At 44.8% G+C, this 144,179-nt stretch overlaps 3 protein-coding genes across 4 annotated transcripts in view; 2 read left to right on the top strand and 1 right to left on the bottom strand.

Moving 5' to 3' along the window:
- The window catches only part of CAMK1D (calcium/calmodulin dependent protein kinase ID), a 229,498-nt gene extending 221,853 nt beyond the window's left edge, over positions 1–7,645 (top strand). Inside the window, exons 8-10 of the mRNA XM_081212178.1 lie at positions 2,016–2,103; positions 4,319–4,457; positions 7,128–7,645. Coding sequence (XP_081068304.1) covers positions 2,016–2,103; positions 4,319–4,457; positions 7,128–7,246 — 346 coding nt within the window. The 3' untranslated portion in view covers positions 7,247–7,645. The remainder of the gene's footprint in view (positions 1–2,015; positions 2,104–4,318; positions 4,458–7,127) is intronic.
- A 42,578-nt stretch (positions 7,646–50,223) lies between these two features.
- Positions 50,224–114,699, bottom strand: CCDC3 (coiled-coil domain containing 3). The gene is made up of 4 exons (XM_081210774.1): positions 114,683–114,699; positions 112,105–112,547; positions 105,137–105,311; positions 50,224–54,553 (listed from the first exon to the last, which is right to left on the bottom strand). The coding sequence occupies exons 2-4, from the start codon at positions 112,476–112,478 to the stop codon at positions 54,278–54,280; spliced, it is 825 nt and encodes a 274-aa protein (XP_081066900.1). The 5' UTR covers positions 112,479–112,547; positions 114,683–114,699; the 3' UTR covers positions 50,224–54,277.
- A 21,874-nt stretch (positions 114,700–136,573) lies between these two features.
- Positions 136,574–144,179, top strand: part of OPTN (optineurin) — a 16,959-nt gene continuing 9,353 nt past the window's right edge. For both annotated transcript variants that reach the window (XM_081211085.1, XM_081211084.1), the window contains exons 1-9: positions 136,574–136,712; positions 137,422–137,598; positions 138,728–138,930; positions 140,166–140,330; positions 140,600–140,676; positions 140,826–140,960; positions 142,482–142,566; positions 143,282–143,397; positions 143,546–143,698. In XM_081211085.1, the coding sequence (XP_081067211.1) occupies positions 137,433–137,598; positions 138,728–138,930; positions 140,166–140,330; positions 140,600–140,676; positions 140,826–140,960; positions 142,482–142,566; positions 143,282–143,397; positions 143,546–143,698 (1,100 nt within the window). In that variant the 5' untranslated portion in view covers positions 136,574–136,712; positions 137,422–137,432. The remainder of the gene's footprint in view (positions 136,713–137,421; positions 137,599–138,727; positions 138,931–140,165; positions 140,331–140,599; positions 140,677–140,825; positions 140,961–142,481; positions 142,567–143,281; positions 143,398–143,545; positions 143,699–144,179) is intronic.

Here is a 144,179-nt window from a genome sequence, read left to right as displayed (position 1 = left end):
TTCCCATCCTGCCATGGCACTGACGTCACACTATGGGTGTAGTGGAACATTTCAGGAGTCCTGCTGATGTTTCTGTACGGACAGAAGGAGGGATGCTCACTTGTCAGCAGCAAGATTGCTTCTGATACTTGAATCTGTGGCTGCCTCCTCAGTCTCCTAGACAGGCATCAACATGCTGCCCAACTACACATTGTGGATGGGAATTCCTCCTGGTCAGTTAAATCTATTGTGCTTATTCATCCTAGTTAAACTGTCAGGAAAGATGCCAATTAGTGTCACTAGTTTTGTAGTTATCTCTGCATTGATAATAGTACCAAATACTTTCTTGATCCCCAGTTAATCCTGTATTTGTCACCTGGGCAGCCAAGATAGGTTAAAGTTAATGACCCAGCGATGAAAAAGGAATCGGGTCTCTGACCCTGAACCAATCACAGTTAGCTCTGTGTGTGTGTGTGTGTGTGTGTGTGTGTGTGTGTGTGTGCGTGTCATCAAGCCATAGCTGAACAGGGTTTACCATAACTTTATTTTGGATATATATGCCATGATTTATACCTCACATTTCAGGCAAATAGTGCAAGAGATTTACAAAAGACTCAAAACATCAATGGCACAATGCTATTTTTCTGCTCCACAGTGAGCCCCATTGAATTCAATGCAGCCTGCTCACAGGCGATGCTAAACACCCTTAACAGGAAGTGTGAACACAGTCCTATACATGCCTGCCCCAATGCAAGTCCCATTGCACTCCATGGGGCTTATTCTTGCTCAGGTAAATGGTATAGGATTGCTTCCTGAATCGCACTGAATGCAAGTTTCTGGCCTCTTGCCTGCTGCCTGGCCCCACCTGCTTCCTTCACACCCAGCTCTTTTCCACTGGTTTCAGCCAGTGTTTACTTGTTCTTAGGGTTCCATTATGGCTGCATGAAACTTCTTAAATTTCATTGATTTGCACATTGCTGCACAAGACTTTTAATATTTCCCTTTGTAGTAATTAAGTGATTGATATGGGAACAAGAATGTTGTTAAGAGGGCATCACTTCATTCAGAGTCTTGCACAGTCTGTGCTTTTTTGCTAAGATTTTGGGTATGAAAAACCTCACGATCAGATTTGATTTAAAACTATGTGGTGTTAGTTCATTGCTTAGGGGCTATCCACAACACAATAGACCTTGAGTGCTTTTAGAAACAGCTGCATATCCTGAGGCAGGAAAAAAATAGCAAGCAAGCCAGTTAAAGCTTATGTCTAGAGAAAAACATTGAATTTGAAGAAAGGTCTTGCAGCATTTTCCTTTGGCTTTAAGGGAGGGGTGACTGGGAGGGATGCAGATGTGGGGCTTTGGACTGATCCACTGATTTGCACCATCCTGCAGCTGCTAAAGGTACCACAATTAATGGGAGAGGGGCTTCTGATGAGCAGCAAGCATCAATGGTGGACATGGCTATTCCCTATTCCCTGTTGCCATCTAAAACAAAGCCCAAATGTCTGTATCTGTGTTTGCACACTTGTATACTTCTTCCTGCTCCTGCCTCTCCCATTTCTCCATTCTCCACCCTTCGTTTCCACTCTTGCCTTCTCTCACTGTCAAAATATAGATTATAAACTCCTCAGGGTAGGGACCTGTCATGTAATAATGCTGCTATATTTATGATGATTTATTGTTGTTATTTTGCCACTGGCCAGTGCAGATGTCAAACAGGCCTGGGAGCAGAGCACACATGCCTGGTGACTGGAGCTGGTCTGGCCTGCTTCGGATTTATACCACACGTATGTTCAGCAGAGGGAGGGCTTCGTTGAGCTCCACCAGTGGGAAATGATGGACTTTTTTCTGTGTTTCACTGAAAAGTATCAATGCTGCAGCCCATTTTTCAATGAAGTCTATGGCCAAAATGTCAACTCATTTTAAGAGCACTAGATTGCACCCTATTCTTTGTAGAGTGAAATCAGAGAGGAGGAGAGCATTGCAAAACAATATTCTGAACCAAACATTTCAAATGTCTCATTTATCTTTTTTCAGGATTGCTGGTGACACAGCCCTCAATAAAAATATTCACGAGTCCGTCAGTGCACAGATTCGCAAGAACTTTGCAAAAAGCAAATGGAGAGTAAGCTATCATGTTCTCAGTTGCGTGTACTGTTGGGAAGAAATGATTTTAGCTTTATAAGGGAGTCTGCTACAGAGCAAAACATGGAAATTTCCCCAATTTTCAAAAGAATGCTTCTGATTTTCAATGGGAAAGTTTAGCTTGGCGTAGAGGTGCAATTCTTTTGTGAAGAAGTTCAGCTGAACTGGGCCCTGGGAGAGGTCCTCTGAGATAATGGACCCATGTTTTCCTTTCTCCTTCTCCTTCTGCTTTATAAAGGAGAAAGTTGGGAAGAGGGGGGATAGTATGCTCCAGCCATATCCTCCATAGCACCCCAAACAATTCCAGTCTTGCAAGTCCAAAACATACATGCCCTCCACCTATATTTATTTAACTACTAAAATGCCTTTTTAGCAGTAGCCCTGGCCCAGCAAGTCAAGTTTAAAAACTGATGGCATCAATGTCGTTTATGCAGATTTAAATTATCAGGCACCATTGATTTCAGTGGAACTTAAGCATAGCTAACTTGCTTGGAAGTGGTGATAACAATTAACTGGTTTCCAATTTCTAAACTACTAATTGGTATCTAATATTTAGATTTCACTTTACTTCTCTGTCTTCTTGCAGTATTGCTATACAGTGGTGCCTCGCAAGACGAAATTAATTCGTTCCGCAAGTCTCTTCGTCTTGCGAGTTTTTCGTCTTGCGATGCACGGTTTCCCATAGGAATGCATTGAAAATCAATTAATGCGTTCCTAGGGAAACCGCCTTCAGACCAGGTCCGGGGACAGTCTGTCCCCGGACCTCTTCTGAAGGCTGGGGGGGGGGACAAGGGCTTTTCTTCCCACCCCCAGCATTTTAAAAAACCCCGGGACAGCGGAGGACTTCTCCGCTGTCCGGGCGATCTTAAAATGCTGGCGGGCGGCATTTTAAAATCGCCCCGGGACAGCGGAGGACTTCTTCGCTGTCCGGGGCGATTTAAAAGCCCCTGGGAAGGCAGGCAGGGGGGACAAAGACTTTTGCCCCCCGCCAGCCTTCAGAAGAGGTCATGGACCTCTTCTGAAGGCGGGCGGGGGGCGAAAGTCTTTGCTCCCCCCGCCTGCCTTCAAAAGCCCTCCGGGACAGCAGAGAAATGCGCTGTGTTTCTCCGCTCTCCCGGGAAGGCAGGCAGGGGGGAACAAAGACTTTCGGCCCCCGCCCGCCTTCAGAAGGTGTTCCCTCCCCGCCGCCCGGCTTCGGAGCAGCGTTCCGAAGCCGGGCGGCGGGGGCAGGTGTTCCCTCCCCGCCGCCCGACTTCGGAACGATGCTCCAAAGCCGGGCGGCGGGGGCAGGTGTTCCCTCCCCACCGCCCGGCTTCGGAGCATCGTTCCGAAGCCGGGCGGCGGGGGCAGGTGTTCCCGCCCCGCCGCCCGGCTTCGGAGCATCGTTCCGAAGCCCGGCGGTGGCGGGAGGAGGCGTTCCTGCCCCACCGCCCGGCTTTGGAGGAGGTCCGAGGACAGTGGGGAAGACGCGCTGCGCTTCCCAGCTGTCCTGGATATTTCCCTATGGGCTGTCGTCTTGCGAAGCAAGCCCATAGGGAAATTCGTCTTGCGAAGCGCCTCCAAAACGGAAAACCCTTTCGTCTAGCGGGTTTTCCGTCTTGCGAGGCGTTCGTCTTGCGAGGTACCACTGTATATAACTAGCAGTGCAATGGTCATAACTGTCTAGTCTTGTCCCTTTCTGAGGGTGGGAGTGGTGCTTTGGATTGGTCTAGTGATGGAAGGGAAAGGGCATGAGAGATAGGGAAGGCCATGTTCAAAATGGTATGTGGTGATGTTCTTTGTTCTTGGGTCACACGTCCCAGACACCGTCCAATCACAGGTGGCATGGCACCATCTGCCCTACGTAGCTACTGCTCATCACAGCTTTGGTTGTATGTCCTTAAACCCTCAACACTTCAGCACTGGGAGTGAAACAATATATTTGCTGAATGTGAATGTTTTCTCTTAGTATTGTGTGGAAATAATATTTTTGGAAGTAACTGTTAAAAACATACGCACAAAAGCCACACACACACAAGCACATCACCAAATGATACAGTAAGACGACAGGACATCCTATCTGATTAAAGAGATGTCTTCCTTTGAAGTCTGTGGTGCTTTGTGCAAGGGCCACTTTTTTCCCTTCACCAGGTTCCAGAAGCCAGGAAAATACCCAAGAGCAGCTTGTTCATTTATTTCTGTGTTGTTTTTTCCAGCAAGCATTTAATGCCACAGCAGTTGTAAGACACATGAGAAGGTTACATCTTGGCAGCAGTTTGGACAGTTCAAATGTAAGCATGTCAAGCTCCCTCAGCCTGGCGAAGCCACTACCTGATGGAACAGCCAGGAAAGATTGTGAGTACATGACCCCAGACTAGCCAAGCTTGCCAGATCTGAGACTAGGTATCAGCAGGCACTTAGAGGTCATCTGTGCCACCTCTCGCTCCCTGCTCTGCCTAGTGCACACCTCGCTCAAGCTGATGCTGCAATGACACCTGGGCGGAGATGGTGGTGTCTTGGGCTGGCTCCTTCTCTGCCTGCTTGCTTGGGCAACAGCCTTTCGTCATGGCCCTGTCAGTTGCAGGTTGGGAGAAGGTGGCTAAACAAGACAGCTAGACAGCAGGCAGCTCAGGAGGATGGCACTGGGCAGCAGCAAGAGGGTGGCAGGGAGGGAGGGCCTGCCTCCTTGCTCTGTTGAATTATAAAGTCAGACCTGAATCATTGCATTGGAGCATAGGAAGCAGCCTTGTGCTTTCAGACTGTTACGAGCTCAGCATTGTCTTGACTGGCAGGAGAAGACATTTCCACCACCTGCTATGCGAACTAGAGATGAATGAGGATTGAGCCTGGGGCCTTCTGTGTGCACTGAGTCGTGGCCCTCCCAGCATAACACATTGAAGATGTTGTTTTTGGCCTGTATTTCCTGAAACACAGGGATCTTTCCTAGTGCTTGAATCATCTTTCTCCCAAAAGCACAGCATGTCTCCCAGTTGGTTCACCTGGACAGCACAACTGTCATTTATATTTGAATAAATGGGATGCCTCTTATCTGCAACTGCTGTTTTCTCTCTGGAGATCAAACATTTGCACATTGGTATATTGTCAACAACTCAGTTCTGCACGGGCATTTTTGCCATGAATATCCAAAGAGTTTATAATCCAGTTTATAATACAGGATCTGAGTATCATGTCCAGAAAAGAGCTTTCCTTTCCCCCTCCTTTTGAACAATTTGATGAGGGGAAGTGAAGAAACCAAGAATGATACTGTTTGGCAAATGAAACAACTGGGGCGAGTGAGACAAAACGTGAACACATTTCACACGTTTGCAGAGCCCAGGCAGACCAAGGATCAGACCAAATTGTTGGGTATTTAGTTTTGATTTTTGAAACATAATACATAGAATTTTTTTTTTGTTTTGTTACTGCCAGTAAATTAAATAATTGTTGAAAGGAATGCTCCCAAGCAATGTTAGAAGAAGGAGCCCAAAGAAGTTGCTTTTCAAAGTGGTTAGGTTTCCTCCTTCTTCAAATTGCTGTTACTCAGAAGTCTTCAAACAGGGCTCCAGGAAAGTTTATCAGGATTCCTCAATGAAAAGATTAGTGAGAGAACAAACTTCCCTACAGCTAAATGACATTGTAAGGTAAATTATCAAAGTACATTGAAGGGGCTGCGTGGACTGCAGGGATCAGGTATCTGCATGCATGTGTCAGAGCCTCAGACTAATCACTGGTAGAAACTGTTACAGTGGTGCCTCGCAAGACGAAAATAATTCGTTCCGCGAGTCTTTTCGTCTTGCGATGTTTTTCGTCTTGCGAAGCACGGTCCGTCGCAACTGCGCCTCTTCAAGCGGCTTTAAGAAAAAAGCGCAAGACGTTTTCGTCTTGCGCAGCAAGCCCATAGGGAAATTTGTCGAGCGAAGCAACGCAAAACCGAAAAACCCTTTCGTCTAGCGAGTTTTTCGTCTTGCGAGGCATTCGTCTTGCAGGGCACCACTGTATTGCAAACCTTAATTTAAGCTACAGACTTAGCTATTTAAACAAATTAAAGACTTCAGTGGCCTGTATGCAATAGATCTGCATCCCACAATGCAAAAGGCAGTGACTTTCCATTACGAGGCATGAAAAACATTTGCTTCATGAACCCAGGGCTGGTTTCTTCTTCTAAAATGACAACAAAAATTCATTGTGGGTATCTTTATTATAAAAGATCAACCCAAAGCCTCTTCCTGAAAGAACTGTGCTTCTGTCATCTGTTTGTTCTATGAGGAACGCACGAATTCCCCCAATCTCAAGGGGGAAGCTGCTTGTGGCCCAGGTGGATAGACCATGCCCCACTGAACCCACAGCTGCTGCAAAGATGAGAAAGGCATGTGGACTGTCATTCTGATTGCTTTTTGCATTCACTGTAGAGACAGTGCCCCTGAGGAATGACGGGCTAGAAACTTCTCTATGAACTTTTTTCTGTCTCTGGAAAGAGCAGTTCCCTGCAGGATAACAGGAATGTTGGCATCATCATAACTCATAATCACAATTTCATTCCACCAGTTTGCCTGGTAGATTAGGCTGAGAAAGTCACTGGTCCACTGAGCTTCATGGCTGAGAACAGAACTAAACTATATTATGTATTTGGGAGCTATCCCTGGAAATGGCAGCCCTGTGTCAAAATCTCCCACTCCCCATCTGTAACATCTAGTACAACTTTCCCAGTCCCTTGAAATTATTGCACTGTGCATTTTCCCATCCCCAGTCCACATCACTGGATCATGGGAGACAGGGAAATTCTCAGGGTAATTAATGGCTTCAGAAAGTGAGGTAAGTTATGCTAGACATTGCAGAGCAGGGATGGCAAAACTGTAACACAGGCATTTTTGGCAGTAGCCCTGTGTTCATCATAAAATTTAGTTTCTCCCTGAGTGGGAGTGTAAATCTGGGTTTCCTTGTCTCTGCCCAACACTCAGACAACTACACCACACTAGCTCTTTGTTTTTCCGTTGGTGGCTTCTGACTTTTGTTGCTCTCTTTCAGGTATGTCCCCTTCCACCCCCTGTAGTTTTGCATCATCGGCTTCATCCGCGGTTTCTGCCGTAGGAGAGCGGAGACCGAGGCAGACCACAGTGACAACAGTGCATACAGGGACCAAGTGATCCAGACTGCTGCTGCCCCTGCCCTCTGGGAGAGGTCAGGGGTGGGGGGAGTGCCCAGGCAGGCGTGGAGATGCAGACAAGCCTTCTCCCGGGTGATTTCATCCTGCATTGCAAGCTCAGTGAAGGACTGGAAAGGAGGATTTTTTAAAATGGCCATATTTTATACTGCAATTCTGAAATGTTGCGTTTATCACCAACTGCAATGACTCTGGGAGGGTGGGAAGGGTCAGATCTAACAGTATCTGGTGCTGAGTTAATGAATCCAGGAATGTTCTAATGGACACTCATGCTAGTTCCTCAATGATTTACTCTATTTTCAGTGTAGGTAACAGTATATGCTTTTTCATTAACTAAAGGTCTCAACTGGATTATTTAAATAGAGGTGATTTCTGAGCATTATCATTTTCTTCTTTTCTTCTTCTCCATATTTCTATCTGTGTTGGTTTTGTTCAGGGGTAGAAAGCATACATAATTTTGCATTAACCTTTCAGATCAAAAGGGTTTCAAATGCATATTATTCTTTATCATAGTTCCTAACATTGGACTGCAAACTAGTCTGGATCTTTCAGTGATGTGAAAACTAACTGTTTTCTTCCACTTCATTTTGAGAAAAAGTTGGTTCCCTTCCCATCACATGGGTGCTTACTCAGCAATGGTCTAATTCTGAGTTGGTGCTTATGAACCTGCAGCCAAGGCTGACATTTGAATATGAGAAAAAACAAAATAGTTCGTTGGATTGGAGCAAAATGCCACTAGCCTGCCACTTCCTACTGGATTCTGACAGTCACATAAAAGTTCCACCCAAGCAGTCCTACTTTACAGTATTGCTCTCTCTCTCTTGGTATATCTGCCTATGCCACCCCTGATTGGGTTGTTTTGTTTTTGAGAGGGACAGGATCAGCAAGGAAGTACAAACAGCCATGTGCATAATACCCACATGACAGTATACACAAATGTACATATTTGTTTTCCTATACCCATGTATGCATATATATGTCAAGTAGCTCTTAGTGTGGTGAACAAAGCCCATTTGGGATGCCTGGGTGAATTGGAGCCGTCTCACCTACCTTTTGTTTCTAGCTGTGCTGAGAGTTTTGAACTCTCGTGTGACTGACAGGATGATGCTGCTATCACAGGTTGTCTCTCCTGGTGTAGTGAACGGTCTTGTGAATGCCCAGGCACTTCTGTGTAACATGTCTGGTAGAGATTTTGGCTCAGTGTCTCCTGTAAAATCTTACCTAGGAAATGGTGAGTTACAATTCCTTTTTTTTTTTTAATCATATTTATTAAAATTTCCAATAATGACAGAATAGAAAAAATAGAAAAGATAAAGAAAAGAAAGAAACAGAAAGACCAATTTTAAACCCTTATTTTCATAACCTTCTTTCTGGGACTCCCTCCTTCCCCTCCCGACTGCATTCCCCTTTCCCTAAGTTGGTTCCACAAGTTCTCATTCCCAATTTAAACCTAATATGTTGTGCCTATTAGCCAATTTAAATTACAATCTTAACATCACTCCTCATCTTTAACAAAATAGAAAAAAAAAAGTTTTTTCCCCCCAAGATCTACCCCATTTCCTTCCACGAATTCCCCCTTTTTCCCCAAAACATATTAAATCAAAATACCAAAGTTATATAGAAAGATAAAAGATAAAAGAAGATTCAAAAAGTTGGTTACGTAGCCTTTGGATTCTAGAATTCCCCCTCCCTTCCCCGGTTTAGATTCCCCATGTCCATCAGTCTGTATGTTGTCGGCCTGGAGGTCTCAAGTCCACAGCCAAATTTTCCTCAATCCATCTTGCCGGTTTTCTTTAAATTTGCTTGTTTTGATGCTGTTTAACTTCAAAAATCCAGTCTAATAGAGGCCTTTAATTTCCTTTGGTCATAGTTGCTCCTCCCATTGTTCTTTCCGTGGCGTAGTTGGTCCTTTGCTCTTTTATTTCTTACTTTCTCAGGTTTCTATCTTGTTCAGCTGCAAAACCATTCTTATTCCGAAATCTAGTATCTCTACAGAGGTTTGTTATTCAGGAACAAAAACTTACGTCCAGTTCCTACCTTACTTCAATAGAAAAATTCTATTGTGTTGTCACCTCTGTAGACAAAACAATATTTCAGTTTAGCTGCTTTCCCAGGAGATAAGTCCTGTACCCATCCCAGAGTAGTTTTCCACATACGCCACTTGTAACGTCCCAAAGCCCCTCTAGGGGGGTTGCAGTAACTTTGTATCCTCTAATCCAAAAGTCAAGTTGTTGTTTCTTTTTCCCCCCGACATTTTGTATCCATATTTATGTCCAATTGTAGCAAAATTTACCAGCAAAATACTTATAACTAAGTCCTCTTTATGTTCTCAAGATTTGACAGCTACTTTGACAGCTGTCAAATTCTCCATTGGAAAATACCTTATAAATTCATTCCATGCTTCTCTGGTGATCCTCCTGCCACGTTTATGTCAATTGCAGTTCAGTGGCAGAAGAGATGCTTTGAAACCATCATGCTTCAGGTCCTGTGCTTGGCATCTGGTTAAAGGATCTTCCAGAGAGCAGGACCACTGCACCAAGGCCTTTGGGCAGCTGCTGCCAGTCAGTGCAGAGGCCATTACTAGGCCAGAGGGACCAATGGTCCACCTTGGCTTAAGAGAGTTTCCTATGCCAGATACCAGCCTGGTCTTCCTTGTACAGAACAGCAAGACGTAGTTACCGAAGAATTGTCATGCTGCTCACAGCAAGCATTCAGCATGTTAAGCATTCCAATTCTAATATCAGCCAGCCAGCTGCCATGGGTGCTCACAGACAGAGCAGGAAGATGGAAACCTTGCTGGTACTTAGTGATGCTCTGCATCAGAACAGAGGAAGTTCTTAGAAGACCTCCGAATGTATTCAACAGCAAATAAATATGTTGCAAAAGACTTTGACATATTCCCCCCCCCCTGAAACTTTGAAGATGTCATTTTAGATCAGACTCCCTTAACAGGGAAGTCTAATAGAGTCAGCACAGACACCAAATCACTTGAGCCCTATAAAGTTATTACCCATGACAGATTTCAGTACTGGTTGTGTTCATAATTTGGAGTGAGACATGGAGCCATTCCTGAACCAGTTTTCCCTACAGAAAAAATCAGCAACCACCATATTGTATTCTACTGTACACAGAAACATAGTCTGTTGACCTTACAGGAGTTTTCTAAAATTCACAAAAGAACATCTGACTTTTCCATTGTGGCTACTTAATACTCAAGATATATCACTTAGTAAATCCAACCACAGATAACACCAGCTGGCCTATAGCATCTTGGGAATCTGGTTCTTGATCAAGTCCCTTTGGCTCAAAGTGTAGGGTTGGGATTAAGGGAGAGAGAAAATTGCTTCCCCATATGCTGCATTGACCATGCACAGTCCCAGTGTAAGAATTAAACTCAACAAACGCTCTATAGGCATTTCAGCTAAATACCACCTCCACTATCTACTGTCTCAGTCTTTACCACCGAAAACCCAAAGCCATGTATTATGGATTTAGAGCAAAGCAGGAGTGCAAAAGCCTGTGTGGTGTATCTGTTGCTGAGCTTAGAGTATTCTAGGCTGCTGGTAGGGACTGGATGTTTGAACGCTTCTTTGCATAAAAACTTTCCCAGGAGATGGTTCAAGGGTATTCTTCAGGGCAGAGTATGAATGGAAATAAAGAAATATTGACATCCCTTCTTCCCAGAATACCCAGCACGCTCTTGATCAGTGCACATGATATTGATGCTAATGATACGAGGGAAAGAGAAGGATGTTTGCCATGCTAGGAGTGGTGGCCTGATTCAAAAGGTACTTCAGTAAAACTTTCTAGATGGCATAAGCAAGTGAACCAGTATCAGGGTGCAATCCAGCCAGAGTTAAACACAGTTAAACCCCATGTATGTCAATGGGGAAATTGTGCAGGTACTTAAGTCTCTTCTATTGACATCAGTGGGACTGACATGTACTTAACTTTGGCTGCATCATTTTGTAGACCTTTTCTCTCCCCTGCTTCTTTGCATTCAGAAAAGTAAAGGCTGTCCATATTTCCTTATAATCTGAGTAATGCATACAACCCTTTTTGTCCGAGTTATAGAACAAGTTTCTCTTACACTTTGAAATCTTGTGGGAACTAAGTGGCTTGCTTGTTTATTTTATCTAGAGAGAAACCTCATTGATGTTTCTGTTTTCTGTAGGTCAAAGCTAATTCAATTAAGGTTAAATCTTGATGGCACCAATTCTAAGTATCAGGATTCAAGCAGCTGAAATGTATTCCCTTTCTTTGTTTTGTCTTAGGATGCATACCTATGCAACAGAGTGATTTCATCCTTCACCTCCCAGGTTTTTTAAAAATAATCTAGTTTTAAAAGTTTTCTGGAAATGGGCAGTGTGAAAGCGTATGTTTACCAGCTCTATTTATGTCATTTATGTCATGGACACTAGCCAATATGTGCCCACAACAGCCGTACATTTATATGTGGTGAATGTGCATTTATCATTTATCCTTTTTCTGCTGGGAGGAGAAACAAATCTTTCCCCCCTGGCAAAACATGTTGAAAGCCAGTTTGGCCAGAGCCCACAATAACAATGGGGTGGGAGGGATGTACATTTGTCTTGTGGGCCGTGATGAATGTATGTGTCTCCAGCTCTCAGAAAATGCTAGATTTAGTCACAGCCACACACATGATTTGTTTTGGGTTTTATTTTAATTTTTCCCTAATAGAAAACATCTCCAAATGTTGGTAGGAGATCACTGCTGGATAGACAGTGACACCAAAATGAAACTGCATGAAACTGCTTTGCATGTTTTCAACTGAATGCTGTTTTTATGCTTCCCTTCCAAAGGTTTGCCTCTGTGTTAATACACATTCCAAAGTCCTAGGCTTCTATGTCTAAAATGCTATTTTGTAAAAACAATCTGGCTCCATAGCTCATTAACCATAACTTACTCCAGCTAAATGCAAAAGCTAATCTGTGAACGAAGTATGGCAATGGCAAATAAGGTAATTTTCCCCCTCCTGTTTTGAACACTGTGGTTTCTAAAACAAGATCAGCTCTATAGAAAGACCTCTATCTATGCATTGGTCCATTGTGCCTGCAGAGTTGAGATGTCAGAAACAGAGTCCATCAACTATATTATTAACACAAAAAGTAGCAGGAAATCTCATCTGCAAATTACAGCCACAGAATGTCACAAAAGTTCCATCACTCTGACTTTGCAAGTAGAAAGATACTCTGCCACATGATCCTCAAAGTGGTAGTCTCTTATTTGCGCTTGGGTCCTTGATTAAGGATCAGTAAAAGCAAATTAGTTGGCCAAAACACATTTTGTCTGCTCTTACCACTCTTCACTTGCAGTGCTCAAAAAAGAGATTATTTTATCGTTCTCCATCAGTTTGTGCAGCTGGAGCCTGAGGTTCCGCAGGGCAGGCCTCACACAAACTGCATCTCTTCCTTGGTTGGTGCCTTTCTAGAATCCCCTGCAAGAAGCAGAGATGCCAAAGCCAACAGACAGGGGATTCTCCAGCAGATATGGAAGGATTATCCCCAGGGTAGGAGGTTTGAAAGCTACTATTCAAGACTGAGATGTACATAGAGTGAAGCCCTGCACACTTTGAATCCTTTCTCCAGGGAGCACTTGGCCTCCAAGGCTTGCACTTACTTAGCAGAATGTCTTATAACCCTGGGACCAGGCTGCTGCAAGAATTTGCATGCATGGAATAGTTATGCACAGTGAACACAGGACTGGGCTGTTTTGCAAAGCATCAAAGATCAGAATGTGTTTTCAATTAAGTGATTTCTGTTGCGCTCTATGATATCTGGCTCATGTTTGTCCACAAAAGGCTCTCCAACATTTTCTCAGCTACAAGATTAACTCTTTGTCTCATATTTTGCCCACTGGAGTTCCACTTGTGTCATTTCTCTCTCATTACTCTCTTCTTTTTTGAGGCAAGTAAAATGAGCAACAACTTTGTGGTAATCCAGTCTGTGACTGTAGAAAATGTATAATTCATTTTAACTCTTTGGTGTCCATCTTTGGATCTAAAAGGTGGAGTGTAATTGAAAATACATAGAAAGAGCTGTATTACTACTCAGGTCTGGCTTACGCTCTTGAAAAGTGCAGTTTCAACCACCACTAAGGCTCCAATCACACGTCACTCTGGGAAATATTAATAGATATTATGGTTTTCTGTCACACTGGCAACATGTGTCCTAATGTGAGGGGCCTTATCAGCTTGGCACATAAACACAGACTCAACCCAAGACAGGAGGGCGGGGGAAATGTCTGATACCTGGAGCTAAAGAAAGACAACCTTTAGAGTTGGCAGAAATCACAGCGTTCCAGGTCATGTGAAAAGTGGGCCCACCCCATAGTTTTAATAGTAGCCAGTGCACTAAGCTGCTCATTTAAGGATTTAAAGCAAAAGGATGGTTCTGCTTAAAAATGTGCTTCAGATTTCTTTGGAGAATTAAAACTGACGGGAGTCGGGGCTGTGCATCCATTTGACAGATCCACCATAAACAGCCATAATCTACCATACATGTTTTAAAATCTCAGTGGAAAACTAAGGGCAGAATTGCTTGTTCTGATTTGGGGCAAAGCTGTACTACAAACTGTAACAAAATCTCAAAGCTAGGTTAACTAGCATGGCATCCCACAGAGAACTCTGGGAATTGTAGCCTTGTGAGAATCTGTGGATCTTATTTCTTTCATTGGCATGTAGCACCCATAATTAATATTGGAAAGTGAAATAACTGGAAGTGGGATGTCTGGTCATGATGGTTCCACAAATTTTAAACTGGTTTATACAGTATTCGCAATATAGACAGGCCCCAAAGGTTGATTCTCTGGACCACTCCATATGTGGCTGGCTGATTTGATTTTCCATCCTGCACTGGATATGGATATACTATGGATATACAAAACCTTATTTCTTTTTGCAGTTATGCCTTTCCCAATACCAATGTGTTATATTCAAAAATGCTTACTAGCTAAGCAGGTACATGATTTTGTGTTGATACAATTTTTTTATCATTCCCAAATTGCACATCATTGTGAATGTACACAACTGGCTTAAATATACATTGTTCCCAGTCCAAATATATGCAGACTTCTGGGGTTTATGCAGGGTGACAGGCTGCCAGTGTGATAAAAATAATCTGCTAATCTTGTTGATCTGCAGAAGTCAGGAATATTCACAGCATACCTACATCACAGAGAAGCTGGTGGAACTGTTTCTCACAAGCATGAACTGCAAACTCTTCACCACCACCTTTTAAAATATGGGCTAAGTGGCAACCTGCTCAAATTTATTATTTCTTTGTGAGCTTTTTTAGCTGAAGCTTTCAAAGTAGTGCACAGTAAAACTGATTAAAATAACATAAAAGTAAGAATAGATTTCAAATAAAGACAGTCCATGTGCAAAATCAGAAGTCAGCAGCAGCAGCCAATTCCCCAAAAGCTAAGGGCTAACACTGAAAGATGCAAATTTTTGCCTGTGGAACTTGAGATGCAGCCAATATAAGAACATTTCAGCGCTTTGAAGTGGCAATTCAGAAGGCCAATCTGGCCTCTGAATAACTTGGAACTTTAAAGCATGGGCCCCCTGGCTGTTCTTCAGTTTGGGGGGTTGGTGGGGTCTCATAGGGGGGCTTGTGATGTGTGCTTGTGAAAAAGGATTGAAGTAACTGAAGTCAAAACATGCATATTGCATTGCAATATGATCTTGGGGGGGGGGGAGGTGGGCTGAATAACCTCTATACACAGTTGGTCATGTACATTGACCTTAAGAACTCCTTTAGGACTAGGTGGAAGTATTTTGGAAAGCTCCCAGCAGTGTTATCATCACATATCAACATAGCCTCACAAACCATGATATTGTGCAGTTTGACACCAGTGTTGCTGGCAAATAACATGATTGCTGATTTCAACTGGTCATTAGGTTACATCTAGGGATGTGCTTTAATCATTAGACATGTTAGTAAACTCAGTGGAGTAAGAGATAATTCATTCAGTACTTTAAAGAAAGGAACAATATTAGTTTAAAACATTTCTTCTTTCTGTGCCCTCTCCTACTGTTCTTACAACATGTAATCCTAACTCGGTACCTGGGAGTAAGCCTCACTGAGTTCAGCAGGGCTTACTTCTGAGTAGACATGGTTAGGATTGCAGCCTTCATTAAGAGAGCCTTCTCAAGGGACTCGTTTTTGTGGGGCATTAGTATAGTTTGTACAATCCAGCCAAACAGAGCATTTTCAAGCCCCACTAATTTCAGCTGAAAGCATTTAAGAATGTATTTAAATCCTCCATTGAGATTAATGAGATTTTAAAGTGCTTTGCTTTGGATAGATCATGCTGAATATCCAGGTTTGGGGCCGCAGTCTGACACTGCATGAAGTAGCATGTCCAGTACTTTAAGTGAACTTGCAGCAGAATCCCATGCATGTGAACCAAACTTAACAAAATTAAATTCATGGAACTTACTCCCCCATGTGTGTGTACAGGGTTACAGCCTTAAACATGCTGGACTTTGTCGGATGACAGCATTTTTGTCCTGATCTGGCAAGAGATGTTCACATGTGGAAGTTGCCTTGTACACATGGGTGATATGAAGATGTGCATCGCTGTTGCAATGCACCTCCAAGCCCTGCCCAGCTGCTTGGGTGCTTCTCCTAATGTGCATAAGAATGCACATCTCCAGAGCTACTCACTGTAACACATGACTCATTGTTTGCAACTGGAGCTGGATTAGGAATAGTGTTTCTAATTGGGAATCAGCATTTCATGCAAAGTAGTCGTTCGTTTTAGCTTTTTAAAAGCTCAGTTTAATCAGAGGAAAAAACCTGGAAATATTCCTCAAGCAGCACTTATGGCAAAACATCTCTTTATTAATATTAATTTTTTAAAGAAAAAAACAAAGATGCAAGCATGTTTTATAAAATAAAATTTTAATAAAGCATAACAATTTAATCCAGGAATGTCAGTGTGCCTAATATAATAAGTCTTGTGATTGATTCAATTTCATAACACCGTCCTTGTTCCAAGAGAAGGAGAATTGTGTATTTACTCAATGCATGTAAGAAGACATTGCAAAATGTTAAACCTGCGTAAGGAGTTTGCGATGCTGCAAATTGTTAATGGGGCTACTGTTGCAAATTATTTTCTGCCTTGACAATCATGTATACATATCAAGATTTCTATCATAATGATAATTTAAGGGATATTAAGAATGGTTTCCTCCAATAAATCCAATTTAAACCACTTTATAATGAGACATTTATTTCTGGATTTACTATGCATGTGTGTGAGACAGAGAAGATGGGGAGGACTTGTTGGCTGGTTTGGTGAATGTTTATCCTGCTTTTTGCCAGTCAAAGCCTTCAGAGTATATCACAGCAATATAAACTAGGCAAATAAAAATGTAAGAAACATGCCTTGCAAAAGCAGGAGATTACTAACTTTCACTCACCCCTGCAATTTACAGCTCAAGGACTTGGCTGAAGAAATATAGTATGGATGACCATCTGAAGCATCAACCGAGGGCCTGTCCCACTGCTTTCCCCCAGGAAAAAAACACTCTGCAGCACTGGATCAGCAAAAACAGCAATTGGGTTTTCTGCAGATTGCTGTTTCTCCGATTTAGAACTAAACAGCAGATTTTCCCAAAAGCTTCTCCACTGCAATTTCTTCCCTCTAACCCAGCTTAAATAGAAGTTGACACTGGAATATAAAGACACAGGGTTGAAGAGGAATTATCATTCTGTCCTCATTATAAAAATCTGAGCCAGTTACTACTCCCTAGGTTTGGGTGCAACAATATCAATCCCACAATTTTAAGGTGGCTTGGTTATATTGCTGTACCCACACCTTGAACCAAAATATGCCTGAAGTGATTCTTTGACTGAACAGGAATCATTTTATTCTCTTGAGCCATTTGGCTTCATGCCTCACATTTTACTCGCTGTAGCAGCCAAATCTTTCTTAATTTTTGTCTTAATTATGCTTGGGGAGGCTCAAATTATTTGGAAAACATGAAAATGGTGTCTTGTCTCTGACAGCAGGTGACCTGGAATTCCTGTGAGGAGATTTGTGTTTTTAAGGCAATAACAACTGTTCCTCAAGACACTACTATGTTACTACTATTACGGCTGCAAGCCTAAATCATTGGACTGATCAGTTCTGTCAGAAGTAACCACTGAATCCAGTCAGACTAGCTACCAAGTGCCTGTGTGTAGGATTGCAACCTTAATTATTTTGTGAGCCTACTTGCACTTAGAAGCTTGACTGGAAACATTAAATACCTCTCTAATAAAGGAAGAACATACAAGAGTACATAATAAAAATAAATTGAATAAATGGTAACAGAAGTGGCATAATTTAGGGTTGCCAAGTACAATGGAGGACTGTTGTTGCAACCCCCATGTTTAACTGCTTCTCCCAGGTGCCTGGGAGAGAAATGATTTCAGTGTTCTCCAGCAAGACAAGTCTTATGTTCTGTCTTTTGCCAGATCATTTTTATTGATTTTCCAAATTTTAACAAATCAGACACAAATTAAAACAAATTTAATACAATTTTTCCAAAAATTGAATTCTTGCCCCCCCATCCTCAATATGTTCACAATTTCCTCTTGCTACATTACTTTCCCTGTTATTTCTAATTCACATTTCATTCCCTAGAATTAACCTTATATTACTTTTTTTTTTACTTATCCTTCTATCCATTTGCCCATTCCTGCACATACAATATTTTAACATTTCCATTATCTACATGAGGTGCTCATCAAATTGTCAATACACAATTGATCAATAATTATTATTTCTAAAATAAATTTCCTTTCCTTCCTTCTGTGTGTATAAAAACCTAATAGTTCACTTTCTTTAGATGTTTTCGCTTTATTTCTTAAATGCAGTCCACTTTGCCCAAGATTCTTCCTGTCCAAATCCTCTTTAATTGTCAGTCCACGTATCTCCTCTCACCGCTTATAACCTATTGTCCAATTTAAAATAGGAGTTTCAAGGATGACCATCTGGCTCAAGGTGTTTCCCCCATAACAACTAGCCCATCATGTCAGGGAAAGGCAGGCTGTATTTCCTTGAGAACTTTGGCAATTCAATCTTTGGTCGTCCGCCCCTTAAACCAAGTAAACTCTCACTGATGTATCCTGCCATTGAAATTTCCAAGGTTGCCTCTATATGGAGAAATCTTCTTCCTAGCCCGTTTGCCATTCTTGTTCTTCTTGTTCCTGATGTTACAATAAATCCTTTTGAGCTGAATCTTGGTCTTGGGTCATGCCAGAACCCACCTACATTTCCAATGTCGTGTCATGAATAAGTGAACCTGCAAAACCTTTACTGCTATTTAAAAAGAATGGAATTCATATGGAATACTCTCACTGTTTGGGTGCATATATGTGTTTCTGTGTAAGAACAATGCTATATTGTCCATTGTTCTGCCCCTTACATGTATATAATGAAGTTTAAATAATTCTGTCAGCTTTTCCGACTTATTGTCCCTAAACAACTGTGGAACAATTTTGGGCTCTTGTGGCAACACATGAACAAAAGGCTCTGTACAGAATCAAGGGCCAAAGAGAAAGGGCTGCTTGCATTCCCTGACCACAGTGCAATCTGTGATTGAGATCAGTTTTACCAGTTAGACAGCAAACCTGCCAGTCTGATATTTCAGTTTCCCCAGGACAAGCTGCAATCACAGCCTTAAAAAGAACTCAAAGTTCTATCCCACAACTGGCAAGTGTAAGCTTTTGTGGTCAGTGGATTGTCCTTATTCAAACAGAGTGAAAATGGTTCCCCACAAACCACAGTTTCCTGCATATTGGAAAGAGAAGTCTTCTTGAAGAAGAGAAAGACAAAATGAGACAAACTGATGCTCCAGGTAAGCACATTGCGCCTCATTCAACCACAGCAGATGGACATTATTTTCTATCTTTACATTATGAGCAAACCAGATGCCTAGCGGCACAGGGCCTTCTCGGCAGTGGCACCTCCCTGTGGAACACCCTACCATCAGATGTCAAGGAGATAAAGAACTACAGAACATTTTATATTTACTGTAAGCTGCCCAGAGTGGCTGGGGAACCCCAGCTAGATGGGCAGGGAATAATAATAATAATAATAATAATAATAATAATAATAATAATAATAATAATGGTGGTCAGAGTTTTCAGCATTCTGTTCTGTAGCAGTTTCTGTACTTTTGTCCTAATGAATCAGATTCTGCAACCATGGCAGCCAAACTCTGTGTCAAAGTGACTTCTATAAATGGAAAATAAATTGTTGTGCTTTTCCATCACTTTACATTATTTGCTTCAGTTTGCATAGTTTCACTATTTGTGTTTTGATAGGGGCAAGTTTTGGAGAGTATTTGTGGGTTTTTTATGGTGAAAAAAAATGGGACAGAAGAGTTGGAAATGGGAAGGGATATTCAACGACGGGAGTGTTTGATCGTTTTGCTATGCATTACTTATCCTTCCAACTTATTATTTTCAATGAAAGCTGCCCAGATGTTTACAAGTTTTTTGAAGAAACAGAGCAGGCTAGGAAAACCGTTGTTTTCAGGGGTCAGCCTTAGCATATTCATATTTAGCTAGATAAGTGGGACCCCTGGGCGGGAGAAAGATGGGGGTGAATTAATAAAGCAGAGTTTTAGAGAATAAGAGCTTTACTGAGGTAAAATAAACTTCTTCCTAAACAACATGCTTCCGAATAGTTTGACTGAGATTCCACACTGACTCTGCTCACAACTGAGGCAGACGGACTCTGAAATCTTACAGAGAACAGAGAGGAACTGGCTGCCAAGTCCCCGGCCAGAGGGACTCCCCCGTGAGCAGTCCGGCCTGGAGAACTTGACTAGCCCAGATGACTGTGCGGTCCCAGCACTTCCCAGCCTGCTTGGCTGCTTCTGTCACAAGACGGTGAAGGAGAAGCCGCAGGAAGGCAAGGAAGGAAAAATGAGAGCGGCAACCATCAGATAAGAGTTTGAGACTCAGAGGAAAGTTCCAAGTGAGTCTGCATTTTCTCAGAAGAGTCGTTTTCTGAGGGTCTGGGACAGGATGCCCAACTCTTCCCTAACCCATTAGCCAGTGTCTATAGGTGAGGATTTTGGTGAAAAAACTCTGAATAGCTCATTAGTTTGCACAGATGCCAGATGCACGGTGGGATGGCAGACTTAGAGGGCACACCAGTCAAGAGGCTGGACAAGATTTTATTTTCTCTCTTCCACAAGAACAGAACAGCTACAGGAAACACTGGATTCCACCCAGATAAAATCAAGTTCAGGGCTACCCAGTGACTAGGCTGTACAGGCAGCTCCCCATTTACGCATGTTCGAGTCATGCGCAACCAAACACACGCACATCCTCTCAAACCCCGAAGCGGCAAGAAAATGGCAAAAACCGCATGAAGACAGCAATCCCCTGAGCCTTTGCACTGACCTTTAAGGCCTGCGGAGAGTTGGGGTTTGAGCAAGGAAGTTTGGAAGGAGCAATTGTGGCAGAATTGGGTAGATTTTGGGCATAGCTTTGATGGACCAATTTGCCCCAGGGGTCTTCCCCAGAGGGAATCAACACCAAGATCAGACAAAACCACAAGTTGTTTATTCACGAAACTGCGCTGGACGGACACTCCCCGGCTCATGCTGCAAAGAGGGAGGGCCCCGTCCTCTTTATATCATAGATACTTTATACCAGTGGCACGCGTGGCAGAGGGGGCACTCGGAACCCTCTCTGGGCACGCACAGAGCCGGCAGACGGCGAGGGCTCAGCTCAGCCTGGGCAGCTGAGCAGCCGCCTTCCTCCTGCGGCTTTACACCCCCTCCGGCGTCGGGCGGGCAGGGCGTGTCACGTGGGAGCTGGCAGAGGAGGGTGGCATTGCTGGCGAGCTTCAAGAAGCCACTTTGTCCCAGTGCTGGATAGCCAGGCAGGGCCGCCTCCGCCCCGCCCTCGTTGCCCCTCACCCAGGCCCCACTGACTGTGCCATGATCGCCTCCCACTTGCTGGCATCAAGTGCAGCGGTGAAGGCGTGCCCGGGGCCACAACGGGCACCCTGCGCAGGGGCCGGTTAGAGCTGGGCAAGGGAGCTGGGAAAACACTGTTGGAATTCACTTTCTCTGAAAGCAGCTCTAGCTGCAGAAACAAGTATTTTAGCCTAACGGAGAAGATGACAAACCCAGTCTTGTGGTGTTGATGTCCAAACGTATTAACTACACTTACCTTCATGAAGGCAGACAACGGTGCTGAGAATGGGTAATTGTTAGGTTAATGAACAGCAAAAAGATCTCTGTGCATCTTCTCTTTCAACGCAAACACTGAGAGAGCTTGCCTAGACTTCACACAAATTCCCCAGATGCAGTGCAAAATGGTAACCAGGTACTTCTTTCTTTAGGGCTAAATAGCAGTCAGAGTAGTGGCAGCTACTGCAGATTATGCACCAAGTCAGCTTAAATTGCCGTCTTGGCACTTTGCAAGAAATAAGTGGGTTTTGGGTTGCAGTTTGGGTACTTGGTCTCTAAAAGGTTTGCCATCGCTGCTTTATACCCTAAAGCCCGTCCGAATTTCCCTCCTTCCATCTCCTATTGGTTAGGAAATTGCAGTTTACAGATTTCCGCCTATTTCATATTCTCCCCTTGATATGTACCCCCACCATTACATACATCACATCTTGACGTTAATTAGCTGTATCTCCACCAGGGGTGGTTTGGCTACTAGTTATAGCCCTTTTAAGCATGCACAATAGCTCTCTTAACTGCTCTCCTCCATTTTTCCTCGTGATTCTGAGTCACCCACAAGCTGTAGGCTGCTCTCAGTGAATTCTATATTTGTTACCACAAGTTTCCTCTGTCCTTGCAAAGCAAGCAGTCTCTCAAGCCATTACCACAGCAAAGTGAGACCTGGTCATTTCTTCACAACGCAAGCGGATACAACAGCAGAGCGAGGCATGCTAAGCTTTTTCTTACCCATTTATCCCACAAGCTTGGAGGAGGTTTTGGAGTTTTTGAGAATAATTTATTTAGGAGTGAGAAGTAAAAGTTCTGTTGTGTGTTTTCAGGTGGTGTGGGTCCCATCTGTTTTGTGTGTGAGCTCTTCAAAATCAAAAGTATTCTGTGCTCCAGCTTGTATATTCTTGCTGCCTGCACACCCAAACCCAGATGAGGTTGCATCTTGCTGCAAAGACAGATGTCCGTCTTATCATCATCATCATCGTCATTTTTTATTTTTATGCCGACCTTTCCACAGTTAAAAAAACAATGCTCAAGGCGACTTACTGCATAACAAGATTTACGTAATTACAAAAGTCATAAACAATAAATAAACCACATTTTTAAAAAATGCACAACCAAATGGGGAGCAATTTCCACATAAATCTAAAATTAAGAATACAGCATTAATATCACAGTTTAAAATGACATAGGTAAAAAATAACAGCAATTTAAACAAAACAAAACAGAGCCCCCTCTGCCCAGCAGCAGCAGCAGCAGCAGCAGCAGCCCTTTATAGAGCCCACCAGGCCCCGCCCTGGCCAGGTGGTGAGTGGCAGGACTGGGGCCCTCGGGCGCTGAGCAGGGGGTCTTAATGTGGTTATGTTTATTTTCTGCATGTAACTAAGACTGCAACAGGGTTAAAGAAGGAGTATTGTTAGAAAAATATGAAACCAAAGGAAAATCTCCAGTTAATTAAAATGAAAAGAGATTATCATTCACTGAGGACAAAACAGGATTCCAGTCTCAGAGATTTACAGCATAAAAGGTCATCTGATTATTATTATTATTATTATTATTATTATTATTATTATTATTATTACTTTGGAAAATTCCTACCCACAGTAGTTTTATGTGTGTAAGACACTCAGTGTAATTTGATGGGAAATTCCCAATAACCCCATGTTATATGATCTGAATTCTGTCAGTTGAACAAGGTACTAAGTACCTGCTTAACCTGAAATGCTTGTTTTTCTTGATTAAGTTAATTAATTAAGTTGACTAAGTTTTCTTGATTAAGTTAAGTGCATGTTCTAAATAGAAGTCATCTTTCAAATTTCTTACTCATCTTTCAAATTTCTGACCTTATAGCCTCTTTCAGGGATCAGGAACCATCAATATGCTTTCTTTTGGTTTCAAATAAGAACTGCAGCTTTTCTTCAGTATAAACATGCAATTTATGTCATTTTTACTATCATATTTTCATTGCATGTTGTGTGTGTGTGTGTGTGTGTGTGTGTGAGCGAGAGAGAGAGAGAGAGAGAGAGAGAGCTCTGTGGCACAGCTCTATCAATCTCCTTACTACTACATTTTAGCTCTTAAAAGCCTATCTTGGCATTAAACAATAGATAGATTATTTTACAATGATGATGATGATACAGTGCAAGCCAAAAACCCCAAAATAAATTAAGACAGGCCCTACCCCAAGGAACCTACTGTCTACAGTGGGAACAAAAAGGAAAGAAAAAAATTGTATTGGCTTTCCAGATTGCATATATGTTTTCAAAGCCACTTTTGCCAATTTAGAACATCTGGGAGTCTTTATCCTTAGACCTTGTTGCAGTTGGGATGAAGACTGGATGGCATATAGATCAAAGACTGCATCAAACAGGTGGGTTTTGAGAAAGCATTTAGTAGAATCCTAGAACGGTAGTGTTGTAAGGGTCATCTAGTCAAACCCCCTGCAGAGCAGGACCACAGCTAAAGAAATCCTGAAAGGTGACCATCCAGCCTCTCTTGAGGAAATTGCTGGCATGTGGGGCGGGAAGGGGGAAAAAGGGAGAGTCATTTTAAGAGACCATTTAAGGCAGTGGCTGGAAGGGATGCAGGTGGTGCTGTGGTCTAAACCACTGAGCCTCTTGGGCTTGCTGCTGCTGCACTGTGAGTTGGGAAGGCCGCTCCCTCCTCAGGCTGATTCCACCAGGCCCAGGGGGCAGGGCCAGACTGACTCACCACTGCCACAGCTTAAGAGGCCGCACGAGGCACCGGAACACCACTGCTGCTGCTGCACCGTGGGGGTTGAGGAAGGCCGCTCCCTCCTGTAGGCACACTCTTCCAGGCCTAGGGGGCGGGGCCCACACTCGCCACCGCTACTGTTTTAAGGACACTGATGTTGCCGCGGCAAATGCTTAATATGTTTTTATATATTTTAAAATGTTTTATAGGGGTTTTTATTTTTTACTTTGTTGTCCCACCATGAACGGTGGTTTTTATTGATGTATTTCTATTTTGTTCTGTTAGTTTGGTTTGGGGTTGGCTATTGAGTGGGGTGGGGATTTGTTGTGTTGGTACAATTGTTTTTGATTGACTTGTTTCTGTTCTGTAAATGGAGGTTGGTTTGAGGCTTGGGATTGCTACCGTAGTGGGGCGAGGGAGGTATGGCGGTGGGGGCAGATGTCATAGGCGAAGGGGATCGAGATATGGATATGCTCGTACCCCTTCCAATCTGCGCCCCATCCCGAGGGACGAAGGTAGGGTGAGCAAGGATTACTCACCTCCGTCACTGGTGTTGTGCAATGCCAGGTCTATAGGCAAAAAAACCGCCACCCTGCGAGACTTCTTCACCTCGCAGGGGGTTGACCTGGCTTGTGTGACGGAGACCTGGGTGCGCGAAGGGGAAACTGTTACCTTACGAGAGATGGCGCCCCCAGGTTTCTCCGTCCTCCACCAGTCGCGGACTGTGGGCCGGGGGGGAGGGGTGGCATTATTAATCCGAGAAGACTGTTCTTTCAGGGCTCTACCATCGCCATCGATCCCCGGCATTGAATGTGCTGGCCTAGTGTGGGGCTCCGAGGTGAGCTTGGCTGTCTGGCTGGTGTACCGGCCACCTAGCGCACCAGCAGCCACCCTGTCAGGCCTGTTGGAGGCGGTGGCCGGCTGGGCCTTGGAGTTCCCCAACCTATTGGTACTGGGGGACTTCAACATCCATGCTGATGCCACTCCCTCCTCACAGGCTCTGGACCTGGTGTCTTCCATGGCGACACTAGGGCTCTCCCAGTTTGTTTCGGGCCCCACACATCAAGCAGGCCACACGCTGGATTTGATCTTTGGCGCCGGTATAGATGTGATCATGTCTCCCTCGATGAAGGTGCCATGGTCTGATCACTACGCACTGAAAGCCAGGATTGATTTTCCTCCCCCACCCCGCTTAGGTGGCGAGCCAATTTGGGCTCGCCCGCGGAGGCTGATGGACCCTAATAGATTCCGTCAGGCCTTGCGGGACCTTGCTCCCCCTGGCGACTCATTGACTGAGCTTGTTGAGGGCTGGAATACCCAGCTCCTGGCAGCCATTGATGAGATCGCACCTAAGCGCCCTCTGCGACCCCGCAGAAACCGGGCCCCCTGGTTTACCGAGGAGCTTCGGAAAATGAAGCGGGACCTCAGACGGCTAGAGCGAGTATGGCGGGGTGCCCGTGACGGAGCCTCAAGAACATCTTATAGGGTTTTTATGAAAACCTATGAGATGGCAGTGAAGGCCGCTAAGAAGTCTTACTTCTCGGCCTCCATTGCATCCGCTAGCTCTCGCCCGGCGCAATTATTTAGTATAATTCGGTCTTTAACGTCCCTTGAAGGACAGCCAAATTTAAATAACAATCTGACACACAGCTGTGAGGCATTTGCGAGCTTTTTTGCGGAGAAGGTCCTGTTGCTCCGCCATGACCTCCCTGCCAATTTGGATACAATAAAGGAACTGGAGGCCCCTCGACTGTCCTCGGGTCCAGTATTGGACCACTTTGACCGGATATCTCCAGCCGATGTGGACAGATTCCTCCAAGCTGGAAAGCCCACCACCTGTCCTCTTGACCCGTGCCCGTCATGGCTGATTAGAGCGTGTCCAGACGAGGTGCGGGCCCCCCTGGGGGATATCATCAATTTGTCCCTTGGCACCGGGATATTCCCAGGGGAACTGAAGGAGGCGGTGGTGCGTCCGCTCTTAAAGAAAACATCATTAGATCCTTTAGATCTATCCAATTACCGCCCGGTCTCGAATCTTCCATTCCTGGGTAAGGTGATTGAGAGAGCGGTTGCTGAACAGCTTGGTAGGTTCCTGGATGAAACATCTGCTTTGGATCCATTCCAGTCCGGCTTCCGTGCTGGCCATGGGACCGAGACGGCTCTGGTCGCCCTAACAGATGATCTCCGCAGACAGCTGGATCGAGGCGGGTCGGGGCTGCTGATTCTTCTAGATCTGTCAGCAGCCTTTGACATGGTCGATCACGAACTCCTGGACCACCGCCTTGCCGACGTGGGGATCCAGGGCACAGTCCTTCAATGGCTGCGCTCGTTTCTCTCTGATCGGGGACAGAGGGTGGCGCTTGGGGGGGAATTGTCATCGCGTCACTCCTTGGTGTGTGGAGTGCCTCAGGGTGCAATTCTCTCCCCGATGCTTTTTAACATCTTTATGCGCCCCCTCGCCCAGCTTGTCCGGAGTTTTGGGCTGGGTTGCCATCAGTATGCTGATGACACCCAACTCTATCTGTTGATGGATGGCCATCCTAACTCGGCCCCAGACACACTGACCAGATGTCTGGAAGCTGTGGCTGGATGGTTACGTGGGAGCCGGTTGAAGTTAAATCCTTCGAAGACAGAGGTCCTCTGGCTGGGGCGGGACGATATGGGATCGAGGGGGCAACTCCCATCTCTTGCGAGGGTGCAATTAGTGCCAGCACCGTCCGTTAAGAGTTTGGGTGTAATCTTCGATACCTCCCTCTCTATGGAGGCGCAGATTACAGCTATAACAAAGGCGGCATTTTTCCATCTCCGCCAAGCTAAGCAGTTGGCCCCTTATCTCTCTCGCCCTGACCTAGCCACTGTGATCCATGCGACGGTCACCTCCAGACTGGATTATTGTAACTCGCTCTACGTGGGGCTGCCCTTGAGACTGACCCAGAAACTCCAGCGGGTGCAGAATGCCGCGGCGAGACTCCTTACGGGGTCTTCGCTGTGAGATCACATTCATCCAGTACTATACCAGCTGCACTGGCTCCCGGTGGAGTACAGGATCAGGTTTAAGGTGCTGGTTTTAACCTTTAAAGCCCTATACGGCCTAGGACCCTCGTACCTACGGGACCGCCTCTCCTGGTATGCCCCACAGAGAAACCTACGGTCTGCAAATAAGAACACCCTCAAGGTCCCAGGCCTCAGAGAGGTTAGGCTGGCCTCAACTAGAGCCAGGGCCTTCTCGGCTGCAGCTCCAACCTGGTGGAATGCTCTGTCACAAGAGACTAGGGCCCTGCGGGACCTGACATCTTTCCGCAGGGCCTGCAAGACAGAGTTGTTCCGCCAGGCCTTTGGTCAGGGCGCAGCCTGACCCCCTCCTCGGGCAACCTGCACAGAATTTTGTTTAATCGGTTGCCATCAACTTGATTTTAACTAATTTTTATAATGAAATTTTTAGAATGTGTTATTATTTGATTGTTTATTTGATTGTTGTTAGCCGCCCTGAGCCCGGCTTAGCTGGGGAGGGCGGGATACAAATAAAATTTATTATTATTATTTATTATTATTGCTGATCAGAAGGTTGGTGGTTCAAATCCCCGTGACGGGGTGAGCTTCCGTTTCTTGGTCCCTGTTCCTGCCAACATATCAGTTCAAAAGCACGTCAACGTGCAAGTAGATAAAAAGGTACCGCTTTGGCAGGAAGGTAAATGGTATTTCCGTGCGCTGCTCTGGTTTCGCCAGAAGCAGCTTAGTCATGCTGGTCACATGACCCGGAAGCTGTACGCCAGCTCCCTCGGCAAGTAAAGCGAGATAAGCGCCGCAACCCCAGAGTCATCCGCAACTGGACTTAATGGTCAGGGATCCCTTTATGTAACCCAAAAATCTTTACTAAAAACAATTTTTAAAAATTACCCCTTAAAAAAAATTACCAGTGGTAAAAGTGAAGGACCCCTGGACAGTTAAGTCCAGTCAAACTTGACTATGGGGGTTGCGGCGCTCATCTCGCTTTCAGGCCAAGGGAGCTGGCGTTTGTCCACAGACAGCTTTCCGGGTCATGTGGCCAGCATGACTAAACCGCTTCTGGCACAAGAGAACACCATGATGGAAACCAGAGCACATGAAAACGCCGGTTACCTTCCCGCCAGAGCGGTACCTATTTATCTACTTGCACTGCTGTGTTTTTAAACTGCTAGGTTGGCAGGAGCTGGGACAGAGCAATGGGAGCTCACCCCATCACGTGGATTTGAACCACTGACCTTCTGATTGGCAAGCCCAAGGGGCTCAGTGGCTTAGACCACAGCGCCATCTGCTCCCATTTAAACGTCCAGGGGTCCTTTAGCTTCACCTAATCATCAATGACCCTACACGAGCAACAAGTCAAACAGAGATGAATAGTTGTTATTTATATTATGAGACAAAGAATATGAGTTTCATCTAGTTTTGTTCATCTTATCCCCATCATAGCAGTTGTTTCAAAAGGTCAGTCAAGATGCCATTAGGATTTATTCATAATTCCTCAAATTTCAAAAATAATTCACCTGATTCCCAGAATTTGCTTTTGGGTGCCAAATCTGATTGTCCACAAATAAAAGATCTTCAATGAGACATCAGTACTTACCTTCCGGTGCAAGGCAATCTCAGCAGCAGGCTCAGTTTCAGGATTATGCCTCATGCTAGAAGTCCCATTGATGTCCATGGAATCTGTGTGAGTAAATCTGCAGAGGATTATAATTTTCCTGTTCTCTCTCACACTAGAAGTGAAAGTACGGTACATAATACTTCTGGGACCAGAACTGCAGGAAATACCAAAGAGGGCAGGATCCCTTACCACTTTTAGGCTGACATGCCATATTAGCAGAGTAGCATTGCTGTTTTCACTTAGCTGGATTCCACACAACTGCAGGAATTTTGAACAGCTGAGTCATGTGGGAACCCGGTGAGAACAGGAGACTTAACTCGATGGGCGCTTGGCCTGGTCCAGCAGGGAATGTGTGAATGTGCCACCTGTTAAGTATCTGCCATTCTGCTGTTAAAGAGGAGTACTGTCAGAATAAATATGGCAACTCTAGTGAATCACTGGATCCCAGTTTAAACCTTACAGGAACACAGGAAACATTTTTATGCTCTGACATGCCAGCACCGGAGGAGAAAAAAATTTAAACACGTAGCGAAGTTCCAAAAAATAGACCAGAGGCAATTGTACTTCATCCAGCAGAGCTTTTACTGGTGCTGAAGGCAAATGAGCATAATGGTCACAAATCCAATACATTCAGGAACACTAGAACAAAAAGAGATAGAAAACAGAAAGTGAGAAAAACCCAGCCTCCTCCTGGTCTAAGTATGACCTTGACAAAAAGATAACAGAAGCTGTTTAAACCAGCTGTACTCAGCTTTCCAGAAGAAATAATCCAAACATCAGAAACCTTCTTCCTGCTTCTTTCACATAGAAAGAAAACTTTCTAGAACCATCTTGAACTAAGCAGAACAGGAAAGATCTCTACACATCTTTCTGTATTAAGAAATGCAAACTGACAAGATCACCATCTCATAGCTTAGTCCTGCCTCTACCTGTGGGGAAATCTGCAGTCAAAATGACAATTATGTTTGCTAAATAAGCATATGAAGGGGTTAAGACTTCACAGAGTTCCTGCTTCCTAGAGAAGTTGTAGAGGGTATGACATTACACATGTCTACTCTCTGTGGTGGGACAGCGGATCTTAGTCCTTTCTCCTTCCTTCTTGCCTCACTGTCTGCCTTTCTTTCAAGCCAGCAATGTGAGCAGATATACACAGCTGGGCTCTGCTTAGAACCCAGACTCCATTTTTGAAACTACTTTTGTATTTTGTAAGAAACATTTTCACCTAAATACTACTTAGAAGTACTTAGCAGTAAAATGTAAGTGAACCTTTTAATTTTTACTAAAGCATGTGGTTTATTCTTAGCAATGGGTACAAACAAGGGAAAGGTCAGCAGACCACAAACAAATAAACAGGGATAAAAGGTGTTCTTGCCTAATTCTTAGCTTCCAGTCTGCTGCCAAAGTGCCCAAGTGATTCCACTCTGCTAAAAAGGGCTTCACAGCCTGATAACTCTTGTATTTCTCCCACACACTTGGGACAGGAGGTTTAAATGTTAATTGACAGGTTTAATCCTCCATCCATCGCCATCCTCATACTGACTGGTGGAAACTCTCCAAGGTTCACGATGGAAGACCTTCCCTTCTGGAGGTCGAACCTGGACCTTCGGTGCTCTACCACTGAGCCACAACACTCTCCAAGGTCAGTGAGATTTTTACACTCTCACATTCATCTCTTCATTTTAACAAGCACAGGCATTGTACTAGACTCCAGCAGGTCTTTTGGATAAGTCAGATCAGCCTACAGGAGCAATCATCTGAAGGAGATTCCTAGAGCCACTTTGTACACAGGGTTGGTTGCCTTTAGCGTTTCACATAGATCCGGAAGGTTGAAGTCAAGAAGAGATGACTGTGAAATGTTTTGCAATGGGACCACAGTAATTAGATTCATATTTCCTGCAGTTATTGCCTTAACTTGCAGACGCTTGTCATTTAGTTAATTAGTATGATTCACTAGAATATCTAAGGAAGCATGAACCGAAGTGATTCAGCAGGAGGGAATTTTGTGGCATGACATTTACTTCAGGAATGCATTCTATGGAGTAGCACAGACATAACAGAGGGAAGTTTGTTTTTCAAGCTCACAAATCAACTCTAAATGCATCCAGGGTAGAAAGTGGAAAATCAGCGTTAGCCATAAGTAGTACAAAAATGTCTGAGGAGCAATGCAGATTATGTGGAGCTGCTACAATGTGTTGGCCAAGACTTCAAGTTTCTGGAACGGTGCCAATCAGATGTAATCAGAGATCCCATGGGGAAGGTTGAAGATGGACTTCTTCTATCCATACCTTAGCTTACATTCCCTGCCCCCGTGTGCCATTGTGTCCCTACAGTGCAGGCCTTCCTCACAGAGAGAATCCGTGTCCGCTTTCTAAGCAGAAGGATCCAGTGTTGTGGGATGCTAAACACCTTTGCCCTCCCCACCCCAGGATTCCCTGAAATGCTGGCACAAAATAATGTACTGCACATAGCAGGAAATGTTGACAGACAATTATTTTTGAAAACAAAAATGACAGCAAGATGGAAAAGAGATCCACAAAATGCCAGGTAGAAAGCATTGTACTTCTGAAACATGTGAACCAAGCTGCAGATCTTTTTCAAAAGTTTCTCAATTTTGCAGTGCAGTTCTCCAACCCAAATAATAATAATAATAATAATAATAATAATAATAATAATAATAATAATAAATTTTTAACTATACCCCGCCCTTCTCGGTTCAGGAAACCGGGCTCAGGGAGGCTAACAACAAATTTAAAACACTTAATTGATGCTACAAAAAACCCCATAAAATACGGTATAAAGCATAAATAACAATAAAATCAAAAATCAATTTAGTGGGAGAAAGTGTGCATTCAAAATATGTGTGTACGCATATAAAAATGTGTATATGAGGAGACATGCTACAGAATTTGCTTAGGGATTTTATTTTTAAAAAAACCCCTCAAAGAAATGTGGTGAAATGTGGTGAACTGAATTTAAAACAGGTGCAATTAGGAACTGAGAGAAACCAAAATCCACAGATTTGTCTACCACAATTAGCTACTGAGCAAGACTCTTCAGTCCAGCGAAGGCATCTGTGACTGGGAAGTGGAAGCCTCCCACTTCTGCCTCTTCTGCTCCAGCTGGTTGGGAAACTCTTTGGAACAGGAGAGGTACAGGAGGGCTGGAGAAGAAGGGGGCATTTGGGAAAAGCACCTCCCTCACACTTCCATTTACAGAAGGCTCCACTGGAGCAATGAATAGATTTTGGTCAATAAATCAACAATTTATTGAGGAGCACATTCAGGACTCAGCTATACAGCTGCAAATAAAACATTTTGAATGTGTTGTAAAATGCAATATACAATTGTGACATTAGATGGTGACTGTGAGCTATAGCAAATTCAATTCATTTTCCATATTTGTTTATGTTTTATGGTCTAAAGTTGGGATGAAATCAATTACCTGTACAAAATTACTTTACTCCTCAGCCTTTTCTTCTGCCAAAGATATGCCACACGGCAGCAGAGGTTAGAGTCAGAGTTTTCTTTCTAGATGAGCTCCCTTCCCAAGTTGCTGAGCCCCATCTGCCCCTCACTTCCCTCACGTGCAGAAACTGCCTTCTTGATATAATAAAGGTAAATGTACCCCTGCCCGTACGGGCCAGTCTTGCCAGACTCTAGGGTTGTGCGCTCATCTCACTCTATAGGCCGGGAGCCAGCGCTGTCCCCAGACACTTCCGGGTCACGTGGCCAGCGTGACAAAGCTGCTCTGGCGAGCTGGCACCAGAGCAGCACACGGAAACGCCGTTTACCTTCCCGCTGGTAAGCGGTCCCTATTTATCTACTTGCACCCGGGGTGCTTTCGAACTGATAGGTTGGCAGGCGCTGGGACCGAACGGCGGGAGCGCACCCCGCCGCAGGGATTCGAACCGCTGACCATGCGATCGGCAAGTCTTAGGTGCTGAGGTTTTACCCACAGCGCCACCCGCGTCCCTCTTGATATAATAGTCATACCTATATTTTCCAGTGAAGTCCATTTGCGCATCTAGTCCGGTGCCACCAATGCAGAGCAATGAATAGGTATGGAACAGCCCAGGGAGTTATGCAGAATGAGAGCTCATCCTTTTTTTTCCCCCCTCCATCCAGTGCAGTCATCTTCCCACACTCCCAAAAACCTCCAACACTGAAACATATAACAATCACAACAAACGCAACAAAAATGGAGCTCTTTTAAATATGGAGAACGAATTAGTCCTTGAAATCCTACTAAATTCCACCAACTCTCTCAACAGATGGCCTGGGCAAATGAAGCTTTCTATATGTTGTTGAACTGGGATAGAGAAGTCAGGAAACCTGGAGAGAGTGGTAATGAATGAATTGCATGGTAGCCTAGCAATATTGGAAAGTCAATGGTAGGAGAAGTGCTATTAACAAAGATTCAGACATGAAGCATATGGCACAAGTGTGCTCCGTTATGTTGGGGAGACGTGCAACAGATTTTCACCAGAGCCTCATGTCTTTACTCTGTAAAAAGTGGCCTCGGGCACAAAGGGAAATAGCTTTGGTCCTTTGTTATCCAAGAAACCTCTCCTGGGAGCTTCAGGAAGGAAAACAACTTGGTACCTGTAGAATAATAATGAAATGCGTAACATTTCTCTGAGGCTTGAAAACCATACCTTCCAACATATTATTATTTATAGCCTTCTCCTCTGATTGAGCCATGATCCTCCCCCTGTACTGCTACTAGTGAAATTGGGGTTTTAGTTTATACAGAACTGACTTATATTGGAGCGTCATATGAAAAAGGCTTGAAAATGTATGTGACCCCTCACCCCTATCTATTGGGAAGAATAATTCTTCGCATTGTCTTCTCTTGATTTTAAACTAGTGAGGAGTGCCCAGCGCAGCCCAGGATTTTTTAGAAACAAAAAAATATATATTGTGATTTTTAAATGGATAGTGCATATTGGGAGTTTGGATCCATAACACCAAAAACTGGTATGAGCTTTCGTGTGCATGCACACTTCTTCATGCACACACGAAAGCTCATACCAATAACAAACTTAGTCGGTCTCTAAGGAGCTACTGGAAGGATTTTTTCCCCTATTTTGTTTTGACTACGGCAGACCAACACGGCTACCTACCTGTAACCAAAAACTGGGTGAAGTTACCCCAAAGTCATGTTTTGGTCCATCACCTTGATTCAACATGGCAGCCAGCATCCAAATTTCATTGACAACTGCTGCCCCCAGCTCAGGAACTCATTTGGCGGTGATCTCTGGAGAGGTGGCAGAACCTATGGAGAACAGGTGGGCAGACAAACAGATAAATGATTTACACACACACACACACACACACACACACACACACACACACACAATTATTGGCTGGGCAGTTCCTCATCCTAGTCTTACATCTGGCTGTATCAATTTATATATAACTATCTCCCTACTATTGAAGTCTCTTTCCTTATTTTTTTGCTGAAGTCTAAAATGATGTCTGTGAGCTGGGAGTTGTGTTCTATATTTTAAAACCAATAATAAGAATTTAACCAAACTCTAGTCTCATGTACACTTGGAGAGGGATTTGAAAAGCTTGCAGTTCACATAAGGAGAGCATCTCAGTTGTGACTGAATCTTGGTCTAAATATTTCAAAAAGCTAGCACTGTGTTTCATCTCAGATTTTGCCCATGTGTTTTGGGAATAGGAACTTCCTCTGGTGGTATCTTGAAAGTGAGTCCCCTTTGCTTTGAAGATTTAGATGTTCTCCTTACTTTGTAGATAGTTCAGGTGGAACAAAAAATGCATTGAAAGGATGGATCAAATAAAGGGAGGTGGACCACTTGCTGCTTTTCCCAGGCTCAGCTTTTACTTCTTTTAATTATTTTGCAATATTTAATGCTTTGTGCCTGTCATCCATTCAGACAACTGAGGGACTTCATTCTTGTGCACTTCCAGGTGACCTGTTTATTGAGTATTCATCCTATTTTCTTTGCAAGGAGATTAGAAAACACTGGCTTTTTAATGAATATTCATTTTTATTTGTTTGTGGGGAATCCCATATGATGTTGCATCAAAGCAACTGCTATCACACTTTCCAGTGCATTTTCCTGCCACTACATTATCTGATCTTTGGAGAAGTAGGGTTCTTGTGCATGACAGGAAACCAGAAAGCTCATTCACAGCAGGCCTACACCTCAGGGCCAGCACATGTGGCTTACATGCAGAACGTCCCCGGTTCAATCCCTGGCATCTCCAGGTAGGGCCAGGATCACCCTTGCCTGGAAACCTGGAGAGGTGCTGCCAGTCAGAGTAGGCCAGTGTTCTTCCCCCTTGGGTCTCCAGATATTGCTACGGGCTTAGCCAATATTCAGGGATGAGGGGAATTGTAGTCCAGCAACATCTGGGGACCCAATACTGAAGAACACTGGGGTAGACAATATTGAGTCTTCTGACCCAGTATAAGGAAGCTTGCTATGTTCCTAACTTCTCATCTTGAATTTTCCTGAAGAATTCTGCCCCAGTATCACCATTCAACATGAGTTTGACCAAACTGCGGGAGGCAGTGGAAGACAGGAGTGCCTGGCGTGCTCTGGTCCAGGGGGTCACAAAGAGGCAGACACGACTAAACAACTAAACAACAACAAATCATCATTCAAATTCACAAATACTGAGAATGACAGGCCAATCATCTGATTCAGTATCAGGGAGCTTTCTATTTTCCTAAGACCTCCCAGTCAACTATAATTGTGCAACCTGAATTTGTCTTCAGATTGAATCCCACCTGAAAATAGTGGTAGTCTGAAAGCACCTATTGTAGAAGATGCTACTGATGAGGTCCCAGTTCATCGGGAATGTGATACAATTATGACTGTTGTCATCTGTTCTTTCTGGTGCCTCAGATCTGGTCTACTGGGACCAGGTAGATTTACTCCTACCTACATGCCGTTTATTCCCACACACAATTCCTTCCTCTGGGTAGAGGCAGGCATGAAGTTTCCTAGAAATAACTTGGTGGATGGGCTCTGCTTATGTATGGCAGCTGACTGAGCACCATAAGCAGAGGTGGGAAGGAACTTCTCCATGTCAGATTAGCAGTGACCTGAGTGGGGAATCACCTAATTTTGCAGTGTGTCACATCTTGCTTTGTTAACTTGGGGGTGAAGACAGTTTGTAGTCAGCACATGAAGCTGCAAAACCAGAATCTCTTGATTTTACAGACCAAGAAGCCAAACTTGATAGGGACACAGCACACACACACACACACACACACACACACACACACACACACACACCATCTTGGTGCTAGATCACTGTCTGGTCATCTGCAGAGAGGTAAGAGCAAGTGAATAGACACTGATGGTTAAGGGTACCTAAGAGGTTATTCATCATCCTTAATGCTGCTGCTACAGTGGTGCCTCGCAAGACGAAATTAATCCGTTCCGCGAGTCTCTTCGTCTAGCGGTTTTTTCATCTTGCGAAGCAACCCTATTAGCGGATTAGCGCTATTAGCGGTTTAGTGGCTATTAAAGGCTTAGCGGATTAGCGGCTAAAAGGCTATTAGCGGCTTAGCGGCTTAGAAAAAGGGGGGGAGCGGGGGGAAATCGGAACACTCGCAAGACGTTTTCATCTTGCAAAGCAAGCCCATAGGGAAATTCGTCTTGCGAAGCAGCTCAAAAACGGAAAACCCTTTCGTCTAGCGGGTTTTCCGTCTTGCGAGGCATTCGTCTTGCGGGGCACCACTGTATACGGAACAAGAAACAATAAGAAAGCAGAAACTGAAAATGGAAACTCCTAATTAAAAGTACAGTAGCTCAAGACTTCAGTAGTGTTGTCAGTCCACCTGGATACCCTGTTGCTATACTTGGGCTTTACAGTTTTTGAGAATATCACCACAAATTAAATCAGAGTGGGGGAGAAAAATGAGGATAGCACAGAAAACTCTGGAATGCAACAGGTCAGCACACACATCATATTGGTTCTCTACAAGAGAGAGAGAGAGAGAGAGAGAGAGAGAGAGAGAGAGAGAGAGTGTTAGTTAAAGGAAATGAACAGCTCCAGACTGAGTTGCTAGTGTAGAAGCAACCAGAGTGCCTGATAGTTGGATGATCAAAAGTCTCTCTGGTTCTTTTTTCCCAACTACAATAACAAGTTAGGGATTATTTGTACAAGCGCAGGTTTTGCAGTCGCTTAAGAGTGAGTCTGACTTCAGTGCTATTTTCCAATCTGCTTCCCCTTATCAACAAGGTGGTTTCAAGGGTCTTCCACTCCCAGGCGTAGTACAGGGGAGGGGCATTTATTTCTTGCAGAAAGGAAGATTTAGATGGTGGCAATGAAAGGGTGTGCAGTAAAGTTGATGAACACATAACTCCTTAGTAAAGATGCAGCTTGTCTGGAAGCATTGAATTATTGACAGAAGGCAAATATTTGGCTTCCACACATCACTTATGAAATGCATCTGCCTTTCGTATGCCATTTCCTGATGGAAATTTGTATCTACAGAACAGCTGTGTGTCTGATGAGCAGCAAAGGCTGTAAATGTGCAAATGTACAAGCAGGTTTTGTGTTGCCAGGGGGGTCACAGAAAAGAAAGAGAATCTTGATGATGTCTCACTGAAGGAGCTTAGCATGAAAAGCTCCAACAATGCCAAAACTTTCTATCAGAACTCATGAAGCATTAGGAAAAGGGTGGAGGAGCGGAGCAAATGATGTCACAAAAACTTGCTTGGCTTGAGCAGAAGGATTTGATTGACTCTTGTAAAAATTAGTGTTCAGATTATTACATATCCTGAAGAATGTGGGGGGGGGTTAAAAAGGAAACGGGGGGGGGGAGAAATTCTTGTTATTTAACCTCTGGGGGAAACACCTGGAGAAAGAAGCCTTTGTGGGTCACCTGTCTGTGCTAAGCATCATGGGAAGAGCAATGCTCTAAACAAGGCAGCTTTGGAAGCAGGCATGTAATCCTGTGAATTCAGTTTGAATAGCTCACAAGCTTAAACCATTACCAAACACATTTTTATGTTTCGGTATGGAGACACAACCAAATGTAAAAAATGTATTTGCTTCTCTAAGCGTTCCTTGGATCTAGATTCAGGTAGGTAGCAGTGTTGGTCTGACGCAGTCGAAATATATATAAAATTTAAAAAATGTCCAGCAGCACCTTTGTTGTTGTTGCTGTTGTTTAGTCGCTTAGTCGTGTCCGACTCTTCGTGACCCCATGGACCAGAGCACGCCAGGCACTCCTGTCTTCCACTGCTTCCCGCAGTTTGGTCAGACTCATGTTTGTAGCTTCGAGAACACTGTCCCACCATCTTGTCCTCTGTCGCCCCCTTCTCCTTGTGCCCTCCATCTTTCCCAACATCAGGGTCTTTTCCAGGGAGTCTTCTCTTCTCATGAGGTGGCCAAAGTCTTGGAGCCTCAGCTTCACGATCTGTCCTTCCAGTGAGCACTCAGGGCTGATTTCCTTAAGAATGGATAGGTTTGATCTTCTTGCAGTCCATGGGACTCTCAAGAGTCTCCTCCAGCACCAGAATTCAAAAGCACCAATTCTTTGGCGATCAGCCTTCTTGATGGTCCAGCTCTCACTTCCATACATCACTACTGGGAAAACCATGGCTTTAACTATACGGACCTTTGTTGGCAAGGTGATGTCTCTGCTTTTTAAGATGCTGTCTAGGTTTGCCATCGCCTTTCTCCCAAGGAGCAGGCGTCTTTTAATTTTGTGACTGCTGTCACCATCTGCAGTGATCATGGAGCCCAAAAAAGTAAAATCTCTCACTGCCTCCATTTCTTCCCCTTCTATTTGCCAGGTGTTTGGGACCAGTGGCCATGATCTTCGTTTTTTTGATGTTGAGCTTCAGACCATATTTTGCGCTCTCCTCTTTCACCCTCATTAAAAGGTTCTTTAATTCCTCCTCACTTTCTGCCATCAAGGTTGTGTCATCTGCATATCTGAGGTTGTTGATATTTCTTCCGGCAATCTTAATTCCGGTTTGGGATTCATCCAGCCCAGCCTTTTGCATGATGAATTCTGCATATCTGAGTTAAATAAGCAGGGAGACAATATACAGCCTTACCGTACTCCTTTCCCAATTTTGAACCTATCAGTTGTGCCATATCCAGTTCTAACTGTAGCTTCTTGTCCCACATAGAGATTTCTCAGGAGACAGATGAGGTGATCAGGCACTCCCATTTCTTTAAGAACTTGCCATAGTTTGCTGTGGTCGACACAGTCAAAGGCTTTTGCATAGTCAATGAAGCAGAAGTAGATGTCTTTCTGGAACTCTCTAGCTTTCTCCATAATCCAGCACATGTTTGCAATTTGGTCTCTGGTTCCTCTGCCCCTTCGGAATCCAGCTTGCACTTCTGGGAGTTCTCGGTCCACATACTGCTTGAGCCTTCCTTGTAGAATTTTAAGCATAACCTTGCTAGAATGTGAAATGAGTGCAATTGTGCGGTAGTTTGAGCATTCTTTGGCACTGCCCTTCTTTGGGATTGGGATCTAGACTGATCTTCTCCAATCCTCTGGCCACTGCTGAGTTTTCCAAATTTGCTGGCATATTGAGTGTAGCACCTTAACAGCATCATCTTTTAAAATTTTAAATAGTTCAGCTGGAATATCATCACTTCCACTGGCCTTGTTATTAGCAGTGCTTTCTAAGGCCCATTGGCCTCACTCTCCAGGATGTCTGGCTCAAGGTCAGCAACCACACTACCTGGGGTGTACGAGACATCCATTTCTTTCTGGTATAGTTCCTCTGTGTATTCTTGCCACCTCTTCTTGATGTCTTCTGCTTCTGTTAGGTCCTTTCCACTTTTGTCTTTTATTACGGCAATCTTTGTATGAAATGTTCCTTTCATATCTCCAATTTTCTTGAACTGATCTCTGGTTTTTCCCATTCTATTGTTTTCCTCTATTTATTTGCATTGCTCGTTTAAGAAGGCCTTCTTGTCTCTCCTTGCTATTTTTTGGAAATCTGCATTCAATTTCCTGTATCTTTCACTATCTCCCTCGCATTTTGCTTGCCTTCTCTCTCCCGCTATTTGTAAGGCCTCGTTGGACAGCCACTTTGCTTTCTTGAATTTCCTTTTAATTGGGATGGTTTTAGTTGCTGCCTCCTGTATAATGCTATGAGCCTCCATCCATAGTTCTTCAGGCACTCTGTCCACCAAATCTAAATCCTTAAACCTGTTCCTCACTTCCACTGCGTATTCATAAGGGATTTGACTTAGATTGTATCTTACCGGCCCAGTGGTTTTTCCTACTTTCTTCAGTTTAAGCTTGAATTTTGCTATAAGAAGCTGATGATCTGAGCCATAATCAGTTCCAGATCTTGTTTTTGCTGACTGTATAGAGCTTCTCCATCTTTGGCTGCAGAGAATATAATCAATCTGATTTTGATGCTGCCCATCTGGTGATGTCCATGTGTAGAGTCGTCTCTTGTGTTGTTGGAAAAGAGTGTTTGTGATGACCAGCTTGTTCTCTTGGCAGAACTCTATTAGCCTTTGCCCTGCTTCATTCTGAACTCCAAGGCCAAGCTTGCCAGTTGTTCCTTTTATCTCTTGACTCCCTACTTTAGCATTCCAATCCCCTATAATGAGAAGAACATCCTTCTTTGGTGTCATTTCTATAAGGTGTGTTGTAAGTCTTCATAGAACTGGTCAATTTCAGTTTCTTCAGCACCAGTGGTTGGTGCATAAACTTGGATTACTATGATGTTAAAAGGTCTGCCTTGGATTCGTATCGAGATCATTCTATCATTTTTGAGATTGCATCCCAGTACAGCTTTTGCCACTCTTTTGTTGACTATGAGGGCCACTCCATTTCTTTTACGGGATTCTTGCCCACAGTAGTAGATATGATGGTCATCCGAACTGAATTTGCCCATTCCCGTCCATTTTAGTTCACTGATGCCCAGGATGTCAATATTTCGTATCTGAAGCAGTGTGCATGCACATGAAAGCTCATACCAGAACAAACTTAGTTGGTCTCTAAGGTGCTACTGGACAATTTATTTATTTATTTTTATTTTTTATTTATATATATTTCATTCCTTCGATGTATTATATAAGTTTCAGGTCTCTGGATTCAGGTAAATGATTTTGCCTGAAGTATTGCTTGTTGCGAACCAGGGATTCTTTCTTTTAAACTCATTTAGCAAAATGTATAGACCAAATAATAATATGTCTAAGCAGTTTACAGAAAATAGTGTCTCATCATTATCAAGTTCATTTGCATATGTATTTGGACATGTGCACAATTTACCTAAATATTTATATATGTTTAGATTAGGATTGATGCATTATTCTTATCTTTCTTGATGGGTTGTGCTCATTGTTAATGGGAGCTAGTGTCAGATCTTCAAACTACTGAATAATGTTTGTCCTTCCAAACCTGGAATTTATGCCTCTTTTTTGTCCACCTGTTAGTCCCCTCACCTAATGTGCACAAACATCTGCAAATATCAATAATTTTTCCATAACAAAGTTAACTTTGACCAGAAGAGACACCCCATGGACACCACCATACTCAGTGGGGCATTATGAACATTACATCATCTGAACTAGCCAATTCCTTCCTATGCTATGGAGTCCAATTTATGCAAAACTCCATTTTAAAAATCCAAATCTAATACCTATCTCTATTATGAATTTTATTGATGTATCCAGCAGGCACACGGAACTCCTGTCTCATTTTCATTGGATTCATCTGCTAACCCTGAAATGTTCTTTGCCATATGATACTGTGTCTGATTAATTAAAAATCTACTCCCCCACCGCAACCTCCTTTGAGGACTTGTTTGAAATCAATACATGGATCTGCAATCATGGAACAGCACACTCCTCCACCGCAAGTAGGAGCGACATGATGGGCTGTCACGCCTGCTGTGGATTAAGCTCCATTGATTAATGAGATGAGATGTCAAGGATGAGGCTGCTGTTTCAGGTGTGCAATATCCAGTCATTTTCATCCTCTCTCCTGCTGATGTCATTGAAACTTCCCTGAGGAACCAGAATAAACAGCAGGCTCTTGAATACAGCCAGTGGCTCTTTTGGTGTGGATTGATGCAGTTAGAAAAATCCTTGCAGGATAATAGAAAGTAAGGCTTGAAATCACAACCATTCCCTTAGTGTGCCCACTGCATCCAACCCAGTATCAAACTGTTCTCCCTGGCACTGCCTGTTAATTACTTTTGGGACAGCGAATGTTGCTGATGGATTATACATCACCCAGACAACAATCCAATTTTGCTGCACACCAGATTGGAACATTGCTTTGTGTGACTTGAAAGTGAATGCCAGGAGGAAGGGAGAGCAATAAAAGTATGGAAATATTTTCTAGATAGGGAGAATTATGAGCAAAAGGGAGGAAATCCTTATATTGCCCCATTTAGTAGCTTGCTAATTGCTTTATTGGTTTTCAAGATGGAGGGTGAGGGAACAGCTGCAGTCGCCTGCGGTTCCTGCGCAATGTTTGCCATCTTGCCAAAGGTTGCAGGCAGCTTTACCTGCAGCAATTGTATGTTGATTGCCCTCTTAGAAGACAAAGTCCAGCAACTGGAGGAACGTGTAGCTACGCTCCAAAGAATTAGAGAGCTGGAGCTCTTCTTGGAAGCAACAGAGAACACCGTCTCCACCAAGGAGGAGACAGGGGACACCCCTGAGAAGGAGGCTAGTTCACCAACACAGGTGCCAGATATATGGAGAAACGTGACTCAAAGAAGTAGGAGGCCCAGGGTTCGCTCTGATTGTTTAGAAATACACAATCGCTTTGAAGTCCTCTCCCCTGGCATGGAAGATGAAGAACAGACTCCATTTGAGGATCTCTCCCTCATTACAGTCGATCAGGTATATGAAGACGAGCAGCAAAGTCAGTGCTCAGGGAATGTGCAGGCGACCTTGGAACGGACAGCTCACGGAAGAACCCCGACCAAACCTAAGAGGAGGCATGTAGTGGTGATAGGGGATTCCCTACTGAGGGGAACAGAAGCAGTGATCTGTGGGCCTGACAAGATGTCTCGGGAAGTGTGCTGTCTCCCCGGGGCTAAGATCCAAGATGTAACTGAACGACTGCAAGGAATCATAAAACCCACTGGCGAATACCCCTTCCTCTTGGTTCATGTGGGAACCAATGACACTGCAAGCAATAGCCTCCAGAAGATCAAAAGAGACTACGAGGCTCTGGGCAGGAAACTGAAGCAATTAAATGCACAAATTGTCATCTCATCTGTCCTCCCAGTTGAACGACGTGGCCCAGGGAGAGAGGGGAAAATAGTGGAAGTGAACACCTGGCTTCGCAAATGGTGTAAACAGGAACGGTTTGGGTTCTTAGATCACGGACTGCAGTTTCTTGAAGATGGACTTCTGGCAAGCGATGGGCTGCACCTCACAATGGTTGGGAGGAATGTTTTTGCCAAAAATCTCAGAAACCTCATCAGGAGGGCTTTAAACTGGCTAATGTGGGGGGGAGGGAGACAGTGCTCCTGAAGGTAGGAGTCTATCAGTTGATGAAGATGATCATCCAAATGTCATAGACCAAATGGAGCAAACAGCATGCAGACCTAGTGGTGGGAGGAAAAAATCCTTAAATAAGAGACACGGGAGAATGATGAATGGACTTCAATGTCTGTACACTAATGCGCAAAGCATGGGAAATAAACAAGATGAGCTTGAGCTCTTGGTACAGCAAACTTAATATGACATAATAGGCATCACTGAAACCTGGTGGGATAGGTTCCACGATTGGAATGTAATAATGGAGGGATACAATCTATTTCAGAGAAACAGACCAGACAAGAAAGGAGGAGGAGTGGCGTTATATGTCAGGGATGTGTATACCTGTGAAGAGATCCAAGATTTAGAACCTCAAAGCCAAAGTGAGAGCATTTGGGTCAAAATTAAGGGAGAGAAGAATAACAGAGACCTCATTGTGGGAGTTTACTATAGATCCCCAAGCCAAACGGAGGACATAGATGATGCCTTCCTGGAACAGATGGCCAAGCATGCAAAAGGAAGGGAGATAGTAGTAATGGGGGACTTCAATTACCCGGATATTTGTTGGATGTCAAACTCAGCCAAGAGCATAAGGTCAAACAGATTCCTCACTGGCCTTGCAGACAACTTCATTGTCCAGAAAGTGGGAGAAGCAACAAGAGGAACAGCCATTTTAGATCTGGTCCTAACCAATGTTGATGACCTGGTTAGTAGGGTAGAAGTGGAAGGATCATTAGGCGCGAGTGATCATGCTCTTCTGAAGTTTACTATACAGCGGAAAGGAGCAGCCAAGCATACTAGGACTCAATTTCTTGACTTTAAGAAAGCCGACTTCATAAAACTTAGGGAAGTGCTGGGTGAGATCCCATGGACAGTAATACTAAAAGTTCATGATGGCTGGGAGTTTGTTAAGAGGGAGATAGTAAAAGCACAACTTCAGGCAATACCAATGAGACGGAAACATGGAAGGTGCCTAAAGAAGCCAGGGTGGCTATCTAAAGAACTTTTAACTGAGTTAAGATTTAAAAAGGATGTGTACAAAAAATGGAAAAGGGGGGAAACCACCAAAGAGGAATTCAAACAAATAGCCAGTAGACACAAAGTCAGAAAAGCTAAAGCACAGAATGAACTCAGGCTTGCTAGAGAGGTTAAAAGCAACAAAAAAGGCTTTTATGGGTATGTCTGTAGCAAAAGGAAGAACAAAGAAACAGTGGGGTCACTCAGAGGAGAAGATGGTGAAATGCAAACAGGAGAAACAGAAAGGGCTGAACTCCTCAATGCCTTCTTTGCCTCAGTCTTCTCCGACAAAGAAAACAATGCCCGACCTGAAGAATTTGGATCAAATGATTCAGCAGAGGAAACACAGCACAGAATAACTAAGGAGATAGTACAAGAATACTTGGCTAGTTTAGATGTATTCAAGTCTCCAGGGCCAGATGAACTGCATCCAAGAGTATTAAAAGAACTGGCAGATGTGATCTCAGACCCACTGGCAGTCATCTTTGAGAATTCCTGGAGAACAGGCGAAGTCCCGGCAGACTGGAGGAGGGCAAATGTTGTCCCTATTTTCAAAAAGGGGAAAAGAGAGGACCCAAATAATTATCGCCCAGTCAGTCTGACATCAATACCAGGGAAGATTCTGGAGCAGATCATTAAGCAAACAGTCTGTGAGCACCTAGAAAGGAATGCTGTGATCACCAAAAGTCAGCATGGATTTCTGAAAAATAAGTCATGTCAGACTAACCTGATCTCGCTTTTTGACAGAATTACAAGCCTGGTAGATGAAGGGAACGCAGTGGATGTAGCCTACCTTGATTTCAGCAAGGCATTTGACAAGGTGCCCCATGATATTCTTGTAAAGAAGCTAGTAATATGCGTTCTTGACTATGCTACCACTCAGTGGATTTGTAACTGGCTGACTGACCGAACCCAAAGGGTGCTCATCAATGGTTCCTCTTCATCCTGGAGAAGAGTGACTAGTGGGGTGCCACAGGGTTCTGTCTTGGGCCCGGTCTTATTCAACATCTTTATCAATGACTTGGATGATGGACTCAAGGGCATCCTGATCAAATTTGCAGATGACACCAAACTGGGAGGGGTGGCTAACACCCCAGAGGACAGGATCACACTTCAAAACGACCTTGACTGATTAGAGAACTGGGCCAAAACAAACAAGATGAATTTTAACAGGGAGAAATGTAAAGTATTGCACTTGGGCAAAAAAAATGAGAGGCACAAATACAAGATGGGTGACACCTGGCTTGAGAGCAGTACATGTGAAAAGGTTCTAGGAGTCTTGGTTGACCACAAACTTGACATGAGTCAACAGTGTGACGCGGCAGCTAAAAAAGCCAATGCAATTCTGGGCTGCATCAATAGGAGTATAGCATCTAGATCAAGGGAAGTAATAGTGCCACTGTATTCTGCTCTGGTCAGACCTCACCTGGAGTACTGTGTCCAGTTCTGGGCACCACAGTTCAAGAAGGACACTGACAAACTGGAACGTGTCCAGAGGAGGGCAACCAAAATGGTCAAAGGCCTGGAAACGATGCCTTATGAGGAACGGCTAAGGGAGCTGGGCATGTTTAGCCTGGAGAAGAGGAGGTTAAGGGGTGATATGATAGCCATATTCAAATATATAAAAGGATGTCATATAGAGGAGGGAGAAAGGTTGTTTTCTGCTGCTCCAGAGAAGCGGACACGGAGCAATGGATCGAAACTACAAGAAAGAAGATTCCACCTAAACATTAGGAAGAACTTCCTGACAGTAAGAGCTGTTTGACAGTGGAATTTGCTGCCAAGGAGTGTGGTGGAGTCTCCTACTTTGGAGGTCTTTAAGCAGAGGCTTGACAACCATATGTCAGGAGTGCTCTGATGGTGTTTCCTGCTTGGCAGGGGTTTGGACTCGATGGCCCTTGTGGTCCATTCCAACTCTATGATTCTATGATTCAAAGGTTTGAACTTCATGACCTCCATACCTCTAAAGCTCTCTCTCAGTGGTAGGCAATACCCAGTATATTATTGAGTTGGATCCTTCATGAGTAGGTCGGATTGTTCTGGATCCACCAAGAAAATTGTTGTGAGTTTGGTGGCAGGATAGTCTGCATGGTGTCCTGGATCCAGCATGGGTTTAAATCTAAATCCATTGCTAAACTAATCAGGCATGTTTCTTTGTGAGATAATGGCCATGGTTGCTACCTAAGTACCTTAATTAGTATAACAAAAGAAGTTGCTCTATGTCAGCCAGCAAATGGATGGACCTTCCCTTCCACCACCTCACCTGAATAGCCAGGAGTTTTGTGTGAGCTGAGCTGGAAGTAGCCTGCAGGCAGAAGCTGAGAGACAGAGCCATGCTTGATTTCTGCCAGAATCCAAGGCTGTGACTGTGAGAGAAGCAAGACCTTTGTTAATACTGTGAGCCTCTCCACCTTAGGCTCAGGTTGTATAGATGTGTACATAAACCATATATCCTAAAGACACCACAGTCTCTGCTGTCCCTCATTTTAAGGAAACCAAACCCTGGGTAAGCGCCTGAAGCCCCTGGAATCTCGCACTGCTTGGAGATTGGGGTGGGTATGTAACAATATACAAAACCATTATCCTTGCAGAAATGGTGGGAAATGTTAGTGGCTGGAGCAGAAAATCCAAATGGCATACCCTCATGGTGACGAAAACATAATAAATTAAACAATCATTTACTGTGGTTCCATAGTACCCCAAAACCTGCTATCTGGGTTAATTTGATAACTACACCTAATAGTGGAGCAGCCCATCTACAGTAGTGTAGTGGATTCTATTCCCCAAAATAGTTTGATTTCCACCCAGCTCCCCATCAGTGAGTATTAGGGCATATGGAACTCATTGCTTCATCTAAGGCCCTTTGGTCCTGAAATCCAGGGGGTGAGTGTCATGCTCCTCTGTTTGCAATTCATTTGCTTCCTGGACTGTAGGCTCGTCTCTCCTCTACCTAATGAAGCTTTCAATTCCTGTGAAGAACTTGTTCAGCTGATTTGATCCATTTGCACTCCATAAATAGCTTTCTCTGCAAATCTGCTGGACAGCAGAACCCTGTCTAAAATCTTAAATGTCCCTTTAAGTTATGCAGCTGCTACTGGAAGAGGTTTATTGGGGAGACAGGCCTGGTGGTGGTGGTGTGGTGTAAACCATAAAATACAGTGGGACCAGTGGCGGAAAGAGGAAACACGTGGGCTTGATTTTATGGCACAGAGTGGCAAATTTTTACAAAGTGGATTAATAAAGCTTAGATCGAAACTGAACTGAGATGAATTGAGCTTTTCCCAATCTTGGAGCAAAGTAGCACCTGCATGTGATGGGGCAGCTGACCCAAGACCTGTGGCTCAGATACAGCAAGCAGTAGAAGTTGCCTCTCAGCCTCTGTGGTGCTCACTGCTGAAATGGAAGGATCAAGCACTCTGCCTGATCTTTAAGCAGCAGAGCTCCTCATCTCCTGATTGCAGTGCTCCCTCCGCCTGCTCGCTAGAGAATGCTTTCTCAAGGGTAGGAAGAAGGATTTAAAAATAAATAAAAAATCTCCCAGCCCAAATCACAGTGCAGAACACCACAGTGCTGAGACAGGAGATAAAAAAGGTAAAGGTAAAGGACCCCTGGACGGTTAAGTCCAGTCAAAGACGACTATGGAAATGCCATTTACCTTCCCACCTTGGCGTGCTTTCGAATTGCTAGGTTGGCAGGAGCTGGGACAGAGCAACAGGAGCTCACCCCGTCATTGTGGGGATTCGAACCGCTGACCTTCTGATCCGCAAGCCCAAGAGGCTCCGTGGTTTAGACCACAGCGCCACCCCCGTCCCTTTGGTTAAATATGGCTTGGACTAATTAACTGAGGCTTGATCTCTTGACACCTGAATAGCTAACTGGAACATCCATGTAGAATGGCAGTGTATCTTTGAATACCCCATGCTGATGAGAGGGGCACTTTCCAGATGCACCCACCTGTTTGCTGCACTACACAGAGGTGAGGTTGTAGGGCTGTCAGCTTTTCCACTCGCCTCTTCAGCTTTGTCTTTAGCAGCAGTTTGATCAGCAGATATTAGCAAATGCTAATATCATTTTAAAAATGTGTTTTCTGTTTTCCAATACATCAAACTTACACTAATGGCAGAAGAGCAGGCCACGCCAACTCTTTCTGGTGAGTTGCAAATCTCATATGCTGGAGATGAAAGTTGGTGCAGAAATCTGGACGTTCCTCTCCCTCCAGTAAGCTGGATTGTGTATATATCTCTTCCCTCTAAAGAAACCTCATGTTCAATGTAAGCTTTAAAAAAGGTGACAGACAGAGATCTGTGAGCTGGTGCATCTCACCTTCAGCTGCAGTCTCTCAGCTGCTAACTGCAGTGAATGTTTAACAATTAACAAATATTTTAAAGGCAGAAGTAGTTGGCCTGCACAGTAGAATATTTAAAGCCCTTGGTTCATATGTGGATAGTGCCAATTTATAATTTAATCACTAGTTTGATTACTTATTTGTAAAAGGTAAAGGTAGGTCAGGTAAAGGACCCCTGGATGGTGAAGTCCAGTCAAAGGTGACTATGGAGTGTGGCACTCATCTCACTTTCAGGACGAGGGAGCCGGTGTTTGTCAACACACAGCTTTCACAGGTGGCTCTGTGGTCTAAATCACTGAGCCTCTTGGGCTTGCTGATCCGAAGGTCGGCGGTTCGAATCCCTGCGATGGGGTGAGCTCCCACTGCTCTGTCCCAGCTTCTGCCAACCTAGCAGTTCAAAAGCACACCAGTGCAAGTAGATAAATAGGTACCGTATTTTTCACCCCATAGGACGAACCAGCCCATAGGACGCATCAAGTTTTTTGGGGGGAAATAAAGGAAATAATTTTTATTTTCCCCCCCAGGCACTTGTGGGGCCGGCAGCGGGGAGAAGCGCTCTTCTCCCCGCCGCCCGCCTTCAGATCAGGTCCGGGGACAGCGGGAAGACGCGCTGGGCCTCCCAGCTGTCCCCGGAGCTTGCGGAGCTGGCAGCGGGGTCTCCCCGCCGTCAGCCTCCAAACCACTTCGGGAGACAGCGGGATGGCGGCGTTCCGCCTCCCTCTGTCCCCCGACCTTGTGGGGCTGGCGCTGGGGCTCTCCTGAAGCCTGGAGAGCGAGAGGGGTCGGTGCGCACCGACCCCTCTCGCTCTCCAGGCTTCAGCGAAAGCCTGCATTCGCCCCATAGGACGCACACACATTTCCCCTTCATTTTTGGAGGGGAAAAAGTGCATCCTATAGGGCGAAAAATACGGTACTTAGTTATAGCTGGGTGGAGTCAGACGTTCCCTGTTACTATTTATTGTCTCACACCAACAAAAACAAAAGGTTTTGCTTAGTTTTCTGTCTGGTGCATCCTCTAAGCCTGCCATGACAACTCTAAAACTTGTTTAGTCTTACTGAAGAGAATCACATTTGAATTGTTGCTCTTAAATTCTAGCAACTCCTGTTGGTACTTGATGTAAGCATTATTAGCTCTCGTTGACAGAAGACTTGTAAAAAAAGAGGGTTTTTTTGTAAATGTAAGGACTGCACAAATTATTTCACAGTACAATTCCATGTGCCATCAGAGCTGACCTTACTGTGAATGGATGATGACCAGTTGGTTAGATGTGGACACAAAGCTCAAGTTGTGCAAACAGCTGACCAGCCACCCAAAGCTCCCATGTTCCAGACAGGCAGGAACAGAAAATCCTGCTGTGCTTCCATTCCATTGATGATGTGACCAGAGCTATTTGTGACTAACTTCTCTCACTAATTTCAATAGTGCCTTCAATGTGACTAGCTTCTCCTGTGGATTTCAGTGGGATTTGACTGCAACTGACTTAATTTTCTGAATTGGGGCCATTGCATGTATTTTAAAAAATAAATGTTGAGTGGACAACACAGAAAACATTTAAAGAGAGACTGGAAAGGGCACGACAGAAAGTATTAATGTTTATTTCTTTAAATAATGAGCACAGAAAAGAAGTTTATTTTATAGCATTTGATAAACATAAGTACCAAATATGGCAGTGGTTTTCTGTGAATTATATTGTTGTTGAGGTGAAAGCTATTTACAGGTTTCAAGTTGAGGCAACATCAAGTCAATACTCCCAGGAATTAAAGTTTCAACTCAAGTTGTGCTAGATAAGGAAGAAGCAATTTTGATGCTTGTGATGAAAATGAATTGCAGTGTTTATATTCCAGAATAAGTCAATTGTGAAAGCTTCGTACTCTAAAATAATTCAGTGTCTAACACTGAAATTCAGAATATACTGCAACAAACTGCTGCTGATTCATACTAGGGCTGTGTACACACTAACCAGTTTGTAGCACAAAATGATGTTTTTCTCAATCTGGATTCGTTCATGCTCATTCTCAGCATGCTGCTTTCAATCTAGATTAATTCTAGATCCTCAAGGGTGGATGGGGTTACTTGGTAGGCATTTGAACCCACATGCCCAGGTTGGGTTATCCTTGTCTTTTCTTCCTTGCCCAAGCCAACGGAGAATGAAGAACGAAGTGGCAATCACAGTCTTAGTATGCACCCACCCAGAATGCCGTTGGGCAGGTGTGGATACACCTCACCCTGCTGGGAATACCTACATCTGTTTCAAATGGGAACACTGCGGGGTAATGCAGAATCCATCTGCAATGAGCTTTTATTTTTGAAATGGAACTAGTTTTTAAAGAAGTGACAAAAAATATGCAGTAGCTTGTGTGTGGTCTATGTATGAAAAAGCCAAGTATTCAGTCTCCACTGATTCTCGCATAGCAGCCTAAGTGTTGTCCATGAGGCCCAGGAGGGTCTCACTCTGGCCTATGTAAAGCTGCAGATTTTGGGCTAGATTCACACACACATCAGACTGGTCATCTTCTGTGCAAGCAGTCCATTAGGATTGAAGGCATGCAAATTCCACACAAAACCAGTGGTGAAGTTCAGTAATTTCAGACTCTGGCTAGAACTACAAAGATCTTCTATAACGTTTAATGGTAGTTTCCTTTTGCCTCACTGCTCTGCAGCGCCCTCACATGTCACATTGTAATAATGCATTTTAATGTTATAAACCACGAGTGTGGATCCGCCCTTTGTCTTAAAGAGATATCCCCTTTAAATGGTAATATGTATTACTTTGCTTACTTCAAAATGTGGTAAGCCATCTGTGTTGTGTTTGAGAGCCCTCCTGCTCACTGAGTGGGGCCTTGGACTTCTGCCTCGAAGGAACCACTCTATAGTGCTGGGCACACAATGCCTATTTCTCATTATAATTGCCTCTCAATATGCTGGAGCTGAGTGTTGGGGAATTGTCTTTATTCATTGCAATTCTGTGTAGAAGGATAGCTGGAAATTGCTCATGCAATACAAGTCCTGTCAAACGGTTATCAAAGTTATCGCCAGTTGGACCAGCTCTGCAAGCTTTTGACCTAAATATGGCATAAACACTGGATTGTGTAACCAAATATGCATTAAATATCTTTTCCAGTGGGGAAAACATTCAGAGCACCTTCTTCTGCTTTCTTTCCTACTTGCTCATGGCATCTGCTCTTACACAGGTCAATTTAACTGCCAATGAGTTCACTGTGCTTTGAAGTAACATACAGAAAGCTGGCATTCTTGTCAGCCATCAGGAATGCTACCTTAACCCAAACCCATATAGGTAATAACACAATCTCTAATCCATGTCAGTTGCCCGATGAAGAAAAATGGAATTGCCTAGTCAAGAAAGCACATAGAAATGTTCACAAATTTAATTTTTAAAAAAATCAAAGCCCACTTCATATTTTGTGGAATTAAGACTATAGGAAATATGTAATAAAAATTCTTTCTATAGGATTTAAAAATATGTACATATATAAACCACCTTAATTTTAATGCCCTTATGATACGGGTATCAAGTGTACAGAACATAATGGAGCTTTCATGGCCTTGCCACAGCCTGGATAGAAGTCACTTGTCAGCAGCCTGAAAGGTTTGCCAAACTGCAGCCTAGACATACCCCACCAATTCTCCTCCTGTGGAATAAACCTGCAAATTTATACATCAGACATGCTACAGCAGGTAGGAGAAGGCGGGTGAAGGGACCAGTGGACAAATTGGACAAGACAGGAGTTACAGCCTTTGCATCCTTTCCCACTGCCTCAGCCAAAAGCATCTCCAAGTGGCTGTCTGGATATGCATTGATCCATTCATTCAATCAAACCTCCTCCAGTTCATTGCTCTTCTGGCTGGAAGGGACCCAGCCAGCACAGAGCTATCCCAAAATCAGAACTATATAGCATTCTAGCTGACAAAGAATAGACCTGTGTATTCTCTTCTGCACACAGTGATGAGCTTTGAAGTCTCTACATCCCAACGTGGAATGTTCTTGTTTGAGCCAAATGATCTGGTACAGCTTGAAAAGGATCAGATCCAGATGGCCTATAGTGTTTTGAGATTTATTTCACTTGCAATTGAGGTCTCTCCTAACCAGACTGAATTATAATTAATCAATTGGCATGCTTAGAACAGATTTGCAGAATGACTCTCACAGCTCAAGAGTCTGCTGGTGGAAGTTTGAGAGCACCTTAAGTGTAGCTGGCAGAGGCTGCCCAGCAGCCTCATGATGGCAGAACCGCAAGCAGAGCCATGTTTGAAAAAGAGGAGTGACCCTCCTTGCAGTGGAGAAGGAAATCACAGACTCAGTTGCACGTTTATTTAAACATTTAAACAGCTTGTCTATATCGATTAGCATTGAAGGTAAGCTTTGCAGAAATAACTGGGAGGGGAAAACCCACCCCATCCTTAAAGCATTCAGGGGGGGCAACTAGAATAAAATATTTGGAGGGGGGACAGGTAATCCCTGTCCCACATAATCAATCACATGACACAGTACACACACACCATTTGAATGGCAATGCCCATTAGCTGGGGGTGGGGCTCAAATATTGGGGGTGAAGACCTCTCAGCCCCTAGGAGTTGGCTCCTATGAAAACTATTAAGGGGCCCCCCCTTAATTTTAAGGTGTTAAAGGTAAAAGTGGATGGCTTCTAAGGTGAATGGGAAAAAATGGGTAGCCTTTATCATTGGTATCATGGTGTATCAGTCAATTAGAGTTAAGTGTAATAATAACAAACTTTAAGAGACAAAGATTCAGGTAGGTAGCCGTGTTGGTCTGACGCAGTTGAAATAAATATAAAAATATAAAAAAATGTCCAGTAGCACCTTAGAGACCAACTAAGTTTGTTCTGGTATAAGCTTTCATGTGCATGCACACAAAAGGTATCTGAAGAAGTGGGCATGCACACGAACGCTCATACCAGAACAAACTTAGTTGGTCTATAAGGTGCTACTGGACAATTGTTGTTGTTGTTGTTATGAGACAAAGATATTCTGACTGCCAGCATATATTTAAGTAAAGTTGGATTGCATTCTGGAAATGTTGGAAGAGGACTAGAAAGTTTGCATTTTAATTTTACATTAGAATCCCTTATCTTTGTCTGGAAACCAGAGTTTAGCACATGCCACAAGGTCTTACTGAAATCACTGTGTTCATGCTGAGACTTCTGTCTGCATGGCCAAGACAGAGCGCACATGTTTTTCTATATCTTGCTCTTCCTTGGGAAGCTCAGACTGGCTTCCATGCAGCTCTCTGGTGGTCTCCCAAGCCCAAACCTAAAGCAAGCAATGCTAACTGACAATGTTGGGGGTCCAGTGTCCAGACCATTCACTGGGCCCAGACTCAAGCAGCTTTCATATCCGCTCAATTTGTCTCAACTGGAATTTTTTTTATTACCCACAGAGGAACATGGCATATGGACCATCATGTTTATGCAGACTTTAAATGCATAAACATAGAACAGTCAGTGATGGTCTTGAACTCATAATGTCCCTTCTGGCCTGTAAGAGGAGAGGAGAGGAGAGGAGAGGAGAGGAGAGGAGAGGAGAGGAGAGGAGAGGAGAGGTGTATGCTGTGAAGTCACCAGCGTCACTGCCTGGAGCACTAAACCTGGCTTTATACTTTAAGGTAGGTAGCATGAGAGTTTGCTTGCTTTAAGGAGTTAGCATATGGGATCTGGCCTCCTACAGAGGACAGCTTCTCACTGAGCTTTCGGTTGATCAGCTCTATGTGTCTGGTGTTCTTCCTGGATTGCCTGAGCGACCGCTTGACTTTCTTGACTCGGTCTCGCAGCTGCTTGTTGCGCTTCTCCAGGCTGGCCACCTTTTGCTGGAGCTTCTTCACGCGTTCTTCTTCGTCAAACAAGGCTTTTTGGACCGAAGAGCACATGAGCTGAAATGACATGCACAGAATGACTGCTTTTAAGAAACAATTCCAGAAATCAGTTGATGGGGGACCAATGGCCATATCCTGGCAACCCTGTTCTTTTACAAAGGGGTTCTTTTATTGTATTTGCTATACTTCTGTAGCCAGCTCCCAGTAGATTCCCATCTGTTTTAGTGATGAAAAGGTGGCAGTGGCATTTTTGAATGGGAGCCAAGCTCCACTCCAACCCACAGTAGCCACTCGACATTTTAATTTACCCAAAATGTCATGCTCCAGCCCATAGATCTATGAAAGCTATAGATTTTATAACTCTACAGGCAGGTCTCAGACGAAGGTGTGCTCTCCCAACCCACGTTCCCAGCATGTTCACACTCCTGTCTCAGCAACATCTATGCTGACTTGGTCATGAACACAGAATGGAAGATGGCAGGATCCCCAAGGAGGTGCTCTAGAGGTGTGAAGGGAATCTGCTGTGCGGGAGTCCCTTGAAGGCAGCAGCAGTGCCTGGAGACAGGCAGGTAGGTCATGTAGCAGGTCAGGTCAGCCGTGACCAGAGGAGGAGTAACTGCTGGGAGGAGCACAGAGAGAAGAAACGCCATGGTACACCTGCATCAGCACAACCGGACACCTTCATCTGCTCCACCTGCAGATAAAACATGTCTCTCCCACATCGGTCTCTACAGCCACAGCAGGTGCTGAAAAGGTGCACTCTTCCATTGTCGCCCAAGACCGACAGGGTGCCAACAACATAAGGCAGGTCATAGACATTTTTGCTGTGTCTGCCATGACAGCAGCAGCAGCAGCAGCAGCCAGGGGGAAGAAATGTGTAGCCACATGGGCATTGACAGCCTTGTGCAGAGGGGCCCCTAAAGTCTGGCACCAGGCCTGCCTAAAGTGACTGACCAGCTCTGCGCCACACTTGGCTTCCTCGGTGTGGCAGCCTCAGGGGCTCTCAGTTCATTCACTAAGGAGAAAGAGGAAGAAGAGGAAGGAAATGAATGGTGAAGAAGGGAACCCACAAGGCCACAGCCCAATGTTTAGAGGCTTGGAAAGCGCAGGGACCCCTGGAGGGAAATCAGGCCAGGAGCCAACAAAGTATTTCAAACTACACCGTAAGGAGAGGTTCTGAGAGCAACTTGCAAGTGAAATAGGGAGTATTAATAGCCAAAAAATTAAACAAACGCTCCAACAGTGTCTCAAGCACAAAGCAACCACCTCTGCAGCCACCTACTGCTGTGACTCATTCTGTTCTGTATTACTTTTCTCTATAATTGCCATATGATTCATTTCTTTCTCTGTTTTTATTTTGCACTCCTCTGGCATGCTCGCAGGGAGTTTCCTGTTAAATATGTATGTGTACACACACACACATACACACAATTAAATAGTAGTGCAATTCAAGGTGGAAATGCATGTTACAAGGAACATGCGGCTGCTGCTGTAAACAGCATCCCAGAGTTAAATTCTAGCGGTCAGTTGCAAAGGGGACTCTGAGATCTAATTTGAACATTTTATTTGAGAATTATTTTTCATTCTGTGTAATAAGAAAATTTTGGTGGATTTGATCATGGTTTTAGTGCATATGTAGCAACTGCTTTCCCCCCTTCTCCTTCTTTGGATAATGCCATCGTCTTTGGGTAGCACAACAAAAGTTTATCTGAGTTAAATTCTCCCCCTCCTGCCCAGCAACATATAGAAAGAAAACCGCCCTGTGTTTTGACGCCATCAATCAGAGGGGGCAGTTCCACACCCCAGCCCCTCCACCGCAGCAAAAGCTGCCGGGGGGGGGGCAACAGCCATAGGAGCCAACTCCTAGGGGCTGGGGGGACTTTGACCCCCCCAATAAAATATTGGGCCAGCCTCCCAAGTTGATGCGCATTGCCATTCAAATGGTGTGTGTGCACTATATCATGTGATTGATTATGCAGGCTGGGACTCACCTGGCCCCTTAAGTATTTTATTCAAGTTGGCACCCCTGATCACCCTCCTGCCCCCATCTGACAGGCCTGCACTTGCCCGTTTGTGGTGGGTGACAATCACTTCCCACTCCTCTCCCTCTGCGTCCGCTACTGTTGACAGGCAAGCGCTGGCCATGGGGCATGGAGGGTGAGTTTCACACTCCCCGCCATCGACGGGCGAGGGCAGGTGCGCCAGGTGGAGGTGGAAAAGGTCACGTGGCGCCGGCCCCCTCAATTGGGGGGGGGAGTCAGCACCCCTAGTTTGGGGAGTTTCACCTCAAGGCAAGGGGACAGGCAAGTGCCAGGCTGGTGATTCCCTTTAATAGTTTGAGATGTACCATTCTATCAACTCATCATTATTAATTGTTCTCATTATAACCAGATTAATCTGGGAGAGAATTCTTCTGGAAAAGTGTGTGTGTGTGAAAAACAGAAAGTCACACTTAGTATATTAAGCTGTATTGGCCATGTGACATTTTAATCAACTGTTGTGTAGGTGTGGAAAATTACTGCTGGTGGTGCTTTAGTCAGTTTTATACTTCATGCTACAGTTTAATCTCCCCCCCCCCCGCCCCCCACTTACTGCCTGCCTTCCTACCAATTTCTCAGCAATTCAGATGGGCACCCTTTGGCTAAGAGATTGTGCCAACCCAAATCTCTTGCTGTGGTGATGAATAATTGCATGTTGTCATGCCTATTTTTTCATTCATTGTTTTGTAATATTTTCTTACAAGCTGAATGGGTTGGGGAGGGCAAGGTATTTGTTTGCCTTCAAAAAGAACCACCAGCTATCAATCCTCTTGTACGGAAAGACTGGCCAGAACTGCCATCCACAGTTGACGGCTTCAATGTGAGTCCCTATTACTAATCTGTTCTGAGTGCTCTGTATAAATAAAGCATTTCCTCCACTACTTCCAGCCGCTGCCTTTGAAGGCAAGACCCAAGGACATGGTGTTTCACATGTGTGTGTGTGTGCGCGCATGCATGCGTGTCAAATATTTTCTAACAATGCATGCCCATTTCAAGGAAAATCTGACTCAGACAAGATTAATTTGCCCCCTCTAAACCCGCTGCATAAAACATATGTTCTCTCCCTATAAAGCTATTTTTTAAAGAATTGCCATAAACATTTATTTATTTGCAAAAACTTCTATACTACCAACGTACATTAAAATGGCATGATTGTGAATAGCATAAAATCAACAATAAATTGCACCAATAAATAAATAAGTCACAGATCAGCAGATCAGTTTAATACATCAACATATCTGGATTGCCCCTCAGAGAAAGCTTGTGTCAGCAGATTTTAAGCAGGCTCCTAAATTTCAGACTTAGGCTGCTGGGGAAGGAACTCCTGAGGAAGCCCATTCCACTGTCGAACAGAATGTTCCTCCTGATGTTTAGTCTCCGTCTCCCTTCTTGTATCTTGACGCCATGGGTTCGAGATCTACCCTCCCTCAGGAGGTAGAATCATAGAATCATAGAGTTGGAAGAGACCACAAGGGCCATCGGGTCCAACCCCCTGCCAAGCAAGGTTCCTCCCCCAGTTCCTTCCCCCGCAGCCCAAGGCTCCACCGCCTTGCCTCTCATGGGAGGCATGTTCTCAGGGAGCGCTGGTTTGGGGTGGCTCTCTGCCCCAGCCTCTTCCTGCTCACTAAACCCTGTTGCCTCTTCCCCTCCTCCCCCCAGCCTGCTCCCCTTTCTGCTTTTGACTGCTCCTTCTTGTCCCACCCCCCATCTGAGCTGTGAGCCTTCTTCCCCTGGGGGCTCCCTCTGCATCCAGCTGGTCCCTGACCGGCAAGCTCTCTCTGTCTCTTTCTCTCAGATCATATTCCTTTAGGATGATTTATATCTGCATCAAGTTCAAAGGCAACTGGAAGCTTTTGGATCTTTTTGTGGGTTATATGTAAAAAATTAATAATCGGTTCCATATATTTATAAGGATGGCCTAGTGCTTTCTATAAGATTGTAATGAAGGGAACATTTGAGAGTTGTTCTCATTTTCCTGGGTTTCTCCAGCTGGAGGATTCCCAATAATTTTCTGCTTCTGTGTATATTGCTGGAAAATGTGAGTATCATTTGCAAGTTTTGGCTAGCATGCCTATTGGCTTACCAAGATTCACTGACTCAGCAGAAAAGAAAAATTGTGGGGTGGAGAAACTCTCCCTTCATCTCTCTCCTCTGTTCATAAAAACTTGATAGAAACTCTTTTTTAAATTATCTAAAAAGCACTGTGTTCAGCAGGCTTTGTGTTTTTTGGTGTGGTTTTTTTAAAAACCTCTCTAGAAAAAGAACTAATTTACTGTATTTTTTGCACCATAACACTCGCTTTTTTCCTCCTAGAAAGTAAGGGGAAATGTCTGTGCATGTTATGGAGGAAATGCCTACGGGTGGCATGCCTACGGATTTTCCTCCTCTAAAAACTACGTGCGTGTTATGGTCGGGTGCATGTTATAGAGCGAAAAATACGGTATTTAAAAGTATGATATTTGCTTCACTGGAATACTTCAGTGCCTGGTGAGTTTGAGTTCGATGCAGAAGAAGTACTAAAATGGTCCAAGGTCATAATTTCAAATGGGGAGCAGGGTTAGTAAGACTAAATGCAAAGAAGCTGAAAGACCCACTGCATACATTCAAGATTAAATGGGGGGGGGGGAGGTTCTGAATTTCTTCTCGTATTTTTTCTATTTTCATAGAATTATTGTCAAGAGACACTAAATAGTTTAAACACAAAGGAGTCATGTGTCATTTGTTTTCCCAAGGCTACTCCAGGCAGAATCGCACTTAGGCTGCAATCTTAGTCTTTCCATCGGAGGAAGCCCCATCAAACAGAGTGGCGCTTATTTTCAAGTAAGGATTAGGCCTGCCTCATAAGAAAATCTGCAGAGGGGTAGTCATATTCTCTTGAGGAAACACAGCACAATAATCTTGTAGCATGTTAACAAGATTAATTGTAATGTAAACATCGGATGAAGTGGACTCAGTCCACAAAAGTTTTCAATCGGCTGGTTTTTGAGATGTCTCAAGACTCTTCTTCTCTTAACAACTGTCATCTCTCAGCTTTGTTCCAGTGTTGCAAGTCTGAGAGACTTCGGTGATTGGGATACGGTGGGCCAGGCATGAGAAAGGATGTTTCTGTGCATCTGCTTAGGCCTGAAGCTAAATGGTTGATGCCTTTCGTTATATGTATATCTATTTGTTGAGACATGTAATCCTAGAATTGCCTTGGGAAATAAATTGTGTTTGTGTGTGTGTGCACAATGAAAGGTTTGGGATGCAGTTTATGAACAATTAGATTGTGGCATATATATTCCACGCTCTCACACATACCTTCTCTGTTGCACGCTGTGCAGTCTGAGTCGAATGGAACAGACTTTCTGCAAGCAGCAGCTACTGCTGCCAATGTTGGTAAGCCACAGGCTAGACAGTAGCATTACCTTCAGATTGTATGTCACCAAAACCTTTAAGTCTGCTTAAAAGGCACACTGTAGAATGTTCTTGAGGTGTATTTGTGTGTGAGAGAGAAACCTGTTCCAGTTCACTCTTTGAACCAAGACAGAAAAAGATATACTACATTATCTCTTTGACTTCATGCCCAGGTTTGGGGATCAGGGAGTACAGATCTTCATGTGACTCTCTCTGGGGATCTCTCCCAGGCTCTCTCCCTCAGAAAAAGGAGCCATAAACCAGATGTCAGGGGTACAGGGACAGAGGCACAGGGAAGGCAGGAAAGGGAGAGCGATGGAGAGGAATCCCAGGAGAGCGAGGAAGAGGATAGCAATGACGCAGGGGATTCCATGAGTCTCTCCAGCGAATCAGAGGATTCCCAGAGAGGGGCGCCTGTGGTAAGGGCAAGGGGAGCCCTGGGGGGAAAGTGTCAGGAGCGGGGGGCCAGCAGGGGACCCCAAAGCGGCAGCTGGGAATCAGGGCCAGCCTCCCCACCAGAGCGCAGCGAGGGAGGGGGAGGTTCCAGTGTGTCAGAGGGAGCAGCTCCGGCGACAGAGAAAGGGGAGGGATCAGAGCAAGCCGTTCTCCCGGAAGGGGAGGAAAGCAGTGAGGGGAGTAGCATAACTGTCAAAAGGAAGGTCAGAAGTTGGGCGCGCGCGCCAAGTTCAAATGAGGAGGCGCGCGGGAGAACAGGGAGCCCGGAGGAGGAGGGGCCAGGACCCAAAGCCCGCAGGAGGGGGCAGGAGCAGTCTGGAGACTCCGCTTCAGGAGAAAGCAGGAGGGGAGGAACCCCGACGGGCAGAAAGACCCTGCGGAAAAGGAAAGAGAGAAAAAGGTGGAGCAGCGTTAGCTTATTAAGCTGGTGTAGGGGAGGGACCGATTCAGAGGGGACTTCTAATGTCTAGGAGAAAGAGACGCGGGGCTGCACGTCTCGGTTGTGGAACCATTAATGAACTGCAATAAACATCCTTGTACATAAGAAGAGCTTGGCGTTGGTCTTTTGTGAGCTGAGACCTGAGGCAGCCCTGACAGTAAGTCCCCTCCCAAAAGTACGCAATTTTTTTTTTTTTTTTTTGCGAAGCTCACGAAGTTTGGCGGCCATGAGTATGGAGGAGCAGATAGCTGATCTACGCAACACAGTCTCCCAGCTTACCACTGCGGTAGTGGTCTCCCAGAAGAAGGGGGAAGAAGCTGAAAAGCGATGCCAGGATCTGCAAGCCAGGTGGGATCATGCATGCCAAGTGGGGTTCCCGGGGTCCAGATCTGCAGGCGTAGGACTGGGCAGAAGGGGAGGCAACTTGGTAGCCCAGTTCGATGGGAACCTGAAGCAGTACCCCAGTTTTCGAGCAGACGTCGAATACGCGTTGCATTTGCTTCGCGACGACTTTAAAGATGAGGAGGAGAAGGTGGGTTTCATTGTGTCCCACTTGCATGGGGAAGCGAGGGCTTGGCTGCGCAATCTGTGGCGCGAAGATTGTCCTGCTCGAAGGGACTCCGATGAATTTATCAAAGCCATGGACGCTTGCTTCCAGTCTAGCGTGGATGTGGATGTAGCACGCAAAGAGATGCATGGTTTAAGGCAAGGCAAGGCTACAGTACGTCAGTATCATGCTCGGTTTTTTGCCTTGCTGAATGTACTGAGATGGCAGAAAGACTCCCTGGCAATAAGAGACTTGTTTTGGGAGGGGTTGTCTGGCCCTGTAAAAGATGAATTGGCAAGGGGGGACAGACCTCGAACCCTAGCAGAACTTGTGCAGCGGGCGCTCGCCATTGGAGTGCGCCACGAAGAACGCCCTTGGCGCAATGAGGAGGGTCGCCAGCTTCACACACCGCCTAGAGCGCCTCCTTTCCTTCCCAGGGATCTAGGACGTACGCGTCCCTCACCTCAGCTGCAGGCAGGGGAGGAGCCAATGGAACTTGGGAGTGCTAAGGCTCAGTCTGCTGCCGGAGCCCCAGCGTCCGGAGCAGTCAAGACGAAGCCTCCTAGAGGGAACAGGAAGTGTTACATCTGTGACAGTGCGATGCACATGGCCAAAGAGTGTCCCCAGAGGCTCCAAAAGCACACTGCAGCCGTAGCAACAGTAACTGCAGCAGCACAACATGAAGAGCAGTTTCAGGGAAACGGCAATGCCTGGCTGGAAGCACAAATGCTGGGGCACAGCCAGGCGAGTCAGTAGGGCAGTCCCCAGCGCGTTGGCAGCATACAGACCCCCTGCCACCCAAGCCAGTGGTGCAGCTCACTGCAACTCTCCAGCTACCTAATGGACACACCCTGGAAGTCCCCATTACAATTGACAGTGGGAGCAACGCAGACTTCGTGGGGGTGCACTTCGTCAAGCAGCATCGCATAGAGCTCCTACCAGCCACGCTGCCATTGAATGTCGTCACAGTGGATGGCAGGAAGCTGCTGGGTGGGCAGGTGGTACAACAGACGCCACCCATGGTAATGCAGATTGGCAATCACCGAGAAGTCATCAGTTTCAACGTCACCCGCCTGTCAGACACGCCTATAGTGTTAGGCATGAGTTGGCTGGATAGGCACAGCCCAACCATGGTGTGGTACCAGCGGCAGATCACTTTCGGCTCGTCCTATTGCGCGCAGCATTGCATCCAGATCGCTCAGGAGGAGGAAGGCCAGGAGGAGGGGCAGCAGCTAAGCCTCAGCATGGCGCAAGTAGTACCCCTCAAGTACAAGGGGTTTTTGGAGGTCTTCTGCGAAAAGGAAGCCGACCAGTTGCCGCCCCACCGGCCCTACGATTGCGCAATTGACCTCGTGCCGGGGACAACGCTGCCGCCTGTGAAGCTGTATTCCATGTCCGAGGATGAGTTGCAGGAGCTCAGAGAGTTCATAGATCACAGCCTGCAGCGGGGATTCATCCGAGAATCAAAGGCTGTAGGGGGCAGTCCTGTGTTTTTTGTGAAGAAGAAGGACACGCCCCAGAAGAGGCTGATCGTAGACTTCAGATTCATAAACTTGAAGACAAAGCCCGCGGCCTTTCCCATGCCCAAGATTGACGACCTGCTCGCGACGGTGCGGAAAGGGAAGATCTTCACCAAGTTGGATCTCCGCGGAGCTTACAATCTCATACGCGTGCGAGAGGGTGATGAGTGGAAGACGGCCATGTTCACGCCGTTGGGCACCTACGAATACAGAGTTATGCCGTTTGGTCTCCAGAATGGCTCCCACTATTTCCAAGCTTTTATGCACCACGTGCTAGCGGGATTCCTCTACAAGAAGTGCGTATGTTTCCTCGACGACATTCTGATCTTCTCGGAATCGCCGGAAGTTCACGAGAGCGACGTTGAGGTCCTGCAGAGGCTACGGGAGCACAGGCTCTACGCCAAGCTGGAGAAGTGCCAATTCGACGTGACGGAGGTGGATTTTCTAGGCTATAGGCTGTCAGACAGGGGACTTGCCATGGACAGCGCCAAGGTCCGCGCGGTGTTGGACTGGAAAAGCCTGCAAAATCGGAAGGAAGTCCAAAGGTTCGTCGGCTTCGCCAATTTTTACCGCAAGTTCATCAGGGGTTTCGCCAGGGAGACGGCAGCTATCACGGACACTCTCAGCTCCAAGAAGAAGAAGTTCACCTGGACAGACCAGGCGGAGCAGTCCTTCCGGAGACTTAAGAGTCTCTTCGCGTCCGAAGAACAGCTGCTACACGTGAATCCCGGCAGGCCCATGAGAGTTGAGACTGACGCATCTGACAGAGCGGTGGGGGCCGTCCTTTTACAGGAAGACCCGCAGGGGAACTGGAGGCCCTGTGCTTTCTACTCCCGGAAGCTCAGCAAGTCGGAACAGAACTACACCATCTGGGACAGGGAGTTGCTGGCCATCCACGCGGCTTTCAAGGCGTGGAGGCACTTCCTCGTCGGAGCCAAGCACACTGTGCAGGTCCGCACGGACCACAAGAACCTTGAGTACTGGCGCACGGCGAAGCTACAGAGCCAGAGGCACATACGCTGGGCGGAGTTCTTTGCGGACTTCGATTTCAGAATTGAGTACATCCCAGGCGACAACAATGTCATAGCAGATGCGCTCTCCAGGAAACCGCAGTATCTCGAGGAAGCGGCACCTGTGGCAGCCAAGCACATTTTTGCACCGCAGGCGTGGGCGTGCGCTTCAGCCGCCGTGGACCTGGAGGCGGTGCGTCGCGCGCTGCAGACGGATCCGTTCGCACAGTCCAAGATGGAAGAGGTGCGGAGAGGCACAGCGAGGGACGACGAGTTCCAGATACGCGACGGCCTGCTAACCCGTAAAGGTGCTCTCTACGTTCCGGGAGACGATCTCCGCGCGAAGGTTCTGCAGCAGTTGCACGACGCACCCAGCGCTGGCCACTTCGGCAAGGAAAAGACGGCGGAATTAGTGGCCAGAGACTTTTGGTGGCCCCAGATGCGAGGGGAGGTCGCGGAGTACGTCGCCAGGTGTGACACTTGCCAGAGGTCCAAGCCAGTGCACCAGAAACCAGCGGGACTGCTGGAACCGTTGGAGACGCCACTGCAACCGTGGGAGAGGGTGGCGCTGGACTTTGTCACTGATCTGCCCAGTTCGCAAGGCAAGACGGCGGTGCTTGTGGTTGTAGACCTGTTCACCAAGATGGTGCATTTCATTCCTTGCGCGAAGGTGGCGACAGCGGAGCAGACCGCCAAACTGTTCATAGACCACATGTTCAGGGTGCACGGCTTGCCGCGATCCATCCTGTCCGACCGCGGTCGCCAGTTCGTTTCCAGTTTTTGGCAGAAGCTCCTGGGTATCCTGAACGTCAAGATCAACTTAGCGTCGGCGAGACACCCGCAGACCAACGGCCAAGCGGAAAGGGTCAACGCCATCATGCAGCAGTACCTGCGCTGTTACGCCAATCAGAAGCCTGCGACTTGGGTGGACTACTTGCCGATGGCCGAGTTTGCCTACAACAACACGAAGCACGCGTCCACAGGGGTGACGCCGTTCTTCGCCAACAATGGGAGGCATCCCAGAACCTTTCCGGGAGTGGAGACGACGGTGCAGGGAGCGGAGCATTTGGCCGCAGAATTGCAGGAGGTCCACGAGGAGCTCCGACAGCACTTAGAGCTGGCTAAACACGCCTACAAGGTGCAGGCAGACAGGCACAGGAGGGCAGGGGAAGACATACAGGTGGGGGACTGGGTATGGTTGGCAGCTCAGGCGGCGCCTAACAAGTCGTTAGCCAAGAAGAAGTTAGGACACAGACAGCTGGGGCCATACCAAGTTGAGGCCAAGATCAACCCCGTAGCTTATCGGTTGACCCTCCCAGAAGGTTCCCGAATGCACCCGGTCTTTCATAGGTCGGTGCTTACGCCCTACAAAGCCCCACACAGGTTTCAGGAGCCAGGGACGGCACCGGACCCACGCAGGGAGTCCCCAAGGGGGGGGAAGTCACCGAAGGCCGAGACACTTAACGAGGTCACAGAAATTCTGGACTCGAGATGGGGGGCGGAGGGAGTAGAATACCTCCTCGCCAGAGAGGGTACCCCGGCCAGTGCCAATAGTTGGGTGCCGGGCTATGCTCTGGAAGAACCCCTTCTTAAGGACGAGTTCCATGCACTCTTCCCACACAGGCCCATGCCAGCGGAATTTTTCGACGACTGGCTTTTTACGCCTACACTTTCAGGCAGCACCTTCCGGGGGTTCTCCTCAGCAGAGGAGACCACGCCAGACTCGAGTCCTCCAAGGGGATCGTGCTCGGGGGTGAACACGGATCGCTCTTACTGGTGGGACGACCAACCAGAGGATGAGTGGCGCAGGAGATTGCTGAGGGGGCCCTGGCAAACAGCAACGTCCGAAGAGACAGGGGGAGGGGAGGACATGGACGTGTTAGGAGAGGACCTTGGTTTCGAGCACACATGCAATGAGCTGGAAGCAGAGACGATTGAAGTCGACGAACTGTATCCAAGCTCTACCCCAGCGACTGAGGAGCTTCCGGAACCCGCACCCGAGCAGCGGGAGGGGGGAAGGGGGGGCTTCGAGGGGGGGATGGATGTCAGGGGTACAGGGACAGAGGCACAGGGAAGGCAGGAAAGGGAGAGCGATGGAGAGGAATCCCAGGAGAGCGAGGAAGAGGATAGCAATGACGCAGGGGATTCCATGAGTCTCTCCAGCGAATCAGAGGATTCCCAGAGAGGGGCGCCTGTGGTAAGGGCAAGGGGAGCCCTGGGGGGGAAGTGTCAGGAGCGGGGGGCCAGCAGGGGACCCCAAAGCGGCAGCTGGGAATCAGGGCCAGCCTCCCCACCAGAGCGCAGTATTGCACTTGGGCAAAAAAAAATGAGAGGCACAAATACAAGATGGGTGACACCTGGCTTGAGAGCAGTACATGTGAAAAGGATCTAGGAGTCTTGGTTGACCACAAACTTGACATGAGCCAACAGTGTGACGTGGCAGCTAAAAAAGCCAATGCAATTCTGGGCTGCATCAATAGGAGTATAGCATCTAGATCAAGGGAAGTAATAGTGCCACTGTATTCTGCTCTGGTCAGACCACACCTGGAGTACTGTGTCCAGTTCTGGGCACCACAATTCAAGAAGGACACTGACAAACTGGAACGTGTCCAGAGGAGGGCAACCAAAATGGTCAAAGGCCTGGAAACGATGCCTTATGAGGAACGGCTAAGGGAGCTGGGCATGTTTAGCCTGGAGAAGAGGAGGTTAAGGGGTGATATGATAGCCATGTTCAAATATATAAAAGGATGTCACATAGAGGAGGGAGAAAGGTTGTTTGCTGCTGCTCCAGAGAAGCGGACACGGAGCAATGGAGCCAAACTACAAGAAAGAAGATTCCACCTAAACATTAGGAAGAACTTCCTGACAGTCAGAGCTGTTTGACAGTGGAATTTGCTGCCAAGGAGTGTGGTGGAGTCTCCTACTTTGGAGGTCTTTAAGCAGAGGCTTGACAACCATATGTCAGGAGTGCTCTGATGGTGTTTCCTGCTTGGCAGGCGGTTGGACTCGATGGCCCTTGTGGTCTCTTCCAACTCTATGATTCTATGATTCTATGATTCTATGATTCTATGATTTATCTCCCCACTTTACAGGCTTGAATTTCTCATTCCTAGGCTGTGCTCATGCTCCCATTTACTCTGAATCCAGTGTGCTCCAACTGCTGCTTTGGAAAGCAGTGTACACATGACATAAACACAACCCACATTTTTCTGTATCTATCCTTTCATGTTTTAAATGAAATACTATGTTTTGATTCATTTTTCCCAACCTAGCTTTGGTCCAAATTGGAAAAAAGAGTAACCTTGTAGTGCTTTAAGCCAGTGATTTGTACACAGCTCTGTTGTGGAGACACCTTATAATAAATACCACCATCAGAATGGCATTGGAAAAGCCTCTGCCCGGATCCTGGTGGAAGGGGAGACCAGACACAAGTCTGGTGAGTTTTTACAATTGCCCTATGATCAGGCAAGGTGAGGAGGAAGAGGGTTGTGAGCCCTGCTCCCAGTGACCACCACACACATGGCCAGCAAATGAAAGGGTTCTTCTATGCATGCCCAGTTCTTTTTTTATATATAAAATTTTTATTGGTTTTTCACAGTTTTTATAAACACAAACAAAACACAATACAAACAAACAAACACACAAACAAACATGTATAATTTCATATCCTTTTTTCTTAAACCTTACTTCGCCGATTTCCCCATACCTCCCCTTTCTACATCCCAATTTCCAAAATTATTTCAGCAAATCCTAGCACTTGGTTTTATCAAATTTTTCCCTTATTCTTTTCTTTTACTTAATCTTTTATATGCATGCCCAGTTCTTTTGCCTGGTGGGGGGTGCTCTGAATGAGCCCGTCATCCTCCCTCATGGGGATGGGTGTCACATGCTTAGAGCACATTAACAAAGCACATAGATGGCAGAAAGTGTACATGAATGCTGCAGGGGGGGGGTGGTCTGCATGGTTCCATAGTCCCCTCAAGCTTGCTTTCAGTGTGTGCATGGGCATGCAGGGTATTTCTGATATCCCCCCCCCCAATTATATGTTGCTACTGTTGACTTCAGAATGCTGGAGAGTTCTCCAAGAGGTATATTCTCTGGGTGAACTCTTGTTCTTAAAAATGCTTTCAAAAAGAAATAATGATAAAATGGGCACAAGATATAGGATAATATTATTTACGGCATGTAATGCCCTAAGAGAGAATATTATGAAAATGATGTACAGGTGGTACATGACTCCAGTCAAGCTTGCAAAAATATATCATTTGCCCGATAACTAATGTTGGAAATGTAAAGAAATTGAAGGTACATTCTTTCACCTTTGGTGGACGTGCCCAAGGATTAAGGCTTTCTGGGAGATGATCTATAATGAAATGAAAAAGGTATTTAAATATACTTTCCTGAAGAAACCAGAGGCCTTTCTCCTGGGCATAGTTGGCCAATCGGTGCTAAAGAAGGATAGAACTTTCTTTATGTACGCTACAGCAGCAGCAAGAATTCTCATTGCAAAGCATTGGAAGACACAAGACTTACCCACTCTGGAAGAATGGCAGATGCAACTAATAGACTATATGGAAATTGCGGAAATGACTGGCAGAATCCGAGACCAGGGAGAAGAGTCGGTGGAAGAAGATTGGAGGAAATTTAAAACTTATTTACAGAAATATTGTAAAATCTTTGAATGCTGATGACATTGAAATGAATTGAAGGGGTTCTAGCAACAAGGTAAAATGTAAGATGGGATTGACTAATGGGATATAAACTAACAGGATATGAATTTGCTGAACCAATTCTTAAAAGGGATACAAAAAAGGGAGGCGTGAGGAAGTCAGGAAAATAAGTTAACTAAAGATGAGAAATCAAAAAAGAGGGAGTTTTGTTTTCTTTTATATGTGTTTTTTTCTTTTTTGTGTTTAATGTTTGTATTTTTGTATTTTGTAATTTTGTATTTTTCTGTTTTTGTATTTTTCTGAACTTTTCTATTGATAAAACTTAATAAAATATTAATTAAAAAAGAAAGAAAGAAATAAGCACCTTTGTACAGAGGGAAATGGTATACTATTTAAAGCACAATATTAGAAGATTACCCTCCGCTTTTAAAATCCAGTTTATAGTTCAGGAGCCATGTGAAAGGAAGCAAGTACAGTGGTACCTCGGGTTAAGAACTTAATTCGTTTTGGAGGTCTGTTCTTAACCTGAATCTGTTCTTAACCTGAAGCACCACTTTAGCTAATGGGGCCTCCTGCTGCCACGCGATTTCTGTTCTCATCCTGAAGCAAAGTTCTTAACCCAAGGTACTATTTCTGGGTTAGCGGAGTCTGTAACCTGAAGCACCTATAAACTGAAGCATCTGTAACCCGAGGTACCACTGTAATCTGATTTGCACAGAGCCCAACTGGATTCCCTTTGAGCCTATTTTGAATTTGTGCTAGGTTAATCTCAAGTTGGTAGAACATAGTTTCCTGGCCTCACCATTTCACAGAGCAAATTTCATCCCTAAAAGTTTTTTCAAGTATTTATTAGTTTAATTTGCTGCAGATACAAAGCACATACTTTCCCCCAGGTGGCTGCCATGGCCCTTTGAGCATATATGGTTTACGACATGTAAAGCTGCCTTGAGAGCCGGCTGGCACTTGCACATGCTTTATCTTCTGCTTAGGATGATTGCTGTGCACCACTTGTGCATGTTTTTGCAATTATCACATCATGAAGAAACCTGGAGAGAGGGAAAGAGAGGCTTTACCAGGAGTTTCAACAACCCATTAGCATGCTGCAGTCCTGAATTTTGTTTATGCAATCAACAGCTGAAGGGAGGAACACAAGGAAAAGTGATTATCAGGACAGAAAGATCTCTAGGAACTAAAATGAAGGGAAGTGTGCCACTTTTTTATTGGATGCGCACAGACAAGCAGCCCCATGGCAGTTCATATTTCATAGTTTGGCACCAAATTCTCCCATGTCATTCACTGTAAAAGGAGGGAGGGATGCACACCATAGTATCTTCCTGTCGCTGTACGGGAGGAGGAGTTCACTTAGCTCAATAAAGATAAACCTCAGTAGAGAACTGTTTACACTAATGATAGTTGGTGTGGTTTTCCATGTGACTGCCCTGACTTATCAGAAACATGGGAGTTCCTTCATTCAACCTTCCAAGGGCATTCTGTACCAGGGGCTGCACCCCACAAGCCCACCAACTCCCCTTACCAAACTCCCTCCTCCCTTTACACCTCACCAAAAACATCTCCTCCCCTTAGAGCTCACCCCTCCCCTTCCTTCTTGCCAAAACTGCTGCTCCTTCCTGGCTTAGACCTTGCTAAAGCTCTGCAGCTCCTCTGGGATGCTTGCTTCCTTGCTCACCTGCCCAGCCCTCTCCCCCTTTGGGCTTCCCAAGCACCTGCTGCCACTGAGGTCAGCCTGAAAAGGAAGCCTGGAAAGAATACTAACGTTATTTTCTACAGATATCTATCCGACTTTGGAAATTCTTTGCCACAGCCTTTTCCTTGTGTCAAGGAGTTCCAGCCAGATGAGCAGGGTATATTGTTATTGTTATTGTTATTATGCTTAAAGCTTAAGCAAAAGCTTTATCCAAAAGGTGGGTTTTGAAGATGCACGTTCAAGGGATGAGTTCCATGCAAAGAGGTCAAAGATGTCGAGCAAAGGACTTGTGGCATTTAGGGTGGAACCGTGAGAAAGGCAGAAGGCATGGGCAGGTATAGAATGAGAGTCAAAGACAGAAAGACCGGCTGCAGTGTGGAGGGCTTTGCAAGGGACGGACAAAAGTCTTGTGCTGGGAATAGGTAGTAATTGTTTGCTTTTGCTGAGGATCTAACAAACAAGCACAGTTAACAAAAACCCATTTCACTTTACTGAAATTGAGTCGCATACTGTTTATTCTAGTGGTGTTAGATGTATACAATACTTAGAAAATTTATCAGTAAAGAAATAGATGTCTATGATGCTGTGCTTGGAAATCAGAAATACATAAGCCCCAAACCAGAAAAATCCTTGCGGAGAAGCCCCATCTGTTAGATGCTAAAGGGCTCAAAGGTGCAACGCATACAGTAAGAACGCTGGAGGAAGCTTGGAACAGAAAGGTCTGTGCCTGGAAACCTTTCTCTGCAACAGAACATCATTTCAGCATGACAACGGGAAAGAAGACAATGCACTGAAAAGGAGACCTTGTTAGTTAAAAATAGGCTTGCTTGGCAAAGTGGAATTCCCACCTTGTTCACAGCAGACCAAAACTGGTGGACTTGATAACATCCCATCAAAGCAACAGCTTGCAAATGAGAATTCTCTCAGCCTTACCGACAAAGATTCAGGGCACAAAGGCATCACAATTGCTTACACAACATTATATTAGTTTAAAAGTCATTCCTGCTCCTCCAAGTGGTTTTTTAATGGAAGTCTCAGCACCTTAGCAGAGCCACAGTCCCAATAATACCTATTGTATTGTGTTTATTGTTTTTACACATTACCCTTCAGTACGGAAATTATCAGGGCATCTTACAGAATTAAAATTTAAAGAAGTAAAAATAAAACACGCTTCAGTGAAACAATGCAAAGATAAAGCAGGGGATGAAAAGAGCTTTGTTTCCAGATGTGTGACTGTAGGAAAGTTACCTTTCCAGTGCAATCCTATTTATCACAGACTTGTAGAGTTAGAAGGGACCCCAGGGGTCATTTAGCTCCACCCCTTGCAATGCAGGAGGATGTCCAACCTCTACTGAATTCAATGAAACATTTTCCCAGCAGTCAGGGCAGTGCTTGGGAAATTCATTTTAAATTGGAATTAGGGCAAGTTCAAGTTCATCCTGCCAAAAATAAACTAATTCCAGTTCATACCTGCTTTTCTACATAACATTCAGGTTCAATTCAAGTTCACCCAGCTGAACCTTTTAATTCCTCAAAAGTTCATCCTTTGGGGGTGGAGTAAAATAAATTTAAATATTCAGAATGTTACAAGCTGCTGTGCTAAAGTGTAGGGACCAAAAGTAAATCCGGGCCCCCATACTCATAATATGATGCATGACCCACAGAATGTCAATGGGTGACATTCTGTTTCCATGCAATGTCTATTAAAAGGACAAAGCCTCCTTTTCTTCGTTTCTGTACCTGTACTTCTTACTGCAAGCTGCTCCTGTTGGGAGAGAGCAAATCTCTTCAGCAGGGAAGATATAGGAAATGTCTCACATCCGTTCCTTCTGACTGCTTGGGAACAGTGATTAAATGACTAAGTGGCCACAGCAACATCAGTTCCTCTGCATCTGCTCAATAAGCCTTAGAATGCTGTCTCCATGTTTCGTATTCTAACTTCCTTTGTAGATGCTCCATTAATGTACTTTTAAAAAGAAAGAAACTGGTGCTGGATTCAACTAACACATTCACTAGCGGAAACCACCTAATTTGACTCTTTAGTATAGAAGTAACCCCAGAGGGAATTTGAGAATGATGAGACTGTTTCTCAGATAAGCCTCTGGCTTGTTCCAAATCCAGTGGAAGTCATTGGCTTACATGGTGATGTCTCTGCTTATTTTAGTTTATAAGAACAGTTTTGGAATATTCTATTTATTTTACATTTTGAAAAATGTTTCTGAAAAGTGACTTATATTCTTATATGTTGTGTGTGTGTTCTTTTAAAGAAAAAGTGGTCCCTGTTGTCTTATGGATGGACAAATAGGCGACAATGAAATTCCTCTCGTGTTTCCTGGACTCTCCAACTCAGTGGTCTAAAGTCCTTTAGCCCACAAGAGGCACTTGCTTGATTCCCCACCTGCAGTCACATTCCTTGCTCTAGCAGCTACCAGCTGCCTCAGCAGCTGAGCAATTTACTGCTGCTGCATTCAGAGGTTATGGACAGCCTGACCATTATTCTTCTTTAACCACACCATGTGCTTAGAGGCCTGCACTTCTTTTGCAACCATTGAGTGGAAACAACGGTGGGAATCTGAGGAAGCAAAACATGTTTGCTGACCAGTGAATATTGCTCTTAATTGCAAAACTAATAATAATAATAATAATAATAATAATAATAATAATAATAAATTTTACTTAAAAACACAATCCCAGAATGCTTTCAGGAGGGGCAAGATTCTTTCTCACACACCTACACTAGCCCTGTTGGTAGAGCATGAGACTCTTAGTTTCAGGGTCATGAGTTTGAGCCCCACCTTGGGCAAAAGAATTCCTGCATTGCAGGGGGTTGGACTAGATAACCCTTGTGGTCCCCTGCAACTCCACAATTCTATGATTCTATACCCACAAACTCCATTCCCAGGGCTCTAACTCAGAATCCTACTTGTACTTATTGTTTACCATTCTGCTGTATGGTCCAAAGGCACATGAGGCCACCAACTTGCTGAAGCTAAGCACATCTGGGACTGGTCAGTACCTTATTGGGAGAACATCTGGGAACCATGAGTACACCCAGTAGGGGATGGCGTGACATGCCTGCACCACTCACTGACCTTTGTGTGGCTGATTCGTGGCAGCACCCTGGGATGGAGAGGGCTGATTGGTGGAGAAATACAAACACTGCAGCAGGATCATGAATTGGTTCTGCTGGCATGTTTGCACCATGCCAACCTCACTGCTGCCATGCCCCTCTCCACCACAATACATGTCAGGGGGGGTGTATTTCACCATACAGTGGAATCCATTAAGAAAATTTGGCGATGGGTTAGTATTGTCTTTGACAGGTGTTAATGCAAGACAGATTTTCAAGATGTGTCTCCTCTTGCAACTTGCATTGGCCACAGCACAGTTAAAAGTGTCATAATGCTTTAAAATATCATACTCACATTGTAAATAAATAGCATTTCTGGTTGGATTGTGCTCAGTCTTGCATGTAAAAGAGTGCTTCTTGGTTCTGATTAAAAGCAAAATAGGCAGGTTTCTGGAATCCAATGTTTATGCACCATAAGGACTATTGCAATATCCGATAGTAGTCATGGCCAGTGATATAATGGGCTGATGGGTCTCAAACCCCCAGTGAGTTAGGGGCTTCCCCTGCGTGGGAAGACAGCCTCCAGCGGATTGAGCGGATGAGATCAATAGTAGGTCCTGTCAGGTATGATGGCGTTTCTTTTTTTTTTAAAATCATATTTATTAAAGTTTCCAGAAATATAGAAATACAAAGAAAAAAGAAAAAGAAAAAAAGATACTTAGAACCTTACTTTCATTGCCTACTTTCTGGGACTCCCCCCTCCCCCTCCCAACTGTATTCCCCTTTCATTAATTTGGTTCTACAAGCTCTCACTCCCAGTTTGAAACTTAGTTTGTTTAACCCACTATCCAAATTGAATTGTACAAATCTTACCACCATCCCACATCATTAACAAAAAGAATAAAGATTTTCCCCAAGATCCACCCCAGTTCCTTCCACGAATTCCCTTTTTTTAAACACGTCCAATCAAAATAAAATGACATACGTAAGTTATATAAAGAAATAGAAAATAAAAGATATAAAAAGATTCAAAAGATAGTTACACAGCCTTTGGATTCCAAATCTCCCCCCCCCTTCCCCGGTTTGAATTCCCCATGTCCATCAATCTATATGTTATCAGCCTGGAGGTCTCAAGTCATGGCCAAATTTCTCCCCAATTCCATCTTGCCGGTTTTCTTCTAATTTATTAATTTTAATAATATTTAACTTCAAACGTCCAATCTAACAGAGGCCTTTAATTTCCTTGATCTTTACCACTCCTCCCATTGTTCTTTCCATGTCGTAGTCAGTCCTTTGTTCTTCTTATTCCTCACTTTCTCAGGTTTCTTGTCCTGTTCAGCTGCTAAAACGTTCTAATTCAGAAATCTGGTATCTCTACAGAGGTTTGTTGTTCAGGAACAAAAACTTACGTCCAGTCCCTTCCTTTCTTCAATAGAGAATTCTATTGTCTCCTTTAATGTAAACACCTCTGTAGACAAAATACTATTTCAGTTTTGCAGCTTTCCCAGAAGATAACGCGAATCCAGGAGTATTTTTCCACTTACGACCGTTCTTGTAATGTCCCGAAACCCCTCTAGGGGGATTGTAATAACTTTGTATCCTCTAATCCAAAAGTCAAATTGTTGTTCCTTATTTTCCGACAGTTTATATCCATATTGTAGCAAATTGTAACAAAATTAGCCAGCAAAGTCCTCATAACAAAGTCCTCTTTATATTCTCCAGCTTTGACAGCTACTTTGACAGCTGTCAAAGTCTCCGTCTCTCTTCACCAGGCTCTGCGAATTGCCCCGGTTCCCGGGGGGGTTGCATTTTCCTTCTCACCCTCCACTCTTCTCCTCCAGCACAGTTCTTATAATTTCCCATCGTGGAATTAATGATTTTTATCAAGAGTATACTTCTCTTTCGACCTTGGTTACCCAGTCCTTGTTTTAGAATGTTTACAATGGGGGGGGGGATTGACTTCCTTTTTAGATCACCCCCGCTCGTGCCAAATCCGAAAAAAAATTCCTTTTTTTCTCCTTTTGAACCCGGTTTCCCAATTACTCACGGGTTGTTGTTAATAGTCCGAATTTCCAATGGAAGAAGTCAGCGCTCTCCGTCGAATGGCATGCGGCTGCGCTCGGCAGGGAAAGCAGAGGACTCAAAGCACCACGCCGCTCCCCGGCACCCGATCCGAAGCCTTTAAAAAGGCTCCTTCACGAGTCGGGAGGGCGCTAATGGTGCCAGCCGAGTCACCCATGTCCACGGGCTCCGTGCCCGTGGTTTTTAAGGGTCCCCGCGTCGCCGGCGCGGTAGGACCCAGCCCCTGCCGAGCAGACTCCCTCCGGAGCTCGGAGGGAGTCCGCCATTCGGCGATGGCGCCAACCCGGATGTCTGAGGTATGATGGCGTTTCTGAGGTACAGAGACCATAGAGTGTACAGAAGCTAACAGGAATATTCTGGTGTATTCTAGCGTGTTTGGAAAGTTCCCAAGGGAACAGAAACACAGCTGCAATGAGATCACTTTGTTATCGGCTCCCCCAAGGCCAAACTGCCCCAGGACTGTCTATAATTGCAGTCCAACTCATGTTATTCTCTCTCCCCCAGTTCTTTACTCTCTCATTCTGCACTGATTTTTACTTGCTCAGTGTATATAGTATGTTTAAGTTTTATTTTACTGTTGTATTTTGCTGCAACTGGATTATTAAGAAACTGCCAATCCAGAGATCTGGTACTGAACTGTTAAGTTTATTTTTGCCTTAGTAAATCTTTACTAGTGTCCTGAGTCCTCTTTGGAGCGACACATCTTTTTGGAGCTGCTACTCTGCTAACAACTGAGCAGACAGGTCCCAGGGGTCTTTGGGGCATGAACTGTGCCAGGCCCAACGGTCAAAAGGAGGTTTCTGCACGTGCTTTGGAGGGAAGTGAGAGGCAGGTGGGGCTCATCAACCTGCGAAGGGAGCCCATCTAGGAGAAGGAAAACTCTTTGGGAGAAGAAAAAGCTAAGGAGTAAACCTTGAATAAATCTGGAGCAGAATCCATAAGATGGTTGAAAAAGGCTGGTACCATAAGATGGTTGGGTGCAGCCAAGCGTCCTGCTCTGCTTTTCTTGGGGCCATGTCAGCAAGGCCATGTTGTCTGGGCAGCCCAGAAGCTCCAGACACCCTGCCCAGGCTTTTGCCCCAAGGAGGTCACTTCACCCCCAGAGGCGCACTCCATTGTATCTCGAGACAAGCAGATGCCAACAATGTATATAAATATTTAATAAATAAATAAATAAAACCACCACATGCATAAAAATTGGGGTTCTGCTGTGTTTGGATGCCGTGATCAGAGTTCGTACCAGATAAACCTCTATAGGTGATAATGGCCTCCACCCCTAAAGAGGAAACAGATGTGTGTTTCTCTTTCCTTGGCTCTCCTTTCTACGCTCCCTCCAGGCTGTCACAGAGGTCAATTTCCCCCTTTGATATTGAAGTTTAATTGCACCTCGCTCCTCCACTACTCTTGTTCTTAAGTGGAAATAAATTACCCTTTGGTGCTGGAAGTGCAAAACTGAGGGTACGCTGAGGGTTTTTTCTCCTTTATGGCACCCTGTAATGTGTGCTAATATTCCAAACAGGAGAAGGAACCAGCAGGAAGTGTCTGTCGCCCAGGAAATGCTTGTCTTTGTCTCCATTCACCAGCGTAACTGGGTGTCTTCATGCCTACCTTTTAAAAACAGAAGTATCACTGTCCTGCTGGAGTCCTGCTGGATCAGACTAAAAGGACAATCCAGATCCCAGCCAGGACAAGCCAGGAAGCAGCAAGGTGGAGGCGCAGAGCTCTTCCACAATAGTCTTGGCCAATTAACAGTGAATACTTATTTGATTTATTACAACTATAGGCCACCCTTATCTTCCAAGGAGCTCAAGGACCGCCTGGTTCTCCTCCCCATTTCATCCTCACAGCAACCCTGTGAGGTGGGGTAGGCTAAGAGATAGTGATAGGTCCAAGGTCACCCAGTGAGTTTCTTGGCTGAATGAGAATTCAAACCCTGGTCTCCCAGGTCCAGCACTCTAACCATTGTGTCATGCTGGTTATGCCATACTGCCTTCTTTCTTCCTTTAGAAGTACAGCCATTGTGGGCTCCAGCTTTAGAGAGAATTCCAAGCAAAGAACCAAATAGAACGGGACAGTCAAAAATGAGGACCATAAAGTGGAAGAGTATTGTTTGAGGGAGGGGCAGCCTTGCCAATGTTCTCTTTTGAAGGACTGCATGAGCCAGCCTGCATTCTTGGGGATTATACTTAGGGAAAATTATAGTCTCTGAAGATAGAATGTTATAGATGATAGATAGATAGATAGATAGATAGATAGATAGATAGATAGATGATAGAGATAGATATAGATAGATATACAGAACACTCACTGGTGCAACTGGAGCACACGGGATGTATTTTCCAGCAACAAAAGTTACCAGCAGGCAATATTTTGCAGAGTGTAGGGAGACAACACTTGAAATCTATGGCATTTTATAACATTGCTCATAAAAAAATGCAAGGTGGTGTGAGAAGAGAGGACAGGTAGTTGTTGCTGGCATTTGACTTGAGAGACAATGGAGTACACCTCCAGGGATGAAGTCAAACTGGTATATGAGTGACCTTCCCAGGGAACAAGCCTAGGCAGTGTGGGTGGAGGTCCTGGGCTGCCCAGATGACAAGACCCCTCCCTCTCGGCCTCACTGATGTGGTCCAAAGGAAAGCAGAACAATACATTTGCCACTAGCTTGGCTGTAGGAGTTGCCAGAAGGAGGCAGACAAGGTGCCATCCAACCGTCTTAGGGACTCCACTCTGGATTTGTAGAGGGTTTACTCCTGAGTCTTTTCTTCTTCTCCCCAAATATATCCTGCAAGGCAGCAGAGGGTTATCAGAGTTTTCCTTCTCCCAGATGGGCTCCCTTCCCAGGCTGATGAGACCCATTTGCCCCTCACTTCCATCTACAGCACGTGCAAGAACCGCCTTCTTGACTGTTTGACCCATTCTTGGTCTTGCCCACTTCATCTGCCAGAGCCTATGTTGGCATGCAGGAGAAGCCCCTAACTCACTGGGGTTTGAGCCTCATTGGCTACCCTCACCTGGTTTAGCCAGCCAGTCGAAACCATTCCTCTGTCACATGCTGACAGCTTCTAGGAGCCACAGGTGAGTGCAGTATTGGGACCAAAGGTGGACAAACTACCCCAGAAGGAGCACAACTTGTACCAGAGGTACTACTCCTCCCTTAACACCCTATAGACCCCACATGGAGTGAGAGTCATATAATGGCATCCATTCCATCCCCCAGCAACAGCATAAGACAATTCAGCAAGCCAAGACTGTTGTTTGCCATCCAGTTGATAAACTCAGTGTGCTTCTCTTGCAATCTCAAAACAAACTGCTCAGTTCAGCTGCCAGCCAAGCAGACTAGACGAAGTATATGCCGCAAATGTCGTAGCTGACTGGTAGCACCCACCATTAAGCAAGCACCTTCAGACAGCAAATTATACAGATGCTTTGAAAGCAGGTACCGTATTTTTCGCTCTATAACACGCACCCGACCATAACACACACGTAGTTTTTAGAGGAGGAAAATCCGTAGGCATTCCCTCCATAACACGCACAGACATTTCCCCTTACTTTCTAGGAGGAAAAAAGTGAGTGTTATGGTGCAAAAAATACGGTAATTTTGCATATCCAAAGAGCAAGCTGGCAAAAATATTATGTCTTTAAATGCTGGGGAGATCTGATCTACCCACTCTAGAAGCATTTTCTCAAAGGAAAACATCTGTATCACCTGGGATAACTAAAATAACAACTGCACATTTATTATGCAAAATGGCCTTGAGATACATTTTCCCTTTAGCTTAAGGGGGGGGGGAGCAAACGCCAAATTGGGTCCTTAGCCTGCTTTCTGCAAGTGGAATTTATGAGGCATAATTTTGATGGCTCACCTCACTCGGCAAGTGCATTTGTTTTCAATTGCAAACCCAGCAAAAGACAACGTGCTCCAAGAATATATTGGAGACATGCTCTCTCTCTCTGCTCCAGTGAGCAAGTCTATTTTCCCCAGTCCTTCTGAACTTGAATGACCTTTTAAGTTTATGCTAACTTCTCCTTTACAATTGTGATCTGGATGTGTCATAAATGATCCCCCCTCCCCCAAAAATACGAATGGGTGAAGCTGACTTAAAGGTAAAGGTAAAGGTACCCCTGACCGGTAGGTCCAGTCGTGGCCGACTCTAGGATTGCGGGGCATATCTTGCTTTACTGGCCGAGGGAGCCGGCGTACAACTTCTGGGTCATGTGGCCAGCATGATTAAGCTGCTTCTGGCGAACCAGAGCAGCGCACAGAAACGCCGTTTACCTTCCCGCCAGAGTGGTACCTGTTTATCTACTTGCACTTGATGTGCTTTTAAACTGCTAGGTGGGCAGGAGCAGGGACCGAGCAACGGGTGCTCATCCTGTTGCAGGGATTTGAACTGCCGACCTTCTGATTGGCAAGCTCTAGGCTTTGTGGTTTAGACCACAGTGCCATCCATGTCCCTTGAAGCTGACTTACATTGAGTTAGATCAGGGATTGGGAATGTGTATCCCTCCAGATGTGGCTGGAATTTATCAGTCTCAGCCAGCATGACCAATGGTCATGGATGATGGGTGTTGGCTTCCAACAACATATGTAGTGACACAGGTACTCCACCCTGCGGACCACTGCTGCATTTAGCCCAGTATCGACCACTCTCTAGCTAGAAAGGCCAGGCATCAGAGATGATGGGAGATGGAGCTCAACAACATCCAGGGGCCCAAGGCTGAAAAAGGCTGGTACTCTGACTACCAATGGATCTGTGTCTAGGAATAGGTATTTCCCATCATCTGCTACCCAAAAAAATAAAAAAAATTAAAGTTGTATGGATTGATATTTTTGTCATCTTTTAGCACATTGACACTTTGGTTATTTGTAATTATAATGGTTAAGACTATGTTTTTCAATTGTTGTATGTCATATTCAGCCTTGAAAGCACTTTCAACCTTTAATAAATATACAGTGGTACCTCGGGTTAAGAACTTAATTCGTTCTGGAGGTCCGTTCTTAACCTGAAACTGTCCTTAACCTGAGGAACTACTTTAGCTAATGGGGCCTCCATAGCTGCTGCGCTGCTGCCATGCAATATCTCTTCTCATCCTGAAGCAAAGTTCTTAACCTGAGGTACTATTTCTGGGTTAGCAGAGTCTGTAACCTGAAGCATCTGTAACCTGAAGCATCTGTAACCTGAGGTACCACTGTAATATATATTTAAAAGTATGTTCAAAATTTCTGATGCTGTTATTCAGGATTTGCAGTTTTCTTTTGAGAGTAACCTTTTTGTCTTTGAAGTCACTTTTAGATAGAAAATCCCTAAAGCAAGATGACCCAATAATCAGGCTTATATAAATATCATTCTTAAGTCTAATCAATGCATGAAGGGGTTAAGGCCATAGAGCAAGCTGTCCTACCAGGCTTAGCTCACCTTGGGAGAGACTGAGGATTCAAGCCTTTCTTCCCTTTTCAATCTACCTGCGAAGCTCAGCATATGAAGAGCCTTGAACTGGCTGCTCCAGCTCCAGCTTAAGCTCATGGCTCTTACAAGCCACTCTTGAGTTCCTAAACCAAGTAACTAAGCCAGGTTTTACTGCCTGTGCAACTTTTTTGCATGCTGTACAGAAAAGTTGGATCTGACCTTTGGAGACTTTGTAAGAAAACCAATGTGTAAGAAGGAATTTTTAGAATGTACAGGGGCATACTTTAAAGATCTAACAGCCTATATTTCCATGCTTTACTTTGCTGCATGATTTGTGGTTTTAAATCTCTGCTAGGTTTTGGCTTCCAGGAATTCTCCTTCTATATACATACCTGTATTTTCATTGCTACGAACACTAAAAGTGGCATTCACCACCTACAAGGGGGAAATAACCATGTCTAAACATGCTGTGTCCCACACATTTCTATCCAATAAGCATAGGAAATGCCATGGGTTCATGGTAAAGTTGCTTTTTAGAGGTCCCACTTTTGGATGAATATATACCTCCAATCCATCTATCTCCTTGGATGAATGTAGATTAAGATAAAGTAGTTGGCAGCAGGGGTGCTCACCCCATTTCCTCAAGCAGTGGGGTACTCCTTCCCTTCCAAAGGGCTTGTTTCCTTGCGAGGAAAAAGCACTAGGACTTAGGGGGGCTTCTGTATATCTGTGTCTACCAGCTGAGCATAGAAAAGCAGGCACACCACCAGGTAGCATTAGTCAGTGAAGGGGCATTTCCAGAGCAAACAGCATGCCTTTGGAAACCCCCCAGTACCAAAGTTCTTACTTTTAAGTCAGCTGTAGTCCTCTTTCTTTCTCCTGCTGGCCTATGTTCCAGCTGGAGTGGGTGGGGGTGGGAACCTACTTTCCCCTGATACATAGGAGATCTGAGACCCCATTTAGGAAGCTTCCCCCACCTATTATGTCCTGTTGAGAAAACACCAGCCAATCTTTTTTTATTTATCCTTAGCAAGATCACCACCCAAAAACAAGTAGTATTAGATTCTCTGCTATAGAGTTGCCATATCTGGAAGAGCAAAAAAGAGGGCACCCCGAGCCGCTGCCAGCCTGAGCTGGGGAAAGAGGCATGTGGGGGCGCAGGGCTGCTGCCGTGCCCATGTGCCTTTCCCCCGGCACAGGCTGTCCACTCACTCCAATGGAAACATGAAGGTGCTGCATTCTGACACTACTGTCTTCTGACACAATGCCTTCCTCCCCTGACTTGCTGACACAGTTCCCATAAGGAAAGAAAATGTGTTTTCATCTCAGGGGCTAGTCAGATGTGCAGACCTGCAGTCTGTCATATTAATGGCAGGCATTTTGCTAGTTAGAAAGTGAGTTGTGCCTAGCAAAATGCCTGAGTTGTGGAGACTTCCGGTCGGCGCCAGCGCTAATGGCGGTCCTTTTTCCGAGCTCCGGAAAAGGACTGCCCTGCGAGTTCGGGTCTGTCCCGCTACGGCAAGCGGGGGACCCCTAAAATCACAGGCACAGAAGCCTGTGAACGAGGAGATTCGGTGGGCACCAAAAGCGCCCCCCCTTTACCGCAGAAAGAGCCTTTTTAAAGGCTCTGGAACGACATCGGGGGAGCGCGGTGCTGAGAATCGCTACCCAGCCCGCAGGGTGAAGCCGCGTCGCTATTAGTGGAGAGCGCCGATTCCTTCCTGTAAATTTTGGACAGAAAAAAACCCGTGAGTAAAACGGAATTTTTATTTGGAATTAAAACTCGGAAATTTGGCTGAAAACGGGGAGGTGAAAATAAAGGAAGTCTGCCTTCCCCCGACTGCATGAAAGTGAAAGCAACGGAACTTAAAAGCTGCATCCATTAAAGACTTTGCTTTTGTTCATTTAAACCTGACATTTGGACTTTAAATCTCCCCTCTAGCTAGCAGGGCAGAGGGGAGGCAAGAGAGACTTTAGCAATTGCATGATTTACTTTATAAAAAAAAAATCTTCTGCTGCCTCTGCTGTTTTAAGAACCTGAAACGGTCTGCCTAATAAGACAATAGGCACTGAACTGAATTCTTCCTGTGAAAGTTACACTGTGACATAAAGTTTTTGCATTGCTTGGATACAGTATACCAGAGCAGGCTGAGACAATATCTATTGGGAAACTGTGGCAACTTGCAGTTACAAGCCTCCTGCTATACTTGTTTTTTTTTTCCTCTTTCTCCTTTTCTTACGCAGTTGGATATTCTCTTTGTCTTTGTATTTGGACATTTTGATTTGCTCCCCCTAGAGGGTAAAGGAAAGGCCGGCACAGCTTAAGACAGTGGAACTTTCCATCGGGAAACAGCTCCCGTGAGAAACGACCTTGACATGAGTGGTTCACAAGAAGAGATAGTCACAAGAGCCAAGACCAAACAACAACAACAGCACCAGCAGCAGCAACAGCAACTAAAGAAAAGAGGCTCGATTACAGGCGTAACTTCTGCAGGACCTACAGGAACAACAGGAACAACAGGACAAGAAAAAGTGACAGCTGTCTCCATGGATGCTGTGACACAAGCCTTACTTAAGATAAACCAATCCCTGGAGTCTCTGACAAAACAGACTTCAGAAAATACTCAAAAATTAACAGAAATATCAGCAAGATTAGATCAGAACACAGAATCTATAAATAAATTGGTTGAGGAAAATTCTACTACACGTAAAATTGCTGAAGAAGCTAGAGCTATCGCTGGACAGACTCAAGAGAATTTAGAACCGATTGCCAAAAAGGTCTATGAGCACGATGCAACCCTGGCTCTATGGGAATTACAGAGAAAAGAGAGAAATCTGAAATTGAGATTGATTCCAGAGAACGAAACCGACAATCTCGAGGAGTTTTTAACACAAGAGTTTGCTGACTGCTGGGAAGAACTGGAGGAAGACGAATTTAAAATCACAACAGCGTTTAGACTGGGTAAAAAGCAGGACAGAAAGACCCCGAGAGATTGTCTGATTACACTTAGATCCAAGGAAGAAAGAGATAAAATACTAAGACTACACTTTGAAAAGGCCTTGCAAATTGGAAATTCAACTGTACAGATCTTTAAAGACATCCCAAAATATATCTTGGACTTGAGAAACTTCTATAAGGACTTGGCTCTTCTGTTAAAGAAAAACTCCATCCGTTTCAGGTGGGAATTCCCACAGGGACTGTCCTTTGATTACAAGGGAAAGAAGGTGAAAATAAAAACTATTCAAGATAAAGAGAAATTTTTGAAAAGAAATCAAGATGATCTTCAGAAGGGAACTGTGGACCCAATTGCAGAACAGAGGAGAGCAATAGACATCCTGAATCTATCGTTTGGACATATCCCACCACCATCAGACGAAGAGCAACAACTTGGAGCTGTTGGAGGAGTGTCAGAAAAATAACAAGATGGCTCTGCAATTCCTTAGTTGGAATTGCAATGGGCTCAATGGGCCTTTGAAGAGACGACAAGTTTTTCACATCTTGAACAGAGAACAATTGGATCTGATATGTCTACAAGAAACACATATAACCAGAGCTCACAGGAGATTACTTATAAACAAAAGACTAGGACAAGAATTTATCTCATCAGACAAAGTTAAAAAAAGAGGAGTTGTGATATATGTAAAAGAAAAATGGGCCCCAAAAATGATGTTTAAAGATGAACAAGGGAGATATTTGGCAGTGGAGATACAAGTACAAGGAGAAAAATTTTTGATTGTTGGAATCTACGCACCAAATGAAGGCAAATCTGACTTCTTCAAGAGACTTCATGAAACTCAGACGGACTATCTGGATTACAATATGATAATTTTGGGAGATATGAACGGTGTGGTCTCCACTAACATGGACAAGGCACAAAGACCAACAGTTACCAAGGAAGGGAGACTTCCTAAGACCTTTTTTGAAATGACGGAAGATATGGACTTGATAGACATATGGAGAACAAGGAACCCTCTGGAGAGAGAGGGAACCTTTTTCTCCCAAGCAATGATGACCTGGACCAGAATTGATCAAATTTGGATTACTAGTGGCATGGCTCCAAAGATTAAAAAGGTAGAAATCTGCCCAAAAACTTGCTCCGACCATAACGCTGTGAAGATGGAAATGAAACTTACAACAACTGGTCAATTTAGATGGAGAATGAATGACACTCTCTTTCGAGATAAGGAGATCCTTATGAAGGCCCAAAAAACTTTAAAAGACTATTTTGAAATAAACTTGAGGACTGAGGTGGAGAAAAGAGTGATCTGGGACGCAAGCAAAGCCGTGATGCGAGGCTTCTTGATTCAACAAAATTCAATAAAGAGGAAAAAACAAAATGAGAAAAAAGAAAAGATTTTGGAAAAGATAAAAGAAGGAGAGAAAAAATTAAGAGTAAAACCAAAGTCCCAGGAGATCTTAAGAGAGATTAAGTTGTATCAAACACAATATATGGAATTGATGAACCAAGAGATTGAGTGGAAGATAAAGCAAATGAAACAAAAGACATTTGAATCGGCAAATAAATGTGGCAAACTTCTGGCATGGCAATTGAAGAAAAGGCAGAAATTAAATACAGTTACAAGCCTAGAAGTGGATGGAAAGAATATATCTAAACCTAATGAAATTAGAAATTGCTTCCTGAGTTATTTTAAAAAACTTTACACTCAAGGCCCGCAAAATGAAGAAGATATAGATAAATTCCTTGACAAATATGGACTACAAAAAATCTCTCATCAAAGTAAGATGGATCTGAACCAGAGAATAACAGAACAAGAGATAGAGGCTGCCATTCAGAATATGCAATTGGGCAAATCTCCAGGACCAGATGGACTGACTTCCAGATACTACAAATCGTTGAAGGAATGGTTGATTCAACCATTAAAAGAGGTCTGTAATGAGATTCTAGAGGGGAAAAGGGCACCTGAATCGTGGAAAGAAGCTTATATTTCACTCATACCAAAGACAGAGACTGAAAAGACTCAACTGAAGAACTACCGCCCAATTTCACTACTTAATGTGGATTACAAAATTTTTGCAGACATTCTGGCAAAAAGATTTAAAAAAGTGTTGATGGAAAAGATTCATAAGAATCAAGCAGGCTTTCTCCCAAAAAGACACCTAGCAGACAATGTAAGGAATATAATAGACATTTTGGAAAAGCTAGAGGTGAATATAAATACTAAAGCAGTACTGATTTTTGTGGACGCGGAGAAAGCCTTTGACAATATCTCTTGGAGCTTTATGACAAAGAATCTTCATGGGATGGGGGTAGGCCAAGGTTTTGAGAATGGTATGGCTGCAATATATTCTGAACAAAAAGCTAAATTGATTGTAAATAATGTAATAACTGAGGAACTTAAGATAGAAAAGGGAACACGACAGGGGTGCCCAATTTCCCCATTGCTCTTTATTTCAGTTCTGGAGGTGTTGCTGAATATGATTAGGAATGACCAGCAGGTTAAAGGAGTGCAGGTCGGAGCTAAACATTATAAGTTAAGAGCATTTGCAGATGACCTAGTATTGACTTTGCAAGAGCCAAACACTAGTACGAAAAGGGTTCTAGAAATAATCCAACAGTTTGGCCAGGTAGCCGGATTTAAGTTGAATAAACAAAAAACCAAAGTTCTAGGAAAAAATTTAACAGATACGGAAAAGGAGAAATTCCAGGAGGAGACAGGGCTGACGGTGGTCAAGAAGGTGAAATACCTAGGGGTTTATTTGACATCTAAAAATGTGAATTTGTATAAGGATAATTATGAAAAGTGCTGGTCAGAAATCAAAAAAGATCTAGAAATATGGTCAAATTTGAAACTGTCAATGCTAGGCCGAATTGCAGTGATTAAAATGAATGTATTGCCTAGAATGTTATTTTTGTTTCAGACCTTGCAGATTCTTGACAAGATGGAATGTTTTAAGAGGTGGCAGAAAGATATTTCGAAATTTGTCTGGCAGGGCAAAAAGCCCAGAATCAAATTTAAAATACTGACAGATGCTAAAGAAAGAGGGGGTTTTGCCCTGCCGGACTTAAAATTGTACTATGAGGCAGCAGCCTTTTGCTGGCTGAAAGAGTGGATGCTCCTCGAGAACACAGACATTTTGGATCTGGAAGGTTTCAATAATGCATTTGGTTGGCATGCATATCTATGGTATGATAAAATCAAGCTGCATAGTGCCTTTAAAAATCATATTGTTAGAAAAGCATTGTTTAATGTTTGGATAAGATATAAAGATCTGTTGGAAAACAAAACCCCCAGATGGGTGTCGCCAGTGGAGGCTAAGGCAGTGAAGAAGCTCAATATGGAGGCCGGATGGCCGAAGTATTGGGAAATCTTGGAACAGGAGGGAGATAAATTCAAATTACAAAGTCATGAGAAAATGAAACATAAAGTACAAAACTGGTTTCAATATCATCAAACAGGATAGGAAAATTGGCTTTCAGGTGGAAAAATCAAAACTAGAGACCGAATTGTTAGAACCCAATACTAAGAATTTATCAAGAATGTATAACTTGCTGCTGAAATGGAATACACAGGATGAAACAGTCAAATCGGCTATGATTAAGTGGGCACAGGATATTGGTCATAACATTATGTCTGCTGACTGGGAATGGTTATGGAACACCGGTATCAAATTTACGGCATGTAATGCCTTAAAGGAAAACATTATGAAAATGGTTTATAGGTGGTACATGACCCCAGTCAAGCTGGCAAAAATTTATCATTTGCCTGACAACAAGTGTTGGAAATGTAAAGAGACTGAAGGTACCTTCTACCACCTTTGGTGGACATGCCCGAAGATTAAGGCTTTCTGGGAAATGATCTATAATGAAATGAAAAAGGTACTCAAATGTACTTTCCCTAAAAAACCAGAGGCCTTTCTCTTGGGCATTGTCGGCCAACTGGTGTCAAAGAGGGATAGAACTTTCTTTATGTATGCTACAACAGCAGCAAGAATACTTATCGCAAAGTATTGGAAGACACAAGATCTACCTACTCTGGAAGAGTGGCAGATGAAAGTGATGGACTATATGACACTGGCCGAGATGACAAGCAGAATCCGTGACCAAGGAAAAGAGACGGCGGAAGAAGAATGGAGAAAATTCAAAAGTTATCTTAAGGACTATTATAAACTTGATGAATGTTAGAGTGTTGTGGTTTTTAGGAATAAAGGGATACAGTGACATAAGGTCAGAATATAGAGATGACTAAGATGACAGAGGTTGGAAAGGAACAATTGGGAGTTGCTACAAAACTATGGACATTGGGATGCAGAAAGGGGGGGTATGGGGGAGTCCTAGAAAAGAGGGCTATGAAAAAATGTTATGAAATTATACGTGTTTGTATGTCTTTTTAAGTGTTTGTTTGTTCTTTAAAACTTTGTAAAACCAATAAAAATTTTATAAAAAAAATAAAAATAGAAAGTGAGTTGTGTTTGAAAAAGCTAAAGCAGAAATCATCTTTGTAGAGCCGTAAGAATGCCTTGGGGGATTTTTCTATAACTATCTTGAGTACAATGGTGGAGGGTACTTTACTTCTTCACATCTGTTAAGTGTTTTCAAAAGCAGAGATAATTTATAATGGGGGAGATGCATTCCGGTGGCAAAAGACTGCCACTGACTTGGACAGAATGAAGGCTTGACATGTTCATATGTCAGCAGTTTAGTTTAATATAGAAGGGTTTTTGTTAGGGAACATTACTTTGAACATTTTTAAAAGCAGGAAAGAGTGAATATGAAACTCTGTTCGGTGGATATATCTAATATCTAGCCCCAGTCTTGAAATGTAGCAAAGCATTAAGAAAAAGTATATTTTTTCTTTACGGAAAAACATCCTGTAACCACGTGCTCTGCAGTTTTAAGTATAATCTTCAAGTCTGATGGAAGGGGAGCGAAGCATGATAGGAGGGGCAGGAAGATACCCCTCCCACTTCCCCTCAACTTCAGAAGCAGGGCTATAATTAATATAACCTTCCCTTCCAAGTACAAACTCATTTGGCCTGAAGCCAGTTTGCATGGAGTGATAAGTGATGGTTCATTCTATGAGCAGGATTGGGGAGCTTGCTGGCTCAGCCACTCCCTTCCCTCCCACTTCATTCTCCCCCAGTGCAACTGGGATCAACAAGTCTCGGTTGGTAGACCATGAGACTCTTAATCTCAGGGTTGTGGGTTTGAGCCCCACCTTGGGCAAAGGATTCCTGCACTGCAGGGGTGGGACTAGATGACCCTCGGGGTCCCTTCCCACTCTCTAAGCCATGATGCCCAGCACTGTTGTTATGTCCAAACTGGGATTGTGGTTTATTTCTCTCTAACAAAACATCCTCAGCAAGTCAACATTATTGTTATGGCTCATTGCAACATGAAAACAATGAGTGCGTAGGAGGTGGATAACTAACTATATGTCAAAAACTTTTTTGGCTTTAAGATGGCAGCCTGGAAGGATGACCGTATTGTTTAATAACCATTTTTCTTGTGTTACAAAAGCAATTCAAAGCAGTAGTCTGCCTAATCTCATTTCAATTTTGTACTTTCCATTGTAAGGGATTTCCTTCACCCTTTTAAGACTACTAAAAGGACAAGTTGGTCAGCACATAACTATGCAATGTAGTTGAGCTACATAGTCAGCCATGTCCACAGAGTCATGAAATCCTATGGCATTGAAGACCTAGGACTCAGCTATGCTCAGTCAATTATATCGGTATAACTGCGTTAAAAACATCCGACAGCAGATAGCACTGTAGAGCACAAAACTATGCAATTTTACAATAAGGTGTTTTTTCTTTTGTTATAACAATTTTATTTATAAATTATTTATAGTGTTTTTTCTTGTGTGTAGTTCCAGCCACAGACCACCCCTGTACAAATATATCTGCCAAATATATCAGAAGTGAATCTTCAGGAAAAATAGCTTAGGAATTTCTAAGAACCTAAAAATGTCAAAACTTTTAAGTAACATATGGGAAATTTCTTAGTCAGGTTTTGATCCACTATTCTCCAGCATGTGTCTTCCATGTTCAGAAGGAAAAGGGATTTACACTCTTATGCTGGCCATGCCTGGGGTTTTTTGAGCTGTGCATGAGACACTGAAAAAGATGCAAACGCTCTTCTCTAAATTTCCTTTACTCTCTAGTCAGCAGGTTCTGCAGAGTTTTGAAGGGACTCTAAAAAGCTGTAAAAACTATTTTATCTAGGACTACTGTGGGTTCTTTATAGAAAAGGGAAAAAATGTGTACAAAATACATGCACAACCATGTACAACTAGAGTAACAATAGGTCCACCATGCTAACTTTAAAAGTCTGAGAAACTGGTGCATGTACACAGCTTTAATATAAGAAGTGCAAGGATCTTGTTTAAAACGGCTATGGAGATAAGGTGTTTCTTGTGCCTATGGGAAACCCAGAGGAAGGACTTCAGCACAACAGCCTTCTCCCCACTTGTGATCCTAGCAGCTGGTATTCACAGGCACTTTTGTTGGCATCCGTCTGCCTCAAGAGTGCACTTCCAAACCACTGGAGAATCATCAGCCCTGCTGTGGATGCAGAGGCTGGTAATGCCTACTTGCTGCCTCCGGCCTTGTTTTTGCTTGCAGTAGCAAGGCCAGGCAGCGTGTCTGGAGGTCCTGGGCTGCCCAGATGACAATGCCTTGCTGATGAGGTCCAAACGGAAAGAGAGCAATAAATCTGGCAGCAGCTTGGCTGCAGGAGTTGCCAGAAGGAGGTGTGCAAGACACCATCCAACTGCCTTAGGGACTCCACTCTAGATTTGTGTTAGGGTTTACTCCTTAACCTTTTCTTCTCCCAAAGACGTCCTGCAATGTAGCAGGTACAGATTTTTCCACAGGATTTACTCCCGAAGCCTTTCGCACAAATGGGTTTAGCCACAAGCTAGCAGAGGTTTTGGATCAGAGTTTTCCTTCTTCTAGATAGACTACCCTCCCAGGTTTATGAGCCCCATCAGCCCTTACTGTTATGTACTGAAGTTCTCACCCTGGGCCAGCAGGGGGATACTGTAGATAGTTATGCAAATAAGGGATCAAAAGTGACGTTCAGTGATTGGATAGTTTTAGAAAGTTGTTACAATTATGTATAGTGGAGCTCTATATAAGCAGGCTGGCTGAACCCTTCAGCTCAGTTCTGTTCTGGCCTCTGAATAAACAAGAGCTGTTTGAAGAATCGCTGTGTCTGATATGTTCACCCACAACATAACACTTACCTCCAATATTGGAGGTAGTACACAATCACCGATAGCTTTATCATCCATGAATTTGCCTAATCATTTTAAAAGACTTTCAAAGCCATCCAGGTTGGTGCCATTACTGCATCTTGTGGTAGTTTTGACTATGCACAGTATGAAGAAGTACACTTCTTTTAGTCTATCATGATTCTCCCAATACTCGGCCCGTTGTGTGAGCCCATTGTGTCTTCTGAGAGAGGGAGAAAAGGTTCTCAATATCTACTTTATCCACCCTCGGCATAATAATATACATCTCTATCATGTCTCCCCCCCCCCCGCCTTACTTGCCTTTTTTTCTAAGTAAAAAGCCCCAAAAGTCTCAGTGACATGGCAAAGTATGCTTTCCTATGCACAAATGTTGATGCTTAATTCTTGCGGTTACTGTCCTTCAGTTCAAGTATTTGTTTGTCCTTTCTGCCTGCATCACAGCATCTGGTGAAGCACACGAGAACCAGCAGGACACTCTGTCTCTGAAAACTACTGAAATTCTGCCAGTTGCTGGTAAACAAGACCTGCCGTGTCGCCTGTAACCCAATCATTTTCTTGTAGCTTCAGGGAGATGCAATCTCTCAACCCCAGACATATTTTATCCTGCTCTATGTATTTTGACATTTATATAAACCTCTCGCAATCCAGTTTGGCAAACATGTGAAATGGCTAATGGAAGATACAGATGGAACCTCTTAAAAACCTGGAGCACACTTCACTGGAGGACAATGGTTCCAAATTCACCCAAAGTAATTTCCTTTTCCTAATGTCCTCAGATAGAAGCAAGGCGCATAACTCCATGATCTTGGCGCATTCTTTGCGTCTCCAAATTCTCGGCACATTAAAAAGGGCAGAGCAAATCATGGAAAAATATGACAAAGTAGGACAGAAGGCATTGTGGTAATTGGGATTTTAAGTCTAGTGGAATCCCAGTTTATTTTCACATCTGGAATAGTGGGATATGTGTGTTTCTGTTTGCCTCTTGCACCAATCTTGTTTTTCAAGATGTCTATTATTTCCTAACAATCTGTTAAAAGAATAAATAAGCACGTTCTTTCCTTTAAATAGACATATCATGAGGAGCTTCTTCTTCTTACATAAATCTATGCGAAACTATACAAAATAAAATGAGAACCAGGCTTGTATAAGTTTGACTGAACCTATGGCTGGATCATGCAATTCACATTTCCATAGCCCAGTGCCAAAATGGATGCTTGTCCAATCAGCACAGTCTGAGTGGTGGCCTCCTTCTGGTAATGTGAAATGCAGTCTGTGGTTTCAGGCACAGAGGCACCACCACAACCAGGTCTCTTTACAGACCCTACAAGTGTCCCTGTTTTCTAGGGACAGTCCTGGATTCACAGAAGCCATTTCAGTTTCTGATTTGATCCCAGAATGCCGCTATTTTCATTGGAGAAATGTTGGATGGTATGGAGTTATGCAACCCCTTAGCCAAGGAGATAAGTAACTATGCAACCTTTAGAAGACATCTGAAGGCAGCCCTGGATAGGGAAGTTTTTAAATGTTTCATTATGTGTTTATGTATGTGTTTAAGCTAGTACAGATTTCCCTTGCTCCAATAGTCTGCATCAAGTGAGAATGGAGGGGTGCTTCACATTTTCTAAGAAGTGGTAACAGAAGAAGCATGACTGACTTCTGCTTCTTCTCCTACATGGCTGGGATGGAGGAGGAGATGTGTAGATATGTGTGGCCTCTCAACATGGGGCAAGGCAGGCATCTTTCCACATTCACATAAGAACCAGAAACAACAGGAAAGGAAGCAGTTGCTACTCATGTCGGATGTTTGAGGCCCAGGACTCTTGTCACCCTAGTGCAGGCTTCCTCAACCTCAGCCCTCCAGATGTTTTGAGACTACAATTCCCATCATCCCTGACCACTGGTCCTGCTAGCTAGGGACGATGGGAGTTGCAGGCCAAAAACATATGGAGGGCCGATGTTGAGGAAGCTTGCCCTAGTGGCACATAGGGTGTTTGGTTGCCTGAGGTGAAAGACGAGGTGGCACCCCTGTTGCAGATATAAATATTGCACAGTTTGAAGCAACTGGAAGCGTAAGAACTGACTCCTTTTGGAATAAATCATCGTCTAAACACGTAACAATATTATTCAAACTTTTACTGGCAGAACTCTTTAAAATAAAGCAGAATACAGCAAATGAAAGGTCCTTCTCTCTCCACGGAGCTGGTGAAAGGTGTGGCCAAAGAGTCTCAAGGGCTGGATAAAGAAGACTGGCAGGTGGTTTTGGCCCCCAGATTTGAGGTTCCCTGCTTTTGCTTGCCAGCTTCCCTGGTTTATCTTGTTGGCTACTGTTGGAGAAAGTGTTGGGCTGGAAGAACGTTTGGTCTCTCTTTAAATTTGGGGTGATAAGTAATGTTTAGAAACTAAAGTATGAACATCCTGCAACAACACATCACTCCCTTGTCATCTGCAGCTTAGCTACCCCAACTATTGTGCTTGTGAAAAGGAAGCCTGCTCTGTGTGACTGAGATACGCAAGCCCTGGTGGCATCGCTAAAGCCTTCTGGGAAGATCAGACATAGAAGATCCTTGGGTGACATAGTGCGCATTTGGCAGGATGTGTTTAAACTGCAGCTCTGTATAATTACCAGCAGCCTTAAGCAAAGAAGCAAAGTGTCTCTCCCCCCCCCCCCCTTATGAAAGAGTTCCCAGTTAACCCTTTGGAGGCCTAACATTTGTACAATGTTATCTCTTTGGCTGTTGGGTCTGCAAATTGCACACATTCCAGAAGCGAAGCATTCTTTAGTGTGCTGTGCCTGCAGGCTAACTTCTAAGGAGGCTGCAGATTTTTTTGCTCAGCCACATTCGAGAAATGGGTAGCAGTGATCTTAGTGCCTTTCACTTAAGAAACGCTTTTTTAAAATCCAAATTGCATTTACTTTAGCTTCTCACAAACCTGTTTGAGATCTCTGAGAGTGACAAGAGGCATATAAGTAAGAGGTGGTCTGGCTGGCTGTGATCTGACTGCCTTGCATTTTGAAGTCCAGGGTATAGGAAGCACATCCCAACACTGAATAAACAGCTACTATATTTGCACAATATCATTATCCATATATTTATATTTCAGGAATAATATAGCACTGCTTGCAACCATGTTGGCTGAACCATGAGGAATGAAGAGCACAAATTGGAAATCCCAACGTTCCAGTTCCTCAGTTAGCTTGTTGCTGCCAGATGCCACTTGAGTCTGGTTGAAGAAGAAGAGAAGAGTTTGGATTTGATACCCCGCCTTTCACTCCCTTTAAGGAGTCTCAAAGCGGCTAACATTCTCCTTTGCAAATGTAAGGAGTGGTGGCAAAAATGGACATGATTAATATCTAACAACCATTAATAATTAGTTTTCCTGTCTGAGGCTGTGTACACGTTAGCGGCTTGCAGTGCAGTGAGTTTGTCCACCCCACCAGTACATTTCAAGTCGCTTTCTTACACCAGAGAATGGAAGAGGATGTTTACCTGATTTGCTTCCCAGCCCTGAACTCCAATTCACTGACGCTGCCATCTGCACATGCTCAACAACTGCCTGAAATATACACACTTCAGCTGTTAAGTTGTGGGTGAACATATCAGATGACACAGCGATTCTTCAAACAGCTCTTGTTTATTCTCAGGCCAGAACAGAACTGAACTGAAGGGTTCAACCAGCCTGCTTATATAGAGCTCCACTAGAACGCAACAGTAACCATTTTCTGTAACTATCCAATCACTGAACGTCATTTTCAATCCCTTATTTGCATATGTGGACCTGAGTGAAAACTATCTACAGTATCCCCCTGCTGGCCCAGGGTGAGAACTTCAGTACATAACATCAGCTTAACCGTGGCTTCTGTTTTCCAATTGGATTGAGGGGAAATGCCTCAAGAAGCTACAGGATGCAAGTGGGTACAGGCCAATGTCACGTGTGCTTGGCTTCAAACACCTGCAGCAAGAGTCCACTGGAGGCAGAGCAAGTCGTAATATGGAGACAGCCTGAGTATCGTCACACACAAAGGTGCATTTGAGCTTCTGTTGTACTATTTATATAACTGTCTGGTCACAGTTCATGCCAAGGTGACATGGTAGATAAGGAGACAGATGGATAGGTTTGAATTCCAACTTGACCATGAAACTGATTGAAATGGCATCGCACCCATCCCTCCCCAACCTGGTCTCCTCCATATTTGTTTGGACTACAATTCCCATCAGCACCACAGCCAGCACAGAGCAGAGAAGGCTGGGAAAGGCTAGCCACCTCACTGAACTGCTGGGGAGATAGAGTGGTACCACTGTCTTGCAGGCCATTCTGAGCACCTCCTTGGAGGAAAAGTGGGATGCAGTTCTAATTAATAATACACAAACACATGCAGGTTAGAAAGTGTGCAGAAGGCATTTGTAATGCAAATTAGCATTCTGGTCAACAGAGGCTTTGCATTTGTATTACAAGGTGACGAGAGCGCTTCAAAGCCTTCTCTGAAAACAGCAACATTGTGTGGGAAGAATCAGCTCAGGCAATCCCATAAATTTTAATTATCTCCATCTGTGAATGCAGATACAGTATAAATAAAAGCTGCATCCACAAAAGGGAACATCCAACTATAAAACTCGGTCTACTTTGGAGGTTGATGCAGATTCCAAACATTCATCAGAAGGCATCCATTTTTGCTAATGTTAAGTGGATATATTTCTAAAGTTAAGCATAGCTCATGATAAGCAGGTTATTTTAATTATGGAAGAAAGGGCAAGCACACTCCAGTAACATAATACATTTACACAACCAGTTTAAAGGGATGTTGTGTCATCCTAACTTTCATGGGTTCCCTGGGAATTACATGGTGTTTGTTTGGGGTGCTTTTGGGAATTCTGTGTAAGTGATCCACAGTACCCTCAGGGAATCAAAGAGGTTCTAAGCAGAATTTGGCAATGTAAAACAGGATTTTTTTGCAGTCTTGCAACTAAAAATGTATTATGCTATTAACAATCATGTAATTACGTAGCACCAAACTTAGCACCAAACTAATAAACAAAATATAGGTGTAGGTATCCATAAATGAAGAGGAGGAAATCCCGGTGCTGCAAGAGATCATATCTTATGTAGCCCTTGGCTCCTCTTCTGCGCCACGACATGTAATTTGCACACACAACTTGAGTTAAAGAGGAATAAAATGAAAATAGTAACCTTTAAGATCTAGAACAGAAATTATTGCAGAATAATGCACATAATCCCAGACCTTTAAATAAAAAAGAAAGAAATAGAATTAGGATATGTAGCATTTTATTTTCTGAGGAGGAGGCAATCATCTCCGTAAATCTCTTCCTCTACTGGTGTTGCCACTTCTTAAGGGTTCAGATTGATGGCGGTGGTTTTGAAAGCATAACAAGCTTTAAAATGTAATAAATGTGAGGAGTCTTTATTTGCCTTGTGGTTTCTGAGCCTTCTGGAAGACACTAACATCGTGTATTCTCCTTATTCTTTATACTCATGCCAGATTTGATTCTGGGTATCCATTTACACAAAATCTGCTACCTTGCCACTGGCTTTTCGATCGCTGTCCTTTGCCCCTTCCTTGCATTCCAAAGTTGGTTTTCAATACATCTAAGAACTTCCTCACCAAATTATTCGGCTGTCAGTAATTATGGCTTTCACAATATAAAAGGTCCCTTGTCTACTGCATCTCCACCAATTATCAGTACCCATATGTGAGAAGATGCGTAATGAATGAGCAAACATATGTCAAGGAGAATGCGGGGCAGAACTGAAGGATCTAGCTATGAAAGAGAGCTCCTGCCTTCAGGCCCTACTTTGGGCTTCCCATGGACATCTGCTAGGCCACTGGACCAGACAGGTCTTTGATTCCATCCAACAGGCCTCTTCTTATATGGTTAGATTCTCCAGACATTTCTGCCACAGGTTTTAAAAACCTTTTCTGGGATCCTATGCAGAGCTAACCCTGTTCACATGTTGAAGACATGGAATAATCATCTCATGTGGCAGGAGACTGTAGCTGCGCACCCACTGCCATGTCCCCATATGCCATGGGCTGGTTGGATGCAGAGGAATGGGGGGAAGAAGGCTAAGAGCCCAGGCAGTGAAAGCTCTCCAAGTGCCCCTATTTCCCAGGGACGTCCCTGATTTAGAGAAGCCATCCTGGTTTCTGATTTGATCCCGGAATGTCTCACTTTTCCTTAAGATGTCCCATTTTCATTGGAGAAAGGTTGCAGGGTATGGCGTTTTCTGACCCCAGAGCCATCTGAAGGCAATCCTGTAGAGGGATTATTATTACTTTATGCTTATTTACTTTTATTATGTTTTTATATGTGTTGGAAGCTGCCCTGCATGGCTGGGGCAACCCAATCAGATGGGCGGGGTATAAACAGTAAAATTATCATTATGGAATGGGATGTCCCTATTTTCATCTGAGAAATGTTGGAGGGTATGGAAGTGGTGGTGGGAAAACAATGAGTGGTCAGAGGGAGAAGACTGGGAAGAGGCGGTATTAGAAGCTGAAGGGGCAACAGGGCTTAGTGAGCAGGGGGAGTCTGTGGCAGAGAGAAGTCCAGAATCAGAGGCAGAAGCTGAATCAGGCAAGTGGGAGGAGGGAGGCCAAGAGAAAGAGATGAGTCAGGCTGGTGACGAGTCATGAGTGTATTGCAACAAGCTCTGCCCCCCCCCCCCCCGTCTTCCAGAGCCAGAAGAGGTGTGAAAAGGGCAGAGGAGAGGTTGAGTTGTCAGTAAGCTCCACTGCTACAGACATGGTCCCTAACTGCCACTGAACCCGGGGGGGGGGGCTGGCTGGCTGGTGCTGCATATAGGCATGAGCCAAACATACACGTCCCACCTCTCCTATGTCATTCAATCATTGTTTTCCCTTTTTCCCTTTTTGAGTTTCAAACTTCTGAGCAAATTAGGAATGTGCAAGCAACTGCAGCATCCTGGTGCTGTGGTGAATCCTGGACGGATCAGCTGCACAGACCCCCCTCCCAGGCATCCTGCCCTGGGACTCCCCTTCACCCAAATGCACAAAATGGGGAGACTCTTCCGATTTCAGAAGGCATCACCAATTCAGCTCAATGCCTTTTCCCCGTCCATGTGAGAATCCAGATAGGAAGGGGCTTTGCAGGGAGTTGTTTTTGCTCCGGTGGACCCCTCCCCATCTCCCCAAATCCCCTTCCTCTCTAGGAGTCTAGCCCAGTTCATTTTAAGCCACAGAGAGAGCCAAGCTTTGGGATAATATCTCTCTGCATCTCTTTCAAAGCAGGAGCCAAAGAGGAAATGCCTGCTCCACACACAGGTGGCAATGAAGAGCAAGGCAGCAATGCAAAGAAACTTGGCAGGAACCGAAGAGGTTTGGACACAGAGCAGACCCAAATGCTGGCATAGCTCAATCAACAGGGGTAGCACAACATTTCTGTGTTATGCAACAGTATATCTGGCAATCTTTTATATCATTGCAAATGTTAACTTAGGCTGCAGTCCTAACCTAATCATACTTCCACGGGAGCAAGTCCCATTGAACTGTTAAAGAGACACGTACAGGATGGCACGCTTAGGCAATGCCAACTTACCTAATAGGAAGCCTCATTGAACTGACCGAGACTTACTTCTGAAAAATAATGCACAGGCTTTTGTTGCCTGATATCTCACTGATAGGTGGGTCTATGCAGCCACAGTGTTGAAGTCTCATTCATGCTAAAGAATGCAGGGAGAGAAGCTGCTTGAAAGGGTGAATTGCATGGACAAGGTAATGATTGTGTTTAGTTAATACATAGACTATCTAACCAAAATTAAATGAAGGGGGCGTTTCTTACTGTAAAATACAAGAGAAGCATTTTGGCTACTGCATCAAGTCCAAGTCATGTCAGAGGGATAATGGCAGGAGACACAGAGCTAATGCCAGCAATTTTGCTCATACTACATCATTGCGGTGCTTTTGGCTTTCCAGGCTAGCTGTTTTTATTTCTGTGAAAACTGAGGTCTCCCTAGAACTGCCGCATGAATGCACTGGCTCTTGATCTTTTGCACAGCACATATGCCAAGTTTGTTTAGTTAAGAAGACAAAAGAACATCAGTAAGACCATTAGCGTATTTATGAAATGGGCTTAGCTCTCAGCATGTCTGCTATGAGCAGAGAGAAAAAGGTTTCCAAGTTTGCCTGGTGGTTTGGCCAACAGGGTATTTCCCAAACATCTGGAAAGACCAAGCCTGGCCTCTGCTACTGAAGCAAATGCTGCACTCTTTCCATTCAGAACAACATCTTACAGAGCAATCCCAAGCCCAGCTGGTCAGGAGAGGGGTGTAGTGGAGCAGCACATCCACCCCCATATCTTCTCACATCAGTCGGGTCAAAAGTTGCCGGGGGGCGGGGAGCAGGGGACAGGCAAAACCAGCCTGATCCCCTCAAATAATGACCGCAACTCTCCTGAAGAGAACCACAACTAAATGGACAAAGAGGTCTTCAATCAGAATCAATTGCATGAGGAAGTCTATAAAAGAACAGCAGATTATGGACAAATCCAGTTTCAAAAGCCCAGCAGCACACTTATCTTAAAAAGAAAAAAACACAGCCCACTGTTCACACAAATAATGGTTTGCTTGTTTTTTAAGGATTGGGCATTCATTGCTATATAGTCTTTATAAATAATAAGCAGCCACTGTGTAGCTGTAGTTCTTGACAAGAGATGTGAAAGTGGAACTAGCATAAAAAACACAGGAAGTTGCTAGAGAAAACATAAAGGTCCTCACATTTCCACACTCTCCCTCCCTGGTTGGGTCAGAATATCTCCTGACCTTTCAATCAGCATAAGCAGCTGTTTGACGACATGACATGACTGACAGTGCTAAAAACCAATGGAGAAATCCTGTATTTTTAATTGATTGCTTAGTGCCCTGGCGTGTCTTCCTTGAGACCCTTAAAGAAAGCTGCAGGGGCCAACTGGCCTTAATCTCTCTTGTGATCTCTCTGCCTCCAGGGCTGGGAGAAAGTGTGTGCTAAAATTAGCTGTGTGTTTTCATAAGCTTTGGGAAGATTTGTCCACATGTCTTTGGGCATTCCATAAACCCCGACCCAGCCTCTTGAAAAGTGCTGAGAAATAGCAGCCACTTTAATTACTACAACTTCCCACTGTGGAATCTTTTATATATTTTGCAGAACTATAATTCCCAAGGCTCCCCAGGAGAAAGCCATGGGAGTTGAAGAATATTAAAGGAGTTAAACTGGCTGAAGTTTCTATGTTTTTTTAACAATTTGTTTTTATTGCTTTACTTCTTACAGGATAAAGAACATTTATACATCAAAAGAAACTTGCCACCCCATAGCTATGATACAGCACAGATTAAAGCCATGTAATACAGCAGATTCTCTAATACAATAAAATAAAAACAGCACAACATCTGGAATCAAACGAATCAAAAGATTTTATATTCTATAGAAAGATTGGTTCTGTCTTGGGCCCGGTCTTATTCAACATATTTATCAACGACTTGGATGATGGACTCAAGGGCATCCTGATCAAATTTGCAGATGACACCAAACTGGGAGGGGTGGCTAACACCCCAGAGGACAGGATCACACTTCAAAACGACCTTGACAGATTAGAGAACTGGGCCAAAACAAACAAGATGAACTTTAACAGGGAGAAATGTAAAGTATTGCACTTGGGGGGGGGAAAATGAGAGGCACAAATACAAGATGGGTGACACCTGGCTTGAGAGCAGTACATGTGAAAAGGATCTAGGAGTCTTGGTTGACCACAAACTTGACATGAGCCAACAGTGTGACGCGGCAGCTAAAAAAGCCAATGCAATTCTGGGCTGCATCAATAGGAGTATAGCATCTAGATCAAGGGAAGTAATAGTGCCACTGTATTCTGCTCTGGTCAGACCTCACCTGGAGTACTGTGTCCAGTTCTGGGCACCACAGTTCAAGAAGGACACTGACAAACTGGAACGTGTCCAGAGGAGGGCAACCAAAATGGTCAAAGGCCTGGAAACGATGCCTTATGAGGAACGGCTAAGGGAGCTGGGCATGTTTAGCCTGGAGAAGAGGAGGTTAAGGGGTGATATGATAGCCATGTTCAAATATATAAAAGGATGTCACATAGAGGAGGGAGAAAGGTTGTTTTCTGCTGCTCCAGAGAAGCGGACACGGAGCAATGGATCCAAACTACAAGAAAGAAGATTCCACCTAAACATTAGGAAGAACTTCCTGACAGTCAGAGCTGTTTGACAGTGGAATTTGCTGCCAAGGAGTGTGGTGGAGTCTCCTACTTTGGAGGTCTTTAAGCAGAGGCTTGACAACCATATGTCAGGAGTGCTCTGATGGTGTTTCCTGCTTGGCAGGGGTTTGGACTCGATGGCCCTTGTGGTCTATTCCAACTCTATGATTCTATGATTCTATTCTATGATTCTATGAAGTTTCTAGCATAGAAATAAATGCTATTTGTTTTGTCTGGCTTCCAGGCTGCAGTGTGTGTGTGTGTGTGTGTGTGTGTGTGTGTGTGTGTGTGTGTGTAAGGAAAAAACTACAGTACCCAGAAATGTGGGGAAAATGTGCTTCAAATGTGCTTTAAAGCATAGTGTGTACACAGCCTGTGATTAAGAGCCAATTGGCCCATGCCGCAAAATCACATGCTACCACTTCAGCCTACCAGAAAGAAGTCTCATGTTTGTGTGCCCTCAAGGGTGCGGAGTCCGCAGGGACCTACAGTGGTGCCTCTGGATGTGAATGGGATCCGTTCTGGAGCCCCATTCGCATCCTGAGCAGAACGCAACCCACGTCTGCTCATGCGCGGGTCGTGATTCACCGCTTCTGGGCATGCGCGTGATGTCATATTGAGGATCTGCACATGCACAAGTGGCGAAACCCAGAAGTAACCCATTCCATTACTTCCAGGTCACCGCAGAACACAACCTGAAAATGCTCAACCTGAAGTGTCTTTAACCCGAGGTATGACTGTACTAGTATGGAGTAACTGCCTCTCAGTCTAACCTGCCTCACAGAGTTGTTATGAGGATAAAATAGGGGAAAGAATCTCCTTGAAAGAAAAGTGGGACATGAATGTAATAATAGCATATCCGTCAACTGTCCCAATTTGAGTAGGACATACTGGAATTACAGAGGCCATCCTGGTTTCTGACTGGATCCCAGGATGTCCCATTTTGGCTCCCATGACAGCATGGCCTTGAAAGATGGGCATCCCAGTTTTCCTCTGCAGCATGTTGGAGGGTATGGAGACCAGCCCGGGTAGCCAGTTGCTGTGTCCAGGACAGAAATATTAGCAGCAATCAAATACAGGGCTCCCCAGCACTGCAGCCAAATGAAACTGTCCAGAAAAAACAAAAACCCTGCAACATGTTATTTTGATGCATTCTTTGATTGACTCTTATGGACTCTTAGATCCCCTTTTACCCTGTCAGCTGCATACAAGATGATGGATTAATTTTGCCCTCTAACTTGATTGCTCAAAAAGAGTACAACTGCTAACGCTTAAGGTGTTTACTAGGCAGTGACGGATGACTACCATCTATGCCTCAGGAGAATAACAGTGTCCCTAAAATATCTAGCCAACAAGCTCCCAACCAGCAAACTCATTCCAAAAAGAGGTTTTTGTTATATTGACTTATTTTAAAATACTTGCCACCTACCCTTCATTGTTACAGGCAATCTCAGAACAAACTACCAAACTTAAAATGAAACAGGTTCTAATTTCCGCCAAGCTCATTGCAAAACACACAAAAAAGGAAAGTGCTCATTTGTGATGATTCCTTCCAGAGGCATAAATTTGTGGAACCACAGAAGCAGCTTTTTCCTTAGCCTTTTCCATGGTGTGATGGTGCTGTTAGGAAGAGGATAGTCTTGTGGTGTTTGCGCTTGCTGCTGCTGCTGCTTTCTTTTCACAGGCAACATGAATATTCATACTGTATAGTAAGGAAATGCTTACTATAAGGGAAACTCAAATGTTTAACAAAACCTTTGTTTAACAAAACATTTGCTGCTATACTCCATGGAAGGAGTCTTGCTTTTTTAAAAAAATCATGTTTTTAAAATTAAAGAATATACACATACCTCCCCCCCCTCTTGCAGCCCAGAAGTCAGCTATATCTTCCTACATAGCAATGAGCCCTGGGAGCTGTAGTCCAAACCATCTGGAGGAAGTCAGGCTGACTATATTCCAATACTGAACTGGGCTTTCTGAGTGTCATGGCTTATGTATCAAAAACAGCAGCACCATGCGCAAAAAGGAGGTACCAGCCAGCTTGAGGGGAACCCCAAAGTTTGCAGTACTGCAAAAAGATGTTTAGGTTTCTCACCCTAAGGTGGGGAAGGGGTACCAAAGCATCCACCATGAGGACTGATCATGCTCAGATGCTGACTGACAGTTTATAGGTTGCAGAAAACAAGGGGCAGATGGAATGGACTATCCAGGAAGAAGGTTTGGCTGGCTGAGTGGCTGAAACATAAAAAGAAACACTCAACACTGCAGCATTTTGTTGCAGGTCCCGTGTGAGTGTGTGTGTTACAATTGTAAGTAATTCTTACAATAGCCTTGCAAAGTACAATTATTCCTAATACTGCAGATGGAATGCTTTGGCTGAAAAAATTATTGCCTCTCTGATGAAGTTGCTTTGTGGATGACAGGCGTTTTGGGCTGGGAACCATACACTGGAAGCCCATTTCTCCTCTGCTGAAAAAGGAATCCTTGGAACTGTAGTTTACCCCCCACAGAGCTACAGTTCCCAGCACCCTTAAATTACTCTTCTCAGTGTGCTACCAACCCTACCCTGGAATCTGCCCCTGGAAAATATGATGTAGGTACTTCTTATGGTAAGTCATACACTGAATCCACTTTTTAAATGTCTGCGCAAAAATATTCTTGAGTGCAGGACATAACACGTTTAGAAATGAGCACTAAGATCTATCCAATGTTTTCATTATTCAAGGAAAATATTTGCAAAAGGAAGAAAGGAGCATGGCCAGTGTGCTTTAAGAACTACAAATATGTGCCTCAAAGCCACTATTTAAGTATCAATTCAAGCAGCCGTTTCCCTGCTCTATAATCTGCTCACAGCTGCAAGAGGTCAGGGAGCAAGACAGCTGCAATTCAGCTTGTAACACTTTTGTTCCTCAGTTTCCAAGGCTGCCATTGGGAGTTTTGACATGTGTCCTTCCATTAGGAGAGTTAGTGTGCCTGATTCATTTCTAGTACAGAGCCATAGCACCTTATGGTACGATTCCCCCAGGAGAGCTTTGGAGGACACCAGATGACAAATAATGAGCAGACCTGGATTTATTAATTCTGGATTCATTCTAAATTGGGAAGGCGAACGATGTTCTCTTCTTCCTCTCCACACACTTTGTCTAAATGTTTAGACTGCAAGGAACCTGACGTGTTTTTTTTGCTTGCTGTACTACATAAAGTGCCTACATAAAGTACTACATAAATAAGCAGACCACAACAGTTCTTTCACTGAGATTCCTAGCGCTGCCCAGAGGCGGAGCTAGCTGCTCTGGAACCTGGAGCAGCACACATGCTGTGCACCCGGGGGTGGGGCGAGCATCCCGGGGGTGGGGGATGTCAACCCCCCCCCCCCGGGATGACAGCCTGGGCGGGCCACACCTACCGCATTCCCCTTCCTCTGCCAGTGGTGCCACCTGCACTCTACGATTCAACCAGTATCATACCATGTGGCTTCCCGCAAAGACTCCTGGGAACTGCAGTTTGTTAAGGCTGCTGAGGGTTGTTAGGAGAAGACCCCATTCCCCTCACAGAGCTACAATTCTCAGTTCCTTTTCCCAGGTAAATTGTAGCTCTGTGAGGGGAGGGGTGTCTCAGCACCTTTAACAAACTACACTTCCCATGATGCTTTGGGGAAAGCCATGATTGTTTGAAGTGGTATGACACTGCCTAAAATGCATGGTGTACGTGGGGCCAGTGTTCAAGCTCCCTGTCATAAGATAGTGTGGAATTTGACTAATAAGATGTTCCTCTCAAACACAGGACTAAAAGCAAAGCCAGCTCAACTGTTCATAGTCACCTCCTGGGAGAACACAACACCAAAAGTGCCTTACCCTGCTGTCCTCTTGCATCTCCCAGTCACTAGAGAAGGCCATGGAATGCTGTCCTTGAGTGCAGTTGGAAAACTGGAAAAGGCTTGAAAACATCCGTCTGTTTTCTTGGGTATCTGGAAATATTGCATCCTGGAAATTTACTCCATGTGGAAGGAGGTTATAATTCTCATCCATTCTGAAAAAGAAAACCAGGGATAAACATTAAGTAACTTGCAGCACAAGTCATCCATCTCTATATAGTGTAATGAGACTGACTTTCAGCAAGGCACACACTGCCCTGGTTGACACATCATGATAAGCCATTATGACTGAAACCATGGTTTATTGCGCATGTGTATCTCCCGCCCCTGTCCTGTGCAGGGTCTGGACAGCTCAAATGTCCATGGTCTGCTGTGTCACCCAACCCAAATTGTATTCTTCCTGATTTATTTCTGTTTTGCACCCGGTGGTTTGCTTGGAACTAACACAACATGGTCCAGGTTCAGGTGAGAAGTGGGAGAACCCACACAACTATGGTTCAGCAGGACATGCCCCCCCTTTTCTATCTTGCACTTAAATACCATTTCTGTACCAGGTAAAGTACTGGTAATTTTTAGCCCCCCTGATCCCCCGACCTGTTCCATATTTTGCCCGACCAAAGGTGGCAACCCTAGTTCATATGGAATGGGGAGAGGCAGTCCTTGAGGTATTGTGGTCCTGAGCTGTTTAAGACTTTATAGGTAATTAAAGATGGCATCAGGTTGGTTTCCCTTAGCTACAATAGTACTTCCTAGACTGGCATCGGTAGTCACATGGGAAGGATGGTGCTAATAGAGGGGTGTTTGCTCACAATTCCTATGTTTAGCAAGGCAATGAAGGGCTGGTCCATTGGGGGGGGGCACAAGGAAAACAGCTTGCATATTGCCCATTTTGCTCCACTGACACATTCTGAGAAACCCGCTGAAAGGTTCTGTGCCATTTGAACTCTTTCCCAACAGGTGAGAATATGAATGCTAGTTGTGTTTCCATTTCCTAGAAGGGCCTGGCGTTGGTAGATCAGAGTGAGTGATATGAAGAATAATCACATGGGGAGAGAGAGGCATATGGGCCCATTGGGAAGAGGAAAAGGGGCCTGACCCATATTTGTGGCTTTAACAGCAGCTTGGAATACTTATTTTCAGTTTTGGGAAATAAGCAGTGTCCCCTGTTAATATCTGCACGTAAAAACTACTCCCATCTTTGTCTCAACATTTATTCCCTCTTGCCATTATATTTCTGTTTTCAGCCCTTGAAAATGGCAAATAACATAGCGGATCCCACCTCTCTGGCTACCAATTGTGGCGAATCCCACCTTCATATATTCTAATTATAGCCACTTTGGGTTATCTGTTGGTTTTTGTGTGAAGGTAAAACTAGATACTTGAAGATTCAAAGAAGTTGGACAAATTAGAAAGATTTATTTTAGAGAACAAAGTTGGTAAAACAAAGGATGTGTCAAAAGATAATGTGTTTTCAGGAAAACAGTTAACTTATTAATAATAATTATTATTATAATTACCGTGGCTCCATGGTGTAACGGTTAGCACTCTGGACTCTGAATCCAGAGATGCGAGTTCAAATCTCAGTGGAACACAACTTTTCATCAACTGTGTGGATGACAGTTGGTTACAGTGTAGTGCTATTGCGGATTTGATTCCATATGGGACACTTGCATATTCCTGCATTGAAGGGGGTTGGACTAGATGATCACCAGGGTCCCTCCCAACTCTACAGTCCTATGATTCTATACTAAACTCTAGTGGGTGTTTCAGGCTTCTAAACAAGGTAGTAAATACTCAGCTTCTTTTCAACTTCAGCTGCTTATTTTCAGTTAATACTCTTCAGTTCGATGTTACAGGTTTCCAGCCTAGATGGCCGATGCTCAGCTTCTCTCCCGTTATTTCACTTCAGCTCCTTCACTTAGTGGTTGTGTAGGTGTTTCAGCTTAACACTTTGGCTCCTAAACAAGGAGGGACTTTCCATCAGTTTCCCAACCTTTCCTCACTCCCACTCCTGAGGTACTTCCATCCCTCTTAACTGGTCTGGGAGCTTCTCTGTCTAAAGGATCCCTCCCCTCCTGACTGACAGGAGACCCAAGGAGACTTTATCCTCACAGACTCTACTTCTCCTTGTTCAAACTCAGCCTGCCCGTTACTCCTGTCTGAATACTCTCCCAAGATACTACACTCGTCTTCGTATCTAAGCTCAGAGACCTTTTCTCTAGCTGTGGATATTCTGCTCCTCAGAGTGGATGTTACACACATAGACCAGAACCAACTCTCCAATTCTCCCTCCAGTTCTTTCCCTCAGGGGCATTAGACTCCTTGAAGGTTGTGTTTACTTCACAACCCATCCATCGGCAACCAGACTCGGCACGGCTGTTTGTGGTGGAAACTGATGACTCGGATGTTGCGGTAGGGCCCAACCCACTGCAGGCCAACCCCCAGTCTTTGGTGCTCTTTCCCTGTGGGTACTACTCCTGAAAATGTCAACCGGCAGAGCGGAATTATGACATTTGGGACAAGGAAGTATTGGCTATCCAAGTAGCATTTGAGTCATGGCATCATTTGTTGGAGCGGGCCCGTTATCCAGTTTGGATGGACAATCGGAACCCAGGACAACTCCTGTCAGCCAAGAAGCTGAATCAGCGCCAGATCTAATGGTCCCAGTTCTTCTCCCACTTTGGGAGCTGCGGGAGCAGCAACAGTGGGACGCCTATGTGCAGCACTGGTGGCAAGAATTGGCTGACCAGGCTAGACACTCTCCTCACCACTGGATGGTGCACCAGGACTTGCTGCAGTTTGGGGGCCATTATTATGTGCTTCCTGGTCCACAGCGGGGAACTGTTCTGCGGTTATGCTATGACAGTCTACCGGCAAGGCATTTCAGACGCTTCAAAACTCTTCATTTGGTGGCCAGGGACTTTTGGTGGCCTTGTCTTTGGGAAGAGGTGGAGCAATATGTGGCTTCCTGCCCAGTCTGTCATTGGGCTAAAGACATCCCTGGCAAGCCGGCAGGACACCTTCTACCTCTACCAATGCCTGAATAGCCCTGGCAGACCGTGTCACTGGACTTTGTCATGGACCTGCCTTCATCCCAAGGGGCGACGACCATTTTGGTAGTGGTGGATACCTTGACCAAGATAGCACATTTTCTCCCTTGCACTGGCCTCCCCTCAGCCCAAACAAGTGCAGACCTCTTCTTGAGAGAGGTGTTCTGCCTGCATGGTGGTATCTGATAGGGGACCGCAATTTACTGCTCACTTTTGGCAGGCCCTTTGACGGGTTTGAGGGTGCCACTCCATCTCTCCTCTGCCTACCACCCCAACTGGATGCGCAAACAGAACGTGCAAATAGGATCCTGGAACAGTACCTGTGGTGCTTTGTCAGTTTCCATCAGAACAACTGACTCTCACTCCTGGCGGCTGCTGAATTCTCTTATAACAGTGCTCTCCCCACTTTGACATGCATCTCCCCATTCTTTGCCAACTATGGGTTTCCCCGCTTCTTTTCCCTGCTGTCATCTCCTTCCATGCTTCCGGCAGCAGAACAGTTTTTGCAGGAGCTGCGGACCATCCATTGGGTTCTCCACAAGCAGCTCCAATCGGCAAAGGAGGATTACAAGCATTTTGCTGACTGACATCAGCAAGCCCCTGGCAGTGGGGGACTTGGTCTGGCTCTCCACCTGGCATCAGCCGGTCCAGAACCCTTCACGGAAACTGGGACCCCAATTCCTCAGTCTCTTTCCTGCAGGCCAAGATCAACCCAGTGGCCTGCCGGGTCAAGCTCCTGGCTTCCTATAAGGTATACCCAGTCTTTCACCATGCCTTGCTCATCCCTGCGGTCCCTGCGGTCCCTGCCAGTATGCACCAACCGGAGCTTCCCCCTCTGCCACCCGTCTTTGTGGAAGGGGAGCCAGAATTTGAAGTGGCACAAATTGTGGACTCCTGTCAATGCCAACGTCTCTTGCAGTATTTGGTGGACTGGAAGGGCTACGGCCCTGAGGAACGCTCATGGGAAGATGCTTCGTATGTCCATGCTCCCCGGTTGGCCTGACAGTTCCACCGTTGGTTCCCCCATAAGCTGACACGCAGCCGGCGGGTCGGGGGGCACCTTGCGGAGGAGGATAGTGTCATGGGCCAGGAGTCAGCTTCAGCTGCTGAGCAGCAGCCTGAAGGAGCAGAAGGCAAAGTAACTCCACCTGTTGCTGACCAGCTGCAGCCTTCTTGCTCCTGATGAGAACCAGCTGGCCTCAGCTTTCTTAAGCAGGGTTTCTAGCCTTGGTCAGTTGCTGGAAACAACTTTTGTCCTTCCTGGCCAGACCTTGCTGCTTCTTGCTTCTCGTAACCTTGGACCCTCGGCTTTCTTGACTCCCGGATCGTCTGATGACATGAACTGAGATGCTTCTGACCTTTGGACTGGACTGGACCTTGCATATGGACTCTTCCACCAGGCGAGTACCTCCCTGAGACTACAACACCCACAAACAGAGTGAATGCTTATTCATTAGCCAACATGAATCTTTCCGCAAAGAAATCTGTCGTGTATTATCTAGTTAAGATTCCTGCATCGCAGTAGTTGGACTAGATGATCCTTGGAGGTCCCTTCTAAGTCTACAATTCTATGATTCTATGAAATAAGGGTGGTGGTCCAATAAACAGGCAGTCGGATCAGGCAGTGGAGGCTTACTGTTTTCCAGATGCACAGTTGCAAAACTCTGTCATGGAACTTCTCAAACTACAATTAAAGAACACATTCATCACCTCAGATAATCTTTAAAATGAAATGCCGCTGTTGAGTCACCAGACTTCACAAACACTTAAACACAGAATTCCATGTGTAAGCAAAAGAGAGCCACATACAAAGCTGGTTTACATGGATAAGCATCCAGTTTCTGTCTCTTCCTTTCACTGCGGTCTATAAGAATATCAGGAATTGTGTTTTGTCCACTGATCAGTTGGCTAACTGCAAAACGGGGCTCTTGCAACAGTTGCATAGGAGAGAGGCTTGGACAGATGAAGCTCAGCAGGTGAAAAAAGAAAAGAAAACCAACCACCACCTGCTTAAATCCATCCTTTTACACAACCATCAAAGAGACGGGAGTCCTGTCTTCCTTTGCAGCTGATCACCACAGTAGGAATTGTTTGGTAGGAAGTTGCTATTCACGTCTCTTGCTGAAGGACAAGCCCAGCCATGGGGTCCTACATTCCTTTCCAAACCCATAAAAAATCTGCATGTGTTGACCAATTGTGACATAACATCTGCCACGTGCTGGCAGTCACAGAACCATTTCCCAGAGTCATCTTATGTATTGAAATACTGCATCTCAACTGGCCCATTAATAAACTCAGGATAAGGAAATTAAAATTAGCAAGGTTTGCCACCTTGGGCTCCTTTGGGAGGAAGGGTGGGTTATAATAAATTTAATGAATACATAATAAATACACAATAATCTGAATTTTAACCAGAACTGGTTCTAAGTATACAATCTTCCTAGGAGAACAAGACGTATAGTAAGCTTAAGTTTGAAGTGAAATATATGATGAATAAAACAACGTTTTGAGAGAGACTGACCATTTTTAAATGTTTCCCAGACACAAAAAACTACAACTGTACTAAACAAACTTTAATAAGTTGTATTTATTAAATACTCTCTCATCCAATGATAATATTGAAATGAATTTATAACAGGAGAAGTCTTGTGTCCCAAGCTTTAAGCTCTGGAAATCCTTATTGTAATGGTGTGGAACTACGATGGTGGCGTCGAATTCAGCACAGTTAGCAAAGAGACAGGAGCCATTTCCTTTGCAGCTGATCACCTCATTTGAAACAGTTTCATAAAACAATTATTGTTATTCCCTGGTGACAGAAAAACACTCGGCACATGTTCAGAGGCACCCATTTACTCACACTAAGTCTAAGGCAAGCTGAAGTGACTTGCCTAGACTGGTCCTGACAGCCAAATCTTCCTAATCTTCTGGCCTTTTTTTTATTCTTTCTATAGGCAAGTTAGATAAGGAGAGCAAAATGGTGAATTCTTGTGGATCTCATTTATATCCTATAACTTTTGCAGCATAAGTCTTTAATCCCATTTTACCTCCCAAAAAGCCAGGGAGTTAGGTAAGGCTGAGAGTAAGCAAGTGCCATGCAAGCGTTGTGGGTCAAGCAGTGGGCACACCCAGGGTTCCTTTTGCCCCCTTCGCCCGGGAAGCTCACCAGGTAAACGTGAGCCAGACGCAATATCTCAGCCTGGCCTATCTCCCAGGGTTGCTGTGGCCATTTAAGAAGAGGGGATGATGCCACCTTGATCTCTTTGGAGGAACATCCATAAATAAACAAAATGGTGGCTGGACATGGAGAGCCATGGAGAGATCAGCTCTAAATCTCACACGGCATGAGACGCAGACTAAAGTGGTAACAGCAGAGTCTGTCACACAAGAAGACTGTTGTGCATATCCTATTTTTGAACGCTCCATTATGTTGGAAAAAAACCAAACACCACTACCTGTAATAAAACTTGAACCTCGAAGAGAAAGACAGAGCTCTCCCTGGTATGTTGCTTTATTACACACAAAGAGCTGTTTACACATAGAAATGTTTAAAAATTGCAACTTCCCAACACACACACACCTGCAGCTTGAAGTGGCCCAGTCCATCATTCTATCACCTTGCCCTGCGCAATATCTTCATAGTTCTAACTCACCATGCATCTGTCCTCCCCCGCCCCCATCAAGCCACTCTCTCAGCCTCCCATCTCCAACGCAGAGATGATATTTACCTGAAACAAGGTATGTGAAGTGTTTTTAACATTCTAGAGCGCCATCAAAATGCCCAGCATTAGTAATATTAAATCCATGTGTCATTTAGCAACATTAGGCAACGGTATCTTTTTAACATTATTATTACTATTAATTAGTATTAGGTATTGGTGAGTTTTCTAGAGGTACTCACCTGAGGAAGAAGAAGTAGGAGTAATCCTGCATGACTGTGTGAGAGTGGCAGGAGAAATACCCCAGTCCTGTCAGGTTGAGCCGGGATCCCGCAGGGACTTCCAGCATGCTTCCCCAGGCCTGATCACAGAGCATCTCAATCTCGGCTGAGTAAAAGAGCCCCCCTTCCGGGGCTTCATATTGCCAGGGCAAATAGTTGAACATGCTGTACATATCCTGATGCAGTGCCAAGACTTTGGCATAGACGATGATTTCTGCCAGCTCAGCCCGGCAGCTTTCGCTCAGGGGTCTCCACTCTGACGGCAGCTGACAGCCCAGGCTGGGACTGAGCTGATTCCCAAAGCACAGGAGCAGGAGCAGCCGGATTTGCAGCATGATGGATTCGAGAGGAGGAGGAGGAGGATGCAGGCTTCGCACACTGGATGCTAAAAGTTTCCCCAGTGCCTTTAAAAAAACGCACACAGCACACTCACAAAACCTGAGGCTAGGTTTGTGAAACAAGATCCCTATGAAATGAATCAACTGATTGGCAAGAAGCTGGGGCCTAAGGCTCATCAGTGGCTCAGCTTTTGCCCAATAGGAGCAGTTCTTCAAAGGGAGGGAGGAGCAGTAACCAGAGAAAGGAGAGTTCTGCTGTGTACACACTCTCACTTGAGCTGCAAACTGTTGCAGTAGCTGCAGCAGAGCCAGAGGTGCAGGGCGTCTGTAAACTCCCAGAGCCATGGGCTGGGGAAGAATTCTGCCCTGCTTGTGCAGCTGAAAAGAAAGGGAAGTTTCAAACAGCCGAAGAGCTTCTTAAGCTGCTTGTTGGGTGCTGTGTTTCTTCATCACCATCCCATTTATATATTCATCACCATCTTGTAGCACTTAAGCTCTAAGCACCTTACAACCATGAAAAGAAGTCAGGACCTGCTGGCGGCCTGTCAGAGTGAAGGGGATGGGTGAAAAGCAGAAAGAGAGGGAGGCCAGAGACACTGCTTTAAAAACAGAAGAGGCAGGGTGGTGGTGCACAGTTAGGAGCCAGCAAGGGAGAGGGAATTAAATTGATGCCCAGCCATGTCACAAATTTCATGAGCAAAACGTTGCCGGAATTGGGGAAGGGTGGAGTCCAAGGTTTGATGGTTCAGTGATTCCCTTCAGATGTTTTTTGAATTACGACAGCTGTCAGTCCTAACCACTGGCCATGCTGGCTAGCTGGAACTGACAGTGGGTGGCAACTATTTAAAAATACAATATTAAAAACAGTCACAACAGGTTACAATCAAGAGAACAAGGTGGGTCCTAAAATATATATTTCAGATGCCAAAGGTCCAGCAGCATCTGGAACGTGGTGGGCTAATTCTTACATGTATTGCAGGGGTATGTAATAAAAAAAATGATCTCTCTCCTCCCCCCCCCCAAAAAAGCAAAGCTTTGTTGCTGAAACAAGCGCAAAATCAGCATTTTTCTTTCACAAGTGTGTGAATGCAGAGATGTCCCAGAAGGGCAACCATATTATTCTCAAGCAAAGCAAAACCTAAAAGTATTGTTCACAAGATTATAAAATGGAATCTTCATCCTCAAAATACATTTGTTTCTCCTTAAGATGGCCCCAGAACTCTTTGATATCTCTGAAGCACATACTCCCTAGCACACCATACTGTTTCCTCCCCTGACCCCCCATGTTAGCCATCTTCCCACCAGGGGTCCTGGGATAAGCTCACTGAAGGGCTTTGAGAAGAGCCCTGCTGCATTAGACCAAAGGTCATTTGGCCCAGCATCCTGTTCCCATTTGGCATGTGCAGAAGCCAATTGGATTGGCAGTTGATTCTTGCTCCATTCCTGTTGAAAGGAAAGTTACCTTCCACTCTGTTCCTATCAGCAGCCAGCAAGATGCCTCTGTGCACTAGCCAGCAAAACAGGGATGTGACTGCCTCCTCTGGTTCGTCCCTTGCATCTGGCATTCAAAAGTAAGTTGTGTTCAGGCATGGAGGTTCCATGTGCACACCCTAGGCATCCACTTTCCTCCCTTAGTCAAGGCACTGAAATGTAAAAAGCTCTCCAGCTTCTGAACTGGATTCTGCACATAAGAAGAGCCTATTGGAACAGACTAATGGCCCCGCTAGTCCAGCATCCCATTCTCACAGTGGCCAGTCTAATAACAACAATAACAACAATTTATACCCCACCCATCCGGCTGGGTTTCCCCAGCCACTCTTGTGGAAAGCCCAGAAGCAGGAGCTGAGCACCACAGCACTCCCCTCCCCTTGTGGTTCCCAGAAAGTGCCCTTCAGAGGCGCAGTGCCTCCAACCGCAGAGGCAGAGCAGAAACATCCTGTCCAGAAGCCACGGAAAGCCTTATCCTGAATGAATTGGCCTGATCCTCTTTTGAAGTCCTGCTTGCTGATGGCCGAGGTTACTTCCTGTGGGAGTGAATTCTGCGGTTTGTGAACTTTGTAAAGTGAGGAGAAGAACTGCTGTCTGCCCTTAATCCACCAGCATTCAGCTTCATTGGATTCTTTTCACTGTCTCCTAACTCTGGACAACAAGGTATCAGTAATATAAAGTGGTGGTTTTAAAAACCCAGCTGAGAAGCTCACATTTTTCAAATCCTGTGTTTGCTGTTTCTTCACAGGGGACCTGAAGGTTGATCTGAAACATTCTTCTGAGTAGTTTGCATAAAATCCTCCCCCCACATCTGAACTCAGCATGGATCTGACAAAGCAGCTGTAGCCAAAACTGGCTAATCAGAATAAACTCAATAGAGCCCATTACTGCTGGGCCCATGCTCTTAGCCAATCGTGCATGTGGTCTCCCCCCCCCCCCGGCCTTGACTTCCTTTTCTCAGATAAGTGGGAAATAGACCTCCCCACCCCCAAACCCTCAGGCATGAACCATCTTTCACTTCCACTTCTTGACATTTCCTTCCCTGTTTCTATAGTAATGCAGGTGATTTCAGAATGTGAATGCCACTTTGCCTGTGATGCCTTCATGATGTTGACCACTAGGACCAGGTACCAAGCAAAGGAAGTGCAGTATTCAGGAACTGGTTGATGGGCATAGGTGACCTGAAACTGTGATCCAGCTGTCTTTCATTTCCATATCCACACCCATCCCTTTGTAGTCTGGGGCACAAGATATCAAGCACAGATTTCCCCACCCCAACAGCTTTAAACCTGAGAATCTACAAAGCTAGATAAGAAAGCAATTTTTTTAGAAGTCATCTCCTAATATTTTTGTTGCATGTACTTCAATATTCTCATATTATCCATTTCTGGTGGTACTTCCTTATTGGAGCAAACAGCCCCTTCTTGTAAAGAGTTCTTTACTTTGAGAAAACATACAAATTACCTCAGATATGAGGATATGAATCAGGATATGAATAGTAACTTACAACTCTCAAGTGTGATTTAGAAGGGTGCAAGCCTGTTCTCCAGAAACCCCAAATTGGATAGGGCTGTTTCAAGGCCCCTCACCATAAGGAGCAACCTGACCACTGACACAGAGGGGGGTCATTTGAGCTGGAAGGGACAGTGGCACGGACTGGACATGCTCTGGACATTGACTCTGATGCCAAATCCAGCTGCTATAACCTCCCAAGACTGCAACCCCGCCAAAGTCTCACAATGATCAGGGTTCATACATGAGTGCAGATCACATACCCAGTGAGAACTAGCCGATGTCTAATGGAATCCTGTTTTAAGTTCTACTCGTCAGAAAAGGGGTGGAGTTTATGACATGGGTAAGAACTATAATAATAATAATAATAATTTATTATTTATACCCCGCCCATCTGGCTGGGCCTCCCCAGCCACTCTGGGCGGCTTCCATAAAAACCAAAAATACAATAAAATATCACACGTTAAAATAATAATAATTTATTATATTCACTCAGATGAAACTAGTTGTTGGAACAAGTTGTCTGCTCTGTGAGATCTGTCCAGGGTTCTGAAAGACCTGTCTCCTGATTGCCCTTGTTTCCTGATTTCTTGACCCACAACTGAACGTTGCTGGTCAGTAGCCTCCCCAGAGAACTTGTGAAATTGTGTTCTTCCAACAACTCTGTGGGCTCAGCTTCTTCAGGATTTGGCACAAGTGTCATACAGCACAGTCAGCACAAAATAAGGGCTTTGATGCTGTCAGCACACAGGTTCTGGGCTACACAATTGTGCTGGCTGTAAAACCCAAAGCCTTACTCAGCACAAAAGTGGGTGAGGAAGAGGAATCGTGAAGTGAGCTGCAGTCCTAACCACTCTCATATGGCCAGCCCTCTCCCCCTTGCATTGATGTAGCATTCAGCACAGAGAACACAAGTGCAAGTCATGCTGGAGTTACCAAAGGAAACCCTGCCCACCATATTATGTGTCTTGAGACAATGAAGGTTGGAGGATATAAAATCAGACAGGTCTTAATTTTTGCCTTTGGCAAAGTGTCCATGTCTAAGACCTTTTGCCACCTAGCAAGCAATATTATTTATTTCACAGTACTTTAGGAACAGGGAGCACTGTCAACTTTTTGCCTGCCATGTTATGAGTTTGGCTGTCTTGATGATTGTGAATCGGCCTATCACAATGGTTTTGCCTGGCTAATTTGATGGGAGATATTTAAAAAGGTCAGTGAGCCTAACAAAATAAACTTAATGGTCTGAGATCTCTTTCCACTTCTTGGGATATCATACCCATCAGAGTTTGCAGGAGTGACGGAGAATCAGCTGGAGGGACTTTGCACTCTGTTTGGTCAGAATTTTAGCTCAAAGTTGGCTAAAATTGGAGTGCCCTCAGAGGTCAGTTCTTTAGGGATGTGATTCAGGATTGCTAGTTGTGCTACTTGCTGTAGAGACTGCTTATTTACAAGTATGCAAGCAGAGGAAGACATCATGAGTCTCCAGGGCTGGCTTTAATCCAAAAGAAACGAAGTTCCCCAGAACTTCTTGCCATTCAAAAAAGTTGGGAATGCACGGTAACTGTACTAATGAAACAACTGTTATGTTAATAGAAGCAAAGTGATAAATACTTACCTTGTGGTGTTGTTCATCATCCACAGGAAGCTAAATCTAATTAATTTCCCTTTGATAACCTCTGCAGTGAAATATGTGTTCCTTTGCCAAGGACCCACAGGGCAGCAACCCCAACCCCAGGGAGATAAGTAGAGCATTCTATACGTGCAACTTTCTAACATCCTGTTTTTCTTGGCAGAAGCATAACAAACTTGATTTTTTAACATTCCCAAATATGTGTAAACTAGCAATTCTGAACTTGTGAATTCATAGACTTAAGGTCTTTATTGAAACAGAATGTAGTTCCCTCTGAATGTTCCCTGCTCTGTGGTAGTGCAATTGAGACCAGGATAGGTGTGCCATCTATGTGACAAGCCAGTTATATCCTTGTGCATTTTGGCAGGGAATTGTTAAACACTGCAAAGAAGTGTTGATTAAAGGCAGTTTTGGCAGAACTTGCACTCTGTATGACTGAACTAGAAATGGGCTCAGGTTTCACAACCAGATCCTCGTTTGATTCTCTTCTATGTCTCTTTACACTTGTCTGGCTCCCGGCTGAAACTAGAATTACCAGTCCTCCCAACATGCTTATGGCATTACTGCACCTTTCAGTGAACAAAAAAAGTATGTTCACTTGTCTTACTTCAGGATTACAGCCAACACCTTGCTTCTTCAGCTCTACCAAATAACCCTTCAAAGCACCATGTAGAAAAGGACTGCCCAGCTTGTGACCCACTAGACTGAACAGACTCCACCAGTCATGTATGGAAGCTCACCATCGCCTGCTACAGGTGCCCATCTGGAATGGATGTGACATCAAGCACTGGACAGGCCACAGCACAGGAGTGGTGGACTGTGCTCAGGTTGGTGGGTTGCAAGTAGGGATGTCAGAGAATTCTGGCAAAAACAGAAACAGGAGTGGAAATTGTCAATGCTCACTTCTTCGGCCCATGTCTAGAAAATCCAGCCACCAAATCTTGCATAATAGTTTAATGTATGCCAACTTAGTCGCATGATCTGTCTTATTACAGAGAATGAGAATCCACAGTGGGTGAAAATGGATAATTTTGACCTAAGCAACAGTCCTTTAAGTGCCCTTTCCTTTTCCTTTTGTAAATATAAATTCTACCCTCTGTGCTGCTTGGAAAATTGTTGTTCATTACTTTCAATATTTTGTTGGAAGCCGCCCAGAGTGGCTGGGGAAGCCCAGTCAGATGAGTGGGGTATAAATTATTATTATTATTATTATTATTATTATTATTATTATTATTATTATTAGTATTATTATTCAAAATCTGGATTAAATGGGTAGCAATCCTGGCACCAGGGATGTTCTTGTTTTCGAAACAAGAATATGTCATGCAAAGTTGAGCATAATCTCTTTTGCCTACTTGATTTTTATAAAAATAGTGTCCTCTGGCTATTGAGGCCACAAACTCCTTGGTGCCAGGGTCCGCAATGCCCCTTGACCAACAGACAAAGTGTCAGTCTCTGAAGGCAGATTTTGTTGGCAAGTCTGTCCCTCAGAAGATGCCATTGTATATGTATGACAGCAGCCCAAGAGACTTGGATCTTTTAGGTCTGTGGTAATGAGAACATGAATAATGAGAAATAAATGTCTGGTTCCCCCACCCCTTCTTTCTACACTGAGGTAACTGAAAATCTTAAGAAAAACTTCAGAGACTTGGGAAAGATTGTAAGCCAGTGAATTTGTTGTTTTTTTAATAATTTTTTATTGAGTTTTACACAATTTAAAGACATACAATACATAACAAAGACAAACAAACACAAACACCAACACGTATAATTTCAGATCCTTAACTTCTTAACCCTTTCTGTAGACTTCCCCCCCTCCCATTCCTGTATCCCAATTCCAATATTTAGTTCAGCAAGTTCTTATTAAATTAGCTTATATACTTAACTTTCAAAAAAATATATACTTAGTTTTTAACCTTATGTATTTAACCTATATGATTAATTTCAACACCCATCAATACATCCTTTTCTAAGGTCGATCTTAGATCCCTTCCCACAATTTCCCAGCTTCCATAAAAGTACTAAATAACAAAGACATTAAATTCTAATTATACCCCCTTTACCATCCCAGCTTTCCTCCCCCCATTCCCGGTTTGGTCCCCAAAGAATGTCCAATGTCCTATCAGTTCTCAGCCCGGATCCCTCACATCCGAGGCTCTTAATTCTCTCTCGGACCCTCTCAGCCAGTTTTGTTGACAGTCCTTTATCTTGAACTTCATGTCTCGGAGACTCTCTATCTCAGTAGGATCTGCATTTCTTCCAGCCAAACCTCGAAACTCGAAAGCGGAGCCCAGGTGATATTTCATATTCCTTTTGAGTCCAAAAGTCCCAAGAAGTCCAAAGGCTCCATCATTCACCTTGTACAAATTTATAATCCCAAGGTCTTCCAAACTTCCCATAAAAAAGTCTCTGCGATCCTCCTTCTCAATTACCAACCAGGTTCCTGTCATTCAATACTTATTTCCCTTATAGTATATTTTTAAAGGCTTCTGGTTATTCTCTTTCTCCGTCGATTTTCCAACACCTCCTTCTTCCTCCTCTAAAACAGCAACATTATCTTCTTGTTCGACTGCCCAAGTATTTTGAATCAGTTCCTTTGTATGGTCAGCAAGTTTATCTGCTTTAAGACTCAAGGTCATAACATCTGTTGCAAAAGCTCTTTGTTGATCTTGTAAATTTCCCACGAGAAGAAACATTCTCTCGAGCTCTTTGTGTATTTTTCCATCTGCTGCCATTGTAATGTCTCTACTTCCCCTCTAGAGGGATTTAGTTACTTTGTATTTTCCTCCAACGGTCCAATTACTTTGTTTAGTTCTGTTTCTTCTTTATTTCCAGTAACCCAGAGCCAAATTCGATACAACTAACCAGCCCAAATATCAATAAGCAACTTTTCCTTATTTGACAGCTCGTTTGACAGCTGTCAAGTTTCTTATGTCTCCAGAGCCAGCTCTTTCCCGGGTCCCTCCCGGGTTTCAGGGGGGGGGATTACCAGTCCGTTTCTCTTCTTTTTCTTTAAAAAAGAAGGGTTGTTCTTAATTCTTTCAAAATCGTGGGATTAATAACATTAATTTCACAAGGAAACAAAAAGTCCTTTCGACCTTAGTTGTTTAAATTCTTGCTTCAGATTGTCTACATGTATGGGGGGGCGGACTTCCTTTTGACACCTCCCCCGATCGTACCGAATTTCGAGAAATTGAAGAGAGTTTTAGATCCGAATTTCTTATTACTCATGGGTTGTTGTTTTTGCAGTCCCAAATTCAAGGAAAAAAGTCAGCGCTCTCCGGCTATGGCTTGCGGCTTCGCTCCGTAGAAGTAACGATCTGCTCCAGCACCGCGCCGCTCACCTTCCCCCACTTCAAAGCCTTTAAAAAGGCTTCTTCACGGGTTGGGGGGCGCAAGTGGTGCCCACTGAGCCACCACGTCCACAGGCTTCAGCGCCTGTGGTTTTTAAGGGTCCCCGCGTCGCCGTTGCGACGGGACCCCTCTCCCACGGAGCCGATTCTCTCCGGAGCTCGGAGAGAATCCGCCATTTGCCGTTGGCGCTAACCCAGAAGTCTTGTAAGCCAGTGAATTTGGAAAACAGTGAAAAAAAGGTTCACTTTTTCTTTTTACTCTACAAGACCACCCTACTGTCGAAAGGAGGTATGTTGTATAACAAGAGGAGAGTTTATTATATACCACTCTAACAGACAAGGAAGAGCTTTGGAGCAGAGGCAGAGGACACCTTTGCAGAAAGAGGCCCTGGTTCCAGCCTTCACAAGACTAGTGTTCTTCAGCCATTCAAAGATCTGATGGTCAAAGCAGACAGGATGTTAAGCACATATTTGCATTTTACATGTAGAGGTTTCTTAAATATAGTGGAGTGGAGTGGTGATTATTGGAATTGCAATGTACTTTTCTCTGTCTTTTAACTGCATGCTACATGCAAATACATATTTAATGGCACATCTCATTTAGCCCAAAGGTAAACTTTCCCCCTTAATTTAAATAGTCACTTGAAGCCTGAGCCCATGGGCATCGAAATCTTGGATAGATTATTTGAAAAAGTATAAAATAAAATGTAAATGCCCCATCCAAGCTGCCCTGCTTGCCCTTTTGAACTTGTAGGGTGTTCAGACGGCCATTTTCCAAACTGAGGAATGTTTTACAGTGAGAGCTTCTATGACTCAGAAGTGGAAGAACTGACTGGACTTGATACTCTTGTACAAGAATATATGGTCTCTGGCTATTGCAGAGAAAATAATTCACAGCTTACACATTTCTAAGGGTAGGAGAAACCAGAAACATTTCTGCACTGTTTGGTTTGGTGGGATTTCATTTCTTATGTGTCAAATTCAGATATACAAAACTCTTTCCCCACCAAATCATGAAGTTTGGTTTTCAAGATGTGTTTTGCTGCTTTTATTCTTCTATATTACCTGCTCTGCATTTATTTGTAAAATACAACCTCTGTACTGCTCCTATGTTTTGTATCTCTTGGAGAAAAGTTGCTAATAAAAATGGACAGCCCTCATTTGATGTAGCTTTTGTGGCATGCCTGCTATATTGTCAGTTATTTATCACAAGTTCCATCTAGAAAAAGTGTTTTCTTCTCTCTCCCCCAGTGATGATGCTGTGGGCAAGGCCACACCAAGAAATGTTTTCACTAGCTGATCTTGATCCCTGAACAGTCAGTCTGGTCTTCTGAATCCCACTCACTGTTTCTCTTCTCAGAGCAAAGTGTTGTATCTTGTAGGAGAAAACAGTGAAATTAACATACCCCACACACTCTTTTGCCTTTGAGATACTAAATGTGTGGTGGGAAGCATTTTATAAAAGTGCTGCCCAGGGTAACATAGTCCTCTAAACTACAACTCTGTATAAATCTGTCATTTTGATTCCCCAATAACTACAAGAAACCTGAAAAATAGCATACTTGGGCAATTGCAGGGGCACTCTCCCCGGCCCCCCCGGCCCCTTTTCAAAATCTGTTCAGCATAGCCCTGGGTACATGGCCACTTTGGGCTTCATTAATCCTGCCATGTCAGAGGCAAGCTTTGGTTAATACACGACAGAAGCAACATCATCACAGAGCAAATTGTACATAGGGTGTGGCTGCTATGTTTTAAAACTTTCATGGCAGCCTTTCTAAGGGCACATCAACACCATAGGCTCTGACTGACTTAATAGTTCTCTGCTCTCTCTCTCAGGAATCCTGGAAACCATAGCTTGGTCAGAGAAGGCAAGGGTATCTAACAGAGAGTCCTTAGAATCCTTATTAAACGACAATTCCCGGAAATCTTTAGGGGAATAATTTGTGGCTGTTGAACCTATATAAAGTGGATACAAAATGCAGCTATGCCATGAACATAAAAGCATCCATGGGTGGCTGTTGTTTTTTTGAAAAAGGAGGCTCAGTGGTATTTTTCTGTCTTATCAGGCATTGCCATGTCCTTTGCTGGAACAGGTTGTTGCGTCAACGCACCAGCACCAAATCTACACAAAAAATTCACTGAAGGTGCCCGCCTCTGCCCACCACCACCCGCTGCCTTACCTCTGGCTCTCTGGCCCTGTGGCAGCCACTGGGCTGGGGCCTCCACCTCTACCACAGGGCCTCTGTTGGGGCCAGCTGCGGCCACGGACGTGCACCCCTGTTCCGCTGCCCCACCCCACCGCTGCAGAAGCGTGGAAGCAGCACCAGAGACCAGTGGCGGCAGCACAAGCCGCTGTGGCATCATGACATCACTTCATGTACGTGTGCCACTGGGCACCCATGGTCTGAGGCCAAGTCAGCACCTCTGCTTCAATGAGATGCCTTTTTCCCCTTTAAGCAACTGACTCTGCAATTCAGAATATGATCCCCCAAAAAGGAAGAAAGGGGAGTATCTACCATAAGGAATTTACCATCTAAATTTCAACAGAGAGAACGGGAGGTGGCAGGCAGAAGGGATGGGAGGAAATATTTGAGTACTATTTGATTGTTTTTTAAAACCTGCAAATGCTCATTGACTAAAGGCGATAGTGGAAATTTAAGGCCTTTCCCCTTCCTAACTATTGCTGCTTCGTCCCAGATTAGTCACCTGAATGTTTCCCACCAGTCTTGGCCTTGGTAACTGGACAACATTACTGATGGCAAATGAAGTCCATTCAGGGAGACAATGAAAACATTTGGAACTGATAATTAAAAATGGCAGAGTAACTAGCGAAAATATTCATGAAATCAGTCGGTCCTTTTGGCTCAGCCCTGGAAGGGCATGGAAAGGATGGGCAGCATGTTCTACTTTTCTTTTGGGATGTATTCAGGTTGTATTTTAACAAAGAGCAACTGTTTAAAATAAGCAAATGTTATGGGTGGAAAGAAGAGGAAGTAAACTTTACCACAGCACTCATAGGGCAAATATAGCATTCGAGGGAGCAGGGCCACCTGAGAGCTTTATCCCTTCCTTCCTTGTTCCAGGTGTAGATCTTCCCTGGCAGGGGCGGCATCATCTGGTGGTTTGCCTCAGGTGCCAAAATGCAAAGCCAGCTTTTAGCTGGTCTGGGTAAAAGTGGGAGAGAGAGAGAGGAGTGGAGATCACCTCCATCAATGTGAATGACATACCTCTGTATAAAGAGGCTGCCAAGCAACCAATATCATCAGGCACAGTAAACCTCCAAAATATATTGGCTGTTTGACAGCCTCTTTATACAGAAACTTCTATCTCAGACTCCAGAATATGCCAACAATCTCTTTTCTTGATCAAGATGAAGAATGTTCTCATGTTTATATATAGAAAAAATAAGACTGCAGTAGTCTGGCCCAGAAGGTCATCTTCCCTCTTCCCTCCAAGTTGCTTAAGTAAGGAATATACGAGGGAAGAGCTAAAAGGCCAAAGATCAAAGAGAAGTCAAGTTAGATAATTAGCATGGAAATTAAATGAGAGAGAGAGCTCTCCATGGGAAATTCATAGAACTCTCTATAAATGAATGGGTTAAATCACATTCTTGAAAATAGTCCAAAGCTGAGGAGTATCTCATGCACAGTCCCCCTGAAACTGCAATGCTGCGTATATACACTTCAGGATTTCCCATGAGCAATTAGGGCTGTAAACATTTTTGTGTCCAAACATTCTGGCACCCTTGAGTTAAATGCATCTCACACAAGGGACCAGTTGTCCATCTGTCTGTTACATCCTTGCCTCCTCCAACTCTTAGAGGCGTGGTGGGAGGAGCCAGCTGGGGAACCCCCAAGGAAAGAAGGCTCAGAGCCGGGGGACTGGCGGTGGGACAACAATGAGTGGTCAGAGGGAGAAGACTGGGAGGAGGGGGAGTCGGAAGCTGAAGAGGAGAGTCTGTGGCAGAGAGAAGTCCAGAATCAGAGGGGGAAGCTGAAGCAGAAGAGGCAGATGAAGGAGGCCAAGAGGCGGAGATGGGTCAGGCAAAGGTGTCTCTGCCCCCTGCTGTGGCAAGTTCCCCTCCCCCCTGGTTTCCTAGGACCAGGAGAGGCATGAAACAGGAGGAGCAAAGGCAGGCATACAGGGACAGTCTCCGATTGCTTTGGAAAAAACCCTGGAGAGGAGGGGACATAGGCAATTGTGGGGAGGCCAGAACTTCATAGGAGCAAGACCCACCAAAGAAGAGTTGCTGTGCTCATTAGGCCCAGCTTCCTTGTACATGTCCTGTTTTTATAATAAAGAGTTAACCTACCTTACTCTGTGTGATTTACTGTGGGCTCACTCCTGACAACCATTCTGGAAACCTTTTACTATTACAAATGGTGTGACACAGGACGCCTTCTTATGTGACATAAGGGCATGCATGTATAAGAAATGGAATACAGTCATACCTCGTGTTGCGTTAGGTTCATGTTGCATCTTTTCGGCTTGCAAACACAGCAAACCTGGAAGTGTCGAATTGTATAGACCAGCTGGAATATGCCACAGCTCTGTTATTAGGTATGCTATTAGAATAAAAAATATTCCTGAAATCAATATGGTTGCCTTCCTTTTGTCAGGTTTAAAAGCTTTTAAAAAACGCTTCTTTAATTTGAGAAAATTTAACTCCCACATCTCCCAGGGGGATCCTGTTACCTCTCTGCAAGAGACAAACCATTCCCACTGAAGCTTTCAGAATCTTCTTTCTGTCACCCGCTGTGACACCCTTCATTACGCACAAGGCTCCCCATATGTTGCCCTGTCTTTCCAGAACATTAATGCATTCCAGCTCACGAGTGGCTCGGTTAACTCAGTTTCCTACTGCTTTGAAAAGCCTCCTGCATGCTGGGCCACTGAGAGCCTGCAAATTCAACAGTGACGTGTATTGCAGCATGTAAGCAAGCAGCGTGCGCAGTGAGGGGTTGACAGCAGGGCTGTCCAAGGAAGGAGCCAAGAGGGCACATTCACAATGCTAGACATTTTAGTGTGAAACACAGCGCCAGGTCCCAGGGGCCAAGACTGCCATGGCTCCCACAGCATTTTGAATGAGGGGGCAGGGCACCCACAAAGTATGGCCCCAGGCACCTGCAGTGGCGGGGGCTACCTGGTGCCACTGTTGTGAAAGATCCTTTAGTGGGGTCAACCACAATTTGTGGTACTAGAATCGTGGCCAATAACACCTGCCCACAGATATTGGTGAAAGTTGTTTGACTGGGCATGCTCATATATTGGAATCCAGTCTAGGAATATGAAGGTCAGCAAGCAAGTATTACTGTAAACAGTTGCTTGCCAGGTCATCCATGGTGAGCAAACGGCACACACAGGTAATCAGGAATGAAAATCTTTGAAAATGGGGAGAATTGGCTGGATTTTTTCACCTTCTTTCAGACCATGAATGTATCATAAAAGACATGACAAATGCCTATGAAGCAGTGTTGTGGTTCTGGGCTGTCAGGAGTTAACACTCCAGGAGCGTTCTTATCAACTGGGTGCACTGCCCACAGGATCCTTGGTTGTTTTCCTTTGATCTGTGCTCTGTGGGGGCTGAGCTCTCTCTGGGGAGCAGTCTGTCTGAAAACGGTCCTTTCGGTTTTTGTTAAGAGGCAGAAAGCTGCAAACATGCAGCTAGATTCTGTAGGTTTTCTTTTCTGTTTTGAATGCTACTAAATAGAGAGTTTTAGATTAGAAGCCTGGTGTCGAGCTGAGTTATTCAAGACACCATGTCGACACAGACAAGCCATTTTATGCTGTGTGTGAAACTCTGCTATTATCCAGCAACTGAGGAGAGTGGCAGCGCGCGGAATGGAAGCGTGTGGGTATCATTGGAAGTTTGTCGGAGTGGCAATAAATCAAATTTATTGCAGGGCCATTGCAGCAGACTCAGTGGGTCAAAAGATATACAACCCAACAAACTTTAACAAGCAGGCCAATGAGCGTCTTAATGGGTGGGTAATTTTCACATTGGATTTGATTAATATGGTCCCTGTTTGCCCAGCCCACTGCAAGTGTTGCAACAACCCCATGTCAAGAACCACATGAAACAGTCCAACCGGCACTTGATTTCCTGAACACCACACAAGTGCCCCAGCTACTTGTTCCCAATCTACAGTGCCTCTGATGCATGCAGTGCACAGCAAAAACTGTGGCGTTGAAATACCATAGCAACATCTGCTCTTTTATTTCATGTACTTAAATGAGGGACAAGGGACTTGTGGCCCTCAAGATTTTGTTAAATCTGCAGCTCCTGTCACCCTTGGCCATTGGGTGTGGTGGCTGGTGGGAGTTGGAAAGCAGCAATTCTGGTTTCTTAATCCATGGCTTGCTGTCTTGTTCCATGGTGCTTCATGTTGGTTCTTCATCGCTGCCTCCCTTCTAAGTCTACTCTTCTTCCATTCCCCACCTCCTCCCTAATGTTCTCTCTTCTCCATCCCTGTGGAACACTTGCCTCCCACCCAGGGCTTTCTTCCAGCCAGAACTTGCAGGGACTCAGTTCCAACACCTCTTAGGTGGGCACCATTACCATTCTAAGAGAATAAGGGAGGTATTCATGATGAGCTCCAGCGCCTCTTTTTCTAGAAAAATAGCACTGCTCCCACCATGAAAATCTGTGTCTAGATTTAAACAATGGCTGCACACCCACTATTATTCTCAGGCATTCCCCCCCCCCTTATCATCAACTCCTCCATTCTCTTACCTTCCATGTGTCACATACTCCTTGGCTAATTTTGGTCTTTTATAGATTTTTTTAAAGCATGCAAAGCATTTACGCTACAACCCTAAACACAATTACTAGAGAGCAAGCCCTATTAACAAGGTAGGACACACTTCTATGAGCAAACACTCATAGGACATGTCTCTATTTAGGCTTTGTTTAAGCTTTGTAGATAAATATTATCATCGCTAAAGAAAAGCCTTTCCAGATGTTCAAGCAGGTACGAGGCTCTCCCTCTTAAAAGTTTGCTCCCTATCAACTGGTCTTCAAAAGCAATGCCACCTCCTTTGAAAATGGAGAAGCCTTTCATCAAACATTCTCTATATTTCCATTGCTCAGGTTGTGAGCGCTGATGTTTATGCAGCCAAAACCACCTACAGGCAAAATGGAGGTAGCCCCAGAACTGGGCACATTTGTTTGCAGAAGCATGAAGAATATTTGGGTGGACAGGAAGAAGCTAGGGTGAGTGACTCCTAACACAGCCCAGTGAGGACTGAGTATGACTTCTGGAGTAGGGATGGAAAATCTGGATTGCAAGGGACACCAGGAATGGTGTGAACACTGAAATACATGCCCTTCATAAATTTGACTGATACCCATCTAAAGTTTCCTTGTGACAGTGAATTCACTGTAAATTCACTGTATGAACAACTTTTTAATCTGTCTTGATTCTGCCACCAGTTAATTTTGTTGGTGGCACTTACAAAGTGTTAGAGAGGGATGTTTCTGCCTACTCTCTTTGCACCAGTCATTATTTTATAAAGCATTTTCATAACCTGCATCTCTTTTCATGTGTTCATGTTTACTTGGAATAAAGTCCCACTGAGTATATAGGGCGGCAACCTTAAGAAGCAACCCTGAGTCCCAAGAGGGAGCAACAGGACTGAAGCCATGGCAGAAAGCTTGGAGGGGGCGCTTCTGTCTTCTGTTTGCATCCACTTCAGGCTACCTCAGCAGAAAAACCTAGATCAGGTCCATCCCCCGTAGCTGAGTCATCTTAGGATCCAGCAGATCCTTGCCCACAGCAGCTTCACCCCCCCAAATATCTCATAGTGGGGGGTGGGGATCTGCTGGCAGCAATACCACCAGCATTGGTTTCCACCTGTGGTATTGGCAGGTGCGGCAGGGATCTCAATAGCAATGGACCCAGTGAAGCTTGTCAGAATTGGGCAGAGGGGCACCTCAGCCACAAGAGCCCACCAGAGGCAGGAGACTGCGAGAGATGGATTGATCCTTTTCTAAGTGAAATAGGTGCACAGCCACACACCATATACAGGCATGTCCAAAGTCCATTTTGGGGGGCCTAATCTGGCCCGCTGGTCAATTTAATCTGGCCCCCATGGCAGTATATGTCCTGGGGCAACTTTGGGGTAAAATCCTAAACTTAAATCCTAAAAAAAGCTGAACAACTTTGGTCAGCTCTCACGCATGTTCACTTTATCAAATCTGGCCCTCTTTGAAAAAAGTTTGGGCACCCCTGCCATAGAACATTTGGTGCCAGAATCATCCACTGTTAGAAGCACACACACAAAAAAACTTTATTGTAGTCTATAGACCCAAAATACACAGTAGAACAATTGTAAATATCAAGAGTTATCATTGAGGTGCAAGATCAACCTTGCTAGCCAACAGAGGAACTTTAGCCCGTACATACTGATTTCTGATTTTTACTGCTTCCGAGAGGAATTTTGCTATAGCCAGTGTAATAGTATCAAACTTATCCTCAAGAAGAACCTTGACATAAAAAGAGTCAGCAATTCCAGGTTGTTCTGTTAGTATTGGGTTGATTAGATGCCATCTAGCCTGTTTATACAGACTACAGTGAAATGCGTTTCTCACATTCCGCATCCTGGGACCATGGGCGCAGCCTATCTTGGTATGGGACATGGTGGGAAGCTGTTGTTGTGAATCACAGCAGAGGGGAGGCTGTGGCACTCAGGGGCTGCTTGCGGACTTCCCATAGGCATCTGATTTGGCTCTTCGTATGTGGAATCTGCCATGCACAAACTTCCGGTTGTTCTCAGGCACCAGCATTGAATTTGTTCCATTTAAATGCTGTTTGTCTCATCCTGAGAAAATGGCATGCAGCTGGCGTTGTCTTTCCACCGGCTTTTATTTTTTTAACCAAAAGCAGCACTGAAAGGATGAGAAGGATGGCATATGAAGAGCTGGGCTGCTGCTTCACTTTTTCCTTCCACCCAAACCCGTACCTTAAAAATACCCCCCATCTGCTTTTTACTCCTGGAGGGAAAGAGACAAAAAAATTCCTTCTGGTCCCCCAACCCAAATAAACATGTTTATTTGCAAGCATTTAAATGCATTTAATATCTGTATTTGAAGAGTTGTACTGCCATGCATTTAGCAAGCCTAATATAGCCCAGCATTTGTCCTTGGGCCCATCTCCAGAGGGATGAAGGACCCAAGAGCCCCCACATCTTTAATTGTTAGGAATGAGCTCTTGACAAAACCCCAAAGTGTGCTCTGAAAGGAAAGGACTCCAGCCCTATTAGTACCACTATGAGCTAAACCAAATACAGTGGTACCTCAGGTTACATATGCTTCAGGTTACAGACGCTTCAGGTTACAGACTCCGCTAACCCAGAAATAGTGCTTCAGGTTAAGAACTTTGCTTCAGGATGAGAACAGAAATAGTGCTCCGGCGGCGCGGCAGCAGCGGGAGGCCCCATTAGCTAAAGTGGTGCTTCAGGTTAAAAACAGTTTCAGGTTAAGTATGGACCTCCGGAACCAATTAAGTACTTAACCCGAGGTACCACTGTATGAAAATTATTTTTTCTTTTTATAATTAGATTAACCCTATTATCCACAGGAAGAAGGAAGAAATGTTCCTTTTTAAGTACTGTAGTAATTTCAGACCAGCAGCATTGGTCTGAACCTAGTGGAATGGACACGCACACACACACACACTTAAAACAGACAACCTAATAAAAATCATTAATAATTATAAACTTGAAAATCATTATTCAATTTATGAGTTCCATAATCAAACTATTCTCTCAGCTACAGTAAAACAAGCAATATTAAAACAGCCTATACAATAACTTAATAAAACCAACCCCAAATTCTGCTATAAAATGCAACATAAGCAGACAGAAAATCTCAGCAAGCAACCCAAAAAAGCTCAGCCCAGCTACAAAAGCTAAAAGCCAGCCAAATTGCCATTATTCTGCCATTTATATATGAAACACTGATATGTGATGCTCTTATCACATAAGAGCAATTATAAGTACTGGTCAGAATGGCCTACAGACCTCTGGGAAAGAACTGCCAGCCGGGTTCTACAAATCTGTTTCACTGCAGCAGCACATAGGATATTTCAGGGCACTAAAGAGGCACCCTGTGCCTGGCAAGGTATAGCAGTCTTACTTATAATGCCATCAATTACAACTGTGGAATACACTGCGGAACAGGCATGGAAATGAGAGCAGAAAAAAGCACTGATCACCCCAAAGGAACATCAGTACCCTAAAGTCCTTCCCCAATGCATATCCCACCCAGATTCCAAACTGTTTCTGTCCCCCTCCCCCGCATGCCTACACTCTGCTGGTAGAAGTAGCCCCAGCCCCTGGCACTTGGGGGCAACTCAAGTTCCTGATGCTTCAGATAGCCAGCTGCTCATTAGTACTTATTGCCTGCTCTCAATGGCCAAGCATAGGAAGAGGCAAAACAAGGAGACAACCGCAAACTACATTTAACTGAATCTGCCAGCTAAACTTGAGAAAGCATCAAAGGAATAAGGGACCATAAAGTGATGTTGTGAAAAGTGTTGCCTCTGATCTGCAGGAGGATGAGTGAGTTTTGACTAGGTCACGTCATGCTGTCATCAGGCATGGGCAGCTAGAAAGGAGCATCAGCGTCACGGCTCAGGGCAACTGACAAAGCAGCTCTGGGCTCTAAAGCGGCCTTTGCTCTTTCGTCTTCTTCGCTTAACCTGCGTGGCTTCTTTAATGTTAGTTTTACTGAGTCCTGCTTTCAAACATCAAACTGTTTCTCCTATATTTATTTATTCTTAAGTGTGTATCTGAGAGGGTCAAACAACATGCAACACAGAACTGTGATCAGATGCCCATTATGTTGTTGTTTTGACTGGGTCAGTGAGGAAGGGGGATGATTTTAATTGGAGCTGCTGTATTGTGTGGGGGAAGATTGAATTAGATGTTTTAGAATTGGAGAATTGTAAAGCGGTAGAGATGGAGGGAACCCCAAGGGTCATCTAGTCCAGTGTTTTTCAACCTTTTTGGGGCAAAGGCGCACTTGTTTCATGAAAAAAATCACGAGGCACACCACCACAGTGTGCGGAGAGGGAGATGTCAGAGCCCCGCTGCCTCTATGGGGAATCGGATGAGAGCAGACCGCCTGTCCGCTCTCATCCGATCCCATCCGATCTGATCCCCACCCAGGACGGATGGAAAATAGGGTGGACACAGTCCGGCACCCGCCTAGTGGGCAAAAATTTGACTTTTTTTTTAAAAAAATTCAATTTTTCCCACGGCACACCAGGCAACATCTCGCGGCACACTAGTGTGCCGCGGAACAGTGGTTGAAAAACACTGATCTAGTCCAACCCCCTGCAATTCAGGAATCTCATCTAGATCATCCATGACAGATGGCCATCCAATCTCCGCTCAAACACCTGCAAGGAAGGAGAGTCCACCATCTCCCTAGGGAGACCGTTCCACTGAGGAACAGGTCTGTCAGGAAGCTTTTTTCATATGTCTAGTCGGAATCTCCCTTCCTGCAACTTGAAGCCATTGGTTCAAATCCTACCTTCCAGAGCAGGAGAAAACGAGCTTGCTCCATCCTCCACGTGACAGCGCGTGAGATATTTGATGATGGCTATCATATCTCCTCTGTTTCCTGTTTGCCAGGCTAAACATATCAAATTCTCTCAACAGTTCCTCATAAGCTTCGGTTTTAAAGTTGTTGCTGCTGTTTAGATTACTGTTTAGCCTGTCACATACCTCTCACGATATGGGTTGCTTGTTCCTTAGCTTGGACTGTTCAATTTAGAGAATTTTCACACATCCAAGGGCCTTAACAGAAAACTGAGATCTGTGCTAAGATCATTTCTTTGAATGTTCAGAAATAGCAGCCATGGAAGTGGACAATTCAGATGAGATCTGGAAACGATGCCTTATGAGGAACAGCTAAGGGAGCTGGGCATGTTTAGCCTGGAGAAGAGGAGGTTAAGGGGTGATATGATAGCCATGTTCAAATATATAAAAGGATGTCACATAGAGGAGGGAGAAAGGTTGTTTTCTGCTGCTCCAGAGAAGCGGACACGGAGCAATGGATCCAAACTACAAGAAAGAAGATTCCACCTAAACATTAGGAAGAACTTCCTGACAGTAAGAGCTGTTTGACAGTGGAATTTGCTGCCAAGGAGTGTGGTGGAGTCTCCTACTTTGGAGGTCTTTAAGCAGAGGCTTGACAACCATATGTCAGGAGTGCTCTGATGGGGTTTCCTGCTTGGCAGGGGGTTGGACTCGATGGCCCTTGTGGTCTCTTCCAACTCTATGATTCTATGATTCTATTCTATGAACAGTTTTCCCATTGAATTTGCCCCATCAGGGAAAACCTGGAAGGGCATTACATACTGTATCTAATAGAGCAAACTGTAGATTTGGCTGGGAAATTCTGCTGGGACCAACACACATAAAGTATAGATTGGATTAATAAAGAGATAGACTAACAGGACATGAATTTGCTGAACTAACTTTCAAAAGGGATACAAAAATGGGAGACGCGAGGGAGTCAGGAAAATAAGTTAATCAAAGAGGAGAAATTAAGAAAGAAGGAATTTTTGTCTTTTTATATGTGTTTTTTTCTTTTCTTTTTTGTGTTAAATGTTTGTATTTCTGTATTTTGTAATTTTGTATCTTTTTTTGTTTTTTGTATTTTTCTAAACTTTTTTATGGATAAAATCTAATAAAATATTATTTAAAAACAACAACAACACACATAAAGTATATTAACTTAATGATGGCAACTGCTCCAGCTGATCTATATTGTCTAATGCAGCCTTTGCCAGTCTGGTGCCCTCCAAACGTTTTGAACAGCCTTGAACAAGTCATCTTGATACAGCTTAGTTTATGAACAACTTGGATTAAGAACACTGCAAACCCAGAAGTAGGTGATTTGGTTTGTGAATTTTGCCTTGGAATAAGAAAGTTTTGCTTCCTGTTGAGTGTGTTCCATTTGTAAATTGACTCCCCCACTGCTATGGGAAAGGACACTTTGGTTTAAGAACAGACTTCTGGAATGGATTAAGTTCGTAAACCAAGGTACCACTATACATTCAATACAGTGGTACCACAGGATGTGAACGGGATCCGTTCCAGAGCCCCGTTCGCATCCCGAACAGAACGTAAGACACAACAGCGCGTCCGCATGTGCCTCGTTTCGCCGCTTCCGCGCATGCGTGTGATGTCATTTTGAGCGTCTGTGCATGGGCAAGCGGCGAAACCTGGAAGTAACGCGCTCCATTACTTCCGGGTCGCCGCGGAGCACAACCTGAAAGCGCTCAACCTGAAGCGTATTTATCCCGAGGTATGACTGTATTATCAACCTGTGTAATCCAACCTGCCTGCTTGATCTAGCTAGATTATCAGTGCCATCTGCTGGAGACATGCAAACATGACTTGAAGTTCTTTAATTGTCATGATAATTGAAATATTTTGCATATGGTGCTATTCCTGGGATGGAGTCTGCTACCTTCTGCACACAAGCTAATCGGCCCTCCCTCCGTTTTCCTTATTTTCACAGAATACTAATTTGCCTTACCACTTGAAGACAAATGAAATGGGTCATTTGCAAACAGACTGGATGCTCATTGGCAGCCTTCATGTACTGCCTGAATGTTGAGACATAGCCTCCAACACTCTGCTGATGATTTCTTTTTTAAAAAAAGAAGTTAAAATTTGTGTAGTTATCAGCTCAGTAAGGATCACTGGCTAATGTACATACAATCAACAGCAACTGCTGTATTCCTTTATTTTACAAGAACCTCTCCTGCAGTGATGTAAGCAAACAGAGTAAAGTGTCTATTCTTCTAGGCAAAAATAAATGGGAAAGCACAGTGCCCTGCAGGAAAATGCTGCAAGCTGAAGTGCTCATCAGGCATTTCCAGACTGGTGTTATTAGGCAGGTGGGATTCAATCACATCTTGGCAAATTGAGATTGCAGAGTTTAAAGTAGAATAACAAATTATTAGGAAGGTTTGCTCAATAAACAGCCAGCATTTTTGAACCTTCCCACAAACTTTGTGTAAATATATCAGGATGAATCCTCAACAAACAGGCTAGTTTGGAAGTGACCCTATTCAAGATTCTGGCCCAAGAACCATACCTTTCTCCAGTCTTTTTCCCCTTCCTTGTGGCTTATTGTCATCCCCAACATTCATTCAGCTCTCCATTAGCCCTCAGCATGCTCAGTCGTCACCAGGCTGTTTTTGAGTCCTGTCCCCGCTCCCAGATTCTCCCCCCTAAAGTGTTTTTGTACTTATGCCAGTCTTGGGATTCTGAGCTATGGTCCTTCCCCATGGTCAATGAACAGATATATCTTTTTTTAAAAAAATTCCCAACATTTAGACTTGTCCTTTAAAAACCAAAGAATAGGTCCTAGCTCATTCCACTAGCTGAACAGCAGTTGACAATGATTTTTAAAAATGCATTAATTATGCCACCACTCCATATGATGTGGTGACCTTCATTCTGTGATACTGCTGGGAAAAGAACCCAACTTTCAAAATTATACTTAAATTTGGAAGGGTCAGCTCTTCATGGTGCTTTAAGTTCCCTGCTGCTTGGGAGAAAAGCTCAGACAGTCTGAATGCATAGCATACTCTTATCTTGGCAAGAAGGCAAAGATATTTAACTGTGCCCGTTTCTCTGCAGTTCCCTATCTGCTCTTTATATAGGCTGCGAGAAAAGCAATGCATTTCTCAGAAATTGTTACAACTAATTTGCAATTTACTGCAGCACTGATGTTGACGATTAGAGGTCATGGCACTGGACCAAAAACTAGAAGTAGCAGAGGAAGACTGCAGCTGAGATAAATAATGGCCTTAAGTAAAGGCTCCCAAAAAGTGTGTGACAGCTCCCTGCCTCAAACAAAGAATCATAGCACTGCAGAGCTGGAAGGAATTGTGTAAGCTGGATGACATTCAGTTTGCAGCAAGGAAACATCCTCCATGTTATACGATTCCTAACAGATTGTTCCATTTTAATAGAAGAACAGAGCTAATAATCACACAGCTCTGCCTTCACCAACCTGGTGCCCTCCAGTGTTATGGACTAGTGGCCGAGACGGATGGGCGTTGTGGTCCAAAACACGGTTGGTGGAGGCCAAGACAGATGAAGAGCTAAGTCTGCCCAAGTATAAGGCTAGTCGCGCCTTCCAGGTGGGGCTGCATGTGGAATGATGTTGGATGAAGGACTTGCCACAAAATTAGTTTCTGATTTCCTTTTTAACAGCATGTTTTTACTGTTTAAAATGTAGGCTTGACAGTGGAGCAATGCCTGCGGAAATCGCAGAAGCCACCAGAGAAATGGCTGCATAACCTCAAGAGGAAAACAGAGAGTTTTGCATTGCAAAGGCTTGAAGGAAGGCAGGACCCCTAACAAGAGAGACCAAATAGGCTCAGTTGGGGTCGTGAAGAGTCTGACAGGACTAAACAACACCCTTTTCTCATCTTCCCCCTGCTCTGGGCATCATCAGAGGCTGTCTTGGCTGAAGGGTACCAGAAGGGGAAGCGGTGCCTATTGCTTTGCAGAGTGCTCAAATTAGAGGGCCCCTTTGCCCCTTGATTATACGCACTTGTATCCCACCTTCCTTCCAAGGCCCTCAAGGTGCCACGGTCTGGGCGGTGCAGAATCCTCCTCCCTCGGACTTGGCTGCTTGGATGCCAACATATAGAAAGACATAATAAAGCATTCAGCATTTGGAAAAAGCCTTCCCCAGCTCCTTGGCTCGGGGCTCGCCTAACTTCCCCGGATTCTTTGGGGGAACGAGACGGGCTTTAAACTCCCCCTTAGTCGAGTTAGGAATGGCGAGGGCAGGGGCGTAGCGTGGGTTGTCAGCACCCGGGGCAAGGCAAGTAATTTGCGCCCCCTACCCCGTGATTTGCGCCCCCTAACCCCCAGATGTTGCGCCCGGTGCGGCCGGGCCCCCCTGCACCCCCCACACTACGCCACTGGGTGAGGGGGCGCCCAGGGGCCGCGCTTGGCAGGCAAAATGCGGCCAGTTACGGGCGAGGGAAGATCGCGGCGCGGGGCCTGGAAACGGAGCCGCCCTGGCGGGGCGCGGAGGAGAAAGGCCCGGCAGGCGCCGGAGCGAGGAGCCGCCGCTTCCGTCAGCTGACCGGCCCGAGGGGGAGGCCGGCCTCCCGCCGCCTCTTCCGCGTCGCCGCCCGAGGAGGAGGAGGAGCGCCGCCGGCTGCGGAACTGGGGCCCGAGGAGCTGCGGGGCCGCGGCCTGGTGAGGGGGGCCCCGGGCAGAGCCTGCCGCGGCGAGGGGAGAGGCGCCGGAGCCCCGGCCAGGGCGGGTCCAGAGGGGAGGCGGGGGCGCGAGGGGAGACCCGGCCGGGAGGTGCGGGGGAACTTCGGGGGAAGAAAAGGGGTAGGGAGGAAACCCCCGACAGAGCCCGACGGGGGTCTGGCGCCGAGCTCTGCTTCCCTCGGGGCGCACCAGCGAGGTCGAGAGGGGGTCTTGTCGCCAGGCTTGCGCCCCAGTGAGATCACTCTGGTGCTGCTAACAGTGGTTCGCCGTCACCCCCGGAGGCACACTCCATTGCCGGCTGCGCCTCTCCAGTGGCCGTGTGTACAACGTTCATGAGAAATCTTCCCTGCAGTCGCAAAGCCTGCGCCCATCGGGGCTCCCAGCTGCAGTCAAAAAAACACCCAGGATGCAGCCCTTTCTCACTAACATCCAGTCCCTGCCTTGGCGGGGCCTGGGCAGGCGGTGTGATCCTGCTCTGCCCCCCTCCCCTTGCCACACCTGTCCAGAAACTTCTGAACATCGTTCTGACCAATGTCTACAGAAGGGCTGATGAGAACTAGGAGTACTAATTAGTACAATGTTTTCATTCATCAAAATTTCATGGCCCAAATAACTTCTCGTGTATATAAACCACAGCCCAATGGAAGGTGCATTATTATAATTATCTATTTTTTCTTTCTCTGCAAAGTAACTGTATCAATGTCCAAGAAGCCATTAAACTGTCTTGCTGATAATGGGCGGTGTAGCAAGACGGAGGTGGAAAATGGGCATCCAAGTGTGCCGCCTCCCCCACTCAGCACATCCACAGTTGAGGAGATGGTCCAGCAGATGAAAGAGCTCATTACCGAGAACAATGAGCTGAAAGGTGAACAACTGACATTGCATGCACTTCCACATGGCTTCACGGAGGTGGCCTTGAAGTAAACTTGTTTGGCCTTGAATGCTTGGCTTGCTTGAGCCAGTTGCCCTCTGACTGAGTGCTGAGTGCTCAGCTTGGGGCAGGAGGCACGTGAGGCAGCTACTTCGGTGAAGCTAAGCAGATCTGGGTCTAGTCAGTGGAGACTGCCTGCTTCTATGGTGGCATAACTGGAGAGGTGCATGGTATGAATGTTAATATATGTGGGACTTAAGGTGGCCTGAACAACGTGCTTTTTCCCCACCTCACAAACAGCCCATCTTTATAAATGACTTGGATGGTGGTTTTGAGGGGGCGCTCATCAAATTTGCAGATGACACCAAACTGGGAGGGGTAGCCAGTGCTGCAGAAGACAGAATCGGGGTTGGAGAACTGGGCCAAAACTAACAATATGTATTCCAGTAGGGTCAGGTGTAAGGTTCTACACTTAGGCAGGAAGATGGGGGACACTTGACTTGCTAGTTGTACATGTGAAAAGGATCTAGGGGTCTTAGCTTATGAGTCTGTGTTCCCTTATTTCTTGATGCTAAGACCGTCAGCTGTAGTTACTCACTAGCAAAGCATTGTGTGAGGGCTCAGAGGCACTCTCTTTCCCAATTCCAGTTGTCCTCCCCACCTGCCGAGTTCTACAAAGCCATCACTGAGACTCAAGGCAGGAGCTGACAGGCAGTGCCACCCCCTGGATAGGTTGTAAGTAAGAAAGCAGGCCGATGGGGCTGGCCAAAGGCAGTCTGAGGTTGGCAGAGCAGCGCCCCTTTCGCCCTAGTGGGCCAGGCAGCACTGCAAAAAGTGCAGTTTCATCCATGAAACTTTCCAGGGCCGGCCCACCCATTAGGTGTGGTGAGGCAACCACATCAGGTGGCAGGATCCACAGGGGCAGCAGATCCCGACGTAGAGCTTCATTCCCCACCCTCTCCTGCTTCCCTGGTGGGGAGAGGGGGAGCCCCTTTGTGTTTTGCCTCAGGTGGCCCTGCCCTCTTCAGTGTATTTTCCCTATATCCAGGTTCCGGTTTGGGGAGGGAGAGGAGCTGGAGTATATTGATACATGCTAATGCACTGTTTTGGCATGTCCCAACAGAAGCCATGAGGCAGCGTAATCAAGCTATGAAGGATCGCTTTGAGGAGCTTTCCACATGGAGAGAGAAGCTGAAAGAAGAGCGGGAGTTCTATGAAACTAAATTCAAGGAAGCCAGGCAGTGCTTGGCAACCAAGTGTGTAGAGAATGAAGCCCTGAAAGAGCAACTCCAGACTCTGGAAGAGAGAGAGGAAGGGTCCACAGAGGTAAATAAAACTACAGTGGTGCCCCGCAAGACGAAATTAATTCGTTCCGCAATTTTTGCCGTCTAGCGAATTTTCCGTCTTGCGAAGCACGGTTTAAACGGCTTAACAAAGTCGCAAGACGTTTTCGTCTTGCGAAGCAAGCCCATAGGGAAATTCGTCTTGCGAGGCAAATCGCGGATGAAAAAACCTTTCGTCTAGCGAGTTTTTTGTCTTGCGAGGCATTCGTCTTGCGAGGTACCACTGTATGAGCATGTGTGCATGCATGGGGCACAGCTATAAAAACTGGCACAGCTAGAGAAACTTTTTTTTATTGTCGGACAAACAACAACAGCAGCAGAGACACTGTGAATAGTTAACTGTCCAAGGCTGCAGTCGTAAGTGCAGTTCATATTCTTTATTACATTGATTTGTCACTAACTACATAAAATGCTTTGAAATGACTTGCAGTTTTGGTGTGTGTGTGTGTGTGTGTAGACACACACACACACACACACACACACATATATATATATATATATATATATATATTTACACACAGTTGTACCTTGGTTCTTGAATGTAATCCGTTCTGGAAGTCTGTTTGACTTCTGAAACATTCAGAAGCCAAGGCGCAGCTTCAAATTGGCTGCAGGAGCTTCCTGCACTCAACTGGAAGCTGCGTCGGACGTTCAGCTTCTGAAAAAAAAGTCGTAAACTGGAACACTTACTTCCAGGTTTTCAGTGTTCAGGAGCCAAAACGTACGAGCACAAAGGCATTTGAGAACCAAGGTACAACAATATATGCCAAAAGTTTAAAACAGATCAAAGGAATAAAACAATAAGATTTACAATCTGCAATATTATAAAAGGGGAAGATAAACACATAGGCACTAGATGGCTGGAATAGAAATTTTAATACAAATAAATAAGGCGGCAGGGGCAGAGAGCTTGGGCTTATATGAACTCAATGTCCAGTTATTCTTGTTATTATTATTTATTGCATTTATATACTGCCCTATACCCAGTGGTCTCAGGGCATCTCACAGAACAAAATCAAAATATAAAACCACAATATATATAATGAAAAGAAAAACATCAATATATATAATCAAAAGAAAAACAACAACCCAATAACAACCCCCCCAAAAAAGAACCACATTTTAAAAGGGCCTAGTTAATATGTGGCACATCCTTCACACTCTCCTTCTGTATCTCCTGGCTTCTCTGACCCTCTCCGTCTCAACTGCTTCTCCTAGGGATGCACGGTTTCCAAGAAGGAGATGGTCCAGGAGCTGGAGCAGCTGAGGATGCAAGTGGGGAAGCTGCAGGCTGAGAAGGCCGATCTGGTTGCCATCATTTCAGAGCTGCAGCTTAAACTCAACATTGGAACGGATGACTCATTTGTGGAGATCAGGATGCACGTAAGCGAGAGCTGTCCCTTCTCCCAGAGAAAAAAATGCATGGCAGGTGCTGTCGGTTGGTCTGGAAGCAGTTGTGCAGTTGGCTAATCTCTGGGCTTCATAGTCTTATGGTGTGCCCCCCCCCCCCCGACCTCTGGTGGTAATGTTCATTATTTCAAAATGTGGGAAGTCAGCCCACTGATGTTGGAGGGAGATTAATGCAATGCATCACATAACTGCAACACGTCAGATTCAGAGTTGTCATGTTCTCCCCTTCCAATTTTCCACAGGAAGGAGAATTAAACGGAGGTGTGAAAGAAATTCAGGACCTTCGTGGCAAAACAACGAGGGATGCAGCTGCCTACGTGTAAGTAGAATTCCTGGGCTGCTCCTAATGGTAGATTTTGATTTGTGCTACCCTTCCTAGTCTTCTGTTAGAGAAAGGGGTTTAAAAGAAGAAGAGTGAAGTGCAGCACTCCAGCTACTGCTCTGCTCTCTTCTATTTTGTCAAAACAGGAGCAGATCTCTGGATGAAGCAAAAAAAAAGTTGGAAACCGAAGAGTTGACTGTCAGCCAGCTTCTTCATTCCCTCAGGAGCGAGACCCAGAAGAGAGAAGCCTTGGAAAAGGAGCTCCAGGAGCAGAAGGAAAGGTGGCAACCATCTATAGTTTATTATTATTGGGTTGAATCCAACATTAGTCATACTCAGAGGAGACCTATTGAAGTTAATGGACCTCAGGTGGTCTTGTCCATTATTTTCAATGGGTCTAAGCACTGTTAACGTTGAATACAATCCATTTTCAGTGTTTTGATGTATAGATATGATCTCAAACAAGGCTGTTAAGTCCTGAACTTAAAATCGTATTTCTGAGTGTTTCCCATAAGCATTTCACACATGTTGACCCTGTCATCTGTTCAGCTACACTGTAAGGCAATTAATGCTGTTTTTGTAAGCCCCTAATAACCTAAGTTGCATCTAAAGTGTTAGAGATTTTAATATTTATATTTATGGCATTTATATCCTGCCTTTTACTCCAAGGAGCTCAAGGTGGGTTGTACATGGTTCTCCCCCTCCTCATTCAATCTCCACAACAACCCTGAGGAGTAGGTTAGGCTGAGACGCAGTGGCTGGCCCAAGGTCACCCAGTGAGTTTCATGAAGGCTGAGTGGGGATTTAACCCTGGTCTCCCAGGTCCTACTCCAAAACTCTAACCATTATACTACTTTAAAAGGTAAAGGTAAAGGACCCCTGACAGTTAAGTCCAGTCGCGAACGACTCTGGGGTTGCAGCGCTCATCTCGCTTTACTGGCCAAGGGAGCCAACGTTTGTCCGCAGACAGTTTTTCCGGGTCATGTGGCCAGCATGACTAAGCCGCTTCTGGCGAAACCAGAGCAGCACACGGAAATGCTGTTTACCTTCCCGCCAGAGCGGTACCTATTTATCTACTTGCACTTTGTGCTTTTGAACAGCTAGGTTGGCTGGAGCAGGGACTGAGCAACGGGAGCTCACCCCGTCGCAGGGATTTGAACCGCCGACCTTCTGATCAGCAAGCCCAAGAGGCTCAGTGGTTTGGACCACAGCGCCACCCGCGTCCCCCATTATATATATATATATATATATATATATATATATATATATATATATATATACCTTTTAAATGTTTTAGTAGCATGAAAAAACAATTACAGTCATACCTCAGGTTAAATGTGCTTCAGGTTGAGTGTTTTCAGGTTACGCTCCGCGGCAACCCGGAAGTAACGGAGCACGTTACTTCCGGGTTCCACCACTTGCGCATGCGCAGACGCTCAAAATGACGCTTCAGGATGCGAACAGGGCTCCGGGATGGATCCCATTCGCATCCAGAGGTACCACTGTATTGCTCTTAGTTCACTGGCAACTGTTTGTTCTACTCTGCAAGAGAGAATGCCCTGCAGCTGGAGTGGTTTTGACCTGTGCTACCTACACATTCCCCCAAATGCAGCAATCTTGTATTCTTGTGTTGACAGTGAACAGATTCCACAATGAATCCCACTTGCTTTAGGAGTGGAGAAGGGCTTCTGGAAAATAGCATTGACTGCCGCATGTTCTCATGACCTTTCCCATCAAATCTATAGCAATATGACTTACATACTAATATGTTTAAATTGGGATTGGATTCTTGTGTTTCACAGACTTCTGTTAGAAAATAAAACTGCAGAGAAAGGCACTCAGGTGGAACCTGTGGAGGAGGAGGAAGTAAAAGAGAGAGCAGAAAGCGTAAGTGTGGCTCCTCTATTGATGCCCCATGCCAGACATGCTTGTTTCTGGGTAGCTTTTGGGTAGACTTGTCCTTCCTACGGATGGGCTCTAGAATGCTCGTCACCCAATGGGCAGAGTGAACTTTTGAAAGTTTCTCATGCCTCCATTTGCACGCAGCTGCCCACTAATGCAAATGCTGATCTGGACCATTGGGTCTCAGAATATCTCGCACATTCTGGGTGATGCTGTAAACTTGCCTCTGGGAAACTTGACAGGCAGAGTTCCACAGCCTCATTGAACTGGAGGTGACACCACCTATATTTCACCAATGGTTTGGCCTTACCCATGTAGACACCAAATGAGGGAGGTCAGGGGAGTCGGTGTGGATGCCTTGCAGCTCAGGGTCTGTGTGGCCTCCTCAAAGAGATTCATCTTCCCTCAAGCTAGGAACAATTGTTTGCTTGGTAGAAACAGTTGATTGGTTTTGCAGAAGCTGCTTGCCCCATTATAGAAATGGCTCTTGTGCCTGTCTTGCCTCTGCTGCAGACAAGAGGCTCTTTCTTATGTGTATATTCAGAATATTTAAACTCAAATCTGCTACTAGTGACATGCTTTTCTGACTAATTATGCAAAAAACTAGAAGCATAATAGCAGGGCTGTATTGTTAATTCAGTCTGCAGTAAGTGTATGGACTCAACCTGTCTTTTTAGGTGGTTTTGCGTGTTTCTTGCAGGTGGGTGATGAAGTAGAGACTCTAAACCTACAAGTGTCTGCCCTGTTCAAAGAACTTCAGGAGACACATGCTAAATTAAAAGATGCTGAGATAATCCAGAAGAAGCTGCAAGAGAAGTAAGAGTGCTGTTGAATTACATTTCAGAACAGGCCTTTATATTTTCTTGAGGCAGAGCATCCCTCAAGGGGTGCAACCAGTTTCTGGCAGAGCATTTCTCTCCCTCCATTCACTCCTTGGTGAAGTTCCCCACGATCTCCTTCCCAGGTGCCAGGCTTTTGAGAGACAGCAACATGGTGAAAGTGCTGGAGACCTGGATGAGAAGCAGCAGCTGCTGTACACCATTAAGAAGCTGGAGCTTCAAGTGGAGAGCATGCAGTCAGAAATCAAGCTGGAGGAAGCCAGAGCAAACGAAGAGCAGTGAGTATGGGCTCAGGAGCGGGGGCTGAGAAAGTGAGGCTCAAAATGTGGCTGCGATGCACGCCTTCTATTTCCGCCTCCATGATTGTCACTGCTGATCAGCTAAACTGAGCTTGCAAAGAAGAATCTGACCAAAAAAAAAAAATCCTTCTCTTTAGGGAAACCTGTGGTGCTGATTAGGTTTCTGTCAGGGAACTGCCATCAGTGCCGGAGGGAGAGAGAGAGCTCCAGAGGGATCCCAGAGAGCGTCCCGGGATCGGGAGAAGCAGCCCATCTTCTGGGGAAGGGAATCAGCTCAGCTCCAGTGGAGAAGGGGGGCAGATGGGGGAATCTGAGAGGGAGTCACATGACTCCTTGCCGGGGACTAGCGGGGGGAGGAAGGGTCCTCCGCTGCCTGCGCCCTCCTTGCGCAGAAGGCTTCCGCGCAGGGAAAGTAGAAGGAGACTGGGCATGAAAGAACTTCTTTGCTGGAAGAAGTTTA

This window comes from Podarcis bocagei, assembly GCF_964188305.1.
Source record: "Podarcis bocagei genome assembly, chromosome: 10".
NCBI lineage: Eukaryota > Metazoa > Chordata > Lepidosauria > Squamata > Lacertidae > Podarcis > Podarcis bocagei.
Note: the sequence above shows the minus strand (reverse complement) of the source record. Positions and strands in the feature narration are given on the sequence as shown.

Excerpts from the sequence above, each read along its gene's own strand:
- CCDC3 (XM_081210774.1), bottom strand. The coding sequence starts at position 112,478 with ATGCTGCAAATCCGGCTGCTCCTGCTCCTGTGCTTTGGGAATCAGCTC. Across the intron at positions 105,312-112,104 it reads TCCTACTTCTTCTTCCTCAG|AATGGATGAGAATTATAACC; the intron begins GTGAGTACCTCT and ends TTTCTTTTTCAG. Across the intron at positions 54,554-105,136 it reads AGATGCAAGAGGACAGCAGG|CTCATGTGCTCTTCGGTCCA; the intron begins GTAAGGCACTTT and ends ATGTCATTTCAG.